At 42.2% G+C, this 142,801-nt stretch overlaps 2 protein-coding genes and 1 long non-coding RNA gene across 8 annotated transcripts; 1 reads left to right on the top strand and 2 right to left on the bottom strand.

Annotated features, from left to right (window-relative positions):
• Positions 1-13,344: 13,344 nt before the first annotated feature.
• LOC121544440 lies at positions 13,345-27,058 on the bottom strand. The gene is made up of 2 exons (XR_005996112.2): positions 26,824-27,058; positions 13,345-13,934 (listed from the first exon to the last, which is right to left on the bottom strand). It is a non-coding gene; the product is annotated as an uncharacterized LOC121544440 (long non-coding RNA).
• A 1,024-nt stretch (positions 27,059-28,082) lies between these two features.
• On the top strand, positions 28,083-96,786 carry LOC121545173 (G protein-coupled receptor 137Ba). 6 transcript variants are annotated; one of them, XR_005996206.2, is made up of 9 exons: positions 28,083-28,768; positions 57,705-57,754; positions 61,086-61,326; positions 66,210-66,359; positions 79,206-79,331; positions 80,248-80,449; positions 80,597-80,766; positions 87,790-87,845; positions 89,494-91,663. XR_005996206.2 is itself a non-coding variant. In XM_041855622.2 (7 exons), exons 1-7 carry the CDS (start codon positions 28,382-28,384, stop codon positions 93,998-94,000), a joined length of 1,308 nt encoding a protein of 435 aa, XP_041711556.1. In that variant the 5' UTR covers positions 28,083-28,381; the 3' UTR covers positions 94,001-96,786. The 6 variants fall into 6 exon arrangements, 5 of the variants coding, with proteins under 5 accessions (XP_041711556.1, XP_041711557.1, XP_041711558.1 ...); XM_041855622.2 differs by lacking the exons at positions 80,248-80,449; positions 80,597-80,766; positions 87,790-87,845 and adding an exon at positions 93,772-96,786 and having other exon boundaries at positions 91,571-91,695; XM_041855623.2 differs by lacking the exons at positions 80,248-80,449; positions 80,597-80,766; positions 87,790-87,845 and adding an exon at positions 93,775-96,786 and having other exon boundaries at positions 91,571-91,695.
• A 4,071-nt stretch (positions 96,787-100,857) lies between these two features.
• Positions 100,858-111,675, bottom strand: LOC121545174 (ERO1-like protein alpha). The gene is made up of 16 exons (XM_041855627.2): positions 111,223-111,675; positions 109,826-109,945; positions 109,652-109,735; positions 109,393-109,437; positions 109,182-109,252; positions 107,364-107,437; positions 106,961-107,081; positions 106,705-106,751; positions 106,548-106,556; positions 106,416-106,442; positions 105,890-105,982; positions 103,817-104,063; positions 102,737-102,806; positions 102,497-102,583; positions 102,156-102,292; positions 100,858-101,979 (listed from the first exon to the last, which is right to left on the bottom strand). The coding sequence occupies exons 1-16, from the start codon at positions 111,304-111,306 to the stop codon at positions 101,919-101,921; spliced, it is 1,377 nt and encodes a 458-aa protein (XP_041711561.1). The 5' UTR covers positions 111,307-111,675; the 3' UTR covers positions 100,858-101,918.
• Between the last annotated feature and the right edge of the window lie 31,126 nt (positions 111,676-142,801).

The raw sequence follows: 142,801 nt of genomic DNA on the forward strand, positions 1-142,801 counted from the left end.
CCCCCCCAAAAAAATGTTATTGGGGCTGCTTCCCATTGCACCTCTCCTGCCTGGGCATCTACCTTAGCCCATGGTCCTTTCCCCACAAATATCTCTTCCCATGACCACAAATTGCCCACCTGTGACATGGCTATTCGCTCCGCCTGGGCACGCTGCTTGGTCCTCATGTGGTGGGATCTTCTGTCACGTCCGTTCAATGACGGGTCAGACCAAGGCGTAGCGTGATATGCGTACATGTTTATTTAACTTATAAACACACAACAAAACAACAAAGGAACCGAAATGTGAAGTCCAAAGGTTGAACAAACAACAAACCTTACACGGAACAAGATCCCACAACTAAACAGTGCCAATCGGCTGCCTAATTATGATCCCCAATCAGAGACAACGAGCGACAGCTGCCTCTGATTGGGAACCACACCGGCCAACATAGATCTATACATACTAGATACCCCACATAGAATATACACAACAAAGAATATACACACCCTGACTCAACATATACGAGTCCCCTGAGTCAGGGCGTGACAAACCCATCAAGCGCTAAGACGAAACTGGCTCTCATGAGGACCGCCATGGGAATGGAAGACCCAGACTTACCACTGCTGCAGAGGATAAGTTCATTAGAGTTACCAGCCTCAGAAATTGCAGCCCAAATAAATGCTTCACAGAGTTCAAGTAAAAGACACATCTCAACATCAACTGTTCAGAGGAGACTGTGTGAATCAGGCCTTCATGGTCGAATTGCTGCAAAGAAACCACTACTAAAGGACACCAAAAAGAAGAAGAGACTTGCTTGGGCCAAGAAACACGAGAAATGGACATTAGACCGGTGGAGATTTGTGCTTTGGTCTGGAGTCCAAATTGGAGATTTTTGCTTCCAACCACTGTGTCTATGTGAGAGGCGTGTGGGTGAACGGATGATCTCTGCATGTATATTTCCCACCGTAAAGCATGGAGGAGAGGTGTGATGGTGTGTGGGTGCTTTGCTAGTGACACTGTCTGTGATTGATTTAGAATTCAAGGCACACTTAACCAGCATGGCTACCACAGCATTCTGCAGCGATATGCCATCCCATCTGGTTTGGGCTTAGTGGGGCTATAATTTGTTTTTCAACAGGGCAATGACCCAACACACCTACAGGTTGTGTAAGGGCTATTTGACCAAGAAGGAGAGTGATGGAGTGCTGCATCAGATGACCTTGCCTTCACAATTTACACTTCATAATAATAAGCCATTTCGCAGACGCTTTTATCCAAAGCGACTTACAGTCATTTGTGCATACATTTTTACGAATGGGTGGTCCCGGGGATCGTACCCACTACCCTGGCGTTACAAGCGCCATGCTCTACCAATTGAGCTGCAGAGGACTTCAACCAAATTGAGATGGTTTGGGATGACCGCAGAGTGAAGGAAAAGCAGCCAACAAGTGCTCAGCATATGTGGGAACTCCTTCAAGACTGTTGGAAAATCATTCCAGGTGAAGCTGGTTGAGAGAATGCCAAGAGTGTGCAACGCTTTCATCAAGGCAAACGGTGGCTATTTGAAGAATCTCAAATATAAAATATATTTTGATTTGTTTAAGACTTTTTTGGTTACTACATGATTCCATATGTGTTATTTCATAGTTTTGATGTCTTCGCTATTATTCTACAATGTAAAAAATAGTAACAATAAAGAAAAACCCTTGAATGAGTAGGTGTGTCCAAACTTTTGACTGGTAGTGTACATTATTTGAATGTCCATATATTATTATCTTAGTGTACAATGGGTATCATAAGTATTCACATTTTATTGTTTTACAAAGTGGGTTTGAAATACATTTACATTTTAGTCATTTAGCAGACGCTCTTATCCAGAGCGACTTACAGTTAGTGAATACATATTGTTTTATACTGGCCCCCCGTGGGAATCGAACCCACAACCCTGGCGTTGCAAACGCCATGCTCTATCAACTGAGCTACATCCCTACATTTAATTGTGATTTTTTTTTGTCATTGATCTACACAAAATACTCCATAATGTCAAAGTGAAAAGACAATTCTACAAATGTTTACAAATGAATACAAATTAAATACCAAAAATATAGTCATTCCATAAGTATTCACCCCCTTTGTTTAGACAAGCCTAAATGTGTCTTAAAGTTCCAATGCAGACGTTTTTATCTCAATATCAAATCATTTCTGGGTAACAATTAAGTACCTTACTGTGATTGTTTTCAATTAAAATGGCTAAAAATAAACTAAATAGCTTCTTATCAAAGATCAATTTCTCAATTACAAATTTTGCTAGGACTGTCTGGGAGTGGTCTGAGTGGGGAGGGGAAAACTGAAAACTAGCTGTTATTGGCAGAGGGGTTTGGAACTCTCTTTCTTATTGGTCTATTAACTAATTCACCGCCTGATGATGTCACCAGGCAGGCCAAAACTCCATCCCACCAAAACAGGCTGAAATTTCAGGCGGTCTTTTCAAACAGCTCTTACACTAAAAGGTCATTATCACAATTTTCACAATATTATTCCATCCTCATAGTGTGGAAATATATATAAACCACAGGAAAATCACATTTTTGACTGCAATTCTTAATATGTTTTGTAATTTTGTATATTGTATATGTTTTATGTATTTATGCAGGGATCATCTATAAAATAGACCATAGTATCAGTATGACTTCCCTGTCAAAATAAAGGTTAAATATACACTACCGTTCAAAAGTTTGGGGTCACTTAGAAATGTCCTTGTTTTCCATGAAAACATACATGAAATTAGTTTGAATAGAAAATATAGCAAAATGAATAGGAAATGTAGTCATTGACAAGGTTAGAAATAATTATTTTTAATTGAAATAATAATTGTGTCCTTCAAACTTTGCTTTCGTCAAAGAATCCTCCATTTGCAGCAATTACAGCCTTGCAGACCTTTGGCATTCTAGTTGTCAATTTGTTGAGGTAATCTGAAGAGATTTCACCCCATGCTTCCTGAAGCACCTCCCACAAGTTGGATTGGCTTGATGGGCACTTCTTACGTACCATAGGGTCAAGCTGCTCCCACAACAGCTCAATAGGGTTGAGATCCGGTGACTGTGCTGGCCACTCCATTATAGACAGAATACCAGCTGACTGCTTCTTCCCTAAATAGTTATTGCATAGTTTGGAGCTGTGCTTTTACCCTGTACAAATCTCCCACTTTACCACCACCAAAGCACCCCCAGACCATCACGTAGCCTCCACCATGCTTGACAGATGGCATCAAACACTCCTCCAGCATCTTTTCATTTGGTCTGCGTCTCACAAATGTTCTTCTTTGTGATCCGAACACCTCAAACTTCGATTAGTCTGTCCATAACACTTTTTTCCAATCTTCCTCTGTCCAGTGTCTGTGTTCTTTTGCCCATCTTAATCTTTTCTTTTTATTGGCCAGTCTGAGATATGGCTTTTTCTTTGCAACTCTGCCTAGAAGGTCAGCATCCCGGAGTCGCCTCTTCACTGATGACGTTGAAACTGGTGTTTTGCGGGTACTATTTAATGAAGCTGTCAGTTGAGGACCTGTGAGGCGTCTGTTTCTCAAACTAGACATTCTAATGTATTTGTCCTCTTGCTCAGTTGTGCACCGGGGCCTCCCACTCCTCTTTCTATTCTGGTTAGAGCCAGTTTGCGCTGTTCTGTGAAGGGAGTAGTACACAGCGTTGTACGAGATCTTCAGTTTCTTGGTAATTTCCCGCATGGAATAGCTTTCATTTCTCAGAACAAGAATAGACTGACGAGTTTCACAAAAAAGTTATTTGTTTCTAATCATTTTGAGCCTGTAATCGAACCCACAATTGCTGATGCTCCAGATACACAACTAGTCTCAAGAAGGCCAGTTTTATTGCTTTTTTAATCAGCACAACAGTTTTCAGCTGTGATAACATAATTGCAAAAGGGGTTTCTAATGATCAATTAGCCTTTTAAAATGATAAACTTGGATTAGCAAACACAACGTGCCAATGGAACACAGGACTGATGGTTGCTGATATTGGGCCTCTGTACGCCTATGTAGATATTCCATAAAAAATCAGCAGTTTCCAGCTACAATAGCCATTTACAACATTAACAATGTCTACACTGTATTTCTGATCAATTTGATGTTATTTTAATGGACAAAAAAATTGCTTTTCTTTCGAAAACAAGGACATTTCTCAGTGACCCCAAACTTTTAAACCGTAGTGTATATATATTTTAACAAATCACAGAAGTTACATGGACTCACTCTGTGTGAAATGATAGAGATTTACATGATTTTTGAATGACTACCCCTTCCTCTATTGAATTTCAAGCAAAGATTAAACTACAAAGCTTTTTGAAAGCCACATAAAGAAAGGCAGTGATTGGTACATGGGTAATAATAGCAAATCAGATATTGGATATCTCTTTAAGCATGGTCAAGTTAATAATTATGGTTTGGATGATGTATTAAACCACCCTGACACAACAACTAAACAGTCGTCCTTCTGAACTGAGCTGCAGGACAGGAAGGAAACTGCTCAGGGATGAGGCCATTGGTGATTTTAATACAATTACAGAGTTCAATGGCTGTGATGGGAGAAAACTGAGGATGGAGCAACAATATTGTAGTTACTCCACAATAATGACCTAAATGACAGAGTGAAAAGAAGAATACAAATATACAGAATAAAATGCATCAAACACTGCAAAGGAATACACTTTTTGGCCTAAATGCAAAGCCTTATGTTTGGGGCAAATCCAACACAACACATCACTGACTAACTGCCTCCTTATTTTCAAGAATGGTGGTGGCTGCATCATAGTATGGGTATGATTGACATCGGCAAAGACTGTTTTTTTACAGAATAAAAGGAAACGGGATGGAGCTAAGCACAGGCAAAATCCTAGTGGAAAACCTACTTCAGTCTGCATTCCACCAGACGTGGGAGACAAATTCACCTTTCAGCAGGACAATAACCTAAAACACAAAGCCAAATCTACACTGGAGTTGCTTACCAAGAAGACAGTGAATGTTCCTGAGTGGCCAAGTTACAGTTCTGACTTAAATCTGCTTGAAATTCTATGGCAAGACTCGAAAATTGCTGTGTACTGTGCTTTTTGACAAGATGTGGTATGCGCATACAGCTGCTGAGATGCAGGCAGTGGAGAGGGCAAGGCAAGGCTGACATGATTCAATTAATAATGTAACAATTAACTCATTAGGATTTGGGGCACCATGAGAGCGGTTGTTTAAAGAGTTACCATCTCCCGAATTAAACTCTAGAAGGTCTATACCTATCACATCAATAAACAGTCAATTTATTAATCATAACCTCATCATATCACCCTTCTGAAAGTCGTATCCTCCTTGCATCTGCAAAAAACCCAGCCTTACTTATGATTCAGTACTACACAAATTGGTTTAATTATTTATTTACTAGCTAACTAAATAATAACACAGGATAAACATACACACTTAATACATTAACAACAGGTCCCTAGCGGACTGACAACAACATGACTGCTTGTTACAAAAGAGGGAGGGAGAGAGAGAGAGAGAGAGAGAGAGAGAGAGAGAGAGAGAGAGAGAGAGAGAGAGAGAGAGAGAGAGAGAGAGAGAGAGAGAGAGAGAGAGAGAGAGAGAGAGAGAGAGAGAGAGAGAGAGAGAGAGAGAGAGAGAGAGAGAGAGAGAGAGAGAGAGAGAGAGAGAGAGAGAGGCACAACACTTTGATACATTTGGAAACAACTCTCACAGTTATCATATATTCTGCACATGAACTACCGCCCGCTTGGAGTAAGAAATCATGAATGTATTTACCTGAGATGCCGCTGTGTAGCGTTTGGAACCTGGCCGCCCTGGGAAGGGAGTTGGTCGCTCTTAAGGCTCTGATTGTCCAACAGTTACAACAAGTCTTCCACTGTTGTGGTCCTCTGTAGTTGTCCGAGGTCCGGTGACTTGTCATGTAGTCCTAAACAGAACTACAGAATGGATTTACCTTTCACTTGTTCTGAAAGATTGGTTATTTGAAGATAGGCTAGCCAGCCCTGTCAATGGTTCCCCAGTGGGGTGATGAGAGTAGCTTAGTAGGATGGTTTGGATAGAGTAGTATAATGGTCCCACTTAAATTTGCTTTTCTAGATACTTTGCCCAGAACAGCTAATCAGCCGTACCAGTGATTGCCCAGGAGGTGACTTATCACTTTGAACGTGAGCTGCAGCTCGTCATCCTTCTGGTCTCATATGTTCCAACCATTTTTTATGTGTAGCGGCTGCTTCACGTCTTTCTGGTCTAAAGGTTAATTTCTCTACCAAGTCTTTATGCATTCTGGTCAAAAGGGGCTGTTCCGTCAGGCTGACACGCTCTCTGTTAACAAAGACATTCCTTTCGTTAATACTGGAGGGGGGAGAGAGTCTCCTGCTCCTTAAATTTACGACAGGCTGTGAGGTGTCAAAACCCCACAGTTCCCTCCTTCCCCCTCTGCGGGTGGGAGGGGGTCTGGAGGAACCTCTCCCTGCAAACCTGATCTGCCCATTTGGATTCCTCCCAGGACAGTCATGACAATGGGTTCCTAGTTCCTATCTATTGAAATGCACTATGGCTTGGTCCTTGATCTTTACCCCCTATGCACTCATGGAGATCTGAAAGGATTTGTAGGGTATGAGCAATATAGTAGCAGCTCCAACTTGCCTTCTGATAGGCTTGGCACTAAACTTTCCCCATATTGTGTATACCTATAAAATCCTTTCAGAATTACTTGGAAGTGACTAGGAGGCAGGGACAAGGCCAATGAAAAGGACTAGTAATTCTGACCATTGAATTAATATACTCTATTTCGACAACACAAGTAAAGACATTCCAGTAAACTGACTATTCGTTCCTATCTGTGGCAGGGAAAGTCCTGATGTAAAAACCCCACTGGAATACAATGCTGCTTACAAACTACCATGAGAGTTGCTTTATCATTTAGCTTACATAGATAGCTAGAAAACAATCAATTTCTCCCAACAAAATATAATTTGTGATGGCCATATGACCAGTTTTAGTTATATGGGATAAAGAAGTCCTGTTTATTACCAGAGTAGTTTACAATGAAAATTGCCTCATTTTCAACTTAAGTATATTGATTGATGTTTTTTGTCCTTCAAGAAAAATGTTTTTCCACAGCTTAGAAGTTACATACAAAGTCACATAAAGTGAGGGAAAAAATTATTTGACCCCTGCTGATTTTGTACGTTTGCCCACTGACAAAGACATGATCAGTCTATAATTTTTATGGTAGGTTTATTTGAACAGTGAGAGACAGAATAACAACAACAAAATCCAGAAAAACACATGTCAAAAATGTTATAAATTGATTTGCATTTTAATGAGGGAAATAAGTATTTAGGGCGGCAGGTAGCTTAGTGGGTAAGAGCGTTGTGCCAGTAACCGAAAGGTCGCCGGTTCTAATCCCTGAGCCAACTAGGTGAAAAATCTGTTGATGTGCCCTTAAGCAAGGCACTTAACCCTAATTGCTCATGTAAGTCGCTCTGGATAAGAGCGTCTGCTAAATGACGTAAATGTAAATGTAAAGTATTTGACCCCTCTGCAAAACATGACTTAGTACTTGGTGGAAAAACCCTTGTTGGCAATCACAGAGGTCAGATGTTTCTTGCAGTTGGCCACCAGGTTGGCAACTCGAACCTTCAGCTCCCTCCACAGATTTTCTATGGGATTAAGATCTGGAGACTGGCTAGGCCAGGTCGCAGTTGTAAATGAGAACTTGTTCTCAACTGGCTTACCTGGTTAAATAAAGGTTAAATAATAAAAAAAATGTGCTTCTTCTTGAGCCACTCCTTTGTTGCCTTGGCCGTGTGTTTTGGGTCATTGTCATGCTGGAATACCAATCCACGACCCATTTCCAATGCCCTGGCTGAGGGAAGGAGGTTCTCACCCAAGATTTGACGGTACATGGCCCCGTCCATCGTCCCTTTGATGCGGTGAAGTTGTCCTGTCCCCTTAGCAGAAAAACACCCCCAAAGCATAATGTTTCCACCTCCATGTTTGACGGTGGGGATGGTGTTCTTGGGGTCATAGGCAGCATTCCTCCTCCTCCAAACACGGCGAGTTGAGTTGATGCAAAGAGCTCGATTTTGGTCTCATCTGACCACAACACTTTCACCCAGTTCTCCTCTGAATCATTCAGATGTTCATTGGCAAACTTCAGACGGGCCTGTATATGTGCTTTCTTGAGCAGGGGGACCTTGCGGGCGCTGCAGGATTTCAGTCCTAAACGGCATGGTGTGTTACCATTCGTTTTCTTGGTGACTACGGTCCCAGCTGCCTTGAGATCATTGACAAGATCCTCCCGTGTAGTTCTGGGCTGATTCCTCACCGTTCTCATGATCATTGCAACTCCACGAGGTGAGATCTTGCATGGAGCCCCAGGCCGAGGGAGATTGACAGTTATTTTGTGTTTCTTCCATTTGCGAATAATCGCACCAACTATTGTCACCTTCTCACCAAGTTGCTTGGCGATGGTCTTGTAGCCCATTCCAGCCTTGTGTAGGTCTACAATCTTGTCTTTGACATCCTTGGAGAGCTCTTTGGTCTTGGCCATGGTGGAGAGTTTGGAATCTGATTGATTGATTGCTTCTGTGGACAGGTGTCTTTATACAGGTAACAAGCTGAGATTAGGAGCACTCCCTTTAAGAGTGTGCTCCTAATCTCAGCTCATTACCTGTATAAAAGACACCTGGGAGACAGAAATCTTTCTGATTGAAAGGGGGTCAAATACTTATTTCCCTCATTAAAATGCAAATCAATTTATAACATTTTTGACATGCATTTCTCTGGATTTTTTTGTTGTTATTCTGTCTCTCACTGTTCAAATAAACCTACCATTAAAATTATAGACTGATCATTTCTTTGTCAGTGGGCAAACATACAAAATCAGCAGGGGATCAAATACTTTTTTCCCTCACTGTACACACAATAAAACACTAACCACATGCTGTGTTTGTTAGGGTTCAGAGGTCAAGCACCTGACTCTGAACAACCTAGAGAATGTTATCGACCTATTCAGAGATGAGAGCTCTCCCAATGAAGAGGAGGAGGAAGGGGAGGAAGAAGAAGATGATAACTGGGCCACTCTTGGTAAGAAGGGTTCTTGTCGTAGATATATATTTGTATTATTACATTTTCCTTGTTTCAGGTAAACATCATGGACAACTTGTACATGTGTACATATATTTGAATACCAACAAGATTACATAAAACATAACATAACTAATAGAAAACAAAACAGTGACAGTAAATAAAAATGAAAGAAAAGGAAGGGTTAGTGAAATTCACTTCCAGTTCTCTGCTCTCTTACAAGGTTTCATTACCCCTAAACGTTCTTCCTTTTCATTTCATGCCTTTATTAAATTAAATTAGAAAGGGTCTTGTAGAAACATGGGCCCTGTGGAGAAGTACAGATCAGGGTTGGGTTATAAAAAAATATCCAAAACTTTGAACATCCCACAGAACACCATTAAATCCATTATTAAAAAATGGAAAGAATATGGCACCACAACAAACCTGCCAAGAGAGGGCTGCCCACCAAAACTCATGGCCCAGGCAAGGAGGATATTAATCAGAGAGGCAACAAAGAGGCCAAAGATAACCCTGAAGGAGCTGCAAAGCTCCACAGCGGAGATTGGATTATCTGTCCATAGGACCACTTTAAGTCGTACACTCCACAGAGCTGGGCTTTACGGAAGAGTGGCCAGGAAAAAAAGCCATTGATTAAAGAAAATAATAAGCAATCACGTTTGGTGTTCGCCAAAAGGCATGTGGGAGACTCCCCAAACATATGGAAGAAGGTACTCTGGTCAGATGAGACTAATATTGAGATTTTTGGCCATCAAGGAAAATGCTATGTCTGGCGCAAACCCAACACCTCTCATCACCCCGAGAACACCATCCCCACAGTGAAGCATGGTGGTGGTAGCATCATGCTGTGGGGATGTTTTTCATCGGCAGGGACTGGGAAACTGGTCAGAATTGAAGGAATGATGGATGGTGCTAAATACAGGGAAACTCTTGAGGGAAACATGTTTCAGTCTTCCAGAGATTTGAGACTGGGACGGAGGTTCACCTTCCAGCAGGACAATGACCCTAAGCATACTGCTAAAGCAACATTTGAGTGGTTTAAGGGGAAACATTTACATTTCTTGGAACGGCCTAGTCAAAGCCCCGACTTCAATCCAATTGAGAATCTGTGGTATGACTTAAAGATTGCTGTACACCAGCGGAACCCATCCAATTTGAAGGAGCTGGAGCAGTTTTGCCTTGAAGAATGGGCAAAAATCCAAGTGGCTAGATGTGCCAAGCTTATAGAGACATACCCCAAGAGACTTTACATTTGACATTTAGCAGACGCTCTTACCCAGAGTGACTTACAGGAGCAATTAGGGTTAAGTGCCTTGCTCTGGGCACATCAACAGATTTTTCACCTAGTCGGCAACAGGGATTAGAACCAGCGACCTTTCAGTTACTGTTACAACGCTCTTAACCACTAAGCTACCTGCCGCCAGACTTGCAGCTGTAATTGCTGTAAAAGATGGTTCTACAAATAATTGACTTTGGGGGGGTGAATAGTTATGCACGCTCAAGTTTTCTGTTTTTTTTGTCTTATTTCTTGTTTGTTTCACAATATAAAATATTTGGCATCTTCAAAATGGTAGGCATGTTGTGTAAATTAAATGATACAAACCCTACAAAAATCCATTTTAATTCCAGGTTGTAAGGCAACAAAATAGGAAAAATGCCAAGGTGGGTGAATACTTTCGCAAGCCACTGTAAGGCAGAAGGAACATAGGTTGATGGAACATAGGGCCTAGGGAACATACGGCTGAGGGAACATAGGGTGGACCCCTCATCAACCATGGCATGGTTCATATGTGTCTTCATATTTTGCTGTGCACAAAAGTTGGGCAATGCACCACTGGAAATGCTTCAGAAATAGACAATTACAAACAAATCCAAGAACATGTTTCAGTTTAATACAATACACAAAAAAACAAGATATAGATGTATCAATAATGTTTGTTGATGCTGAAAAGCTTTTAACTTTCCAGCTGAAATAATACATTTAATACAAATACTGTATAAATGTCCTAAATCAAAAATATACACAAATAATACATTATCTGATGAAATTGCTTTAGAAAGGGGCACAAGACAGGGATGTCCCCTCTCCCCCCCTCCTGTTTGCGCTGGCAATTGAACTGCTTGCAGAAAAAATTAGACAGGGCCCAAACGTAACAGGTATCAGTATTGGTAAACATGAATATAAACTACGGAGAGCGTGATCACACAGTCGGCCGGAACAGCTGATGCTCTCATGCATGCTTCATAGAAGTAATTTAGCTCATCTGGTAGGCTCGTGTCACTGGGCAGCTCGCGGCTGTGCTTCCCTTTGTAGTCTGTAAATGTTTGCAAGCCCTGCCACATCTGACAAGCGTTGGAGGCATGGTAGTACGATTCACTCTTAGTCCTGTATTTACGCTTTGCCTGTTTGATGGTTCGTCGGAGGGCATAGTTGGATTTCTTATAAGCGTCCGGGTTAGAGTCCCACTCCCTTTAGCTCAGTGCGGATGTTGCCTGTAATCCATGGCTTCTGGTTGGGGTATGTACGTACAGTCACTGTGGGAACGACGTCATCGATGCACTTATTGATGAAGCCATTGACTGATGTGGTGTACTCCTCATTGCCATCAGAAAAATCCCGGAACATATTCCAGTCTGTGCTAGCAAAACAGTCCTGTAGCTTAGCATCTGTGTCATCTGACCAATTCCTTATTGACCGAGTCACTGGTGCTTCCTGCTTTAGTTTTTGCTTGTAAGCAGGAATCAGGAGGATAGCGTTATGGTCAGATTTGCCAAAAGGAGGGTGAGGGAGAGCTTTGTACGCGTCTCTATGTGTTGAGTAAATGTGTTCTAGAGATTTTTTTTCCTCTGGTTGCACATTTAACATGCTGGTAGAAATGAGGTAAAATGGATTTAAGTTTCCCTGCATTAAAGTTCCCGGCCACTAGGAGCGCCATCTCTGGATGAGCGTTTTCCTGTTTGTTTATGGCCTTGTACAGCTCATTGAGTGCGGTCTTAATGCCAGCATCGTTTGTGGTGGTAAATAGACAGCTACGAAAAATATAGATCAAAACTCTCTTGGTAAATAGTATGGTCTACAGCTTATCATGAGATACTCTACCTCAGGCGAGCAAAACCTCGAGACTTCCTTAATATTAGATTTTGTGCACCAGCTGTTGTTTACAAATATACACAGACCGCCACCCCTTGTCTTACCAGAGGCAGCTTTTCTATCTTGCCGATGCAGCATATATCCCGCCAGCTGTATGTTATCCATGTCGTCGTACAGCCACGACTTGGTGAAACATAAGATATTACAGTTTTTAATGTCCTGTTGGTAGGATATCCGTGATCGTAGTGTGTCTATTTTGTTATCCAATGATTGTATGTTGGCTAATAGGACTGATGGTAGAGGCAGATTACCCACTCACCGTTGGATCCTTACAAGGCACCCCAACCTACGTCCCCGATATCTCCGTCTCTTTCTCATGCGAATGACGAGAATTTGGGCCTTGTCGGATATCTGAAGAATATCCTTCGCGTCCGACTCGTTAAAGAAAACATCTTCGTCCAGTACGAGGTGAGTAATCGCTGTCCTGATATCCAGAAGCTCTTTTCGGTCATAGGAGACGGCGGCAGAAACATTATGTACAAAATAAGTTACAAATAACGTGAAAAAACCCACATAATAGCACAATTGGTTAGGAGCCTGTAAAACGGCAGCCATCTCCTCCGGCGCCATTCTTCCTCCCTGATATGAAGATTGTGTATGAATGTGTATGTTTGTGCATTAAATGAAACGTTTTATAGCTTTTTACTCCCACTGTTGTATTTCTGGACTGATTGGTTGATTGTGTCTTTGTCACGAGACGAGTTGGCAGAGTCTGTGTACAGATGCCGCGTTCCGTATGCTAGTCGGAACTAGGAAACTCAGAAATGTCAGACGTGCTAACTGGTTGAACGCGGCACGTGTATAACTACAACCAGTTAGCAAGTCTAGTTCCGACTAGCACTTGAACGCGGCAAGAGACAGGGGTCAGAGTCTGGACATGGAGGCCATCTCAGAACTCACCGCTGACACCTTCCACTGCGCAGTGGCAGAGAGTGACCTCGCAGTGGTGCTGTTTTACGTAAAATGTGAGCAACTTTCTTTTAAATTGTTCTACATGAGGTTTAAAGATGCAGTCTGTTCTGCTTTTTTTGTCTGTGGCACACACCTAAAAAAAGACACATCACAATTTGGATACTTAAAATATGATTCATTTGTATTGTTATAAAAAAAGACAACTTACAATCAAACTTACTATACCGACCAATCCTATTTTACTATTACTTTTACAAAATAAATCAGAGATTCACAGAAAGCCATCTCAGCAGCCAACTCCAAAAACCCTGAATAGACTTCCAGTTTCTTCATCAGAAAAGACTTGTAAAGCGGCATCCTCACAGAATTCCCTCCTCACTCTCCTGTAAAACGTAATCTTGAGCGTAATCTCCATGTTCTTGTGGAACAGACAGCGTTTCACCTGCTCAGGCACGTGCTGTTGTGGTAGCGGAACTTTCAGTGGGTACAGTCCATTCAGTTGTCACACTCCCAATACTTTCTCCACTCCTCGCTCTCTCGGATCTCTCTGATGAGGCTGCCCTGGGTCTCTCTCACTGTCACACTATAATAGTGAACCCTGCGCTCCACCTCCATATGCCAGTCAGCCAGGCAGAGTTGCTCCAGCTCAGGCAGGTGCTGAATTTGCCAGCTGATCATGGCTATGTTTCTGAGCTCGTACCTCCAGTACTGCTTGCACTCCCAGAAACTCTGGCTGACCGCCTGCACAGGCTGGGGAGAGGTGGAATGTAAAGAAAGTGATCATAAGTAAATGTGAAATCAGATTGATTTAAAAAAATTACCTGTGTAGCTGATGCCAGAAAATTCAATAGAATGTGTCTAAACTGTTTCATCCAAACATTCTAAATTGAAACATTCTACCAAATGTCCTTTGTTGATAGATTTTATTTGACAATTTAAATATACAATACAACCACAACTGTGGATACAATGCATTTAAAACGTATTTCGATTGTCTTTGATTATCATCATGTTCAAATGTATTTTATGATTTAGGCTACCATTGGTCACCCGAGTGGCGCAGTGGTCTAAGGCACTGCATCGCAGTGCTAGCTGTGCCACTAGAGATCCTGGTTCGAATCCAGGCTCTGCTGTAGCCGGCCGCAACCGGGAGACCAATGGGGCGGCGCACAATTGGCCCAGCGTCGTCCAGGGTAGGGGAGGGAATGGCCGGCAGGGAGGTAGCTCAGTTGGTAGAGCATGGCGTTTGCAACGCCAGGGTTGTGGGTTCGATTCCCATGGGGGGCCAGTATATAAAAAATATATATATAATAATAATGTATGCACTAACTGTAAGTCGCTCTGGATAAGCCGATACCAAGACGGCCCTCAAGGAACTTCACTGGATTTTATGCAAACTGGAAACCATGTATCCTGAGGCTGCATTTCTTGTAGCTGGGGATTTTAACAAAGCAAATTTGAGAAAAAGGCTACCTAAATTCTATCAGCATATTGACTGTAGCACTCGCCCTGAAAAAACACTGGACCATTGATACACTCACTTCCGCGATGCATACAAGGCCTCCCCCTCCCTCCTTTTGGCAAATCTGACCACGACTCCATTTGCTCCTCCCTTCCTATAGGCAGAAACTCATACAGGAAGAACCCGTGCTAAGGACTATGCAACGCTGGTCTGACCAATCGGAATCCACGCTTCAAGATTGTTTTGATCACGTGGACTGGGATATGTTCCGGGTAGCCTCTGAAAATAATATAGACATATACGCTGATTAGTTGAGTGGGTTTATAAGGAAGTGTATTGGAGATGTTGTACCCACTGTGAATATTAAAATCTACCCTAACCAGAAACCATGGATAGATGGCAGCATTCGCTGAATGCATGAACCACCGCATGCGGAGCATGGCAAGGTGACGGGAAATATGGCAGAATACAAACAGAGTGGTCGTTCCCGCCACAAGGCAATCAAACAGGCAAAACATCAGAATTCAACGGCTCAGACATGAGACGTATGTGGCAGGGTTTACAGACAATCACGGACTACAATAGGAAAACCAGCCACGTCGTGGACACCAACGTCTTGCTGCCAGACAAATTAACAAGTTCTTTGCCTGCTTTGAGGATAACACAGTGCCACCGAATTGGCCAGCTACCAAGGACTGTGGGCTCTCCTTCTCCGTAGCCGACATGAGTAAGACATTTAAACGTGTTATCCCTCGCAAGGCTGCCGGCCCAGACGGCAATCCTAGCCGCATCCTCAGAGCATGTGCAGACCAGCTGGCTGGTGTGTTTACGGACATATTCAATCACTCCATATCCAAGTCTGCTGTCCCCACATGCTTCAAGATGGCCACCATTGTTCCTGTACCCAAGAATGTAAAGGTAACTGAACTAAATGACTATCGCCCCGTAGCACTCACTTCTGTCATCATGAAGTGCTTTGTGAGACTAGTCAAGGATCATATCGCCTCCACCTTACCTGTCACTCTAGACCCACTTCAATTTGCTTACCGCCCCAATAGGTCCACAGACGATGCAATCGCCATCACACTGCCCTATGCCATCTGGACAAGAGGAATACCTATGTAAGAATGCTGTTCATTGACTATAGCTCAGCATTCAACACCAAAGTACCCTCCAAACTCATCGTTAAGCTTGAGACCCTGGGTCTTTTGGGTCCTGGACTTCCTGACGGGCCGCCCCCAGGTGGTGAAGGTAGGAAACAACATCTCCACTTCGCTGATCCTCAACACTGGGGCCCCACAAGGGTATGTGCTTATCCCCCTCCTGTACTCCCTGTTCACCCATGACTGCGTAGTCATGCACGCCTCCAACTCAATCATCAAGTTTGCAGACGGCACAACAGTAGTAGGCTTGATTACCAACAACGATGAGACAGCCTACAGGAAGGAGGTGAGGGCTCTCAGAGTGTGGTGTCAGGAAAATAACCTCTCACTCAACGTCAACAAAACAAAGGAGGTGATCGTGGACTTCAGGAAATAGCAGAGGTAGTACCCCCCTATCCACATCGATGGGACAGCAGTGGAGAAGGTAGAAAGTTGTAAGTTCCTCGGTGTACATATCACTGACAAACTGTGAAATGGTCCACACACACAGACAGTGTGGGGAAGAAGGCACAACAGTGTCTCTTCAACCTCAGGAGGCTGAAGAAATGTGGCCTGTCACCTAATACCCTCACAAACCTTTACAGATGCACAATTGAGAGCATCCTGTCGGGCTGTATCACCGCCTGGTACGGCTCTCCAGAGGGTGGTGCGGTCTGCACAACGCATCACCGGGGTCAAACTACCTGCCCTCCAGGACACCCAATGACACAGGAAGGCCAAAAAGATCATCAAGGACAACTACCACCCGAGCCACTGCCTCTTCACCCCTTTATCATCCAGAAGGCGAGGTCAGTACAGGTGCATCAAAGCTGGGACCGAGAGACTGAAAAACAGCTTCTATCTCAAGGCCATCAGACTGTTAAACAGCCATCACTAGCACAGAGAGACTGCTGCCTACATACAGACTAGAAAATCACTGGCCACTTTAATAAATGGAACACTACTCACTTTAATAATGCCACTTTAATAATGTTTACATATCTTGCATTACCCATCTCATATGTATATATTGAATTCTATACTATCTATTGCATCTTAGCCTATGCCGCTCTGACAATGACATTGCTCATCCATATATTTATATATTCTTATTCCATTCCTTTACTTAGATTTGTGGGTATTAGGTATTTGTTGTGGAACTGTTAGATATTACTTGCTAGATATTGCTGCACTGTCCGAACTAGAAGCACAAGCATTTCGCTACACTCGCAATTACATCTGCTAACCATGTGTCTGTGACCAATACATTTGATTTGATTTTATCAGGTAGGTGACACTGCAACACACGGCATCATTCTGATATAACACTGCAACAAGATAGTTATTCTAAGGGAAGGCACTGCAAACAATATGGTGAGAGGCATTACAATCTCACTCTGGTGCTGCACACAATATGGGACCCCCCCCCTTGGCACTGCTCTGCCAACCCCTCTAAAGGACTACTGCTATGGGACAAAATAAGGAGGGGAAAGACAGACAAGACAACATATAGAGAGGGTGGGGATAGGTTCTCGATTTCTAGGGCCCGACAAGAACCATATATCCAAAAAATTAAATACACTGAACAAAAATATAAACACAACATGTTAAGTGTTGGTTCCATGTTTCATGAGCTGAAATAAAAGTTCCATACACACAAAAATATTATTTCTCTAAAATGTTTGTATTTGTTTACATCCCTGTTAGTGAGCATTTCTCTTTTGCCAAGATAATGAGAAGTATGTCTGTCTGTAATAAAGCCCTTTTGTGGGGAAAAACTCATTCTGATTGGCTGGGCCTGGCTCCCCAGTGGGTGGGCCTATGCCCTCCCAGGCCAACCCATGGCTGCGCCCCTGCCCAGTCATGTGAAATACATAGATTAGGGCCTAATAAATTAATTTAAATTGACTTATTTCCTTCTATGAATTGTAACTCATTAAAATGTTTGAAAGTGTTGCATGTTGCGTTTATATTTTTGTTCAATATTCAGACCCCTTCACTTTTCCCACATTTTGTTAGGTTACAGCCTTATTCTAAAATAGATTAAATAGTTTTTCACGCCTCATCAATCTACACACAATTCCCCATAATGACAAAGCAAAAAACAGGTTTGCAGAAATGTTTGCCAATTTTAGAATAAAAATATCACATTTACATAAGTGTTCAGACCCTTTACTTAGTACTTTGTTGAAGTACCTTTGGCAGCGATTACAACCTTGAGGCTTCTAGGGTATGACGCTACAAGCTTGGCACACCTGTATTTGGGGATTTTCTCCCATTCTTCTCTGCAGATCCTCTGAAGCCTGTCAGGTTGGATGGTGAGCGTCGCTGCACAACTATTTTCAGGTCTCTCCAGAGATGTTCAATCGGGTTCAAGTCTGGGCTCTGGCTGGGCCACTCAAGGACATTCAGAGACTTGTCCCGAAGCCACCCCTGCGTTGTCTTGGCTGTGTGCTTAGGGTCGTTGTCCTGTTTTTTCCCTAGTATATATACTGTATACACGACATGACCAGAAGTATGTGGACACCTGCTCGTCATTCCAAAAGCATGGGCATTAATATGGATTTGGTTCCCCCTCTGTTGCCACAAAGTTGGAAGCACAGAAGCGTCTAGAATGTCATTGTATGCTGTATTGTTAAGAGTTCCCTTCACTGGAACTAAGGGGCCTAGCCCGAACCAGCCCCAGATCCTTATTCCTCCTCCACCAAACTTTACAGTTGGCATTATGCATTCGGGCAGGTAGCGTTCTCCTGGCATCCGCCAAACCCAGAAATGTTTTGGTACCCTTCCACAGATCTGTCCCTCGACACAATCATGTCTTGGAGCTCTACGTACAATTCCTTCGACCTCATAGCTTGGTTTTTGCTCTGACATGCACTGTCAACTGTGGGATCTTATATAGACAGGTGTGTGCCTTTCCAAATCATGTCCAATCAATTGAATTTACCACAAGTGGACTCCAATCAAGTTGTGGAAACAGCTCAAGGATGACCAATGGAAACAGGATGCACCTGAGCTCAATTTCGAGTCTCATAGCAAAGGGTCTGAATACTTATGTAAATAAGGTATTTCTGTTTTTTGCTAAATGTTCTAAAAACCTGTTTTTGCTTTGTCATTATGGGTTATTGTGTGTAGGTTGATGAGGGGAAAAAATAATTTAATCAATTTTAGAATAAGGCTGTAAGGTAACAAAATGTGGAAAAAGTCAAGGGGTCTGAATACTTTCCGAATGCACTGTAATTTTTGCGAACGTCATTATACCAAAGAAGAAGAAGAAGAAGAAGAATCTGTTCGCGTGCATCCTATGGATGACGTACAGTATTTTTTTTTTGTGGGCCATTCTAAATTAACAATAACTATTAGTAAGCTATATGTAAAGAACAGATTACATTGAGAATAGTCTGATGGGTGAGAATTATTATAAATTATTATTATTATTATAAAGTGTTTGTCAAATTGTGGATGAGTGTGTGCAGCCTGTGCAAGAAACAGAGCAGAGCCTTTCATGCAACTTTTTTCAAATTAGAGTCGCATCATGCAGCCTTAGAATGTATTAGAAATCAAAACACATAGCCTAAGGTTTGTATCACAACCAAAGGTCCGCATAAGTGGTTTGTAGGCTATGCGTGGAAGCCCAGAGATGCTAAACGTGTTTATGTTAATTAACAGTCTATTACCGTGGAAACCAGCAGTTATTTGCATGACCGCCACAGCCCTAATGCCACCATGACCAAAGACCTTGAGTGTTAATCAATCTGTTTTACAATCCTTTTACATATGCGTTATTGAGCCTGTCTTAACATTAAGTTTAGTTGCCTGGTTTGGCTCCCTCATATGGGCAAATAAGAATAACTTAGAGACAGTGGTGCAGGTCAGTAGGGAGAAAGAAAAATGCTCTCTGAGATATTTACAAAGACCGCACATGTAAGAGGGGGTAAAGAAAATATTCATACCCATTGACTTATTCCACATTTTGTTGTTACAGCCTGATTTCAAAATGGATTCAATATATTTTTTTCTCACCCATCTACACACAATACCCCATAATGACAAAGTGTAAACATGTTTTTAGACATTTTTGCAAATGTATTAAAAATGAAATAGAGTCAATACTTTGTAGAAGCACCTTTGGCAGCGATTAGAGCTGTGAGTCTTTCCGGGTAAGTCTCTAAGAGCATTCCACACCTGGATTGTGCAACATTTGCATATTATTATTTTCAAAATTATTCAAGCTCTGTCAAATTTGTTGTGGATCATTGCTATTCAACCATTTTCATGTCTTGCCATATATTTTCAAGTAGATTTAAGTAAAAAGTGTAACTCGGCCACTCAGGAACATCCATTGTCTTCTTGGTAAGCAACTCCAGTGTAGATTTGTCTTTGTGTTTTAGGTTATTGTCCTGCTGAAAGGTGAATTCTTCTCCCAGTGTCTGATGGAAAGCAGACTGAAGTAGGTTTTCCTCTAGGATTTTGCCTGTGCTTAGCTCCATTCCGTAAATTTTTTTATACCGAAAAACTCCCCAGTCCTTAACGATTACAAGCATTCACATAACATGATGCAGCCACCACTATTCTTGAAAATATGGAGAGTGGTACTCAGTAATGTGTTGTATTGGATTTGCCCCAAACATAACACTTTGTGTTCAGGACAAAAAGTAAATTGCTTTGCCACATTTTTGCTGTATTATTTAGTGCCTTGTTGCAAACAGCATGCATGTTTTGGAATATATTTATTATGTACAGGCTTCCTTCTTTTCACTCTGTCAATAAGGTTAGTAATGTGGAGTGACTACAATGTTGTTGATCCATCCTCAGTTTTCTCCTTTCACAGCCATTAAACTGAAACTGTTTTAAAGTCACCATTGGCCTCATGGTTAAATCCCAGTGACTTCCTTCCTCTCCTCTCCGGTTAGGAAGAATGCCTGTGTCTTTGTAGTGACTGGGTGTATTAATACACCATCCAAAGTGTAATTCATAACTCACAATGCTCAAAGGGATATTCAATGTCTGCCCTTCTTTAAGAGATATTGGAAAACCCAGGGGCGCAACTCTCACTGGGGACGGGTGGGACATATCCCCCCTACATTCTGAAATAGCATTTTTGTCCCCCCCAGTTTTATCATTGGAATCTGATACAAAACGTGGCAATGGTGTTCTTTAGGACCAGGCGGATGCCTCCGAGTGGTCAGGTAGGCTGTTTGGAGTGTTTATCCGACTGGATTTAGGACCGCACGGACACCACAGAGTGGGCTGACAGGGTGTGCGAAGGCAAAGTTTCTGGAAGGCTGGCTGGACAAGCACGGGAGAGTTGAACATAGTGTGTACTTGTTGCGCTCTTTCACCAAGTTGTAAAAGGAAGCAGAACAGAAACTGGCTACTCTTTAGTTGACTGATGTAGCTGGCAAGGTAACTGCTGTTTAACTTAACAGAAAAAAAACTTATTCGCAGTGCTGAGCTAGTATTGTAACTGACATGTAACGTTATCTAATGTTTAATTCCCCCTCGACTGAGGTGAATGAATAAGCTACACTAGTGAGTAGCTACCACAGCCAGGTCAGCTCTAGCCTCTAGTTATCTGTCAGCGATATGAGGTGGCTATTATTACTATCTAACAGCAGTTGTTTGTATGGAAATGTTTTGTAGCCTTTTTTTGTCATGTTTCAGAAGTAAATTAACTTGGCAAGCTTTCGCCAGTTGATGTACCGTTAGAGAGAGCTGGCAAAAAGTTAGCTTAAATTAGCTATTATTTTTGCCTCAATCAAACTAGACCTGAATCAAACGATGAAACCATCGGCCAAAAGATTGAAGATTGATATTCTGTCGTTTTTTCAGTGAAATGTGAGTTGTATTAGTCAGTATGTCAATGTAACCTTATTGATCTTTCAGTTTCCTGAGCTAATTCCCTACTTTTCACACTGACACAGTAATAAACAGCTCTAACATTACAGGCTTCACTGTCATGGTGCACAGTGGAGGTCTGTGCGGGACCGATTTCTTCATCCCGCTCCCACCCACTGGTTTTCTGTCTGACTCCCACCCATTACCGCAAGAACTGGTCCCAAACCCAACCGCAGTCCCGCAATGTTATTTTAGGTGAATGTGATGCCGCTCCCTTGCCAGCCATGGTCCCAGCAATTTTGCGCTCTATAGGCATTATCAAATGCGCAAAAATAACTTAAGAAATAGGTTAAATTACCAGAGATTCTCACATGGCCCTTACATTATATTACTGGGCTATATCAGCCAATATGCTAGATGTAGTTTGAAGAAAGCAGAGTTGGAGAGACTTGCACTTTCTCTTGAGCTATTTTTATAGCCTACCTTTTAAGGAGTGAGAAGATTTTTAGACTGAGAAATATGGGTGATCAATATTTAGGCCTATTACTAGGCAATGTAGTAAACTATAGCCTAATCATAGGCTATTTAGGAAGTACATTTCCTTGGAAAGATAACTGCCCGTGCTTCTCCGCCCATGTAAACTGTACATAGGCTATAGCCTACTCTATTTATTTGAGACCACATGCGCACCTGATCTCGCAGGTATGGCTACTGAACTGGAAGCAGCAAGAATGATGACAGCGACACTTGCTACGTTTTGCATAGTCCTATAGGATATAGCCTACCTTTTAGGAGGACGATTTGCAAGCAGAGACAAATAAATGGGTATTGAAAATGAAAAGGCGCAACGCTTGCTCACCATAGTAGCCTAACCTACAGTGGCTTGCGAAAGTATTCACCCTCCTTGGCATTTGTCCTATTTTGTTGCCTTACAACCTGGAATTAAAATTGATTTTTTGGGGGTTTGTATCAATTGATTTACACAACATGCCTACCACTTAACATGCAAAATATTTTTTGGGGTGAAACAAACATTAAATAAGCTTGACACATCTAGCTACAGTTTTTTTGCCCATTCTTCAAGGCAAAACTGCTCCAGCTCCTTCAAGTTGGATGGGTTCCGCTGGTGTACAGCAGTCTTTAAGTCCTACCACAGATTCTCAATTGGATTGAGGTCTGGGCTTTGACTAGGCCATTCCAAGAAATGTAAATGTTTCCCCTTAAACCACTTGAGTGTTGGTTTAGCAGTATGCTTAGGGTCATTGTCCTGCTGGAAGGTGAACCTCCGTCCCAGTCTCAAATCTCTGGAAGACAGGTTTCCCTCAAGGATTTCCCTGTATTTAGCGCCATACATCATTCCTTCAATTCTGACCAGTTTCCCAGTCCCTGCCGATGAAAAACATCCCCACAGCATGATGCTACCACCACCATGCTTCACTGTGGGGATGGTATTCTCGGGGTGATGAGAAGTTTTGGGTTTGCGCCAGACATAGCGTTTTACTTAATGGCCAAAAAGCTAAATTTTAGTCTCATCTGACCAGAGTACCTTCTTCCATATGTTTGGGGAGTCTCCCACATGCCTTTTGGCGAACACCAAACGTGTTTGCTAATTTTTTTCTTTAAGCAATGGCTTTTTTCTGGCCACTCTTCCGTAAAGCCCAGCTCTGTGGAGTGTACGGCTTAAAGTGGTCCTATGGACAGATAATCCAATCTCCGCTGTGGAGCTTTGCAGCTCCTTCAGGGTTATCTTTGGCCTCTTTGTTGCCTCTCTGATTAATATCCTCCTTGCCTGTGCCATGAGTTTTGGTGGGCAGGCCTCTCTTGGCAGGTTTGTTGTGGTGCCATATTCTTTACATTTTTTAATAATGGATTTAATGGTGTTCTGTGGGATGTTCAAAGTTTTGGATATTTTTTTATAACCCAACCCTGATCTGTACTTCTCCACAGCATTGTCCCTGACCTGTTTGGAGAGCTCCTTGCTCTTCATGGTGCCGCTTGCTTGGTGGTACCCCTTGCTTAGTGGTGTTGCAGACTGGGGCCTTTCAGAACAGGTGTATATATACTGAGATCAAATGACACTTAGATTGCACACAGGTGGACTTTATTTAACTAATTATGTTACTTCTGAAGGTAATTGGTTGCACCAGATCTTATTTAGTTGCACCACTTTTCCATTATTTATTTTTTCGAATTTTTTGAAACAAGTTATTTTTTTAATTTCACTTCACCAATTTGGACTATTTTGTGTATGTCCATTACATGAAATCCAAATAAAAATCCATATAAATTACAGTTTGTAATGCAACAAAATAGGAAAAACGCCAAGTGGGATGAATACTTTTGCAAGGCACTGTATGTTCCCTGAGCCCTATGTTCCCTCAGTACCCACCGAACCAGTTTCAATCAAAATTGGCACAAATGCTTACTGTCCAAATCATTTGTATTGTAATCAAATTTGGTCTTGTTTGGGACGAAGATCATTATAATAATGCCCAGTGTGCTTTGCAAATGTTCATTTTCACATAACATTGTTCATTTAGCAGACGCTTTTATCACACCATAGTGCCATCACACTTCTGATACCAATGCAGTAAATAGGGGTGCAGGGTTGGGGAGTAACGGATTAAACGTAATCCGCTACATGTAACAGATTACAAAAATACGAACTATAATCCATTGTTACCAGCAAAAATATTGTAATCGGATTACAGATACTTTTGAAAAACTAGATAATGAATTATAGGATTACTTTTAATTTCAGAAAGGAGGTTTTCTCAACCACATTCAAATCATCATTGAAAAAAGGCCATGTTTAAGTTTGTTCTGCCTGAGCGAGTCTGACCACTAGTCAGAGACCAGTATGATGACACACAAAATGGGTTTGATGGATCGCGGGAAAAGAGCAGGAATAGGCTTTTGTAGGCTACAGTCCAAGCTATGTCTTCCAAAGATGCAACTGCTGTCGGCATCCAAAGATTATACATTCAACTTGAATAAACATTTGGAGGTAAGAATGACAGCAGTGGTGTAGCCGATAATTCTTTAACCTATTATGGATATCTACATAGCGCAATGATGTGATTCACACTGCTGCTCTCTCATTTGGCTTTAAGGTTTGTGGATGTTATGGATGGCTGTTCACAAATGTATAGGCCTATGTCTATTTTAACCCAATAATGGTTTAATTGAATAAGTTTAAGTTGCCTATCAATCATTGTTTTTGCCACCAGTGGACAAGACAGTGAAAAATGCACTCTTGCAACAGCTGCATAAGTGCGGATCCCAGGAATAAAAGTTTGAGGGAGTTCCTCCCTTCTAAACTCCTCTGTGGTTTTGTGCTCCACATACTGTCAAAAACGAGTTTAATTTAAGAAGACCACAAGTGTGGCTTTTGTTGCTCAATCTAATTCGTGCTGATTTAAACAATTTGTTCATAGGCCAAATGGACACATTCTCAAACTTGTATAGACTTAAACAGCTGCAAATTACCGATATATCGAAAGTGTCATCAACAAAAATGTAAACAATAGTAGGCCTATAGCAAATTCAGTATATGGCATTTATTTTTTCACATCAAAATAACACTTTTCGGTAGTGCTCAAAGCCATTCCATGAGAGCAGCATTTATTTTTCAACTCAACACAATCAGCTCAATCAGTCCTCCATGACAACACAATCATAAACAATATAGTAGGCTAATAAGTCCTTAGTTTTGGGGTTATGCTCAGGTAAAACAATTTGGCTAATCTATACTTCCAGGTAGCGGCAGGTAGCCTAGCAGTTAGAGCGTTGGGCCAGTAACCAAAAGGTCGCTAGTTTGAATACCCAAGGATAACAATGTGTCCTTGAGCAAGGCACTTAATATCTCCAGGGTTGCCATTGATAATGGCAGACCATGGTCGTGATCCCACTCTCCAAGGGTGTCTCAATTAATACACACTTGTACATAGTAAGACAAATATAAGCACCCACCTAATTATTTTATTTATTAATATATTTTCAAGTCCTATTCTTGAAGATCAAGGGATTTTAAATTAATTGGAATGGCTGGAAATCTGACATACTTTGGTTTTTAATGTAAAGATATAGCCTAATAGTATTATTATCTGTATTAAAGGAAAAGGTATGGGTATGAAGAAGCCTATAACCCATAAAGTAAAATGCAACATCCATTTATGGCCAGCTATGTAAACTCTATTTATCCTGTCTTCTTTTAATACCTCTTAAGGGTTAAATCATCTAAAAGTAACTGAAAGTAATCAGATTACGTTACTGAGTTTGGGTAATCCAAAAGTTACGTTACTGATTACAGGTAACTGTAATGGATTATATTTAGAAAGTAACCTACCCAACCCTGTTAGGCGGCCACAAAATTGTGAGCTGCTATAAAAAATGGTATTGACAAGTATTTTGAAATTGTGTAACTTATTACAAACTACATTGCATTGTAGTTCAGGCCAGTGAAATACAAATTACAAAATACTCTAAAGTATTTGAAATACTTATTTCAAAAACATGTTACAGAAATAACCCCCATAGGGCTAAGGGAACATAGGGCTGAGGGAACATAGGGCCCAGGCAACATAGGGCTGAGGGAACATAGGGCTGAGGAAACATAGGGCTGAGGAAACATAGGGCTGAGGAAACATAGGGCTGAGGAAACGTAAGGCCCAGGGAACATAAGGCCCAGGGAACTGAGGGAACATCGGCTGCATTCCAAACACGTAAAAGATACACCCTCTCCCCTCAGCCCTCAAATTAAGTGGACACTTCTGATAACGTATGATGAATTGACACTTGCAGAGCAAGGGGCGAGGAAAGAATTAATTAATTTTAAATGGACAGCCCTTGCCTGGAAATGTGTCACTCGTTCATCCCAAGGTTGTGTTTTCAGTCATCATGGAACCACCGGTAGCTGTTGTGTGTACTTTATATGTGCTACAGTCAGTTATGATTGCATTTCATATCTTGGCTAGAAGACAACGCATCCGCATACATCGAATACTAGCCATCTGACAATATCAGGTCAATCGAAAATTACAATGTATAAGTGTGATGTCAGGGAAAGTTGTATGCGCTAGCTAACGTTTCCGAGAGCGAACCAAACGAAAACAACATTACTTTTACGATACGTGTTTGTGCCATCATGTGCATTAGCAGCACAATTTCTAAATGATTTACATTCATTTTTACTTACACTTGTATGTTGACGTCTCCATATTGATGTTGGTTTTAAGTTTTGGCAGACCTTTCTTAGCGGATGTACAATAATCGCGAATTGAATTATGGGGTGTTTCAGGCCCCGGAGTGAACAGAATTGTACACTCGATCACAAACGAGGGCTGAGGGGTTTACGTTGCCAACTTCCCTTGCTTGGCTAATTGTTTTGACCGACGGCAAAGATGGCCGCGGGGATTCCCCCAAGGGCATAAGGCGAGGGTAAGTGGAGGAGGGTGTGTCTTTTAAGTGTTTGAAACACAGCCATGGTCCCGGGGATGAAGGCTCGAGCATGTAGCTCAAACAACTGACACAATCTAGTAGAGATAACTTGAATACTTTAGAAGAATTCAAAGTAATTTGTTATTGTTAACATTGCTAGTTAGTTAGCTAGCCAGGCAAGGGGCATTTAAATTCAATGCCGTGATATTGGCACTCTAGTAAATTGCTGATTTTTTTTTATATAACTAGCTTTTCAACAACTTACACAACCTGGTAACGAGCTGTATTTTTTTACTTGCTTTTGGTGAAATTATGTAGATAAACTACCCACATGAGAGAGATGCATTATAATTTTTTTGCTGTTTATCTTCCTGTGTCCCAATTAACTATCCGATCAGAGTGATGGATTTTTTAAAAGCTGTTTACAGCCAATCGAAAAATAAGAGGGCTGTACCTTTAGAACTGACATCATTGCATACCAATTAAAAATAAAGATTCTGGAGGTTGGGCACCACGCTGACCAATGATGAAGTAGTGGGTGGAGGGAGACTTCTAGAAGGGAACGTCGGCAGAAATTGGACACCATTGTGGTTCTGCATCGAGGCATTTCAACTGCAGAATGTGATCAAAACGGAGCCAAGATGGCGTTGGAAGAGAGCCAGTGCATAGTTGCATCTTATTGGTCAGGAGGCCGCCCCTAAACTGCCGCGTCACTCCGTCGTCACTAGTTACCACAGCCACCAAGTCATAAACCCCGCCCATTTGTACAATTTATCTTCCTAAAATGTTATTTTAAACCTAACCCTAACCTTAAACCTAACCTTAACCACACTAAACACTATGCCTAACCCTAACCTCAAATCAAGACCAAAAAGCTCATTTTTGTTTTCATGAATATTTACTATATAGCCAATTGTGACTTTGTGGCTGTGGTAACTAGTGACAACCGCTTCACTCAGCTGCGCGCTCCCTGCATCACGCCCCCTTTTTTCCCAGAGTTTTATTTTTTGTGCACAGAGGAGCTGTTTTGCAGAGATGGGGGCGATCCTCTGGAGTGTTTTCTTGTTTGTCTGTTTTATACCTAGCTGTAAAGTCATCCATGTTGGAAAGTCACCCATGCTGGCACTAACCAACGGTTTTATGTAGGTAGATATAGTTAGGGTAGTTGTTTTTATGCGCTCGAGCTATTGTTTTTAAGTGGACGTTTATCTAAATGTATTTTTTTTAAACATCAAAAGTTGGACCCTTTTATTCTTTTAGAATAAAACATTAGATATGCTTATTTAAGTCGTCGATGTTAGATTTATCCGTTCGCTATGTTGTTGACAGAAAACCAGGTCAGCCTTAGTGTTTTCACGTCTGTAACGGACTCAAGTGATGAACCGATTCGAGTTGCGGTTCTTCCGTCTGTGGAGCTTGGACTCACCATTGTGTATACCATCCTATATTCGCTGCTTTTTGTGTTTGTTTACTTGCAACTTTGGCTCATTTTGCACTATGGACACAAGCGCTTCAGCTACCAGAGCGTCTTTCATTTTCTCTGTTTGCTGTGGTCAGCGCTAAGGACGACATTATTTTCATTCTACTTTAAGAACGTTGTCCAAGCGAACCAGTTGCAGCCTTTGCCTTACTGGCTTTTGTACTGTTTTCCAGTATGCCTCCAATTTTTCACTCTGTGTCTGCTCAATCTTTATTTTGCACAGGTAAGTGCATGTTCTATATTGATACAAGTGGTTTCAGATGTTGCAAAGTCATGATTTTCCATGTTGCCTGCCACACAATGACACGTCGGTCAAAATTCATCTTTATTATAGGCCTATCACCTAAACATGATTATACTTTTTTTTTGTACATGTAGTTTCATGGTTATTTATGAGTGAAGATTGTCTGTAGTAGACAGTATGCATATAATGGCAATTCATCCCTTAGCCTTGGATGGTGCAGACATGTCTTGTTGTGCCTTAAAAACACTTACAAGACCTAACATTATATTGATTCAGTGATCTACAATGCTCAGATTAATAGCTTTGACAAACAACTCCTTCTATTGTCCTGCCAATGTCACTTTATCATGAATCCCGTCCTGGCTGTTTTCTTATATTTCTGCAAAAGTGAACAACAACATCTTGCAGCCTACTCAGTCAGTCAGTGCTGTTGTTCACAACAGCAAATGCCCAGTATCTGATCATCTCTTGAGACAGTCATATCATATGTTTCTGGGACAAGAACAGAAGCTCACAGCTGGGGGTGACATTCACTAGTACCCCCAAGACCCACTGTGCTCTCAGCCCCTCTCAGCCTCTCACAACCTGATCAGTCCTCCTGGGACTCCATTCGGTCCATTAATGCCTCACACTTCTTCACCTTCTCTGGGACTCTTGCCAGAATCAGAAACACATTTTATATAGTGGGGCAGCTAGGAGGCAGATTTGGAAGGAATTGTGCCTTTTGTGATTAACACACCAGATTGCACACATAGTATGGCCCCCTGTCATAATTGACAGAGATTTCACAACATCATGTGAGTCTTAAGTGAAAAGTGTGTGTTAGTCTGGTAGATGTTTGCTTTATTCAAATGAGGTCATCAGATTTCTAATCTAGACCAAGTAGGCTAGCCCAGGAGTTTTCCCTCGGGGGCCCCCCTTCGCGCGCGCACATGCACGCCACGTCTATTTCTATGGGCACAAGAACTGTTCACACCCCTCTTGTTGGCGGAGATAATTTTGCAGGTTTAAAGCTTATTTCCAGAAATGCTACACATTTTGTCATGGGGTGCAAAGAAAATGTAGCAGTTTTAAAGCTAATTTTCTTGTGATTCTATACATTTTGCGATGTCTAATGTGTATTAATGTGATATTTGAGTGACTAAAGAAATTACAACAATATCTATGGGCTAAAAAACCTAAATGAAAAAAGTTAGCTGATTTTGTTGTTGTTGCATACTACATACTTAAACTACATACTATTTACTCATCATCGCATACTATTTAGAAGGTACTGTTTAGTAAAATGTATGCCACGGAGTGCTGCATCAGATGACCTGGCATCCACAATCACCCGACCTCAGAGTGAAGGAAAAGCAGCCAACAAATGCTCAGCATATGTGGGAACTCCTTCAAGACTGTTGGAAAAGCATTCCTCATGAAGCTGGTTGAGAGAATACCAAGAATGTGCAAAGCTGTCATCAAGGCAAAGGGTGGCTTCTTTGAAGAATCTCAAATATAAAATATATTTTGATTTGTTTAATACTTTTTTGGTTACTACATGATTCCATATGTGTTATTTCATAGTTTTGAAGTCTTCACTATTATTCTACTATAGAAAATAGTCAAAATAAAGAACCCCTGGAATGAGTAGGTGTGTCCAAACCTTTGACTGGTACTGTATATAAATGAAATAAAATTGCCTAGTACACACGAAAACTTTTCAAATGTTCAAATCAAAAGGCTATTGCACAGAAAAACGTGGACAGAACCGCTGGACAGCAACATAATTAACTAAAGCACTGATCATTGGGAACGAAATCAGAATGACTGCTAAGGCTTGATCCATAAGTTAAATAATTATGTAGCTAGCCTACACAACTAAAACAATCCATATGTTCAAATTAAAAGGCCTGATTAACATGACATCAATAACCCAGCCACATCCCGAGTCCCCGGTGTCGACACATTCAGAAATCAAAAGGTGGTTTAGTATTTAGTTTAAAAGCTCTGACGAAGGCCAAGAGAACAATAAACACTTTTCAGTGAGAACAGAAATCCACTTTGGGTAAAAAATTTAGATTTTTTTTTCTTCTGTTCTCAAAGATGTACTTGGGATCATTTTAAGGAGAACAAAAACGACTTAGCCTACATTAGAACACCATCGCAGAAGCTTCGAGCATCTTCCCAATTAAGTAGCTTAGTTTTGTTGTTGGCTACTTGAAGAGAACTAGGGCCTATCACTCACAGCTCACCTCTTCCAATGCATTGTGGAAAAGTGTGCATCGAATTCTACTAGATGAAGAGCCGAAATAAGTATAACATCCTGGCATTAAAACCGTACTAAATTTTCTAAATGTCGCATACTATTAAACATTCTATTTACCCATACTGAGAATGCTTTATGCGTGATTGCGTTGTTTCCCGCTATTCATAGATTTCGGTAGCGCATCCCCATATCTAATTGACCAGCTGTTGTCAAAGCTGAAATTAGTATGACAGCCGGGCGTTTAAAGTACACTCGATTTTCGACATGTCGCAGACTAATAAACTAAATTTTTTCTCATACTCAAACGGCCTACTATTTAGGACGCATGTATGGGTATTCCGGCATGGACATGGTCTTGCACTCTCAAAACTAACCTATAATAAAAGTGACTGGTAGCCAGTGTAGAGAAGCTAAAATCATGTAATGTGCACTGAGTGTACAAAACATTAAGAACACAATCCTAATATTGAGTTGCACCCCCCCTTTTGCCCTCAGAACAGCCTCAATAAATTTGGGGCATGGACTCTACAGGGTGTCGAAAGCGTTCCACAGGGATACTGGCCCATGTTGACCCCAATGCTTCCCACAGTTGTCAAGTTGGCTGGATGTCCATTGGGTGGTGGATCATTCTTGATACGCACGGGAAACTGTTGAGTGTGAAAAAGCCAGTAGCGTTGCAGTTCTTGACATAAACCGGTGCGCCTGGCACCTACTACCATAGCCTGTTCAAAGGCACTTCAATCTTTTGTCTTGTCTATTCACCCTCTGAATGACACACATACACAATACATGTCTCAAGGCTTAACAATTCTTCTTTAACCTGTCTCTTCCCCTTCATCTACACTGATTGAAGTGGATTTAACAAGTGACATCAATAAGGGATCATAGCTTTCACCTGGATTCCCCTGGTCAGTCTATGTCATGGAAAGAGTAGGTGTTCTAATGTTTTGTATACTCAGTGTATAGTCTATAGTTATGTATAGGCAAATCCCATTCAAAAGAGTAGATTGCAGAATCAAAAGCCAACCCTCCAATCATGAAAATCTCCTCACAATCACTAGACTATTCCCCTGGTTCCCACAGCCCAAACCTAGCTTGTTTGTCTAAAGTGACTCTCTCACATCTGAAAATACTTTGATGATCGGTTCCCGTCAGATTTTCTTCTCAATGTAGGCCACAGCAGTCCCTCTCACACTCCCTCTCGCTTGTCTTTGTTCCACTGTGCACTGACTCACTGCGCACAGCAACAACAGCACCCCTCAAACCTTTAGGACAATCCCTACTGTGTCCCAGAGCAGTACTGGCAGCCTCTGTGTGGCATAGGCCTATGTTCATTGCAGCTGTCCTGTCCAGGCTGACTTTGTGTTTATTTGACAGTGTTTCGCTTGGAGAGGAGCAAAGAGAGGGGTGTTCGAGTGTTTTTTTTCTCGCTGAGTCTCAGCAAGCCAAGCTGTTGTTGCTCAAGCGAGAGGCTGCGAGTGCACTGATACTGCCAGGGCTGTGCATTTAAACGCGGTAGCCAATCAGAAGGACCTGCAGGATCATTACATCACCCCCTTTCTCAGTCCTGTACTAGGCCTATTCCAGGCACAGCAAATGGGGTTTGCAGTATAGGAGCGAAGAAGTAAAGCGTTCTCACATAAATATAAATCATCTTAAGTTTCTCAAATGTATTGGCAAAATACAGACCCTTTCTTGTAAAGATGGATAAGGATGTTCATAGTGGATTGGGTGGTTGTTGTGTGAGGGAAGCGTTAGATCTCACCTGGAAGCATTACGTTGCCATTGGCAATGACCTCAAAGAGGGATGCGCCAATTATTCATAATCTGTTCAATGGATGTTCATCATGAGTTGGTAGCTGCTGTTGCAATTTGCAAATCACACATGCCCCAATTAGTTGATGATTTGTGTTTGTTTGTCCATATGACAACAGTTCTTCTAGTTGAAATATTTGTAAAATGATAATTGTGGTAATCCAGCCCAGTTGGTGATTTGGCTCATTTCTGTTCTTTTTCTAACATCACATTCCATCAAGGGCAAGCTAGGGCTGGAGTTCCTTCCAAAAGGTGTTTGTGTGTTGTTGTCTGTGTGTGTGTGTGTTGCTTCCATACTTGTGCATGTACGTGCGCAGCCCCCACACTTCCACAGAAAGGTCAGGTGTCAAGGCCTACTTGTCCTCTTTTTCAACAAAACAGCCATGCATAAGGTGTCATGTGTGTTTATGTTCCCCTTGTAAATTCTCTACCTCCTCCCCTCCTACCTAATCCCAGGAGATAGGGGCTAAGTGATGACCAATATATTTTTCAGATTACACTTTCAGCAGCTCTCATGGCTGCGTGGCAGAAATGCATTATGGCTCGCTGTGCCTTGACTACCAACTGTTTACATTAAACAGCCATTCCCCGATGCATGAGATCTGTGCAAGTTGTCGTCAGGCCTGACAATTTTTGTATTTTAATTAAAAATTTTAGCAGATGCATGCATTACTGGAGCCCTACTGGCTGCTGTGTGCTATTACAGTTCAGCTGACATGTGGCGTTTGCAACGGTGAAAAGAAGCACAGAGAAAGGGAGAGAAAGCAAAATTGAAAAAGAGAGAGAGCAATGTTAAAAAAGGGCAGACAGAGAAAGAAAGAGGAGGGAGAGAGCGAGCTAAATGGTACCTTCTTGACTACAGACTCTTTGTTATCAAAAGGCATGTCATTCTCAGCCCAAACTGAGAAATATTGATTCAGATGCTAAAAAGCCGCCTTACAACTCTCATGGGATACACTCTTTTTCAGACACCTGAAAATAAACAAGTGTCAACAAGTTAGCTGGTGTCTCCTTGCAAAGATAATGAGTTCCGACTGTGGATATCCAAGATCTTAGATTTTGGGATTTCAGGAAAGGCAGAGGTTTAATCTTTTGACTCCATCTGCTCAGGCAGATTCGGCATGCAAGCCCTGATGATATTGATGATCTGAGCACAGAAGATTCAATAAGAACTTCAAGATTCAACGAGTGTTGTCATGAAGATTTTTTTCACCACCGTTGTTTACTCTGATTGGAGTGGTGTTCAAAGTGGTATTGTGAAGTAATGTGTAACCATCTAGGCCAGAGTTGGCACCATGGCACAGTATTGGCAGCCAGAGCCCTCTGAATTCTACAGATGTGGCTGTGGGATACGCTCTGGGGTTGGACTGGTCTAGGATCTATGATCAGCTTCCCCTCCCCTAATCCTAACCTTAACCATAACTGGGGAAAATACAAAACTGACTCAAGATCAGTGTCTTGGGGCAACTTCACCCTACATACACAGTGGAAGTGGGTAACCAGGCCAGTCCAACAGAGCGCTGATTCACCGATATTGTTTGTTTCGTTCGGAATACAAGGATTCAGGAATGCAAACTTGGTGTTGGAGTCATGTGCGGCCAGGCAGTCATGGGTGAACAGGGAATACAGTAGGGGACTAAACACACACCCCTGAGGGGGCCCCCGTGTTAAGGGTCAGCGTGGCGGATGTGTTGATGCCTACCCTCACCACCTGGGGTGGCCCGTCAGGAAGTCCAGGATCCAGTTCCATATGGAGGTGTTCAGTCCCAGGGTCCTTAGCTTAGTGATGAGCTTGGAGGGTACTATGGTGTTGAACGCTGAGCTGTAGTCAATGAATAGAATTCTCACATAGGTCTTCCTCTTTTCCAGGTGGGAAAGGGCGGTGTGGATCTGTTGGGGCAGTGTGCGAATTGGAGTGGGTCCAGCGTGTCTGGGATGATGGTGTTGATGTGGGCCATGACTAGCCTTTCAAAGTATTTCATGGCTACAGATGTAAAAGCTACGGGGCGATAGTGATTTAGACAGGTTACCTTGGTGTTCTTGGGCACAGGGACTGTGGTGGTCTGCTTGAAACATGTAGGTATTACAGACTGGGTCAGGGAGAGGTTGAAAATGTAAGTGAAGACACTTTCCAGTTGATCAGCGCATGCTCTGAGTACGTATCGTGGTAATCTGTCTGGCCATGCGGCCTTGTGAATGTTAAACTGTTTTACTGTCTTACTCACATCGGCTACGGAGATCGTGATCACACAGTCGTCCGGACAAGCTGGTGCTCTCATGCATGGTTCAGTGTTGCTTGCCTCAGAGCGAACATAGAAGGCATTTAACTAGTCTGGTAGGCTCGCGTCACAGGGCAGCTCACGGCTGGGTTTCCCTTTGTAATCCGTGATAGTTTGCAAGTCCTGCCATCATCCGACGAGTGTCAGAGCCGGTGTAGTAGGATTCGATCTTAATCTTGTGTTGATGCTTTGCCTGTTTGATGGTTTGTTGGAGGGCATAGCGGTATTTCTAATAAGCGTCTGGATTAGTGCCCCCTACTTGAAAGCGGCAGGATTAGCCTTTAGCTCAATGCCTGTAATTAATGGCTTCTGATTAGGGTATGTACAGTGGGGAGAACAAGTATCTGATACACTGCCAATTTTGCAGGTTTTCCTACTTACAAAGCATGTAGAGGTCTGTAATTTTTATCATAGGTACACTTCAACTGTGAGAGACGGAATCTAAAACAAAAATCCAGAAAATCACATTGTATGATTTTTAAGTAATTAATTTGCATTTTATTGCATGACATAAGTATTTGATACATCAGAAAAGCAGAACTTAATATTTGGTACAGAAACCTTTGTTTGCAATTACAGAGATCATACGTTTCCTGTAGGTCTTGACCAGGTTTGCACACACTGCAGCAGGGATTTTTGCCCACTCCTCCATACAGACCTTCTCCAGATCCTTCAGGTTTCGGGGCTGTCGCTGGGCAATACGGACTTTCAGCTCCCTCCAAAGATTTTCTATTGGGTTCAGGTCTGGAGACTGTCTAGGCCACTCCAGGACCTTGAGATGCTTCTTACGGAGCCACTCCTTAGTTGCCCTGGCTGTGTGTTTCGGGTTGTTGTCATGCTGGAAGACCCAGCCACGACCCATCTTCAATGCTCTTACTGAGGGAAGGAGGTTGTTGGCCAAGATCTTGCGATACATGGCCCCATCCACCCTCCCCTCAATACGGTGCAGTTGTCCTGTCCCCTTTGCAGAAAAGCATCCCCAAAGAATGATGTTTCCACCTCCATGCTTCACGGTTGGAATGGTGTTCTTGGGGTTGTACTCATCCTTCTTCTTCCCCCAAACACGGCGAGTGGAGTTTAGACCAAAAAGCTATATTTTTGTCTCATCAGACCACATGACCTTCTCCCATTCCTCCTCTGGATCATCCAGATGGTCATTGGCAAACTTCAGACGGACCTGGACATGCGCTGGCTTGAGCAGGGGGACCTTGCGTGCGCTGCAGGATTTTAATCCATGACGGCGTATTGTGTTACTAATGGTTTTCTTTGAGACTGTTGTCCCAGCTCTCTTCAGGTCATTGACCAGGTCCTGCCGTGTAGTTCTGGGCTGATCCCTCACCTTCCTCATGATCATTGATGCCCCACGAGGTGAGATCTTGCATGGAGCCCCAGACTGAGGGTGATTGACCGTCATCTTGAACTTCTTCCATTTTCTAATAATTGTGCCAACAGTTGTTGCCTTCTCACCAAGCTGTTTGCCTATTGTCCTGTAGCCCATCCCAGCCTTGTGCAGGTCTACAATTTTATCACTGATGTCCTTACACAGCTCTCTGGTCTTGGCCATTGTGGAGAGGTTGGAGTCTGTTTGATTGAGTGTGTGTGGACAGGTGTCTTTTATACAGGTAACGAGTTCAAACAGGTGCAGTTAATACAGGTAATGAGTGGAGAACAGGAGGGCTTCTTAAAAAAAAACTAACAGGTCTGTGAGAGCCGGAATTCTTACTGGTTGGTAGGTGATCAAATACTTATGTCATGCAATAAAATGCAAATTAATTACTTAAAAATCATACAATGTGATTTTCTGGATTTTTGTTTTAGATTCCGTCTCTCACAGTTGAAGTGTACCTATGATAAAAATTACAGACCTCTACATGCTTTGTAAGTAGGAAAACCTGCAAAATCGGCAGTGTATCAAATACTTGTTCTCCCCACTGTATGTACGGTCACCGTGCGGACGGCGTCGTTGATGCACTTATTAATAAAGCTGGTGACTGATGTGTTAAACTGCTCAATGCCATCGGGTGATTCCCGTAACTTATTGCAGATCTGTGCTAGCGAAACAGTCCTGTAGCTTAGCATCCGCTTTATCGGATCCCTTCCGTAGAAACGAGTTACTGGTACTTCCTGTTTGAGTTTTTGCTTGTAAGCAGGAATCAGGAGGATAGAGTTATGGTCAGATTTGCCAAATGGAGGGCAAGGGAGAGCTTTGTATGCATTTCTGTGTGTGGAGTAAAGGCGATCTAGAGTTTTTTTTGCCTCTAGTTGCACAGGTGACATGCTGGTAGAAATGAGGTAAGACTGATTTCAGTTTGGCTTTTGACCAATTATTTGTATTTCTCATGTTTTAGTTGTTGTTAAGAAGAGGTTTGGTCCAAATTGGACGTTGGGTACTATATTTGTTGAACATTATGAATCCTGTAAATTGAAGTGGCCAATTTGGGTGCAATCAGTTGGCTTAATTTCTCAGAGTTCAAATAGTCTTTTAACATAAGCATTCCTGGAACATTATTTTGTTATCTGTTCGTATCTACATAAACCATTTCAGAACAATCTGAGATGGTGGGTGTCATGGCTTGCTGAAATGGAATGACCCTAGGGACAAAACGTTATTAAACAGTCAAATGAGGAGGTACATGAACGTCTTCAATAAGAACACCTCTTATTTTTTCTTTTTTGCAAAGCGTTTGGCAACAGTGTGTCCTACTGAACATGACACAGATGCATTGATCCAACATCTCCCAGATTTGATACCTCCGTATACATGGATCTTTACCTGTGATTGACTGAAGGATTACATTTCATTAAGAGATGCTTTTCCAGTTCTAAGTGGGTTGTTTATCCTCATAGAGAGGGAGAGGTAAACAGGAAATGATGCGTTTAGCCCTTGTAAACCTGCCAGTGAACCACAGAGCCTGCAAGGGATAAAGAGGGTAATTTAGCTTCGTTGTTTTGAGTCAAGTCATCACACAGACAGAATGACAGACGCACACACATTACCAGGAGTGTGTCTGTGGGCTATCTCACGGTCATCCCATATAACAGTTACAGTTGAAGTTGGAAGTTTACATACACCTTAGCCAAATACATTTAAACTCAGTTTTTCATAATTCCTGACATTTAATCCTAGTAAGAATTCCCTGTTTTAGGTCAGTTAGGATTAACACTTTATTTTAAGAATATGAAATGTCAGAATAATAATAGAGAGAATGATTTATTTAAGCTTTTATTTATTTCATCACATTCCCAGTGGGTCAGAAGATTACATACACTTAATTAGTATTTGGTAGCATTGCCTTTTAAATTGTTTGACGTGGGTCAAAAGTTTTGGGTAGCCTTCCACAAGCTTCCCACAATAAGTTGGGTGAATTTTGGCCCATTCCTCCTGACAGAGCTGGTGTAACTGAGTCAGGTTTGTAGGCCTCCTGGCTCACACACGCTTTTTCAGTTCTGCCCACAAATTTTCTATAGGATTGAGGTCAGGGCTTTGTGATGGCCACTCCAATACCTTGACTTTGTTGTCCTTAAGCCATTTTGCCACAACTTTGGAAGGATGCTTGGGGTCATTGTCCATTTGGAAGACCCATTTGCGACCAAGCTTTAACTTCCTGACTGATGTCTTGAGATGTTGCTTCAATATATCCACATCATTTTCCTTCCTCATGATGCCATCTATTTTGTGAAGTGCACCATTCCCTCCTGCAGTAAAGCACCCCCACAGCATGATGCTGCCACCCCCGTGCTTCACAGTTGGGATGGTGTTCTTCGGCTTGCGAGCTTTCCCCTTTTTCCTCCAAACATAACGATGGTCATTATGGCCAAACAGTTATTTTTTTGTTTTGTCAGACCAGAGGACATTTCTCCAAAAAGTATGATCTTTGTCCCCATGTGCAGTTGCAAACCGTAGTCAGGCTTTTTAATGGCGGTTTTGGAGTAATGGCTTCTTCCTTGCTGAGCGGCCTTTCAGGTTATGTCGATATAGGACTTGTTTTACTGTGGATATAGACACTTTTGTACCTGTTTCCTCCAGCATCTTCACAAGGTCCTTTGCTGTTGTTCTGGGATTGATTTACACTTTTCGCACAAAAGTACATTAATCTCTAGGAGACAGAACGGGTCTCCTTCCTGAGCGCTATGACGGCTGCGTGGTCCCATGGTGTTTATACTTGCGTACTATTGTTTGTACAGATGAACGTGGTACCATTGCTCCCAATGGTGAACCAGACTTGTGGATGTCTACAATTGTTTTTCTGAGGTCTTGGCTTGATTTTTCCATGATGTCAAGCAAAGAGTCACAGAGTTTGAAGGTAAACATTTACATCCACAGGTACACCTCCAATTGACTCAAATTATGTCAATTAGCCTATCAGAAGCTTCTAAAGCCATTACATCATTTTCTGGAATTTTCCAAGATGTTTAAAGGCACAGTGAACTTAGTGTATGTACACTGCTGACCCACTGGAATTGTGATACAGTGAATTATAAGTGACATAATCTGTCTGTAAACAATTGTTGGAAAAATTACTTGTGTCATGCACAAAGTAGATGTCCTAACAGACTTGCCAAAACTATAGTTTGTTAACAAGATATTTGTGGAGTGGTTGAAAAACAAGTTTTAATGACTCCAACCTAAGTGTATGTAAACTTCCGACTTCAACCATATATTACGTTATGCCAAGGCTCCCTGCCTAGTGACACCAAAGAAAATAGGGCCTTTTTTTGCAGAGTCGTAGCTAACTGTTTTGTATGACTACTTATCATTGTCAGAAGTTGATTTTATCGCAGAAGATATATAGATGCTATCTGGGTTTCACAATAGTAAAAGTGTCTCTTATCTGTGGTAGTTGGAAGTGATTGAGAGACAGAAAGGGTGACAAAGGAGTGGGAGAGGGAGAGATGTTCGTACCATGGAGGGGACATGAGGTCAAGGTAACCCTGAGGTACTGCACAGGGGACCTCTTGACATTGGTTTTTTAGTAATTGGCAACTGTGGAGGTGAGAACACACACACACACACACCTTTTGGAGGGGAGGGTCAAGTTAACCCTGAGGTACTGCAGAGGTGACCCCACACACACGTGACAGTACTGTGAAGCAAATAAATAAATCTGTGCTATGTGGCCAAAGAGAGAAGTAGAGGAAGGATAAACTAAGGGAAATTTCACCGCTGCTCTTTCACTGTATATGTCCATTTAATGTTATTAACATGTCAGAAAAATCTAGAATTTCCTCATTACACGCAAATATGAGCGTTTCTGCATCTCACCGGTAGAAACGGGTCATATACATTTCCTGGTTGTGAGCAAACCACAATATCCAGAATTCATAGTGATTTCAGGATGTAGTTTCTAAACCAAGAGGCGCAACATCGCGAGACTTCCGGGAACGCTTGCGAAACAGACCAAGCAGGCCGGGGTTTGGGGTTTGAGAAGTCAATGAGAAAAGTGAAAAATTCTTCCTAAGTTGTTAATTTTCTCAATCTAAAGGCACAACCTAGATTCGAGCCAATGTCTTAAGTAGTTGAACGTGTTATTACTCCAAACTTGTGAAAGTTACAAACTGACATGTTTTAATTTTCATTTCGCAGTTCGGCGCAAGATGACCGTTAGACCAGATGACTTGTTTCTGCACATGAACTTAGCTAGCCAACGTCACCTGACATCGCCTACAAGTGTGATCTGGGATTTTTATTGGAGAAGCAGTTTCTGCCTATCTTCATACTGTACTGTCTTTGGTAGTACCGCCCTGGTGGAGGTGGATCCAGTTGAGAATGGGTGTCAACGGGTAGCTCGCTACTGTCCTAGCCAACACGCCTCCCAACTATAACTAACGTTACTCACTGGACCAGCCACTCGTTCACAGAACATCGAATTGCAAATAACTATTTTCTTTTTTCGACAACAACTGTAAAGTTAAGTCATGGTGTGGTGCTCAGTACCTGGATGTGCAAACTACAAGCTAACATAGGCTGCTGGGGTAACATTTCATTGGTTATTCTTTCAGAGATATTCCTCGGAGCCGACAGTGGCTGGAGGCAATAAAGAATACTGCCTATGATGTGAAACTCCTGTGGATAAATATCCAAATGTCTGTGTTTATAGCCAGCACTTTCAGCCAGAGGATCTCTCAAGTAGGGCTGACCCCATTTAGCCGACTGAGAGTTTTTTTGTCGAGCAGTGGCAAATATATACACACCCGTCTTTTTGAGTGGACTAATCCATTGCGGAGGCTGCGGGGATGGCTCACCAGTAGTACATTTACCGTTAATTACCATAATCTCTCATCTACAATGTTTGTTTGGTTACGGAAATGTCTGTTAATGCATTCAATATATTATTACAGTCCTACCATTGTCATTGTAGGAGTGGACTCGTTGTTTGCAGAGCGCACAACCTAGGCTACACCTGTGAGAGAAAAAAGTGTTGGTTAATTTCATTCCATTTACGAGATGTCAATTTATTCATTGTCTTTTGTTTGGAGCGCTCCTGACAATCTCGAGTAAGGACACACTTGATTACGCAAAGAAGTAGGCCTAGGCTACCTGGGGATCTGATAGTATTTCTGATTGTCTTAACTCACCATCACTGTGGAGCTTGTCAAAGTAATGTTTTCTTCACCTCAAAAAGCAAGTAAACAAAGTCTGTTTTTACATCAATTAAGAATGACAATAGTTCCTCAACGTTGCCTATTTGAAAAATCTTTCCATCTCTCTCCTCTTCAATAACCACACAGCATCAAAGGGGGAAAGAATGTCATACTCTGATCTTTATTTTTATCAGGATATTTTCAAACTGCGGGCTGCAATGTATTTATTTGTTGGCTTTATGTAGGCTATTTTTACATTTTGGCAATGGCAATTTAAGTTACTTTTAGATTTGTATAATTTTCATTTAGATATAATTTTGATTTACCACATGACATTGAATTTGGGATATGACGACTTTATTAAAAATTAAATTAAACTGTTCCACGAAAATGTGCATATGAAAATCATCAGTAAATAAATCATCAGCACGCAGATCAGTAGAAATGGTATGATAACTTGGCACCAGCTTGCAGACCACTGGTGTAGCCTATTACCGGCAACTTCAGGAGTGTAAAGGCAGAATCTGCGAAGGCCTGCAGCAGATTTTCTTCTGGTTAGGCTATATTAATCTCTGGTTCCCTCTTGTGTCTTAATTTTTAATTGCAGCTCTTAAAGCATCAGACAAGCTCAGTAGCCTACATATAGTTGATTTTATTTAAACATAGGGTGTTTCTATATATGGAAAAATACACGTTTAAAAATGTAGACCAATCGATTGGTTGAAAGAACAGACGACTCTTGGTCGACCAAGATTTTTGTTAGTCGGGGACAGCCCTAGTCTCAACTGATGGTGTCGCCAGGTCGTCAGATGTTGAAAAGTGAGGCTATTCCATCGATTTTCCCTTTCACTTCAAAGAGGAAGGCATCCGATCAGCCAACATGAGTGCAGCAGAAAAGAAGTTGAGATGAGGTAATGTAACTAGCTACCTAGCTAGCGAACTACATTTATTTATCTAAACCAAAGTCTAGCTAGCTAGCTTTCATAATACGCTGGCTAGACATTCCAAAGCAAATCAATGTAATTAGCCAGCTGCTATCTGGTGATATGATTTGTAACTTTGCAATCTAACGTTAGCTGCGTTAGGTTACGTTAGCTACAGCCTACCGGACCGTATCTAACCAGTAGCTAGCTAGTTGGTCAGCAGATGCTAACATGACTGTGTTCTATTTACAGAGTCCGATCCCATCAACATCTGCAGCGGCATCAACATCAAGCATAGCACCAGGAACTAGTGTAAGTCACTTTTGCAAAATCTTTCCATGATGAGTAAATAAATATACTGGAGCTAGGCATAAACATGGTCTGTGTCATGTTGTCATAGTTGGTGTGTTTACAAGTAGGCTACAACCTCTACAGTAGTTTTCTCTGTATTATGAAGGCTTAGTTGATTGTTTATGCAAAGCTTGAAGTCTAAATCAGAGAAAAGCAGAGGTATTACTAAGGAGGGGATGGTGTGGGTGACTGACAGGTGAATGTTGGGGGTGGGTATCGTGTGTGAAGGTTTGTATGCATTATCTATTGAAATGAGAGGGATGGGTGGATATACTGTAGTACCTTGTTTGAGTGTGTATTGATGGGGACAATGTTTGCTGATCATTGACCACTGTGTGTTCTACAGACTAATCCTGCTGCTGATGATGACGATGACCTTGACACCAGCTTTAGTAGTACAGATCCTGTAGACCCATTGGATGAAAGCTTTCAGCTGGAAACAAACTCAAGGTCAACATCCATCTGACTCGGAAGAGGAAAATACTGCATGGGGCTGGCAAGAGCCAAAGTGTGTAGTCTGAGTCCAAGCTCATGGAGCTCATGAAGTTCTGCCAGATATGTGGACAGCCAATCGTCTCACATTTCATAGGATGAAAATGAAGTGGGTCTGTAATGGTGGACACACAGGGACATTCGGGAAATGTCCGAGGTTTATCTTCTCACAGCTGCGTCTGTGCTGTTTTCAGGAGGCACTTACACCGAGCTGCAGGACTGGGCTCAGACCGTGAACCTGAAGATGTTTTGCAGCTCCACCTTCTATGACATTCAGAATACTTATCTGTTTCCAGTCATAAATGCAGAGGTTGGGGAACGAAGGATCGCTATTTTGGCAAGACTGTTCCGGGATCAGGAGGAAAATGGTGTTGGAGCACAGCTGTCTGGGGATGCAAGCAGCGACAGTCCGGGCTACAGGTTTCTATTTTTGTATTGCTATTTAGCGTGCAGGTGCCTTCTTATGTGTGTTTAGTATTAGTTTTTTGTTGTTTTTTCATTGATACAGATCTTATCTTTTGTAGTTTTTATGGTGATGCTAAGTGATAAAACAATTTCCCAATTTGGGATCAATAAAGTACTACTCTATACTCTCTCTCTCTATAGTGCCAAATACACCATCTATGACCAATGACACCAACAAGATTGTGCAGAGCGAACTGATACAGCTACGGTACATTGTTTACAGTATGTTGTTGTATTATCACACCTGGTGACTGGCTGTAATTCTGTTTTACTTTTGCCTGTTACAGGTCATGGAGGCACCCAGCTCTGTTGCGATGGAGGTAATTGGCTTCAAACGGGCCCCGACAGAGCTGTTGGACATGGGTCTCCACGTAAATGTGGTCACAACCGACTGTTTCCCATCTATTCGCAAGATGATGAGGCTCTTCTCTGACATCCTCCATTAGCTTGATGTGTGGCATACAGTGAAAGGTTAGTACTGTAGAACCCAACCTAACAATACTATTTATTTGGTATCAGAAATTGCACACACTGCTTTCTGTCATAGTATCAAGAAGTGATGATCAATGTGTTGTTTACAAACGTTTGAATAGTCAGTCACATATATTTTTTAAACAGGACTCTAAAAGAAACTTCTGCTGAAGGCCAAGAAGCGAGGGAATGAGGCCTTTTGTCCCTGGATATGCTCCCTCACGAAACCACATGTTTTGGTGTGCAGCAAGGTGTAATGGAGACCCTGGGTGGTCTCGGGATTTGAACCCATTACCCTGGTGTTACAAGCGCCATGCTCTGCCAACTGAGCTACAGCACATAGGACCACATGTCATGTCTTTCCAGGTTACTTGTAGTATAAACAAATCTTCTACAAGAGGTCTAGGCAATGGGTGGTGAAGAAAGTGTACGAGCCCAGAACCCACCACTTCAGGGAAAGGCTTGTCCACCTGGCTGTGGAGCGCAGAAAGGACCAGACGGTTGTCTGGCAGCCAGAGTCACAGTTCCCCTAACCCAACATCCCTGCCAACATCGCCACAGCCTGCTAAACCAGCTGCCATTGCCCGACACAAGACGAGGTTAACCAGCTGAAGAACATACTGGAACCTGCCTGTAACATTCAGCCAACAGAACATCCATATTCAGTTGAATGATGTAGTATAATATAATATTATAGAATGTCTAGTATGCTCACAACTGCATTGTGGTATAGATATTGCTATCTCTTGTACATATGTATATATTGGTGTGTGATAAAATGTTTTATATAATATATTTTACAAGTGTACTGACAAGTGACCATTCCAGCTGCATCAGAAACCAATAAAGTGTTAAATTCAACTTCTGGATGAATTCATTGTGATATTCATGAAATGTATTTGGAAGTAACTCACTACAATCCTGCTGCTGTTAAAGCAAATGATGCAGTTAGTGTATCCTTTTATCTGTCATTTGTTGGCAAGTAAACATGTTTCAATAAAACAGATTAGTCCGTCAGTATAGCAAATAAGTAGTAAAGGCTTGTATTCAAGACTAAGTTTATTTGCTCTGGAGACCGAGGTGAGTTTACACAGCAGAATGCAGGAACAGTTATGGTAATGTGTATGACGCTACAAGCGTGGCACACCTGTATTTGGGGAGTCTCCCATTCTTTGCAGATCCTCTCAAGCTCTGTCAGGTTGGATGGGAAGCGTCGCTGCACAACTATTATCAGGTCTCTCCAGAGATGTTAGATTGGGTTCAAGTCCGGGCTCTGGCTGGGCCACTCAAGGACGTTCAACACTCCTGTGTTGTCTTGGCTGTGTGCTTAGTGTCGTTGTCCTGTTGGAAGGTGAACCTTCACCCCAGTCTGAGGTCCTGAGCGCTCTGGAGCAGGATTTAATCAAGGATCTCTCTGTACTTTTGCTCTGGTCATCTTTCCCTTGATTCTGACCTGTCTCCCAGGCCCTGCCACTGAAAAACATCCCCACAGCATGATGCTGCCACCACCATGCTTCACCGTAGGGCTGGTGCCAGGTTTCCTCCAGACTTGACGCTTGGTATTCAGGCCAAAGAGTTCAATCTTGGTTTCATCAGAACAGAGAATCTTGTTTCTCATGGTCTGAGAGTCCTTTAGGTGCCTTTTGGCAAACTCCAAGCGGGCTGTCATGTGCCTTTTACTGAAGAGTGGCTTCCGTCTGGCCACGCTACCATAAAGGCCTGATTGGTGGAGTGCTGCAGAGATGGTTGTCCTTCTGGAAGGTTCTCCCATCTCCACAGAGGAACTCTGGAGCTCTGTCAGAGTGACCATCAGGTTCTTGGTCACCTCCCTGACCAAGGCCCTTCTCCCCCGATTGCTCAGTTTGGCCGGCGGCCAGCTCTAGGAAGAGTCTTTGTGGTTCCAATCTTCTTCCATTTAAGACTGATGGAGGACACTGTGTTCTTGCGGACCTTCAATGCTGCAGACATTTTTTGGTACCCTTCCCCAGATCTGTGCCTCGACACAATCCTGTTTCGGAGCTCTACGGACAATTCCTTTGACTTCATGGCTTGGTTTTTGCTCTGACACGCATTGTCAGCTGTGGGACCTTATATAGAGACAGGTGTGTGCCTTTCCAAATCATGTCCAATCAATTTACAACAGGTGGACTCCAATCAAGTTGTAGAAACATCTCAAGGGTGATCAATGGAAACAGGATGCGCCTGACCTCAATTTCAAATCTGAATACTTTTTTCCGTTTTGTATTGTTATTATCTTTGCAGTAATTTATAAACACCTGTTTTTGCTTTGTCATTATGGGGTATTGTGTGTAGATTGATGAGGAAAAAAAGTAATTTAATATATTTTAGAATAAGGCTGTAACGTAACAAAATGTGGAAAAGTCAAGGGGTCTGAATACTTTACGAATACACTGTATACAGTGCCTTCCGAAAGTAATCAAATCATAATGTTCTCATCTCTGTACCCCACACATACAATGATCTTTAAGGCCCCTCAGTTGAGTAGTGAATTTTAAACACAGGTTCAACCACAAAGACCAGGGAGGTTTTCCAATGCCTCGCAAAGAAGGGCACCTATTGGTAGATGGGTAAAAAAGCAGACATTGAATATCCCTTTGAACATGATGAAGTTATTAAAATATGTTTTCACTTTGTCATTATGGGGTCTTGTGTGTAGATGGGTGAGAAAAAACATATTTAATCAATTTTGAATTCAGGCTGTAACACAGTGGAGTACAAGGGAGGAGGGAAAAGCCGCAGACACTCAGCCCTCCGTGGGAGTTTGACACCTGTGCTGTAACACAACAAAATTTGGAATAAGCCAAGGGGTATGAATACTTTCTGAAGGCACTGTATACAGTACAAGAAAAATATACTACTAACGCCTATAATAAATACTACAGTTATACAAAGCAAATTTGCATATGGTGTGTTTGGGGGTTGCAGTGAGGTGTTCTGAGTCACTTTGATACAAGGGGTGATTTGTTATGGGACCTTTCATTGCTCAAATGGCTCCAACAACACAAGCAGGAAATGAGATTTGGTGTCCTCTGCCTAGCTTCTCCCCACGTAGAACAAACTCCCAAGAATAATCTGTAGGCCACCAAGCGGTATTGTCTGTGAGGGATTGAAAGCAATGCAATTAGACTTTCATGGGCAATCGTTGTGTACTGCCTGTATTCCTACTGTAGCAGAACGATGCAGAATATGAAACCACTACCATTTAAAATTATAGACTGATAATTTCTTTGTCAGTGGGCAAACATACAAAATCAGCAGGGATCAAATACTTTTTTCCCTCACTGTAAATCAGGCAGACGGGCATCGAGGCATTCAGTTACTGTTCGATTGAACATTAGAATGGGCAATACGATTGACCTATGCGACATTGAGTGTGGTATGATCGTCGGTGCCAGGCACGCTGTAACCAGTATCGCAGAAATGGCCGCTGTTGTTGTTGTAATTTTACCCCCTTTTTCTCCCCAATTTCGTGATATCCAATTGCGATCCAATTACAATCTTGTCTCATCGCTGCAACTCAACAACGGGCTCAGGAGAGGCGAAGGTCGAGTCATGCGTTCTCCGAAACATGACCCGCCAAACCGCGCTTCTTAACACCCGCTCGCTTAACCCGGAAGCCAGCTGCACCAATGTGTCGGAGGAAACACCTTTCAATTGACGACCGAAGTCAGCCTGCATGCGCCCGGCCCGCCACAAGGAGTTGCTAGAGCACGATGAGCCAAGTAAAGCCCCCCGGCCAAACCCCACTCTAACCCGGATGACGCTGGGCCAATTGTGCGCTGCCCTATGGGACTCCCGGTCACAGCCTGTTGTGACACAGCCTGGGATTGAACCCGAGGCTGTAGTGACGCCGCAACACTGCGATGCAGTGCCTTAGACCGCTGCGCCACTCGGGAGGCCTGACCTCCTGGGCTTTTCACGCATGACAGTGTCTAGGGTTTACTGAGAATGGTGCGACAAACAAAATAAATCCAGTCAGCGGCAGACCTGTGGCCGAAAAAACAGCTCGTTGATGAGAGAGGTCGAAGGAAAAAGGCAAGAATCGTGCAAGCAGATTGGCGGTGGTGTACTGGTGTGGGGAATGTTTTCCTGGCACAGGTTAGGCCCCTTAATACCAATTGAGAAACAAACGTTTCTGACACCTTGTAGAATTCCCTGAATAATTCAGGCTTTTCTGGAGGCAAAGGGGGTCCGGACCGGTACTAGATAGGTGTACCTAATAAACTGTCCGGTGACTGTATGTCTCTATGTAAAAGATTCCTCTTTCCAGCTTTTCTTGGAAAAAGGAATCATCAGAAGCAGCCATTGTAATTATTGAGCAATCTTGGGTAATCAGTGCACGGTAACATATCTCCCGTCAACCTGTAGAAGCTAGTGCAGCCCTCGTTTTGAAAAGCCCACCTTTGAGGGTGGGAACACAATTGGACAAGGAAGTAGGGCACCCGTCAGGCTGTAGTCTTTACAAAGCCATGGAAAATGAGTCAACTTAGATATCCTGCAATGTCCTGGCAGATTGAATGGCTCAATTGAACAAAGACAACCATATCTAATCGCTGCTAGCGTCATCGTGCAATCAGCGAAACACAAAGGCCACAATACTTGCAACCACACATGACTCCATTCATTTATACATCAGACAGCAGGCTCATGTCTGAAACACCTTTTTTTATAGGGAGTTTGGAAAAAACACTCCAAATAGTGTCTAGCAGTGAACTTTCCCTTTAAGAATAACTTAAGAGGAAGAGAAAAAGATATGAGGAGAGAGGTGCATCCAAAACTTTGGTATGCTTGTGGTGAGTCTTCTTAAATGCTTTGCTTGACACCTAAAACGTCTGTATCGACATTGCCTAAGCTGAATTATATTCACTGCTGACATTCAGATCTAGTAAACAACACACACACACGCCCTCCCCCCCACCTCTCTCTCTCTCTCTCTCTCACACTCTCACTCACTCACACACACACACACACACACACACACACACACACACACACACACAGTGTTGTGTGTCTCACTGACCTGCTTCTGGGAGTCATGTGTTTACATTTTGTGCGCACAAACACACTCCTGTCTGTCACTCCCCAAATGCACACACACACTCTCCCCGTTGCGCTCTCTCTCTCTCACACACACACACACACACAGGCTGCAGCTTGTTTATTTTCTCTTCTCAAATGTAGGTTACAGGTTAATGCTTTTGGCCACACTCTTTATTCTCTCGGCACTAGCACAAAAGCGGTGTGTGTGTGTGTGTGTGAGACAGTGTGTGTGTCTCCATTTTCATGGGTCAAAGTTCAGAATCAAGATGTAAGAGAAATCTGTCCTTCTGTTTCCATAGGGTTGTTTAGGCTACAGGATAGTGGGGGTAGGTTGAGTAGTCAGCTTTTAGTTCTCAGTCTGTCCTGTACAGGGGATAGATAGCTGGAGGCAGGGGCAGCATGGCACACAGAGTGGGGAGAACAAGTATTTGATACACTGCCGATTTTGCATGTTTTCCTACTTACAAAGCATGTAGAGGTCTGTAATTTTTATCATATGTACACTTCAACTGTGAGAGACTTAATCTAAAACAAAAATCCACAAAATCACATTGTATGATTTTTAAGTAATTAATTTACATTTTATTGCATGACATAAGTATTTGATCACCTACCAACCAGTACGAATTCCGGCTCTCACAGACCTGTTCGTTTTTCTTTAAGAAGCCCTCCTGTTCTCCACTCATTACCTGTATTAACTGCACCTGTTTGAACTCGTTACCTCTATAAAAGACACCTGTCCACACACTCAATCAAACAGACTCCAACCTCTCCACAATGGCCAAGACCAGAGAGCTGTGTAAGGACATCAGGGATAAAATTGTAGACCTGCACAAGGCTTTGATGGCCTACAGGACAATAGGCAATCAGCTTGGTGAGAAGGCAACAACTGTTGGTGCAATTATTAGAAAATGGAAGAAGTTCAAGATGATGGTCAATCACCCTCGGTCTGGGGCTCCATGCAAGATCTCACCTCGTGGGGCATCAATGATCATGAGGAAGGTGAGGGATCAGCCCAGAACTACACGGCAGGACCTGGTCAATGACCTGAAGAGAGCTGGGACCACAGTCTCAAAGAAAACCATTAGTAACACACTACGCCGTCATGAATTAAAATCCTGCAGCACACGCAAGGTCCCCCTGCTCAAGCTAGCGCATGTCCAGGCCCGTCTGAAGTTTGCCAATGACCATCTGGCTGATCCAGAGGAGGAATGGGAGAAGGTCATGTGGTCTGATGAGACAAAAATAGAGCTTTTTGGTCTAAACTCCACTCGCCGTGTTTGGAGGAAGAAGAAGGATGAGTACAACCCTAAGAACACCATCCCAACCTTGAAGCATGGAGGTGGAAACATCATTATTTGGGGATGCTTTTCTGCAAAGGGGACAGGACGACTGCACCGTATTGAGGGGAGGATGGATGGGGCCATGTATCACGAGATCTTGGCCAACAACCTCCTTCCCTCAGTAAGAGCATTGAAGATGGGTCGTGGCTGGGTCTTCCAGCATGACCACGACCAGAAACACACAGCCAGGGCAACTAAGGAGTGGCTCCGTAAGAAGCATCTCAAGGTCCTGGAGTGGCCTAGACAGTCTCCAGACCTGAACCCAAAAGAAAATCTTTGGAGGGAGCTGAAAGTCCGTATTGCCCAGCAACAGCCCCAAACCTGAAGGATCTGGAGAAGGTCTATATGGAGGAGTGGGCCAAAATCCCTGCTGCAGTGTGTGCAAACCTGGTCAAGACCTACAGGAAACGTATGATCTCTGTAATTGCAAACAAAGGTTTCTGTACCAAATATTAAGTTCTGCTTTTCTGATGTATCAAATACTTATGTCATGCAATAAAATGCAAATGAATTACTTAAAAATCATAAAATCTGATTTTATGGATTTTTGTTTTAGATTCCGTCTCTCACAGTTGAAGTGTACCTATGATAAAAATGACAGACCTCTACATGCTTTGTATGTAGGAAAACCTGCAAAATTGGCAGTGTATCAAATACTTGTTCTCCCCACTGTGTATATACACACACACACACACACACACACACACAGAAACGCACAAACTGGTACACATCTTCAGTTTGTTTTTCAATTTATTATTACAGACACACACCCACCCACCCTCTGGCCATCTCCAGGGACATTAGAAACAACAGCACAGTTTCACTGTTTATATTGGTCTGTTTTCCTCCACATTAATACTTCATTTCCCAGGAGAGGGGCTGTGTGTTTCACTGCTGTCGGATTGGATCCAGTCAGAGTGATATCAAGAGCTAGACCTAGATAACTGGGCTCTCTACTGAACTGTTGTTGTTCGGGTACTGCTTTGTTGCAGCCATAGAATTAGGAATTAGAATACTTTAATAGGATCTCTATGGTTGCAGCATGACACGCGCGCACACACACACGCACATGCACGCATGCACACACACACACACACACACACACACACAGTATCTTCCACTATCTCTTTTTAGACTGTCAGTCCCCATAATCTAGCTTCCATAAACATATCAACCTTGATCCAGTGAAGTGGGCAGTCCACTGGTCCTCTAGCGCTAGATTCCTGAATCCTGACATCTCTCTAACATATCTCTCCCTGCTCTCAGTTTTCTCTCTTTTTTTTCCATTTTTCTCACTGTTTATCTGAGTTAGCCCAATTGAGATACAAATATATTTTGTCATGGGATTGCTAGTCCTGACCACTATGCCCACCCAGTCCTTTTATGACCCCATTTCAATTATACACTGCTCAAAAAAAATTAAGGGAACACTTAAACAACACAATGTAACTCCAAGTCAATCACACTTCTGTGAAATCAAACTGTCCACTTAGGAAGCAACACTGATTGACAATAAATTCCACATGCTGTTGTGCAAATGGAATAGACAACAGGTGGAAATTATAGGCAATTAGCAAGACACCCCACTGGTTTTGCAGGTGGTGACCACAGACCACTTCTCAGTTCCTATGCTTCCTGGCTGATGTTTTGGTCACTTTTGAATGCTGGCGGTGCTTTCACTCTAGTGGTAGCATGAGACGGAGTCTACAACCCACACAAGTGGCTCAGGTATTGCAGCTCATCCAGGATGGCACATCAATGCGAGCTGTGGCAAGAAGGTTTGCTGTGTCTGTTAGCGTAGTGTCCAGAGCATGGAGGCGCTACCAGGAGACAGGCCAGTACATCAGGAGACGTGGAGGAGGCCGTAGGAGGGCAACAACCCAGCAGCAGGACCGCTACCTCCGCCTGTGTGCAAGGAGGAGCACCGCCAGAGCCCTGCAAAGTGACCTCCAGCTGGCCACAAATGTGCATGTGTCTGCTCAAACGGTCAGAAACAGACTCCATGAGGGTGGTATGAGGGCCCGACGTCCACAGGTGGGGGTTGTGCTTACAGCCCAACACCGTGCAGGACGTTTGGCATTTGCCAGTGAACACCATGATTGGCAAATTCGCCACTGGCGCCCTGTGCTCTTCACAGATGAAAGCAGGTTCACACTGAGCACATGTGACAGACATGACAGAGTCTGGAGACGCCGTGGAGAACGTTCTGCTGCCTGCAACATCCTCCAGCATGACCGGTTTGGCGGTGGGTCAGTCATGGTGTGGGGTGGCATTTCTTTGGGGGGCCGCACAGCCCTCCATTTGCTCGCCAGAGGTAGCCTGACTGCCATTAGGTACCGAGATGAGATCCTCAGACCCCTTGTGAGACCATATGCTGGTGCGGTTGGCCCTGGGTTCCTCCTAATGCAAGACAATGCTAGACCTCATGTGGCTGGAGTGTGTCAGCAGTTCCTGCAAGAGGAAGGCATTGATGCTATGGACCGCCCGTTCCCCAGACCTGAATCCAATTGAGCACATCTGGGACATCATGTCTCGCTCCATCCACCAACGCCACGTTGCACCACAGACTGTCCAGGAGTTGGCGGATGCTTTAGTCCAGGTCTGGGAGGAGATCCCTCAGGAGACCATCCGCCACCTCATCAGGAGCATGCCCAGGCGTTGTAGGGAGGTCATACAGGCACGTGGATGCCACACACACTACTGAGCCTCATTTTGACTTGTTTTAAGGACATTACATCAAAGTTGGGTCAGCCTGTAGTGTGGTTTTCCACTTTAATTTTGAGGGTGACTCCAAATCCAGACCTCCATGGGTTGATACATTTGATTTCCATTGATAATTTTTTTGATTTTGTTGTCAGCACATTCAACTATGTAATGAAAAAAGTATTTATTAAGATTATTTCATTCATTCAGATCTAGAATGTGTTATTTTAGTGTTCCCTTTATTTTTTTGAGCAGTGTACTTCTCACTACCATCCTAGTAGCTTAGTGGTGCTCTCTAATGGATCTATTCACAGCATGTTTCAGTTCTGATTGTAAAAAAGCCTACCACCTATGCTAGAAATCAGGTTACTGCTGAACTTATTGACACCTCAATGAATGTAGTGTTAGACAGACAATGTCTACTGTAACAATAACAACAAACCAATACCCAGTTGTGTAGATGAGTAGGCCGAGCCCAGGAGTCTTAGAATTTAGTATCAGTCTGGCTCCCACCCTGAAATACAAACTCATTAATGCTCTGTTTCGCAATTGTTTCACTCTCAAAATTGAATGATTAACAATATTCAGTGAGGATTCCAGGCTAGTTGGCATCCAGCCTAATAGAAAAAAGGGACAAGCAAGAATGATTAATCCTCCTTTCCCAGCTCTGTGTCCTGGCCTGCCTCCCCTACTTTAGCCCTCTCTCTGTCTGGCACAGTCCAGCCTTAGTCTGCAATGAGATTAGCAACCAGGCTTTCTGCATGGTTGGCTGACTGGCTGGCTGGAGAGGCTGGGAAACCCAGACATTTTCTGACATTCATTCCACTACACGGGTGTTAATCCTTCCCCCAACCCCCTCAACACACTGACACTAACTGACATACACACTGACACACACATGAAGATGAACATTCAGATGCACCCATAGACACACACATAAACTGGTACATGTTCTCTGAACTTTTCAACGCATTATTACATTGCACACACACCAACAGACAGACACACACACACACACTGCGTGCTCATTAACTCTGAACCTGGTCGTTTCCAAAGTATGTCTTTCAGACCACATTTACACTCACACACACACAAACACACAAACTATGCCCTCTCCAGTAAATACTAGTCAGCAGCATCAGGTGTTGTTTAGAGTTCAGTGCCAGGTAAATCCATTTGAATTCAATCACTTTTCGACAGCACCCCTTTTGATTTGAACGAAACCTTCCATACATATTTGTAGAAGTTATTTTTGGACATGAATGCCAAAACATTAAAGAGATAAGTGCTCAAAGTTGAATCCGTTTGCGTACCCCACCATACCATGAGACATCCATGTCTTCATCACAAGAAAAGATAAACAGTTTAGTTTGATCTAATTTAAAAGCTTAGAAACAGGGTTTTGAAACTACTTAATAATTCCTTGAAAAAACTGTTTTTTTTATATGAAAATTGTACTTTTTTAAACGTTCTAACGATTTCATGATCTAAATAAGCGTAAATTGCCTTTTTTTTATTTTTATGTATTCACATATGTTGTAGATTAGAGCCTATTTTACATCATCTGAGGTTTTTGTGTTGTGTCCGCCATCAGTTGAGACACAGCATGCTGTTGAATACACTGTGGGTGCCATGTTTTGGCTGATAAATGTACTAAAATGGGAATACAATTGAAATGTTAACTTTCAAATGGTACAACAAAGATGGTTGGAGGTACAGACATCTGAGCGTGTTGACTTGAATGGTCATATCTGTTGTTTTAAATTATAGTCAATCCTCCATAGGAAACCTATTGAAATCATATACTGTACATATACAGTGAGGGGAAAAAAGTATTTGATCCCCTGCTGATTTTGTAGACGCCCCTATATGTGTTATAATATAAATGTGTGTCCAACCCACATTTTTTATTGCACTTTCAAGAGTCAATTTGTAGATTTTAATTTGAATCATGGTCCCTTGTATGGGGATGACTATCAAGAGAAACACAAATGAAAACACAATGACGAGAGCTGAGTGCTTGTGAAGCTGTCAACAAGTAGTGCGGGGAATAGTAATCAGATGCAAATGGAGAGTTAAAAAGGGAGAGCCTGCATGTGCCTTTTGTTTGTTTTACACTTCCAGTGTGGTGGGTACAGCAGCTCACACAAAGCAGGTGGTGTGTGTTTGTGTGAATATTGAAACCCTGAAGGAGTGTGTGTGTGTGTGTGTGTGTGGCCTGCTATGATTCTAGATTAGAGATGGCTGTTGATTCACTCAAGGGACCAGCACAATGTGTCAAACATCTATTAAGGCGTGTCACTCAGCTGTCCACAGCCTCAATGACAAATAAAATAAAATAACATGTTATTGGTTTAGCAGCGAAATGCTTGTGCAAGGACAACCCACATGGTGCATGTTATCAATACTAACCATCTCAGACACATATACTCCCTCTCTTTCGCTCACACATTATCTCTCTCTCTCTGTGTCTCTCTCTCTTGCACGCCACACACACACACACACACACACACACACACACACACACACACACACACACACACACACACACAGATAGAGCTCCGCAAGGGGGACCAGTGTTGGGAACTCCATTGTACAGGAACTTCACAACTAATCAGTCAAATATCAATGGTCCCCCAGACAGAGCTCTGCCAGGGGGACCAGTGTTACTGATGACAACAGTGTGAGATGGCCTGCTTTGAAGACCATTGATATGGGAGGTGCATCTCTGAGCGAACGTTTTCTGGATCTCTTTCATCATGATGGCTGCTTTTTTTGTGGCTTTTTTGGTGATATGTTGTTGGTCTCTTAGTATTCTGACATTGTAAATGGTATGCAATGAAATACGATATACACTATAGGATTTTAAAACTCTGTTAGAGATTCAGGGCAACATTTTCTTAGTGCAAAAGAATTGTGCGAAGTGCAAAAATTAGAAAGAAGGATAGGGACACAGCGGTTCAGAGGTGGAGGGGAGGGAAGAGGAGTAGAGTCTGTATCCCCTGCTGATCCCCCACTCTTCATTAAGCTTCCAGCCAGCCCCACAGATTTAGGCCAGATTTTAGGCCTATCTGGGCACAACCTCGGTTATAGACGCTGACTGGTAATTTCTCAACAAGCCTCTGTGGCAGACCGCCAAGGCATTGTCAGCAGAGACCTTAACCCCATCGGTGCCTGCGTCCCCCGACATCCAGACACAGTTGGTCCGCAGATGTTGGGGTCTCCTTTGTCCACAGAATTGTACCCTTTTCACACAATTGTGCCATCCCAAACTGAGTTGGTTCGGATATTTTCTTTTCACATTGTCAGCAACCATGGTGGATGCGTAATCAGGCCAGCTCAGTACAGCTTGGTTGGACTTGGCTCTGTTCGGCTCAGTAGTGTGAAAAGTCCTTTGAAGACCTGATACAGATTGCATGTATTTAACGCTTAACATTTTACCCCCTTTCGTCCACAACCAATGTGTGTAGCCCACCCAGGGGACAATGACTGCCCCCTCTCATTGAAGCCACAAAGTTCAAGGATGGCCGCGGTATTACAGGCATTGTTTGCAGAAAACAGGATCCCTCATTATAGTGAATGTGAAAATGGCAATTTTCGTGGTCAATCTTCATGGAAATAAATAAAAATTACGAAGACAATCATGGTACCAATAATTACTTATATTACACCAGATGTATGCCCTTGAACCAATTATTTTAAAATTGCACACAGAAGAAGTTATAGGGATAATTTAGTTGCTAATGGCAGCCTGCAGTACCCAGTCGGCCTTCAACTTGAGATACTCAATGAGAGGGGGCAGCACTGAGCTAACCTGCAACGTCACTTCCTGGAGTAGCTCAAACAGCGCATGTTATGTCTACATAAATCTCCCACATGAGACACCATCTTAAGCGACTTCCTGGCCTTCAAATGCACTATTGAGTTTTCAAATAGGAACGAATGGTGTCACATTATCGATGGCTTTGTCCATTCATGTATACAGCCATTGAGCCCACCAGCCCGGCACCCATCTTTGTGATTCACATTGGCGGCCATTTTGAGTCAGACTGCTGCCACCACATATCGGCCAGTCGCACATGCTTTTCTGTTCTCCTCAGTAATATCAATGTGTGAATATTTAATTTTGAGTAAACTGTTAATAACAATGTGTCCCTCCCCCCTCCCACTCTGTCTCCCCAGATAATGTTTAAAGCCAAAGCCAAATATTCTCCGGAGCTTAACAAATACAAGTAAGTGGAATTCTGCTGAGTCAGTATCTGTGTTAGTCTAAATGGGTTTTTGATGAGTGGGGTGGGGCGAGGGACAAAGTAGGAGAGAGGATGTTGGGCAGGGGGGCATCAAATGTCCAATAACCCAACTCAAAGCTGGTGTATTAGAATGGATGTTGTTTTTTGGTGAAAAAGAAATGAGAGTTGAAATGCAATGGCTGTTTGAAGCAACACACAACAGTTAAGTCTTATGTGGGACCTTGTCAAACCCCCTCGGAACCTCCCAAAATGTACTGGTCATCTGTTACTAAAAGTGAAAAAAGGTAGATGCATTGCAGTTGCTACCATTTCTGCCAATTGCAAATCACTCTATGGGACTAACATAACATGACAACAACATTCTGATACATTCTTACTAGAATGGGATCTTTCAAACCTTTGGTGCCAACATGGCTCTCATTCAGATACTCCAAGCCCTAGATACAAAACCAAGTTGGCCAAGCTCTGTGTGTACAGTATCTATGACTCTGGCTTCCACTGTACGACTGAAGGGTATTACTGTAGATACAGTGGAACAGAGTGCCCTATAACCTTGATGAAATCGAATAATGCCCCCTGAGCTTCGTCTCAGCTGTCTCCACCCTGGGCTTTTAGATGTGGACGGGGAAGGTGGGGTCAAAATGTCTGGACTAATAAGCACTTTGATCAGCCGATTTAATGTCTGATGCGGAGTGAAAAGCTGCGAGCTCAAATCCACAAATCCACCACACAAAACTCCTCCCCAATTTCCATCCCAGTACTCTACAATCCCCCGCTTCACTCACACACACCACACTAATACACACACACACACAAATACACATGCACGCACACACACACAGTCACTCATATACACACACACACACACACACACACACACACACACACACACACACACACACTCCTGCAAGGGGGGAGGGTGTAAAGGAAGAGGGGAGAACAGGAAGGGGAGAAGGAGAGAGGGGGAACTGGGAAGATTGAGTGAGCCAATGCAGTAGGATGGGATTGGGTTTGGGGTGTTTCAAGTTTATGGTCAATTTTATTGTTGTGTAGTATTATTGTAACGTTGTATGTACAGGGCTCTAATTAAAAAACATGAATTGATAGCACTGGTGCTCCCAAAATCGTTTGAAATACAGCCTGCATTAATTCTAGCTACTTCTAAAGCACATGCTGTGCCCTAGAAACTCATATGTGTAACCCTGTAAATACATTAGCTTATTATAAAAAGCTAAAATGTTGATACAAATAAATACCTGTCATTGAAATTAGTCATTTATGGAATATTAGGTTTCTACATTATGTAAAAGCACTATTTTCATATTGAGATGCATTGCATTGAAAATCGTACACTGTCTATAAGAGAGTCATGTTTGTGATGAGACCTCTCTCCCGAAGAAGCTATCCCTTTTCCTTTTTTTTCCTCTGTGCCTCCAAATGTTTGGCTATACTGATGAAGTTACCAGGTTGTTAGCTAGCTAGCTAATGAGGTACCAAACATGACTAAACAAGGTGAAAATATACAGTGGGGAGAACAAGTATTTGATACACCGCCGATTTTGCAGGTTTTCCTACTTACAAAGCATGTAGAGGTCTGTAATTTTTATCATAGGTACACTTCAACTGTGAGAGACAGAATCTAAAACAAAAATCCAGAAAATCACATTGTATGATTTTTAAGTAATTAATTTGCATTTTATTGCATGACATAAGTATTTGATCACCTACCAACCAGTAAGAATTCCGGCTCTCACAGACCTGTTAGTTTTTCTTTAAGAAGCCCTCCTGTTCTCCACTCATTAACTGTATTAACTGCACCTGTTTGAACTCGTTACCTGTATAAAAGACACCTGTCCACACACTCAATCAAACAGACTCCAACCTCTCCACAATGGCCAAGACCAGAGAGCTGTGTAAGGACATCAGGGGTAAAATTGTAGACCTGCACAAGGCTGGGATGGGCTACAGGACAATAGGCAAGCAGCTTGGTGAGAAGGCAACAACTGTTGGCGCAATTATTAGAAAATGGAAGAAGTTCAAGATGACGGTCAATCACCCTTGGTCTGGGGCTCCATGCAAGATCTCACCTCATGGGGCATCAATGATCATGAGGAAGATGAGGGATCAGCCCAGAACTACACAGCAGGACCTGGTCAATGACCTGAAGAGAGCTGGGACCACAGTCTCAAAGAAAACCATTAGTAACACACTACGCCGTCATGGATTAAAATCCTGCAGCGCACGCAAGGTCCCCCTGCTCAAGCCAGCGCATGTCCAGGCCCATCTGAAGTTTGCCAATGACCATCTGGATGATCCAGAGGAGGAATGGGAGAAGGTCATGTGGTGTGATGAGACAAAAATAGAGCTTTTTGGTCTAAACTCCACTCGCCGTGTTTGGAGGAAGAAGAAGGATGAGTACAACCCCAAGAACACCATCCCAACCGTGAAGCATGGAGGTGGAAACATCATTCTTTGGGGATGCTTTTCTGCAAAGGGGACAGGACAACTGCACCGTATTGAGGGGAGGATGGATGGGGCCATGTATCGCGAGATCTTGGCCAACAACCTCCTTCCCTCAGTAAGAGCATTGAAGATGGGTCGTGGCTGGGTCTTCCCACCCGAAACACACAGCCAGGGCAACTAAGGAGTGGCTCCGTAAGAAGTATCTCAAGGTCCTGGAGTGGCCTAGCCAGTCTCCAGACCTGAACCCAATAGAAAATATTTGGAGGGAGCTGAAAGTCCGTATTGCCCAGCGACAGCCCCGAAACCTGAAGGATCTGAAGAAGGTCTGTATGGAGGAGTGGGCCAAAATCCCTGCTGCAGTGTGTGCAAACCTGGTCAAGACCTACAGGAAACGTATGATCTTTGTAATTGCAAACAAAGGTTTCTGTACCAAATATTATGATCTGCTTTTCTGATGCATCAAATACTTATGTCATGCAATAAAATGCAAATTAATTACTCAAAAATTATACAATGTGATTTTCTGGATTTTTGTTTTAGATTCCGTCTCTCACAGTTGAATTGTACCTATGATAAAAATTACAGACCTCTACATGCTTTGTAAGTAGGAAAGCCTGCAAAATCGGCAGTGTATCAAATACTTGTTCTCCCCACTGTATATATATTGCCCCGGTAATATGGGTCAGATATCTTGAACTGTTTGGGTGACACTAATGAATCTGCGCTCAGGAAACAATGCTACAGGGAAGTCTTATCATTATAACAAGTACATATTTTGTCGTACTTTAGAGCCCTGTGTGTGTAGTAAACTAGTTGTGTACCACCTAAAATTGGGTGTTTTTTTCCACAGGGTGCTCATTCGTCTGGCGTTCATCTTTGCCAGCCTTTTCTTCCTTGTGGTGAACCTAACATGCGCCATGCTGGTGCAGGGTGGCATTGGAGGCGACGTGGGCAAGGCAGAGGTGCGGCAGGTGGTGCTGGCCCGGGTGCTGGTCAATGACACTCTCTTTGTACTCTGTGCCATCTTGCTGGCCGTGTGCATCTTCAAGATCGCCAAGATGTCCTCTGCCAATGTCTACCTCGAGTCCAAGGTACTGGACCGTCCTCAATCAGTCATTTAATCAATCAATCAACAAACTAACTAATACATAATTTAATCAATCAACCAATTAGCCACTTAACCAACTAACAAATCAGTCACAAACCCCTTGACTTATTCCACATTTTGTTGTTACAGCCTGAGTTCAAAATGTATTAAATATATATACTTAATACAATACCCCATTATGACAAAGTGAAAACATGTTTTTAGAAATTGTAGCAAATGTATTGAAAATGAAATACAGAAATATCTCATTTACATAAGTATTCCTAAGTCGATACTTTGTAGATGCACCTTTTGGCGGCAATTACAGCTGGGAGTCCTTTTGGGCAAGTCTCCAAGAGCTTTGCAAACCTCGATTGTACAATATTTGCCCATTATTGTTAAAAACATTATTCAAGCTCTGACAAGTTGATTTTGATCATTGCTAGAAATCCTCTAGGATTTTGCCTGTGCTTATAGCTGTATTCCATTAATTTGTAAAAATATAAAATCCCTAGTCTTTGCTGATGACAAGCATACCCATAACATGATGCAGCCACCACCATGCTTGACGATATGAAGAGTGGTACTCAGTGATGTGTTGTGTTGCATTTGCCCCAAACATAATGCTTTGTATTCAGGACAAAAGGTTAATTTCTTTGCCATTTTTTTTTGCAGTATTACTTAAGTGCCTTGTTGCAAAAAGGATGCATGATTTTGAATATTTTTATTCTGTGCAGTCTTCCTTATTTTCATTCTGTCATTTAGGTTAGTATTGTGGAGCAACTACAATGTTGTTGATCCATCCTCAGTTTTCTCATATCACAACCATTAAACTCTGTAACTGGTTTAAAATCACCATTGGCCTCATGGTGAAATCCCTGAGCAGTTTCATTCCTCTCTGGCAACTGAGTTATGAAGGACACTTGTATTTTTGTAGTGACTGGGTGCATCCAAAGCCGAATTAATAACTTTGCCATGCTCAAAGAGATATTCAGCGTCTGCGTTTATTATTATTATTTTTTTTACATATCTTCCAATCGTGCCCTTCTTTGCGAGGCATTGAAAAACCTCCCTGGTCTTTGTGCTTGAATCTGCGCTTGACATTTTTCAGATTAAGTGTTTGAGCTAGTAATGTATCAATATTTACCGTTTATATATGAGCTATGACGTAGCCAACGAATATATAGCACAACTTTGGATCTCAAAATCAAATGGTTTTCACTGTTTGGAAGTTTTTACGGAATGATCTTCTCTTCTCCTCTCGCTTCGGCCATGCAGTGTGCCTCGCAAAAGTGATTGCTGTCCTCGATTTGAAATTATCAACTTTACCCTGTATATCTAAAAATGGCCATATACAGTGCATTCGGAAAGTATTCAGACTGCTTGACTTTTTCCATATTTTGTTACATTACAGCCTTATTCTAAAATTGATTAAATAAAACCATTTCCTCATCAATCTACACACAATACCCCATAATGACAAACCGAAAACAGGTTTTTAGAAATGTTTGAAAAATTATTAAAAACAAAAAACAGATACCTTATTTACATAAGTATTCAGACCCTTTGCTATGAGACTTGAAATTGAGTTCAGATGCATCCTGTTTCCATTGATCATCCTTGAGATGTTTCTACAACTTCATTGGAGTCCAGCTGTGGTTAATTCAATTGATTGGACATGATTTGGAAAGACACACACCTGTCTATATAAGGTCCTACAGTTGACAGAGCATGTCAGATCAAAAACCAAGCCATGAGGTCGAAGGAATTGTCCGTAGAGCTCCGAGACAGGATTGTGTCGAGGCACAGATCTGGGGAAGGGTACCAAAACATTTCTGCAGCATTGTAGGTCTCCATGAACACAGTGGCCTCCATCAATCTTAGATGGAAGAAGTTTGGGACCACCAAGACTCTTCCTAGAGCTGGCCACCCGGCTAAACTGAGCAATCGGGGGAGAAGGGCCTTGGTCAGGGAGGTGACCAAGAACCTGATGGTCACTCTGACAGAGCTTCAGAGTTCCTCTGTGGAGATGAGATAACCTTCCAGAAGGACAACAATCTTTGCAGCACTCCACCAATCAGGCGTTTTATGGTAGAGTGGCCAGACGGAAGCCACTCCTCAGTAAAAGGCACATGACCGCCCACTTGGAGTTTGCCAAAAGGCACCTAAAGGACTCTCAGACCATGAGAAACAAGATTCTCTGGTCTGATGAAACCAAGATTGAACTCTTTGGCCTGAATACCAAGGTCCACGTTTGGAGGAAACCTGGCACTACGGTGAAGCATGGTGGTGGCAGCATCATGCTGTGGGGATGTTTTTCAGTGGCAGGAACTGGGAGACTAGTAAGGATCGAGAGAATGCTGAACAGAGCAAAGTACAGAGATCCTTGATGAAATCCTGGTCTAGAGTGCTCAGGACCTCAGACTGGGGCAAAGGTTTACATTTTAACAGGACAACGACCCTAAGCACACAGCCAAGACAACGCAGGAGTGGCTTCGTGACAAGTCTCTGAATGTCCTTGACTGGCCCAGCCAGAGCCCAGACTTGAATCCGATTGAACATCTCTGGAGAGACCTGAAAATAGCTGTGCAGCGACGCTCCCCATCCAACCTGACAGAGCTTGAGAGGATCTGTAGAGAAGAATGGGGAAAGATACTTATGTAAATGTGATATTTCCGTTTTTTATTTGTAATACATTTGCAAACTTTTCTAAAACCCTTTTTTTGCTTGGGTATTGTGTGTAGATTGATGAGGGGGGGGGGAACAATTTAATCAATTTTAGAATAACGCTGTAACGTAACAAAATGTGGAAAAAGTCAAGGGGTCTGAATACTTTCCGAATGCACTGATTGTTTAAAGCAAAACTACCAAAACTATTGCTGATTGTGAACCTGAACAATCAAAATAAAAGCTATTGTAAACACTGTTCAGCAGGTATAGCCAGATGAGCGTTGTCTATGGTAGCTTACTTTTCCGGTAAAACACAATTTTCAGCAGAGCATAGATAACAATATCCTAGCAAATTACAAAGGTTGTTACTCAACTAATGAAGCCTAATATCACTCAAGCCATTTTAGCATTTGAATGCTGAAGGTGCCGTGGAGATCAGGAACAGGCCGCATATCTCGCGTTGGTCAGCGCGAAGCTGGGCACGGTGTGCAGTTTGACTAGGCTACTGATATGCCTGGGGTTGTTTGGTATGCAAAATGATTGTAGATCAATGACTGTCAATACAGTTAAATGCAGTTCAACACTGAAGGAGAGGATGCATCAGTTGTCACAAAAGATGAGAGGTATTTTCAGAAGGTAGAATTCATGTAATATGAGCAAAAACATTTGAACTGCCGATTCGTAATGTTTGAATCGATTTTCTGACCAATGGGGTCAGCTGACCGATGCACTTGTATCTTAAACATTTGAATCGGGGACCAATGCGTATCGGTGAATCGTTACATCCCTAGTGCTAGGAAGATCCACTTATGATCAAGCTTCAGCCTGCTCGCAGAGGCAACCAGGTTTTTGACCTAAATGTCCTGGTAAAGTAAATGATGCCGTTGACCTTAGAAAACCTCCTGAGGCCCTTTTTATCAAGCTACTAAGAGAGGCCCATCCTACAATATGTTTAAGAGTGGGCTCTTTTCCTTTTTGCAGATTAAAACCTTACATTTTCGGTGGACTGACAATGGATCCCTGTTTAAAGTATCCTCCTTTTTAAATGAAGTCATACAGAGTTGGCTACAATTTCAATTTCTTCCTCCAGAAAAGGCTGATCTAGTATTACAGCAAATAATATGTACAGATTTTTTTTTCCAAGAAGGGTATAATATTTTATATATTACAAAATGATAACCAACTCATCACGGCTCTGCCACAAAATTGGAAGAGACAATTACTTCAGGCCAGGCACCACACCCTCATAGGGTAATTTTTTCCCCTTAATCATATCACTATCAACTTTTACCAGTTGAATGTAGACACAAATATAATACTGAAATTAGGTGATCTCATTAAATATGCACATATTTGCATATTGCACAAATCCATTTCTCTGGACACTGGATGAAGTCAGCCTAAATATTTTGGTTTAATTTCTGTTAAGACAGTCCAGGACCTGACACCACACATCACTGAGTACCTCTCTTCATATTTCAAAGCATGGTGGTGGCTGCATCATGTTATGGGTATGCTTGTCATCGGCAAGGACTAGGGAGTTTTTTTAGGATAAAAAGAAACGGAATAAAGCTAAGCACATGCAAAATCCTAGAGGAAAACCTAGTTCAGACTGCTTTCCAACAGACACTGGTAGACAAATTCACCTTTCAGCAGGACAATATCCTAAAACACAAGGCCGAATATACACTGGAGTTGCTTACCAAGACGACATTGAATGTTCCTGAGTGGCCAAGTTACAGTTTTGATTAAATTGGCTTGAAAATCTATGGCAAGACAATACTTTTTTTAAGAACAATGTGCAAATATTGTACAATCCAGGTGTGCAAAGCTCTTAGACACCCAGAAAGACTCACAGTTGTAATCGCTGTCAAAGGTGATTCTAACATGTATTGACTCAGGGATGTAAATACTTATGTAAATTAAATATTTCTGTTTTTAATTTTCAATAAACTTGCAAACATTTCTAAAAACATGTTTTCACTTTGTCATTATGGGGTATTGTGTGTAGATTGGTAAAACATTTTAATGTAATCAATTTTGAATTCAGCCTGTAACACAACAACATTTTGAATAAGTCAAGGGGTATGAATACTTTCTGAAGGAACTGTACATACATACCTATGCGCTAGAGGTGTAACATACAGTACATGAACAATACTCACTCTACTTCTCTCTCTTTCTCCCCATCTCCTTCCTTCCTGCCTCGCCCTGTAGGGTACGTCAGTGTGCCAGGCTACAGCCATAGGTGCTGCAGTCATCCTCCTGTACACGTCCAGGGCCTGCTATAACCTGGTGGTGGTGGCTCTCTCTCCAGAGGACCGGCCCAGCCCCTTCAACTACAGCTGGTACAACGTCTCTGACCAGGTAGGATAACCACACACCCACGCACCCTCACAAGCATGCACGCAGACACACACGTAAAATGGTGATAATGATGATCATGAAGATAGTTCAAGTTAAGTCACTGTGACAGGACTAGGGGCATGTGTGAGTCAGGCCTGTTAAACCTTCAGTGAACCCTGCTGTCCTAGATATCCAAAGCTCACAGTGCTGTGCTGTGCTGCCTGCCAAACACACGCATACAGACACACAGACACACATACAACTGCTGTCTGACATATTTAATCATCTATTATAGGGCTGATTAGTCTGCAAACACTCTGTGTGTCTGTGTGTGTGTGTGTGTGTGTGTGTGTGTGTGTGTGTGTGTGTGTGTGTGTCTGTGTGTGTGTGTGATTAGCCTATGTCTGTAACTAATCGGCAGTCACATTCATTCTGCAGTAGTTGCATGGTTGATTTTTCACACACATCTCCATGATTGTTTTGGTTTTTGCTGTTTCTTAACTGTGCACACGTGTATTCCCAATTTAAGAGTCCATGTGTGTGCAATGTGCATATGTGTACTCATTTGTGTGTGTTCATGCTTATATAATGTGTCTGGCTTTACATGGCTCTGTGTGTGTGTGTTTTGTGTCTGGTAACACTGTAAGCACTTGGTGAAGCTGGTGAAGCTGGTTGAGAGAATGCCAAGAGTGTGCACAGCAGTCATCAAGGCAAAGGGTGGCTATTTGAAGAATCTCAAATATAAAATATATTTTGATTTGTTTAACATTTGATTGGTTACTACATGATTCCATATGTGTTATTTCGTAGTTTTGATGTCTTCACTATTATTCTACAATGTAGAAAATAGTAAAAATAAAGAAAAACCCTTGAATGAGTAGGTGTGTCCAAACTTTTGACTGGTACTGTAAGTATTCACACCCCTGAGTCTGTACATGTTAGAATCAGCTTTAGCAGCGATTACAGCTGTGAGTCTTTCTGGGTAATTCTCTAAGAACTTTGAACACCTGGATTGTACTATATTTGCACATTATTCTTTTAAACATTCTTCAAGCTCTGTCAAGTTGGTTGTGGATCATGACTAGACAGCTATTTTCAAGTCTTGCAATAGATTTTCAAGGCAATTTAAGTCAAAACTGTAATAACTAAGCAACAGCAACATTCAATGTCATCTTGGTAAGCAACTCCAGTGTTTATTTGGCCTGTCCTGCTGAAAGGTGAATTTGCCTCCCAGTATCTGTTTGAAAGCGGACTGAACCAGGATTTTGCCTGTTGTGCTTAGCTCTATTCTGTTTATTTTTATCCCAAAAAACTCCCTAGTCCTTGCCGATGACAAGCATACCCATAACATGATGCAGCCGCCACCATGCTTGAACATATGAAGAGTGGTACTCAGTGACGTGTTGTGTTGGATTTGCCCCAAACATAATGCTTTGTATTCAGAACAAGAATTTCATTTATTTGCCAAGTTTTACTTTAGTGCCTTATTGCAAACAGGATGCATGTTTTGGAATATGTTTATTCTGTACAGGCTTCCTTCTTTTCAATCTGTCATTTAGGTTAGTATTGTGGAGTAACTACAATGTTGTTGATCCATCCTCAGTTTTCTCCTATCACAGCCATTAAACTCGTAACTATTTTAATGTCACCATTGGCCTCATGATGAAATTCCCAAGTGGTTTCCTTCGTCTCCGGCAACTGAGTTAGGAAGGACGCCTGTATCTTTGTAGTGACTTGGTGTATTGATACACTAACCAAAGTTTAATGAATAACTTCACCATGCTCAAAGGGATATTCAATGTCTGCTTTTATTTACCAATCTTCCAATAGGTGCCCTTCTTTGCGAGGCATTGGAAAACCTCCCTGGTCTTTTTTTTCTTTTTTCTTTTTTAGGGGGTAGATCAGCTTTAATATAAAAAAACAAAACATGTTTAGTCATTTAGCAGACGCTCTTATCCAGAGCGACTTACAATTAGTGAGTGCATACATTTTTCATACTGGCCCCCCGTGGGAATATTGCAGATAGATTGTAACTTCCATCAATGTAGTTGTCTGCATCACTTCCAATCCCCCATGTGTTTTTTTCCCCTCGCAAATATATATACACATACATACATACAAATATATATACACATACATACATACATACATACATACATACATATCCTTTAAAAAATATATATTTCCCTTTATTACTTTCCAACCCCACCACCCCTTCCCTAATTGGAGTAAACTAGTGAACAACAATGCTTAGGCCTCTACTTCCAGCTTATACATACTATATATATTTTATGGACACAGTCAATTTTACAAGAATTCTATTATTTATTTATTTTTACTCCTGAACCTCCACTACCCTCAACCTCTCCGATCATTTTCATGATGTCCATCCGGTTTGCTTCTATATGCCATATCTTTCTAACTGTGCTCTTTCACAAAAGCTCTCAACCTATAACCTATATACTTATTATGGACACAGTATGCTTTACATTAGTTATCTTGTTGTTGTTAGTTGTTATTAGTCCCATCCTTCAACTCCATTCAACACCTCCCATCTATCTCTCAACACCATCCATATTGGATTTCTATTTGCCATATATTTTTCAACTGTACTGTGATGTTTTACAAAAGTTCTGAACCCTTCTATTCTCATTGTTTCTACAGATTGTAAATGAAAAATAAACATTTTTGCTAAAAGTATTATTATATTATTGATCGATTGACTATGACTTTTCAGATCACCCAGTAGTGCTATCTGCAGGGTTAGCTCCAGATAAATACTGCAATCTTTAAGCCATTCCTGGACCTGTGTCCAAAAACAAGCTACAAATGGAAAGTACCAAAACAAATGATCTAATGACTCTGTCTCTTCGCAGCAAAATCTGCAGAGCTGGGAAGATTGTATCCCCCATATAAATGACATTCTATTGGTAGCAGAATTTTGTATAATAATTTAAAATGAAAAATTGTAAGTTTTGAATCCGGCTTCGTTTTGCGCATCAGTTCATAAACACTTTGCCATGGAATCGGTACGTCAAAAATCTCTTCCCAACTATTTTGCAATGTCACGCCCTGGCCTTGAGAAGCTGATTGTCTTTAGTTGGTTTGGTCAGGGCGTGAGGATCTATGTTAGAATTTCTATGTTTAGGATCTAGATGTGTTGTTTCTATGTTTGGCCGGGTGTGATTCCCAATCAGAGACAGCTGTCGCTCGTTGTCTCTGATTGGGGATCATACTTAAGTAGCCTGTTTGCCTACCTTAGTTGTGGGATCTTGTTCCGTGTTAGGCTTGTATGTGTTTAGCCTGAGGACTTCATGTTACATTGTTTCTTGTTTTGTTTATGTTTATTGAGTTAAATAAACATGTACGCTTTTCACGCTGCACCTTGGTCTGACCCGTTTCTCAACGATCGTGACATGCAATCTATATGGGACGGCTGTCAATTCTTTGGTCCTGAAATGAAACTGTTATACTTTTTTATTTATCCCAATTATGTTCTTTAATGCAGGGCCGACAGACAAGTTCCTTACTTTTTCCCCCTTCCACTTTCCTCTTCCATTTTTGCGGTAATGCTGCAATTATTTGGTTGTAATTTTGGGTAGAGCAGACATTTCGATATGTTTTTGTTAGCTGCAAGATTATACCTTTTTTTTAAAATTTCTATGAATTAGTATATTTGAGTTCAACCACTATTTGTTGCATAATTTTTTTCAGTCGTTTCAAGAGGATTAAATTGAAATTGCAACCAATTTTCTATGGATTGCTTTAGAAATAGTGATATTTGAGAGATGATTTCCTTTTCAAATAACTGAAAGTGAGAGGTTGTAATCTGAATGTTTTCCGAGTATATCCACATCACCATCAGACCATTGTATTGGTAAACTACATGGTAATGTAAAAATTGTAGTTTTTAGTGATCCAATACGTATAGTACATTTATCATAATTTGGTTGTAATCCAGAGAGGTTAGAAAATGTATCTAGATCCTCTATGAGGCTGTGGAGGGATTCAAGTTGTGGATTTAAAAGGAAACATGAATCATCAGCGTACAATGACACCTTTGTTTTTAAACCCTGGATTTCTAATCCCTTGATATTATTGTTGGATCTGATTTTAATAGCTAACATTTCGATGGCCATAATAAATAGATATGCCGATAGTGGACAACCTTGTTTCACTCCTCTTGACAGTTTAAAACTTTCGGAGAAATAGCCATTATTTACTATTTTACACCTAGGGTTACTATACATGATTTTAACCCATTTTATAAGAGATTCTCCAAAATTGAAATGCTCCAGGTATTTATATATTAACCCCAGTCGTACTTTATCAAATGCCTTTTCAAAGTCTGCTATGACTAGCAGGCCTGGTTTCCCAGATTTTTCCCAAAGTTTCCAGTACTTGCCTTATATTATCTCCATTGTATCGTCCATGTAAAAAACCTGTCTGATTAGAATGAATAACGTCCAACAATACCTTTTTAATTCTATTCACTATACATTTTGCATCACAACACTGAAGTGTAAGGGGCCTCCAATTTTTTTTATGGACTGGATCTTTATATTTTCCACTTGTATCCTGTTTCAGTAATAATGAAATCAGACCTTCTTCTTGAGTGTCTGTTAATCTACCATTTACATAGGAGTGGTTAAAACATGCTAATAACAGTCCTCTGAGTATAACAAAAAAGGTTTGGTATACCTCGACTGGTATGCTATCCAACCCTGGAGTCTTTAATTGCATCCAGAAGTTCCTCCTCTATAATTTCACCTTCACATGAGTCTTTCTGTATGGCTGTTAATTTTACATTATCAATAGAAAAAATATATCTACAATTAGCTTCAGTTAGAGGAGATTGATTAAAGTTCTTCGCTTCCTCCTTCAAAATATAATTTGGTGAATCCGTCATTTGTAACCAGTTTCGGTAAATTATTTTTGGTAGCATTTCTATGTTGAAGATTAAAAAAGAATTTAATGCATTTTTCCCCATATTCCATCCAGTTTGCTTTATTTTTTATAATATATTACACTTGATCTTTGTTCAATAAGTTTCTCAATTTCTTTTAGTTTTTCCTCTAATTTATTCTGAGTCTCTATCTTACTGTTTTTATTGCTATCTATCTGTTCTGTTAGACCTTCTATTTCCTTTGTTTGTATGGACTCTTTTGACCTAAATTGCTTTTTGTTTTCGAGATGAGTACTGAATTGCATGGCCTCTAAAGGCACATTTTAAAAGTGTCCCATACAATAAGGGGATTTGCTGTACCTATGTTATGTCGGAAAAAATCAGTTATAATTTCCTCTGTCCTAGATAAAAAACAAGTTATCATCCAATAGGCTTTGATAAAATTTCCAATATCCTCGCCCACGTGGAAATTCTGTAAGAGTAATGTACAGTCGTGGTCAAAAGTTTTGAGAATGACACAAGTATTGGTCTTCACAAAGTTTGCTGCTTCAGTGTTTTTAGATGTTTTTGTCAGATGTTACTATGGTATACTGAAGTATAATTACAAGCATTCCATAAGGCTTTTATTGACAATTACATTAAGTTTATGCAAAGAGTCAATATTTGCAGTGTTGACCCTTCTTTTTCAAGACCTCTGCAATCTGCCCTGGCATGCTGTCAATTAACTTCTGGGCCACATCCTGACTGATGGCAGCCCATTCTTGCATAATCAATGCTTGGAATTTGTCAGAATTTGTGGGTTTTTGTTTGTCCACCCGCCTCTTGAGGATTGACCACAAGTTCTCCATCATGCTGGAAAAGGCATTGTTCATCACCAAACTGTTCTTGGATGGTTGGGAGAAGTTGCTCTCGGAGGATGTGTTGGTACCATTCTTTATTCATGGCTGTGTTCTTAGGCAAAATTGTGATTGAGCCCACTCCCTTGGCTGAGAAGCAACCCCACACATGAATGGTCTCAGGATGCTTTACTGTTGGCATGACACAGGACTGATGGTAGCGCTCACCTTGTCTTCTCCGGACAAGCTTTTTTCCGGATGCCCCAAACAATCGGAAAGGGGATTCATCAGAGAAAATGACTTTACCCCAGTCCTCAGCAGTCTAATCCCTGTACGTTTTGCAGAATATCAGTCTGTCCCTGATGTTTTTCCTGGAGAGAAGTGGCTTCCTCGCTGCCCTTCTTGATACCAGGCCATCCTCCAAAAGTATTCGCCTCACTGTGCGTGCAGATGAACTCACACCTGCCTGCTGCCATTCCTGAGAAAGCTCTGCACTGGTGGTGCCCCGATCCCGCCGCTGAATGAACTTTAGGAGACGGTCATGGTGCTTGCTGGACTTTCTTGGGCGCCCTGAAGCCTTCTTCACAACAATTGAACCTCTCTCCTTGAAGTTCTTGATGATCCGATAAATGGTTGATTCAGGTGCAATCTTACTAGCAGCAATATCCTTGCCTGTGAAGCCCTTTTTGTGCAAAGCAATGATGACGGCACGTGTTTCCTTGCAGTTAACCATGGTTAACAGAGGAAGAACAATGATTTCAAGCACCTCCCTCCTTTTAAAGCTTCCAGTCTGTTATTCTAACTCAATCAACATGACAGAGTGATCTCCAGCCTTGTCCTCGTCAACACTCTCACCTGTGTTAACGAGAGAATCACTGACATGATGTCAGCTGGTCCTTTTGTGGCAGGGCTGAAATGCAGTGGAAATGTTTTTTGGGGGATAAATTCATTTTCATGGCAAAGAGGGACTTTGCAATTAATTGCAATTCATCTGATCACTCTTCATAACATTCTGGAGTATATGCAAATTGCCATCATAAAAACTGAGGCAGCAGACTTTGTGAAAATTAATATTTGTGTCATTCGTAAAACTTTTGACCACGACTGACGATATGTCAATTATATGATGGTCCAACCGCATTCTGTCCCCTATCAACACTTTTTAAACTTTTGGTGCCAATGAGAATGACATAAGAAAGAAGTCAAGATGACTAGCTTGATTGAGTCTCCGCCATTTATATCTCACTAGATCAGGATATTTAAGCCTCCATATATCTACTAGTTCTAATGTATCCATGACATTCACAATTTCCTCAAGAACATGAGGATGATAGTTTTAGTGTGATTTCCTTTACGGTCCATTGAGCTATTTTAAAACAGTATTATAATCTCCCACCATAATAATAGAGTCTTGTATTGCTTGCAGGGTGGATAATTTATTATATATATTGTAAAAGAAGTGTGGATCATCATTATTTGGTCCGTAAATGTCACGCCCTGAATCGGGACGCTTATATGTTGAGTCAGGGTGTGTATATTCGTTGTTGTGCTTTTTCTATGTGTGGGATCTAGTATGTATAGTTCTATGTTGGCCGGTGTGGTTCCCAATCAGAGGCAGCTGTCGCTCGTTGTCTCTGATTGGGGACCATACTTAGGCAGCCTATTGGCACCAAGCCAGTGATGCGCGTCGCCGGCCCGGCCCGGCCCATTCCTGCTCCTCGCACCAAGCCAGTGGTGCGCGTCGCCAGTCCGGCCCGGCCCGTTCCTGCCCCTCGCACCAAGCCAGTGGTGCATGTTCCTAGTCCGGTCCGGCCCGGCCCGTGCCTGCTCCTCGCACCAGACCAGTGGTGCGTTTGTCCAGTCCGGCACGGCCCGTGCCCGTTCCACCGGTGCCTGGTCCGGCACCGGTCAGCTGCTCCACTCCGGAGCCAGAGCAGTCCGCTCCACCGGTGCCTGATCCAGCTCCGGTCAGCTGCGCCACTCCGGAACCAGAGCAGTCCGCTCCACCGGGGTCCAGTCCAGCTCCGGTCAGCGGCTCTACTCCGGAGCCAGAGCAGTCCGCTCCACCGGTGCCTGATCCAGCTCCGGTCAACGGCTCCAGTCCAGACCATGACGTCAGCTCCTCTCCAGGTTCGGGGTCTCCCACACCAGGGTCCAGACAGGGCCTGGCGTATCGTGGGAGGAAGGAGAGGGGAAGCAGGGCGCCGAGGTCCAGACAAGACCAGGGGCGCAACAGGGAGGCGGAGAGTGAGAGGTCGTCACGCCCCGAGCCGGATCCGCCTCCGAGGCGGAATGCCCACCCGGCCCCTACCCTGTTATGTTTATGTTGTGCGGTCGGAGTCCGCACCTTTGGGGGGGTACTGTCACGCCCTGACTCAGGGGACGCTTATATGTTGAGTCAGGGTGTGTATATTCCTTGTTGTGCTTTTTCTATGTGTGGGATCTAGTATGTATAGTTCTATGTTAGCCGGTGTGGTTCCCAATCAGAGGCAGCTGTCGCTCGTTGTGTCTGATTGGGGACCATACTTAGGCAGCCTATTGGCACTGTCTAGTTGTGGGATCTTGTTCCGGGAGTAGGCTTGTTTTGTGTGTAGCCTTAGGACTTCACGTTTCGTTGGTTTGTTGTTTTGTCGTGTGTTTATCATTTAAATAAACATGTACGCATTTCACGCTGCGCCTTGGTCTGACCCGCCCTTCAACGAACGTGACAGTAAAGGTTAATGAGCCATATCTGTTTATGGTCCAATAAAATACTGTTAATTAATATCATCACCCCTTTTGAGTTTCTTTGCCCATGGGAAAAGTATATTTGCCCCCCCCCCCATTCCTTTTTCCACGCAACTTCATCTAGAATTGTTGAATGAGTTTCCTGTAAACAATAGATATTATATTTATTCTCTCTGAGCCATGTAAATATTGTTCTTCTTTTGTTATTATCTGCTAAACCATTACAATTATAACTGGCTATACTTATTTCACCACATACCATAATGAGCTACAAGTTTCAAATCTATTTATCATTATATATGTTTGTAAATTTACCAATAAAAAATACCATAGTGATTGAGTGTCCATATAGCTGTACCATGATATTTGCATTGCTACTAAGTAACCCTCCAATTGTTCTCCACTATTCCCCCTGCTAAAGCCCCTCCCCATCCCAAGTTGGGCCGTCATCCCAGTGATCGGCATACCACCCCTGTCCCCCCGGATTCCTAGGCCCCCCGAGAGGCCAGGACCCATCCATCGAAAACAGCACACAAAACAGCACACAAAACAGAAGCAGGTCAACCGCCAAAAGCATCTCCAATGCTCTCACCTCAATATACACTGCTAAAAAAAATAAGGGGAACACTTAAACAACACAATGTAACTCCAAGTCAATCACACTTCTGTGAAATCAAACTGTCCACTTAGGAAGCAACACTGATTGACAATACATTTCACATGCTGTTGTGCAAATGGAATAGACAACAGGTGGAAATTATAGGCAATTAGCAAGACACCCCCAATAAAGGACTGGTTTTGCAGGTGGTGACCACAGACCACTTCTCAGTTCCTATGCTTCCTGGCTGATGTTTTGGTCACTTTTGAATGCTGGCGGTGCTTTCACTCTAGTGGTAGCATGAGACGGAGTCTACAACCCACACAAGTGGCTCAGGTAGTGCAGCTCATCCATGATGGCACATCAATGCGAGCTGTGGCAAGAAGGTTTGCTGTGTCTGTCAGCGTAGTGTCCAGAGCATGGAGGCGCTACCAGGAGACAGGCCAGTACATCAGGAGACGTGGAGGAGGCCGTAGGAGGGCAACAACCCAGCAGCAGGACTGCTACCTCCGCCTTTGTGCAAGGAGGAGCAGGAGGAGCACTGCCAGAGCCCTGCAAAATGACCTCCAGCAGGCCACAAATGTGCATGTGTCTGCTCAAACGGTCAGAAACAGACTCCATGAGGGTGGTATGAGGGTCCGACATCCACAGGTGGGGGTTGTGCTTACAGCCCAACACCGTGCAGGACGTTTGGCATTTGCCAGAGAACACCAAGATTGGAAAATTCGCCACTGGCGCCCTGTGCTCTTCACAGATGAAAGCAGGTTCACACTGAGCATATGTGACAGACGTGACAGAGTCTGGAGACGCAGTGGAGAACGTTCTGCTGCCTGCAACATCCTCCAGCATGACCGGTTTGGCGGTGGGTCAGTCATGGTTTGGGGTGGCATTTCTTTGGGGGGCCGCACAGCCCTCCATGTGCTCGCCAGAGGTAGCCTGACTGCCATTAGGTACCGAGATGAGATCCTCAGACCCCTTGTGAGACCATATGCTGGTGCGGTTGGCCCTGGGTTCCTCCTAATGCAAGACAATGCTAGACCTCATGTGGCTGGAGGTGTCAGCAGTTCCTGCAAGAGGAAGGCATTGATGCTATGGACTGGCCCGCCCGTTCCCAGACCTGAATCCAATTGAGCACATCTGGGACATCATGTCTCGCTCCATCCACCAACGCCACGTTGCACCACAGACTGTCCAGGAGTTGGCGGATGCTTTAGTCCAGGTCTGGGAGGAGATCCCTCAGGAGACCATCCGCCACCCCATCAGGAGCATGCCCAGGCGTTGCAGGGACGTCATACAGGCACGTGGAGGCCACACACACTACTGAGCCTCATTTTGACTTGTTTTAAGGACATTACATCAAAGTTGGATCAGCCTGTAGTGTGGTTTTCCACTTTAATTTTGAGGGTGACTCCAAATCCAGACCTCCATGGGTTGATAAATTTGATTTCCATTGATAATTTTTGTGTGATTTTGTTGTCAGCACATTCAACTATGTAAAGAAAAAAGTATTTAATTAGATTATTTCATTCATTCAGATCTAGGATGTGTTATTTTAGTGTTCCCTTTATTTTTTTGAGCAGTGTATATATATAGCTATTTAAAAATATATATCTATTCAAATATCTTGCATATCTTAATTTCCATCATTATCAATTAATATGCGTAATAATGTTGGCAGTTCATGCGTAGGATTGTTACCTATAACATCCCGGAGTCGCCTTGACGCCTGGTGTTTTGCTAGTACTATTTAATGAAGCTGCCAGTTGAGGACCTGTGAGGCGCCTGTTTCTCAAACTAGACACTAATGTATTTGTCCTCTTGCTCAGTTGTGCACCGGGGCCTTCCACTCCTCTTTCTATTCTGGTTATAGCCAGTTTTATTACTTCTTTAATCAGCACAACAGTTTTCAACTGTGCTAACATAATTGCAAAAGGGTTTTCTAATGATCAATTAGCCTTTTAAAATAATAAACTTGGATTAGCAAACACATCGTGCCATTGGAACACAGGACTGATGGTTGCTGATAATGGGCCTCTGTACGCCTATGTAGATATTCCATTAAAAATCTGTCGTTTCCAGCTACAATAGCCATTTACAACATTAACAATGTCTACACTGTATTTCTCATCAATTTGATGTTATTTTAATGGACAAAAAAATTGCTTTTCTTTCAAAAACAAGGACATTTCTAAGTGACCCCAAACTTTTGAACGGTAGTGTATGAAGTGCTAATATTTAGTCTATCTTACTGATATTGAATATTATGTTTTTATCTTGAGGTGATTCGCACCGTTGTGTATTCAATACGCCATCTTGTCTACCGGAAGTTAGCGAGGTAACTTTGGTCAACTATGAGTTCAACTCGGGATCTCCCTTGTCTTTGTGGTTGAATCTGTGTTTGAAATTCACTGCTCGACTGAGGGAACGTACAGATAATTGTGTGGGGTACAGAAATTAGGTATTCATTCAAAAATCATGTTAAACACTATTATTGCACACAGAGTGAGTCCATGCAACTTATTATGTGACTCGTTAAGCACATTTTTACTCCTGAACGTATTTAGGTTTGCCATAACAAAGGGGTTGAATACTTATCGACTCAAGACATTTCAGCTTTTCATTTTTTATTAATTAGTAAACATTTCTTAAAACATAATTCCACTTTGACATTATGCAGTATTGTGTGTAGGCAGTGACACAATCTCAATTTAATCCATTGTAAATTCAGGCTGTAACACAACAGAATGTGGAAAAAGTCAAGGGCTGTGAAGACTTTCTGAAGGCACTGTATGTACAGTATGTGTATATGGGTCCCTCTGTGTGAATCTGTACATATATCCCATATTTACGACCGTTCTCCCTTGTCTCCCTTCTAAATTGACACTTGGCTTGATTTCACTCAGTCCATCAGGCTTTGATGACAGAGCCATTCTATCCAGATCTGTTTGCTGAGTGGCTGAGAGCTCTGTGGCTGCTGCAGCAACAATCCATAGGGGATTTGGGAGGATATGGGCTCTTTGTTTGTCTATAGGGGGAGCACAGCCAAGGGCTGCCTGGTGCTAGTGACCTAGATCTGGGCTCAACCCCTGTACTGGAGGTTTCCATATTTCCCATAGGTCATCTGGGGCCACTGTGTGTTTGGTTGACTGTCTGTCTTGGTTTATTGCTTTAAATGTGTCTGTCTGACACATTTAAGCACACACACACTCACACACACTCATGTGTCTTTTGTTTCTGTTTCATTTACATTTTAGTCATTTAGCAGACGCTCTTATCCAGAGCGACTTACAGGAGCTATTAGGGTTAAGTGCCTTGCTCAAGGGCACATCGACAGATTTTTCACCTAGTTGGCTCGGGGATTAGAACCAGCAACCTTTCGGTTACTGGCACAACGCTCTTAACCACTAAGCTACCTGCCTCTGTCTACTATCTAATCTATCCATCTTGGTTTGATTGAATTTATCAGGCTGTAGTATACACCATTGTGTCAGTGTGTGTATTTGTGATTATCTGAGGGATAATCTTAAGGTATATTTTGTTCTCAGTCGACATACTTGTCTACATGTCTTTATCCTTGCTCTAAGCTGTATACATGCTCATCACTCTCATCACTGTGTCTGTGTAAATATCCTGTCATCACGGTAATCCCTCTGTATACATGCTGTCAATCTCTGTCAGTGTCGCTGTCTTGTTGTCCCCCAACATCTGCCTCTTTCTGTGTTTAATCTTTCTGGTTGGTGTGTGTGTGTTTGTCTGTTTCATTTATCTAATTGCTGGATATGTGTGTGTTGTCATTCCAGGCAGACATAGAGAAGATCAGTGGAGAGGGCTACATTATCTTTGGGATCATCCTCTTTTTCTGGGAGCTGCTGCCCACCAGTCTGGTTGTGGTCTTCTTCAGGGTACAGAGGCCCAATCAGAACCTAGTAAGACAAAAGCCTTATTTCACTTTTACATCATAATGTCAACAACGCGTTGCACTCTAGGATCGATAGGGGGGTAAATTCCATCAAATTCAAAAGGTAAACAGAGCAATTCAATAGGTAGCTGACATGTCTGCGCTAAGACTTTGAGAAAAAGACATGAAGGGGGATCCCTTCCAACACCAGTTAGAGAAGATCATGATGACAAGTGTCTCATACGTTGGCTACAATGTAGAGGGATTTCATAGTTAAAGCGAGTCTAATAAATGTTTAGTAACAAGGTTAGCTGGTTGATTATACTGGTAGCGTAGCTAGCTAGCTAACGTTATCTAACGGAGTTCACCGTTGCCAGCTTGCTAGCTAACTTTACCAATGAACGGTTGTCTTCTCACTCTACCTACCATTTGTCCAACACAATTCTGTCTTATACCCAGGTCCAATGTTATAGACTTAAACACAAGCCATAGCAAATAGCCTAGCTAAGTATTCTGTATCTGGTATTTTAGAGTAGGGGATCTTCAGAATAGTGGCCTGCCCCTCTGTATTGTTGATCCAGATAAGGAGATAAGCTACCCCTATGCCAAGGACAGTATACCCCCTCCAAAGGCAGGGAATTGGGGGGGGTAATACATTGAACATCCCAGACTAATTCTCCTAAAGCTCAATAGTGGACTTCCTCACAAAGAGAATGATAGGAATCAAGGAGGAGGAAGTTAAGTCTGGGGAGGAGAGTGATGTAAATGTTGTGTTTTTACCTGTGGCGGAGAAGCCTCTCAGGAGGGGTACAATGTATTTAGGTCAACCCATGTGATTGAGGTGGAACTCAACAATGTGCAGGATGCTACTCATGGCAGGGCCAAAGTCCTTGCCTCATTTAAAGAAAAAAACTACCAAACTGGACTGGTCATCCATAACACAGGATCAGTGGCAAGGGCCCACTGTACCAGTGTGGCTGGGGCAGGTGAGAAGTGCAATCATGTGGCTGGACTTCTGTTTGGCCTTCTGGAAACAATCAGCACCGACATCAACACTGCACCCCCAAGCTGCACTTCCCAGGAGCAGAGATGGCACCAGCCCTCCAGAAAGGCGAAGAAAAATACTAGCAATACTAGTAAGAATAGGTAAGTCTCCTGACCTGCGTCAGTGATTTTCCTATACAGTAAATATAGTAATATTGATTGGGCCGGCCCACATCCTAGCAAACTACAAATAGGCTAATCATACAAAAATATTGTAAGAATGTCCTCTTTTAATTTCCATTATTTTAGGCGCGCGACATGTGCATGAACATGTGTATGGCCTGACAGTGGTCAGGAAAAGGGCATCGGAGGGGTACAGCCAGTACAAAGCCTGTAAATGACCAAGGCCTAACATGACCAAAACAACAGAGGCCTTGTGGATCCTAAAGACAAAACACCATGACACCGGACTACTCTATGTAAGACTACTATCTCATCTTGTCCCATCAAATTGCTTCCTGGTGAAGTTTAAGACGTTGTAATTTATTTAAAGGGATTGTCGTGGAAATTCCTACACACAGGGACACTCGAAGTCAATCTTAAATGAATCATTGTTTATTATCATCATGCTGGAGAGGTTCTAACCAACTCAATGCACCATATGTACACATGTCGATCAGGAGCTCTCACGGGGCAGTCCCGTTAGTTCTCTTATATACTTACACAGAAAGTCATATTTGCATGATTTCGCTTATTCATTATTCATAATTAATTTATAAGTAATGTTTGCTATCATTCATGTGACCAATACTGGTTCATGCATGTGGCAGACCAATACCTCATTAGGCTTCTTCTCTCCAAGCTGAGACCTTGAAACTGAGATATCGTTTTCAAAACAAGGGTCTGGGCGTACTGCCAAATTGCAGATGCTACAGTGAGGATTTCTCCCAGGCGTTCAATCTGTCGCTTGCATGAACACAGCAATTGGTTATTAGAAAAGCACAAACAGAACACAGAAATTGGTTAATAGAAAAGCACAAACATAAAAATGTCCATCACATTCCATCCTCTTATCACTTGTTTGAAAATAATCATTACATTTTAATGTAAGCATTTAGATTTTAGCTTCTATATCAAAATATTCTATACTCCTATTAAAGTAAGGGAAATCAACACAGAAAAAAACCAGACACTTCATCATTTCAAACCCTTCATACTGGGTTATACAATCTAATTAGTATGGTAATACTATCATCATAATAAAGGTTATACTTCTATTAACAGGAGTGAATTTATCACACACATACACAGCATGTTAAATAACACAATTTAGACAAACACACACGCTGCAGCCCATTTGGCAATTTGGGATCCCCAACTTCCAAACAGGGATTCCAACCAAGTTGCAGGCGTCCACTCTTGGTTGTGGGGAATTATTCTTAACAACGGTGGCAATGTATTCGGTGAGATCAGTCATATTAGAAGAGTGATCTGGGACAAAAGTACAACATACATCGCCAATGATTGCACAAGTGCCTCCTTGACCTGCCAAAAGATAGTCAAGAGCCTCCCGATTTGCAGAGCCAATTTACGCAATTCTTTTAGCATTTGCAATTTTCTCTACGTCTCTAGAGATCTCCTGAATTTGGTCTATTGACTTTCACAGGGAAGAGAGAGAGAACACGTTATAAAAGTTTCATACCAACCTTGATAAGAATGAGATTGGAGCAAGGTTAGCCCAAGCTACAATCTAGTGGCTCTCCTCACATTTTAGGGGCATAGCTCTGTCTCTAGAAGCCTCACCTTTCCAAATCATAATAACCCAAATTTAGAATGACAGTCCTTAGTGCTTCACGTCGGTTCTATCACTTTAATTTAAGACCCTCAACTTAGCACACACCGATACTGGCAGGATGTACATTTACATTGACATACAGTATATTCATCTTATATTTCTAGCATGGGCGGCAGGTAGCTTAGTGAGTAAGAGCGTTGTGCCAGTAACCGAAAGGTCGCTGGTTCTAATCCCCGAGCCGACTAGGTGAAAGGGCATCTGTCGATGTGCCCTTAAGCAAGGCACTTAACCCTAATTGCTCATGTAAGTCGCTCTGGATAAGAGCGTCTGCTAAATGACTGAAATGTAAATGAAATGTAGCGTTAACTTTTCTCATCACTTGTGGTAATAACAGATTGGTATCTCAATGCATTCTTAGTCTAAATTACTATACATTTCGCATTGTGCAGACCTCCACAATCAACCTGATATCCCAAATAAACCATTTTGGATGAGCCAAATCAATTACGGGCAAGGTTGACCACACCCCTCCTTCCCGGCACTCATCCTTCTGGCGTTTCTTCATGTTCTTCTTCAGATACTGTTTCAGTTCGTCCTCCCAATGGCACATGTTTAAAGGGGATGGCCCTTGATAATGTCTCTCACCTCAGCCGCCACTGTCCTTTACAGTCCATTATGTCTTGTCCATTTTCCTACCAGTACACCAGCAAGTTTTGACAGGATCTCTCTCCATGCTCACTCCACGTGGACTCATGTCACACTCCTGAGAGAAAAGGCATGAGAGAAAAGGCAGGTGATAGCTTTGACTGGATGCTGTGTACAGGTTGCTGGCTCGGACTCAGGTCTCACGGTAGAAGTGTTGAAGGACCATACTGAACGCCATTGTCGCCATTGCTTCAGCTGGTTAGGGGGGGTGGAGGTTCACACTGTTCTTGGTCAAATTATCCCTTCCATGCATCTAGATACCATCTGTGGTCACCTTCGCCATTACCTCGAGAGAGGACAGACCAGAACAACAGTTTAGTTTAGGGCATTTCTGATTCAGGAAATCCAGACAAATTATTTACTGTATGAGAAATTATTACTACTACCTGATTCAGGAAATCCAGACAAATTATTTACTGTATGACAAATTATTACTACTACCAATATTCTTAATACAGATTTCTAAAACAAATGTCAAAGAGAATAACAACACAGAGTTGAAACCATTTTTATTCCCAAAATTGGCTTATACTCCCCTATCATCTTGGCGATCTCACCGCAGATTTACAGGGTCAGGGAGTTAGAGGGCTAATCCTTAGGGAGAAATCCCGACCATCCAGCAGACCCAATCTGGTGAGATTTGTTATTGAAGCAAGACAAAAACAAAGAAAAGAAAACAACAACAGCAATACACATAAACTCAGCAAAAACGTCCCTTTTTCAGGACCCTGTCTTTCAAAGATAATTCGTAAAAATCCAAATAACTTCACAGATCTTCATTATAAAGGGTTTAAACACTGTTTCCCATGCTTGTTCAATGAACCATAAACAATGAATGAACATGCACCTGTGGAACGGTCGTTAAGACACTAACAGCTTACAGACGGTAGGCAATTAAGGTCACACTTATGAAAACTAAGGACACTAAAGAGGCCTTTCTACTGACGCTGAAAAACACCAAGAGAATTTACATGTGTGCGACCAAAACTCTGACAATAGAAACTTCAGACAACTTCATTTGTGTAAAGCATCCTTTCTAACACGTGAAAAACCCACTAAAACCTCCCAAAATTAAAAGACCCCACACAATAATTCAAACAGAGTATTAACCACTAACAAATATTCATTAACAGGTGGGTTGTGTGTGGGTGCTGGCGTGTGTGTGGTAAAAATTGTAGGGTAAACACAAACAAAATGGCTAGGCCTTACTTAATTTGGGAGCTCCCTTAACAGCTGGAAGACTTTCAAAGGGAGAGATACAGAATCGTTGATAAACATGAAAGAGAACTTGGTAGCGGACATTCAATCAGTCATATACAGAATTATACTTCAGATATCAGATGATACAGTGTCCCGTCAAGCTGAATAGGCACCTTCTAAAGTAAACAATCCCAGAGCCCCTCTCTTGTAATAATTGGCAGTTTGACCTGTTGCATTGAAATACAATTCTGTACAAACTGTCCTTGGGACATAAACTAGTCAGAATATGGAACCTGTAGTGTAACAGATCTGCTAGGACCTTCAAAAAGTTGGTGCTGGCTTATCAGCTCAATATTCTGTACTTAAAACATTTACTTGGATCTACTTCATTCTGGACACAGTTCCACGTAATGGAAATAGATTATTGTTTTAGATGACATTACTTACTTAAATCACTGGACACAGTTCCACGTAATGGAAACAGATTATTGGTTTAGATGATGTTACCTTCTTTCTTAAATCACTGGTCCTACCCAAACTATAGAATTGAGAAGTAAATTGTGAAAAACGTGTCTTATTCAATTATTCATACCTCTGTCCCAAATTTTCCCACTGTCTCTCTTACAGCTTGTTTGAGTTCAGTGTGTACTGGTGGCTATCTATTGTTCCACATGAAGCTTATCTCTAACCCAAACAACAGATGACTTAAACACGAGAGCAGTGGACCAGGCCTTGAAGAGTGAGCGACCTCTAATTTAATATCAGTCCCAATGCTCAATCCCTCTGTTCGTCATGTGACCTTATATTGAAACATTTGCTTCTTCAAATTACTAAGATATTGCATTATTAGAATGCTGTGACCTTATATTGAAACATTTACTTCTTCAAATTACTAAGACATCACATTATTAGAATGCTATCTGAAAGCCAATTACCATTGACTTTGTTACTTTCACTAGTCTCCATATTTGTTTCCTTCAACTAGGACTCCCTTCTTCCCAATAGGAAGACCTCAATCACTACTGCTAATAAACCTGGATCACTCTCAAACAATGTTCTGCTTTTTCCCCTATTGCAAGGTTTAAAACAAAACAACACAAACATAATAACTTTCTCCATATTGGAAGGCATTGTTTTCATTTTAGTCTACCCTAACAATGTTACTCTATATATTTATTTCACATTTCTGTTGGATATTCACTTTCTGCTTCCACTTATTAAATGTATATTATTTTAAGATTAACATGTAATGCTTTGGAGGGATCAATATGTATTAACTGGGTTGGCACTCTCTATCAGTCCCCTGTAGATGGAGCACTCGGTCCATAATAAGTCTGGCACCTGAGACAGCATAGACGGGGAAATAGATGCAGTTTCCATTTTGCCTACTCACAAATTGGTTTAGAACGTCATCATTTGGGATATCAACTAAAACGCCATTGGGAGTACAATAAATTGTAGCCTTAAGTTTAGTTAACAGAAAATCATGCTCAACATTCATTGGTTCTATTTATAGTTTTATTGGTTAGGGTAAATCAAGTCCTGTACAATGCCATAACCTTATCTTTATCAAATGATAAACAGGACCACCCTGAACATTTCTCAGAATACTTTTTACACCACTTACATATGTCTACGTGTGGGTGTGCAAGTTGAATGTGTATATATATATATATATATATATATATATATAAAAATTTTTTTTATTATTTTTTTTTTTCTATTGTACTTCATCAGATCTCTAGTAACCCATTATACTCAATATTATGTTACTTTATCTCTAGTAACCCAGTATACATTTGTGTTAAATCACAAATTCCCCCTCTACACCAGTGTTCTATTCATACAGGGGTTTGAATATTCACTCTAGTGTTCTATTTAACAGCATATTCGGGAATAGTACTTTCTCCTTTCATATCTCCAAATACATAATGTTATACCATCAAACTCCACTGATGAGTCATGTTATCCTCATGTAATCTAAAGTCATGAGCCATGTTATCTTCTAATGAGACATGTTATCACGTTATCCTCGTCACTAATCGAGACATGTTATCCTCTGAGACAACTCTAATGAGATTTCTGAGACATGTTATCCTCTACCTGTAGATCCAACGGGCGGTGTTGGACAGAGCCCTAGATAACGTTACAGATCGAAAAACTTAGCTCACACAGAACTGGTTGGGGTATTCAGTCACCTCTTTCACACGTGAGCTAGTACCCTGACAGCTCTTATTCACTAAGTAATTTATAGCTACATTTCAATCTCTTATTATCCAATTTTCAATCAGCTTATTATCCATATTTCAATCTTGTTATCCAAATTTCAATCAGCTTAATTTCCAACTTTCAATCCAAATTTCTATCTTAATAGTACTAATTTCAATCCATTTATTATCCAAATTTCAATCAGCTTAATATGTAATATCTCACAATCACACAACCTTCACATCCACATTCACTTAGTACTATTCCCAAACACACTCGGTAATCTCCCTTATTATTCATGTGCATCTTCAACAATTCTCTTGTCGTTACTTGCTATGTACCATATGTATCTTCAATGGTTATTTTGCCGCTACTTCCTCTACATATAAATAACAGCCCGTATTCAAAAACACCTTGTGTTATTTATAGTGGCTGCAGACCACGTAGACATTTCTTATGTCTACAGACAGCTGTCAGCGGGGCTTTCCATGGTACCGTTACGCCCTCGCTCTAGTCTTCTCATAAGACTGGTGAATAGCCTTCTCTCTATAAGACTATAGGTACCTTTTTATGCTTTACTCGCCTTGATTTTATTTTGTATCATATTTTTATTTTTATACAGATTCATTTAAATGGACTTACTGAAATCAGTTGCCGTGCCTCAATTGTCCGCGGATGATGTGTCTCCTCCTGGGCAGCTCACTAAAGGGTCTGGTCTGGGAGGGTCTCGTCATCTTTTGGTCAGACGGGAATTTCCCTCACATTTCATAAAAGCGCCACCGGTTTTCCTTACAGACCCCCACTGGAAAGCTCCGCAGGCATAATCAATCATCTTGTTCTTTTCATGATGCCAAATTGTTGTGGAAATTCTTACACACAGGGACACTCAAAGTCAATCTTAAATGAATCATTGTTTATTATCAACATGCGGGAGAGGTTACAACCAACTCAATGCACCATATGTACACATGTCGATCAGGAGCTCTCACGGGGCAGTCCCGTTAGTTCTCTTATATACTTACACGGAAAGTGATATTTGCATGATTTACCTTATTCATTATTCATAATTCATTTATCATTAACGTTTGCTATCATTCATGTGACCGACCAATACTGGTTCATGCATGTGGCAGACCAATACCTCACAAGGCTTCTTCTCTCCAAGCTGAGACCTTGAAACTGAGATATCGTTCTCAAAACAAGGGTCTGGGCGTACTGACAAATTGCAGATACTACAGTGAGGATTTCTCCCAGGCGTTCAATCAGTCACTTGCATGAACACAGAAATTGGTTATGTAAAAGCACAAACAGAACACAGAAATTGGTTAATAGAAAAGCACAAACATACACATTTCCATCACAGGATACTTGGGGATGTTGGCAATGAGGCCCTTTATCTACTTCCCCAGAGTCAGATGAATTTGTGGATACCATTTGTATGTCTCTGTGTCCAGTATGAAGGAAGTTAGAGGTAGTTTTGCGAGCCAAAGCTCATCTGACTCTGGGGAAATAGATACATGACCTCATTGCCAAAATTCCGAAGTATCCCTTTTAACTAAAGTGATGAAATATTAACATGTGTTTCTTCTATCAGATCCTGAACTCAAGCACTGACCCTGCCAGCAAAGGAGAGATTAAGACTAGTTACAGGTTAGTGAACTCCATTTAGTTTGACATCCAACACAGGGATAATTGACCCATTTAACACTGTTCTTGGAGATGCATAATGGCTACGGTGCATAAAGGTGTGGCTTGCTTGATTAAACATTATTCACCTCCACACCTTTACCACAATGGAATGCAGACCAGTGACTATTCAATAAGACAAGACTTAGCAGGCACATTGCACTGTGGTTCAGGTGTGGAGTTGCCACACACAATAATAATAATAATAATAATAATAATAATAATGGATTGGATTTATATAGTGCCTTTCTTCCAACTGAGGTACATAAAGCGCTTTACATAGTTACTGGGAAACTCACCTCATACACTACCAATGTGTGCCACCCACCTGGGCAATGCACGGCAACCATTTTGTGCCAGAATGCTCACCACACATCAGCTATCAGGTGGAGAGATGAGGAGTGATATTTGCCAATTAGGAATGTGGGGGATGATTAGGGACATGTTGGGAATTTAGCTAGGACACAGTAGAGCTGTGTAGTAACTCCCGAGTGGCGCAGTGGTCTAAGGCTGTGCCACTAGAGATCCTGGTTCGAGTCCAGGCTCTGTCGCAGCCGGCCGCGACCGGGAGACCCATGGGTGGTGCACAATTGGTCCAGCGTCGTCCAAGGTAGGGGAGGGTTTGGCCGGCAGGGATGTGGGTTAGTTTCCCACGGGGGGCCAGTATGAAGAAAAAACATGTATGCATTCACTAACTGTAAGTCGCTCTGGATAAGAGCGTCTGCTAAATGACTAAAATGTCAATGTAAATGTAGTAGATCATGCAAGCCACACCTTTATGTACCATGGACATTTGGTGTCCTTAAAAAAATGGTGTTCACTGTATTCGTAGGTGACAAGGGAGCAAAGGGATAAGATTCGAAACGACACCATTGGCCAGGCAAGAAACAGGCTTTGGTTCCAGAACAAGAAAGGAAGGATATCAACAAGCTTAGCCAAAATATGTGCAGGAAAGGAGAAGAGTGCAGGGTTAATCAGGAGCATCATTTACATCAGGACATCCCGGTTAGAGAGTGTGCCAGCAATCAAATATGGAGTGGACAGTGTCAAGCTGTTCTTTTACCCCCATTAACAGCTTGGTTACCACCAACAGTTATTTCAGTTCGTAATGTCATCTAGACACTCTGCGGCAGTCAAGGAGGTCATGATGCTGTTCAGCAGCTGGTGTAGGTCGTCGCTGACCCGTAGCTTTGTGGAGGGGTAGTAGCGTACATCAGCCTAAAAAAGAGATTAAGGGCCTTGATTCAACTAATTAGACTCCTTATGTAAGTTTGATCCTTTTCATTTTGCATTGTATAGTCAGAAAACAATGATTAACGGTTCTTACGTCCTTCACATTCTCCATGGCGCTTGTGGTACCTTCTCCCACTGTGTGCAGTGATCCTGGATGAGCCTGAAAGTTACAGAAGGTGTTCCTCTTCTGCTCCTCTCAGAAACAATAACACCAATTCTCACCAGTTTCTCTCTCACATACACACACACCAGTTCTGAGTGAGAACAGAAGCTATTTCAAATACTTTACACTGCAATTAGGAAAATACAACCTGCAACATACCTGTAGTACAGTACAATTAATGTTTAACTGATCTTACATCATTTACTGTCTCCACAGCGCTTGAGGTGCCTTCTCCCACTGTCTGCACGGAACCAGGAGGAGCCTGAAAGAGATTGAGGAGATATTATTCTTGCTTCTCTCAGAATCAATAACACTAGGTCACTAATATAATAAACACAGATGCATGTGCATGTGCACACAAATGATCTACACCACAAGGTGTTATTATAGAGGTAAGTTATTAGGCCTACGAGGCTTGGGCCTAATCCTATTTCCCTTTTAACGACTTTGGTAATAACGAATGCATGTGAAACAGACAAGAATCTCGTCCTTGCCCCAAACTGGAATCAAACCTGAGACCTGCACATCAACACCCCAAACTCATGAAAGTCACATTGTCCAGCCTGCTTTTTGAGGTGTGATAGGTAGCATGACTTCATGAATGCGTAGCAAAACATTTTAGTGGCCTCCTCTTGACAGCGGAGATACATTTCTTAAGATTTAGAGTTCATTTTGTGCAGTTCTACTTATTTTGCCTTGGGGCTGAGAGGAAAATGAGCTGTTTTACAGCTAATTTCCTGCAATTCTGCAAATTTGGCCATAGGCTGGAGAGAAATGTTTGCAGTTTTTAATGATATCTGACTAACAAAGTCAATGGGGGCCACCCGGATAGTAATTCAAGCATGATAACAAGTTTAGATAGCTGGCCGCTAAACTAACTTAGCAATCTAAAACAGGTTAGCTGACATGGGCTAATTGACTGACTATCAATGACTGATATAACAAGAGAAACTGCTAATGCACTATCCTAACTCGCAACAGTAAGTTGAGACCTAGACTGATCCGAGGGCCTTCAAAATGGGGGCTGCACATCCCTGCCTCAGACAGTTTTCTGTATGGCACTATTATGACAGCCTCTCTTCACTCATGAACTACTCTAAAGCCAGGTAAGTCACTAAAGGTAAGTCACCATAACGTGTGGACTAGAATAGCCTGTTATTTTCAGAGTACCTAGCTAGTTACCTAATCATTCTCTTGCAGTTCTTGGTCATTACTCAACATTTGTGAAAAATAAAGAAAATGTGGTTTGGAAGCTGTGTATTGTAAGCCAGCTCAATCATTGATAAAGCCAGGCACAATCCACGTTCAGGTACTGGGCTGGATAAAGCAAAAACACCCGCTTCATGATGCGTGTTTTAATAATATTGTTGGCTGCAAAAGGAGCATCTTAAGCAACCTGGTTAGGTACAAATATATATGTTAGCTAGCTAACTAACAGCAGCAAGCAGTTAAACTAACTTACCTCAGATCGCCCTCTTTGTCTGGGCGCAGCTGCATCCTTTTACAGTCGATGGGTCAAGTTGGGGTTCAGTCAGGGAAATTTGTGCATTGGGGTAGGTCAGGTTGTGTGTTTCTATTATGTCAGGCTAATCTTTGGACCAGGGAAATATTGTTGGCGTATTCTGGTCGTATGACCTGGCACCCTGCTCAAAATACAGGCTACATAACTTTACTACTTTTTAGTCTGTCGTTCCGAATTAGTGTTCCAAATTGCTTGCTGTTTTGGAGTAGTCGGTGAAATGTAACGTTGTGTCGTTTGGAGTCTGACCGGCAGTACGGTAAACAGCAGTCTACTTTGGGCATGCTGTTGTGTTGGCTCCGGACCACGAGTTTCACCTCAGTGTAAGAATTTACACCCCTATCGATCCCAGAGTGCAACGTGGTGTTTACGTTGTGACGTAAAAGTGAAGTACGGCCATTGACTTTGTGTAAACCAGCCAATCAAGGAGCTCACATGAATCATATATGTGTTTGAATGCACATTAGTCAAATGTTTGCCTGCCTCAGTTCAGGGTAGTTTAAAACAGCATGGGGTTCTAAGGGGCCTTTATTTTATCTCATCTAGTTTGAAAACATTAATTTACCAGACAGGTGAAAGTTACAACTACACTAACTTCGAAACACAAATGAGTAGGAAACGATTTGGTCCCATACACATGTACCGAAAACGATGTACTTACAAGGATAATTCAAGTGTTATTACTATGGTGTAAGCACATATAAAGTCTATATAAAGGCATGTTTTTCTTGTCAGAAAGTACTTATTAAACTGAAAGTGTGTCCTTTTCCCCAGGCACCAGGAGGAATGATCAACAGCAACAGCTTCAGTTCCAGGGCCTATTTCTTTGACAACCCCCGGAGATACGACAGCGATGACGACCTGTCCAGGAGCATCAACTGCAGAGCAGATCGACCGAGGTGGGTAACAGGCTACTTCATCACCTATAACATCCTATATTGTCAATTCAGTCACCTATAACATCATATACTTAACAAAAATATAAGGGCAACATGTTTAAAGATTTTGTTGAGTTTCAGTTCATATAAGGAAATCAATCAATTTAAATAAATTCATTAGGCCCTAATCTATAGATTTCACATTACTGGGCAGGGGCCTCAGGCCTAGCCAATCAGAATGAATTTTTCCCCACAAAAGGGCTTCATGACAGACAGAAATATGCCTCAGTTTCATCAGCTGTCAGGGTGGCTGGTCTCAGACGATCCCGCAGGTGAAGAAGCCGGATGTGGAGGTCCTGGGCTGGTGTGGTCTGCGGTTGTGAGGCCAATTTGACGTACTGACAAGTTCTCTAAAATGACGTTGGAGGCGGGTTATGGCACAGAAATTAACATTACATCTCTGGTGGACATTCCTGCAGTCAGCATGCCAATTGCATAAGCCCTCAAACCTTCATCATCAAAACAAATCTGTGGCATTGTGTTGTGTGACAAAACTGCACATTTTAGAGTGGCCTTTTATTACCCCCAGCACAAGGTGCATCTCTGTAATGATCATGCTGTTTAATCAGCTTCTTGATATGCCACACCTGTCAGGTGGATGGATTATCTTGACAAAGGATAAAATGCTCATTAACAGGGATGTAAACAAATCTTTGCACAAAATCTGAGAGAAATAAGGTTTTTGTGCGTATGGAAAATTTAGGGGAATTTTTATTCCAGCTCATGAAACATGGGACCAACACTTTACAAATCAAATGAAATTGTATTGGTCACATACGCATATTTAGCAGATGTTATTGCGGGTGTAGCGAAATGCTTGTGTTCCTAGCGCCAACAGTGCAGTAGTATTGAAAAATACAAACAAATCTAAAAGTAAAATAATATAATTATGAAATATATAAATATTAGGACGAGCAATGTCGGAGTGGCATTGACTAGAATACACTATATACATATGAAATGAGTTTTAACAGTATTTAAACATTATTAAAGTGACCAGTGTTCCATTATTAAAGTGACCAGTGATTCCATGTCTATGTACATAGGACAGCAGCCTTTAAGGTGCAGGGTTGAGTAACCGGGTAGTAGCCGGCTAGTGACAGTGACTAAGTTCAGGGCAGGGTACTGGGTGGAGGCCGGCTAGTGATGGCTATTTAACAGTCTGATGGCCTTGAGAAGAAGCAGTTTTTCAGTCTTTCAGTTCCAGCTTTGATGCACCTGTACTGACCTCGCCTTCTGGATGATAGCGGGGTGAACAGGCCGTGTCTCGGTGGTTGATGTCCTTGATGATCTTTTTGGCCTTCCTGTGACATCGGGTGCTGTAGGTGTCCTGGAGGGCAGGCATCTGTAAAAGTTTTTGAAGGTCTTAGGGGCCAAGCCAAATTTCTTCATCCTCCTGAGGTTGAAGAGGCGCTATTGCACCTTCTTCACCACACTATCTGTGTGGGTAGACCATTTCAGATTGTCAGTGATGTGTACGCCGAGGAACTTGAAGCTTTTCACCTTCTCCACTGCGGTCCCGTTGATGTGGATGGGGGGCGTGGTCCCTCTGCTGTCTCCTGAAGTCCACGATCAGCTCCTTCGTTTTGTTGTCGTTGAGGGAGAGGTTATGTTCCTGGCACAACTCCGCCAGGGCCCTCACCACCTCCCTGTAGGCTGTCTCGTCATTGTTGGTAATCAGGCCTACTACTGTTGTGTCGTCTGCAAACTTGATGTTGCGTTTATATTTTTGTTCAGTATATATCCCCTGTACACAGTCATCTATATTGCATCCTATATTGTCCGTATACATTCACCTAAAACCATTCTATATCGCCTGTACAGTAACCTGTAACATCCTATATCCCCAAACAGTCACCTAACATCCTTTATCCCTCAGTCTCCCCTAACATCATATATCCCACACACAGACATAACACCCTACATTCCAGCCACAGTCAGCTATAACAACCTACAGTATATCCCCCGTACAGAAACCTGTCACATCCTAAATCTCCCATACAATGCTGAGTTAACTTTGTCTCTTCCATCCCACAGTAGTGTCCTGTCCTCTACGCCCCAGTTGGGCCCCAGCTGGTACGGCTCCACCCAGAGGAACGGCAGCCTGACGGGGGTCCCCCAACTCCCCAACGGCCCCCAGACCTCCACTGCCCCCCTCCTCTTAGCCTACGGAAACATCCAGACCAACCAGCACCATAACTATTACTCCACCCCCCAGAACTACTATTTCACCCCCCAAAATCACTACTGCACTCCTCAGAACTAACCACTCCCACCGGCCCCAGTAGATACCCCTGAAAACAATCCTTCACTCAGGAAAGGGCCGGTCCTGACCTTCAGCTACATGGCTACGACCCTTGGTTACCCTGGCGACCCTGTGACTGACACTGTGTGACTTCCTCATTCCAGCTATCGACCTGTCCCCTCCCCCACCAGCTCTACTTACCTGCTCAGCTTGTTGTAGCCATGGCGACGAAGTTGGTGTTTCTGGGGTCAGACGGGCCCAGACGAGGGGAGGTCATTTGAGGTCAGCGGTGGTTAGGGAGTGGTCAGTTAAGTGATATTTATTTTATTAAAAAAGCTTTCCAATGTTTCTAATTCCATAGTCCTGGAACATTCTACTATTCCTGAAAACTGGGGAGAGTCTGTAGAGGAAAATAAGTAAATGTCTGTATGGAAAGGATTGTGGATTGTGCATCTCAGCTTTTCCACACACACATACTGTATTTTGTCGGACATCAGACCGAATATTAAGTCCTCTATCACTCTCAGGGACCAGACAAGTGCGTGGACCAGCACTTATGTTTTTGTCCCCTTATCCCTTGCCTATTTTGGTTCGGTCCACTGGACAGTTCTCCCCGCCTCACCGTTGCACATAGACTCCCCTCCATGAGTCTGGAGGTGACATTTGCACTTAAAAAATCCCCTCACTTCACATTCTGAGGACAAGATCCTGGAGACTCGGCTCCTAATACAATCTGACTATCATGATGTTCCTGTGTGTTCCCTAGACCCTGACTCACTTCCCTGTAGAAGATTAGTTGATACCTGTGCAATGAGCCATCCATGACGATGCCCTTCCAAACCAACACCAATCGAGGCTATAATCATGGGCAATGCCCTCGGTATTCAAACCTAACGTGCACTGGGACACCGTGGGAAGTGTTAACACTGTGCGTTTCAATCTTTCACCGCTGTCAAAGACTGTGAAAGAGGAAGGCCACTTTTTCCAAAGCGCGCACAGATTGAGAGCCGGGCCTAAAAACGAGTCTCGAGCCTCCAGCTTGCCTAGCGGGACAATCCCAGGATGGTACACCTGCTCCTGGGGGCCTCCGTTTTGGCGAGAGGCCCTTGATGGAGCATAGACTTTGGGGGAACATAATGTTTCTGAATGAATGTTCTGCTCTGGACCCAGTAAAGTGAACGTACGGACCAAATGTGGATCGGCGGAGTGATCGGATCAACATGTTTTATAGATCTGTTTGTGCCGTCTTGCCAACTCTTATTGTCACCAGACAGCACAAACAGAACTGGGGCCAGGCTAATCGGCATCAGAGAGGGATAGACAGGCTTAAATACACCCTCCCTCTCTATCTTGACTATAATATATCCCTCAGTCTCCCCTAACATAATAATAATAGTATACAGTAGCTGTATCCATGTGCTTGTTTACGCCATCAAGCTCACCATCATTAGTCCCTAATGTGTTTGTGCTGTCTTGCCAACTCCTCTGGTCATATTCAAGCCATTGGCCATAAGAGTTAGTAGGACAGCGCAGACAGATCTATGACCAGGCTACACTATCATACAGGGACACCTAGAAATGTGCCATTACATGTTACTGTAAATGTTTTTCCTTCTGGAAAACGTCTAGCACAAAATGCTGTATATATGTCCTTCTACTTATTTCCATTTAAACTGAATTCCATGTTTGTTTTTTGTTATACCCCATGGCTACTAATTTAGAATTGTTTTATGTCGATTTAGTGGTACTGCCCAGGTGTACAGGGCAAGTGTTTGTGTGTTCGTCTCTGTGTGAGTATGTGTTTGCTAAACTTGCTTATATGCACATCAATGGTTTAGGTAGGAGGTAAGAAATCTCTTGGTTGTCTTTCCTTTGTTTTTCGCTGTTGAACAGGGTTTTGTGTTGTTTGCAAGAACCTGTTCAGAGAGGGCAAGGGGAATTGCTCTCTAAAAATGTGATTTTTATATTTCGTTTTCTTACCTTCCATGAATATCAGCTGACAAACACAATCAGTGGGCAAATGCAATCATATTTGAAGTACATTCTATTTTATTTTCCCACCCATCTGTGTTTGGGGCTAATGGCACCTTTGACCTTTGGTGTTCATTCAGGAAGTGTTCAGTGGGACTGGAAGTGAGAAAGTGTAACCTCAGGTTGAACTTTCTCTCACCCTCCCAGGGCCACAAGCCAATTCCAGCTAGCCTGTTTTTTTTTTGTTTTTTTTATATAATAATTTTAGAGGTGGATTCCGCAGGGTCATGGATTTGGGTGTAGTAACAAACAGATGGTTTAAATAATCTTTCCCTTTACCTGCTTTGGAGTCTCAAACTAAGTTGTTATTTTGTTGTTGCTGTTAGCTTATGTGTAGCATACGTGTGTGATGGTTGCAGCAAATCTGTTAGTAAGCAGAAGTGAGCAGGCAGCTATAATCAATGGGAAAATACTGACAGAGGTTCTCTGAAAACCTTTATATTTTGACCGTCATATCCAAGAACATCAAGCATTCTATCCAGCATGAACACAAATTACCCTTTAACAGCAACGATTGGGGAGATACTGCATTCAAATGTAGGAGTTGAAAGTATTGTATTTTTATTGATCTTATTTTGTTTCTGTGAAATCTATTGCCATCTCAGCTCTTGTCTCGCAAAGAGCATGTTTAGCCTTTTATAATAATTAGTCTCTTATTCTTTGTTGGTGGCCAATGAATATAACACGTTTACCCATCTTTCATAGATAACTAAAGATGTATATGCAAGCACTACCATGTTAAAATAAAGTTTTACTGCACTGTTTAAAAAACAAAACTATGCGTGTGCGTGTATGTTCTGAAGGTCAACCTTGGTTAATCCACCCCCAATCGAACAGTAAAAGGATTTGATAGAGGTGAAGGGGTCATAGTACTTGACCCTTGCCCTTTCGGCTATTGGTCAGTATTTTGAGGATGTGAGTGAAATGGCATGAGAGGCAATGAGAGCTGTCTTCACATGAATCTAAGATATGTTTTTGACATCTAAAAAGCCCTGCAGCAGCAAATATCATGATTTTCTCCACAAATACCTTTTATTTTTACCAGCCCGTATTAGTTGGCCAAACTGCTTTTAGACTGGAAAGGCTCTTGGCAATTTCTTCAATAAATGACTTTGCCCATTGGTCTTGGGTTAAATATGGCTATTGAGAAACAAGCCATAACCAAAAACAGTATAAAAACAGATCTCCCCTACAGAACGAGGCTGCATTCAAGAGCACAACACGTAGAAAAAGAGCAAAGCAGGGTCGTGTTAATCAGGACATGTAATGGCTGTTTTAAATTGTTTTGCAACGGAAAACGAAAATTAGCATTTCTTATTGGATGTCCAGGTAGTTTCATCCCGTTTCAGTGTGTATTCTTCTGTGTCTAATGAACATGACCCAGTTCTCAAGGCTCAAGAATCCTCTGGTTGTCACTGCGACTGATAAATCAACCATAAATATAAATCAACCACTTTCTCTGATGGTGCCAACCATAACCGGTGCGGTAGGAGTTAACGGTTTGCATTCCTTAGTACTGACCAACGTTAACCGCTCACATAGTTCTCTAGCCTGTGGACGACTGGACGTCGAAATCGGGTTTTGGGTCTTGGCTGAACCCTCCTCGACTATTATTGAATTATCTGGGTTTTAAATCAGATCGGGCTCGAGCTCCCGTGTGTTTTGACAGAGAAGACGGCCTTTCAATCGACTGTTGTATTCCCATTCCTCTCTGATCCAGAAACACAATTAACATCCTTCACGAGGATTCCTAAGCATGTGGTCAATACAGTCAGTGTGAAGGGTTATCAAAGACAGCATTTGCGTCACTTGAATCAGATTAGCAGTGGAATGCATTATAAAAAAACAAATGTGTTTGTGTACTGGTGAAAAACAAATGTGAGCTCCAAAAGTATTGGGACAGTGACACATTTTATGATTTGGCTTTGTACTCCAGCACTTAGGCATTGTATCATCATCAAATCCACTGGAGGTTAAAGTGCAGACTGTCAGCTTTATTTTTAGGGTATTTTCATCCATATCGGGTGAACCGTTTTGAAATTACAGCACTTTTGTACATAGTCCCCCCTTTTGAAGGGACCAAAAGTATTGGGACAAATTAACTTACAGTACCAGTCAAAGGTTTGGACACACCTACTCATTCCAGGGTTTTCTTTATTTTTTAAAAACTATTTTCTACATTGTAGAATAATAGTGAAGACATAAACTATAAAATAACACATATGGAATCATGTAGTAACCAAAAAAGTGTTACCTTCGGGCTCTGATCAGTCCCTACACCCAAACGAGGGCATTGCGTTCATCCACCTCTGGCCTGCTGGCTCCCCTTCCTCTGCGGAAGCATAGTTCCCGCTCAGCCCAGTCAAAACTGTTCGCTGCTCTGGCACCCCAATGGTGGAACAAGCTCCCTCACGACGCCAGGACAGCGGAGTCACTCACCACCTTCCGGAGACATTTGAAACCCCACCTCTTTAAGGAATACCTGGGATAGGATAAAGTAATCCTTCTACCCCCCCCCCAAAAAAAATTGTAAAGTGGTTATCCCACTGGCTATAGGGTGAATGCACCAATTTGTGAGTCGCTCTGGATAAGAGCGTCTGCTAAATGACGTAAATGTGCCCTTGAGCAAGGCACTTAACCCTAATTGCTCCTGTAAGTCGCTCTGGATAAGAGCGTCTGCTAAATGACTAAAATGTAAATGTAAATGTTAAACAAATCAAAATAGATTTTAGATTCTTCAAAGTAGCAACCCTTTGCCTTGATGACAGCTTTGCACACTCTTGGCATTCTCTTAACCAGCTTCATGAGGTAGTCACCTGGAATGCATTTCAATTAACATGTGTAACTTAAAAGTTAATTTGTGGAATTTAATTCCTTCTTTATGCGTTTGAGCCAATTAGTTGTGTTGTGACAAGGTAGGGTTGGTATAAAGAAGATAGCCCTATTTGGTAAAAGACCAAGTCCATATTATGGCAAGAACAGCTCAAATAAGCAAAGACAAACGACACTCCATCATTACTTTAAGACATGAAGGTCAGTCAATACGGAACATTTCAAGAACTTTGAATGTTTCTTCAAGTGCAGTCGCAAAAACCATCAAACGCTATGATGAAACTGGCTCTCATGAGGACCGCCACAGGAAAGGAAGACCCATAGTTACCTCTGCTGCAGAGGATAAGTTCATTAGAGTTACCAGCCTCAGAACTTGCAGCCCAAATAACTGCTTCACAGAGTTCAGGTAACAGACAGATCTCAACATCAACTGTTCAGAGGAGACTGCGTGAATCAGGCCTTCATGGTCGAATTGCTGCAAAGAAACCACTACTAAAGGACACAGATAGGAAGAGACTGGCTTGGGCCAAGAAACAAGAGCAATGTACATTAGACCGGTGGAAATCTGTCCTTTGGTCTGATTAGTCCAAATTTCAAAATGTTGGTTCCAACCACCGTGTCTTTGTGAGACGCAGAGTAGGTGAACGGCTGATCTCCGATTGTGTGGTTCCCACCGTGAAGCATGGAAGAGGTGTGATGGTGTGGGGATGCTTTGCTGGTGACACTGTGATTTATTTAGAATTCAAGGCACACTTAACCAGCATGGCTACCACAGTATTCTGCAGCGATACGCCATCCCATCTGGTTTGCACTTAGTGGGACTATCATTTGTTTTTCAACAGGACAATGACCCAACACACCTCCAGGCTGTGTAAGGGCTATTTGACTAAGAAGGAGAGTGATGGAGTCCTGCATCAGATGACCTGACCTCCACAATCCCCCGACCTCAACCCAATTGAGATAGTTTGGGATAAGTTGGACTGCAGAGTGAAGGAAAAGCAGCCAACAAGTGCTCAGCATATGTGGGAACTCCTTCAATACTGTTGGAAAAGCATTCTAGGTGAAGCTGGTTGAGAGAATGCCAAGAGTGTGCAAAGCTGTCATCAAGGCAAATGGTGGCTACTTTGAAGAATCTAAAATATATTTTATTTTGTTTACTACATGATTCCATATGTGTTATTTCATAGTTTTGATGTCTTCACTATTATTCTACAATGTAGAACATACTAAAAATAAAGAAAAACCCTTGTGTCCCCTAACATGGGGGGACTATGTACAAAAAGTGCTGTAATTTTGAAACTGTTCACTCGATATGGATGAAAATATCCTCAAATGAGCTGAAAGTCTGCACTTTAACCTCATAATCATTGTAGCATTTCAAATCCAAAGTGCTGGAGTACAGAGCCAAAACGACAACAAATGTGTCACTGTCCCAATACTTTTGGAGCTCACTATATAATTATTGACGTGCTGGAGGACTGGAAACGGCATTGATAAATGTGTATAATTTCAAAGGCTACCCATGGTGCTGACCTTGATAGGGAACAGATAGTCGAACATCGCACATTCATCTTCTTGCTGTGGATTTATTTGACCAACATTTCGGCTAAAGAGCCTTGGTTAATCCAGTGTCACCCTGATGAAGGCTCTTATCTGAAAAAGTGATTCAATAAATCCACAGCAAGTGGATAACCACTCAGTGGCCTTGTGGTTAGAGTGTCCTCCCTGAGATTGGAAGGTTGGGAGTTCAATCACTGAGCAAGCCATAACCAAAGACTCTAGAAATAGGACCTGATGGCTCTCTACTTGGCACTCAGCATAAGTCCCTGTGATAGACTAGCGTCCTGTCCAGCGGGTCTACTTGTTCATCAAACTGCTACAGAAACAGGAGATCGGGGCCTTTCTGACAAAGCTACTTACTCTTACAGCAAGAAGAGATGTGTGCAACTTTCTTTTTCATTTGTATATTATCTTTTCCCTCACCAAAAGTGTGTGCGCTCTTTATGTAGACGGTGTAGGACATGCCAATGTTTATTTTTTTCAAAGAAAACATGACATTATTCAGTTGCCTTACAGCCAATCGGCTATTGAGAAACAAGTGGATAAGCACTTAGAAAGGCCCTGAGGAGTGTCAAACTTCTATCAATGATTGGTCAATGCGTTTTACATATGTATGTTTGATGTGGGCAACATAGTCAACCACTCGCCAATAAACCCATTGTGGAAGCAAAATGGTGCAAAGTATATATATATTTTTTACCCTGATACAGTATCTATGGGTGCTTTCACACTCAATTGGTTTGGAGCGGTTTTTCCGATTTAATTCGTACCGTGGTGAGGTTCGCTGCAGGTGAGAACGCAGTCCAGACCAAACACAGGAAAATAACCAGAGTCACGCAGTATTCATGGTTTGACTGCGACCATTTGATGAAATGCACGCATCATCACAACTTGTTATCTCTGAAACATTCTCTGAGTTGCAGCGCATTTATGAGTGCATCCGATGCAGATTAGGGTAGATGGGGCTATACTGGGGATATAGGCTCCTGAATATTGCCTATTCACATAGCAGTTAGAGCAGCTATTGCTGCATGTTTTTGGAAGACCAAAGTGGAAATAATATGAAGATTGGGACACACAAGTGATGCTTCATGATAATCATAGATTGATTTAACGTGAGCATCTTTGTCCAATAAACCAATGACTTGCATGGACAGGTGGTTTTGTTTAGGAATTTTAGTTCATTTGACATTTGGCAATGAAACCAACAGGACCAAATTAAAAAAATACAATGGAACAAATACTCGAACTCTGATTCGAACTGTAGCTCAAAACTAGGTGTGAAAACACCCTAATTGCCAAGTAGCTCAAAGGGGATTGGCTACTGTCCATGTTCCTTTGTTTGTTTAGTTAGATCCCTTGTAAGTCACTTGTCAGGACTTTCACTTGTGTCTTTCAGCAGCCCCAAACACCGCAGCTACATGCTGATGCGGTTGTTGTATTTTGAATAATTTCAAATCAGCCTGGTCATTCTTTTGTGGGTATGTGGCTCTCTGTAGGGATGTGTGGGTTCAGGCTACCGGACCTTAGACAGCAGTGATCGGAAGTTCTCCAACTCTCTGATGCTTGTTGAAATCCTGAAAAACAAAATGTAAACCTTTTATTTTACACAGGGAAGTTGCTGTATGAAATGGGTTTGAGTAGAGTTAAGAGTGGTTGAAAGTTAAAATGAGTGAGGGCCATATATATTATGTTGATTTGAACTGGCATGTCTTTTCTAGTATATCTAATTCTATGCCAGGGACTATTGTACCTTCCAAAGGCATTGAGGAGGGACACTATCTCTTGGCGACTGAGCTGGAAAGTGAGCCGGGCACTGCTGGATTTGGGCAGAGCCTCGATCTGTCGCTCGGAAAACAAGATCTTCAGGGCTGTGCCTAACCCCTGAGTCTGCATGGAGTGAGAGAGCATACTTATAGCATTCATAACAACCCAAGTCACCTCAATCCCTCTACATTGGTCAAGGTCTCTACAATACAGTATAATAACAACATTACCTCACTAACTAAAATAGATCTTTGTATCACCACAATAAAGGTCTGAGCAGTCAAATATCACACACACACAGTTAAGAGGACTCTCCTGTTCACTCGCCTGTAGTTTGCCCCAGAGCCTGCACTTAAAGCATCCCACACAGTCCATGATCCTGGAGATGTTGCGGAAGGTCAGCCTGAAATCCTCCTGACGTCAACGAAAAGAAAAAGAGAGAGAGAAATAACAACAGAAAGAGAAGCACAGATAGTGGTTTAGTAGTTCAACAGACATGACTACATAACGTCCAGAGAGTTCAATGTGTTCTAAGAGTACTATACTGTAGGCCTATAGCATACTGACCTTGAGATTGGCAGATTCCTCCTTATTCCCAGCAAACAGAGACGTCTCGTCAAAGTGCAAAGGGAAAGACCTGAAGGGGTGTTAAGAGTGTTTCACTGCGATGATACAACACAAGCACATACCTTTTAGAGTACATCACCTTTTATGTAATATGATTTTGCTTACACATGATTTATGAAGCATATATGGAGTGCTTATGAAGACTGCATGAATAATACTGTATAGGACAGAGATTATCAACTAGATTCAGCCGCGGGCCAATTTGTTTCTTGAGCAGATGGTCAGGGGGCCGGAACATAATTACAAATAATTTGTAGATTGCAAATTGACCGCAAGAAGCCCAAACCGATATGTTTGACTAAAACAATCATTTCAAACCTTGCTTACCTTTGTTTATGATCACTTGTATGCGTGGGAACACTTGGGAACATATTTCTTAAAATGACAATCACTTGAAACTGATTTCCTGGTGTTTTTATGTCTTTTATGTCCAACATATTTCTTTTAAAAAAGTAGATTTTTTATCCGAAAACTAGGGGTGCCAAATAAAACCACCTGCTGAAAAAATTTGGTCCGCAGTCCACCAGTTGGGGAACCCTGCTATAGTATAATGTTGTTTGTTTAACATGGTGTATCAATATACTGTTAATTCATCTGGAAACCAAAGACATATTTATACATTCTGTATAGTGGTTGTACTCCTGAGTGGCGCAGTGGTCTAAGGCACTGCATCGCAGTGCTAACTGTGCCACTAGAGATCCTGGTTCGAATCCAGGCTCTGTCGCAGCCGGCCGCGACCGGGAGACTCATGGGCGGCGCACAATTGGCCCAGCGTCGTCCAGGGTAGGGGAGGGAATGGCCGGCAGGGATGTAGCTCAGTTGATAGAGCATGGCGTTTGCAACGCCAGGGTTGTGGGTTCGATTCCCACGGGGGGCCAGTATATAAAAAAAAATGTATTCACTAACTGTAAGTCGCTCTGGATAAGAGCGTCTGCTAAATGACTAAAATGTAAAAATGTAATGTAAATGGTTGTACATAATTGGATTGACCCAGTAATTCTTTGCCTGCTGTACACTCACTTGGCCACCTGGAGGAGCTCTAGGAGCAGGCGTTTGTGTCGTCTGTCCTGGGTGGGTTGGCCAGTGTACAGCTGGAAGGAGGGGCGCTGGAGAAGAGGCAGGACTTTGGCCAGGGCACGCAGCTCGATCAGGTAGAGGAAGTAGATGTTGCGCAGCCTCTTTGGGCCCTCACCGTTGGTCAGCTGGGCATCAAAACGTTGCTGGAACTCGGAGACATTGTGACCCCACTTCTTCTGGAACCAGTTGTCTGAGGAGGAGGAGGGAGGTGAGACTTTGGCCCTGTACAGAAACAACCACTATCCAATACCCCCTAGACACTTGTAGAGCTGAGATGATTTGATTTAAGCAGTATAGCTCCACCTTGCCCTCTGATAGGCTTGCTTACATCTTGTCCAATCCTCTCAGATCTATCTGTCTAGGGGGGAGGGGTTTGGGGCTAGCAGTTGTTTCTTTACAGGTTCTTTGATACACCCCTCATCAATGGACATATTGCAATATATATTCCCATGGAATATTTCCATTGCAGACATAAAGAGGTGAAAAGTAAATATGTGCATAACAGTTCATCTGGGCAACATGCAGAAACGTGGATTAAAGATTCAATAGGAACTGGATTAGGTATTTAACCAAAAGGCAAAACAAGTATCCATAAATTTACCCCTAAAATCCACATAGCGGTTCGGATTGAATAAAGTTATAGGGAGAAGAAAACTACTGCATTGAAGAATGACTAAAAAAACAAATCCAAATATACACTATATATATATATATATATATATATATATATATATACACACACACATACATACAAAAGTATGTGGACACCCCTTCAAATTAGTGGATTCTGCTATTTCAGCCACACCTGTTGTACAGGTGTATAAAATCGAGCACACAGCCATGCAATCTCCATAGACAAACATTGGCAGTAGAATGGCCTTACTGAAGAGCTCAGTGACTTTCAACGTGGCACCGCCATAGGAAGCCACCTTTCCAACAAGTCAGTTCATCAAATTTCTGCCTTGCTAGAGCTGCCCCGATTAACTGTAAGTGCTGTTATTGTGAAGTGGAAACGTCTAGGAGCAACAATGGCTCAGCCGCGAAGTGGTAGGCCATACAAGCTCACAGAATGGGACCGCCGAGTGTTGAAGCACGTAGTAAAAATCGTCTGTCCTCGGTTGCAACACTCCAAACTGCCTCTGGAAGCAATGTCAGCACAACAACTGTTCGTCGGGAGCTTCATGAAATGGGTTTCCATGGCCGAGCAGCCGCACACAAGCCTAAGATCACCATGCGCAATGCCAAGCGTCGGCTGGAGTGGTGTAAAGCTCGGACTCTGGAACAGTGGAAACGCGTTCTCTGGAGTGATTAATCACGCTTCACCATCTGGCAGTCCAACGGACAAATCTGGGTTTGGCAGATGCCAGGAGAACGCTACCTGTCCCAATGCATAGTGCCTACTGTAAAGTTTGGTGGAGGAGGAATAATGATCTGGGGCTGTTTTTCCATGGTTCGGGCTAGGCCCCTTAGTTTCAGTGACGGGAAATCTTAACGCTACAGCATACAATGACATTCTAGACGATTCTGCATTTCCAACTTTGTGGCAACAGTTTGCGGAAGGCCCTTTCCTGTTTCAGCATGACAATGCCCCCGTGCACAAAGCAAGGTCCATACAGAAATGGTTTGTCGAGATCGGTGTGGAAGAACTTGACTGGCCTGCACAGATCCATGACCTCAACTCCATCGAACACCTTTGGGATGAATTGGAACACTGACTGCGAGCCAGGCCTAATCGCCCAACATCAGTGCCCGACCTCACTAATGCTAGTTGCTGAATGGAAACAAGTCCCCGCAGCAATGTTTCAACATCTAGTGGAAAGCCTTCCCAGAAGAGTGGAGGCTGTTATAGCAGCAAAGGGGGGGACCAACTCCATATTAATGCCCATGATTTTGTAGTGAGATGTTCGACGAGCAGGTGTCCACATACTTTTGATCATGTAGTGTACCAACCAGCTTCCTCTCTCTGGATGTGTGTGTGTGTGTGTGTGTTTGCGTGTGTGTGTGTGAGTGACTCACCATCCAGGAGGTACCGGGCACTCAGGTGTATGTTGATGCTGGAGTGGAGCCCAGAGACCAGCCTAAAGAAAGCCCTCTTCTCCACACACTGGCCTGGGAGGATAGACAACTGAGGCTCATTGGTCAGTCAACCTAGCAGCCCTTTTCACACTATGAGGTTGACTTCAACCGCACTGTGCTGGCTCTGATATTTTCTTTTCATATTGTCCTTTTCCAGCACGGTAGATGCGTAACCAAGATAGCTCGGCACGGCACAATAGTGTGAAAGGTGTAAATGTGTCAGAACATTGTCCTTCATGATATTCATAGGCCAAAGAGTGGACGTCATTAATTTACATTTAAGTCATTTAGCAGACGCTCTCATCCACAGCAATTAGGGTTAAGTGCCTTGCTCAAGGGCATATCGGCTGATTTTTCACCTTGTCGGCTCTGGGATTCAAACCTCTATCCGCTAGGCTACCTGCCGCTCTCCTGATAATGGTTTAGAATGAGTTTTGGTCAATGTTACAAGTGTTTAAATGCTTACCTTCCAGCCAACTGTAAAATGTCTTCCCTGCAAAGACATGAGATTATTGATTTTATGGGATACTCATTGAGCTCAATGAACAAACATTCCATGGTCCAAAATAACTATAATTGTAAACAACATGATACTTACCATCAGTTCCTGTGAGTGGAAAGAAACAAAGATAAATGAACATCTTTGGTTGCAACACAAAATATATACTGTATATTCTTGACACTTATTCTTTAAAGCTATTTATTGCATTTGGAGATCATGGAATTACTACAGTGGGTAAATCACGTGGACTTACCACTGTAAGATACCATAGGATTTAGAGGTCGCTTCACAGTGTATGGTCTGAGGAAAAATCATATTGTAGCCTACTGTAAACATCCAAAATCTAAATTGCAATGCCGTTTCATTGTTTAAGAGGCAACTGATTCACATCCAAGAGAAGCATTTATGAACATTTATAAGCATTACAACTCATAAGCATGTATGACATGTATAAAGCATTTAAAATGACTTATTCATGAAAGTTATTATAAAGTGTAACCAAGTCTTACTTGAAGCAGTTCTCCTCATAGATGCTGTTCCAGATTTGCCAGGCTTCCGGCCCCTTGTATCCAGTGAAGCGCTCTGGATTTAGCAGTAGATCCACATACTGGGAATCAGGAGACTCCTCATCTTAGAATAAACAGCATATGAATTAACCTTCATTAAGAGGATGAGTCTGTTGCATCTATTCTACCATACTGTAGCCTACAGCACAAGAGGATGCTAAGAGGATGGAAGATTTATGTAAAATGTCTTCCCTTTAACATCCCTCTTGAATGAAAGGCTGTTGCCGCAGGCACAAATAAATGTTAAAAGTCTAGCAGTCCTTCACAGATAGTTGGACAAGTTTAACGTTCAAAATATTTAAATTCTACAAAATCCTTCACTGAGAAGAGAACATGTTTAACTTACCGTCAATCACACAGAATCGCTCTGCTTCGTCATCATGCTTGTTCCATTCCACAAGGGCCTGCCTGGTCTCCTCACTGCACAGAGAAACAACCACAGGGATGTCAAGCTATTGATACAACACAAGGGGTGAAGTAGTATCTGGCCCGGTCCTGGCCGCTCTGCCGCCCTAGGAGAGACAAAAAATAATAGCTGCCTTCCGCAAAACTAGAATAGTCCCAATAAGCCAAATACGTATTTTCCAGATGTTGAAGTTAGGTTCATTTTAGGTTTTGAATGAAAGGTGAAAATACGTATTTTACGGATGTTGAAAAATAAGTATTTTCCGGATGTTGAAGTTAGGTTCATTTTCGGTTCTGAATTAAAGTTGAAAAGACGTAATTTATAGACATCTGAACCAAACATAGACATCCATGATTGGTTCAGATTTGGTCCAGACCAGAACAAAAAATCTATGTCCAAAAGACGTCTGTCTGTGCTTACTGGGGTGTAGCCTACAGTGTTGGCCCGCAATAGAATTTTATGAATGCCCATCCATGTGGTAGGCCCACCGTTTCTAAAACAGGCAGTTGCATTGGCTTTATTAGTCCTGATTACTGTGACTAATCAATATGGCTATTTAATCTCTGAATATCAGCTACCCAACTTAATCAGGAGTTATCCTGAGCATATTTGCAATGAGAATCAATGTGTTTACACAGCGGGAAATGCAGAAGTATATTCTTTTTCGCTATGATAAGCTTGTCAAGAATGTACAGATACGAACTTTAAACTACTGGTCATGACAATTTAACCCACAGGCTGAAACTCCTGGACAGCAGTTGCGAGTTGCCTGATTGTCCATTCCGTACTGTCCATTTTACTTTGACCTGGTTTTAGGATATGTTGATTGTTAACATGTCAGCACACCTTTTTCTTCCCAATTTCGTAATATCTAATTGCGATCCAATTACGAGCTTGTCTCATCGCTGCAACGTCTCCATGGGCTCGGGAGAGGCTCGAGTCATGCGTCTTCCGAAACATGACCCGCCAAACCGCGCTTCTTAACACCCGCCCGCTTAACCCGGAAGCCAGCTGCACCAATGTGTCGGAGGAAACACCGTTCAACTGACGACCGAAGTCAGCCTGCAGGCGCCCAGCCCGCCACAAGGAGTCGCTAGAGCGCGATGAGCCAAGTAAAGCCCCCCCGGCCAAACCCTACCCTAACCTGCACGACGCTGGGCCAATTGTTGCGCCGCCCTATGGGACTCCCGGTCACGGCCAGTTGTGACACAGCCTGGGATCGAACCCGGGTCTGTATTGACGCCTCAAGCACTGCAATGCCTTAGACCGCTGCACCACTCGGGAGGCCCAGCGCATTTTTTATTTGATTGGGCGCCATTTAGGTTAGGCTATTTGATCGGCGAAACCTGCATGATGTAAAAAGTGTCTGTCTCATTACATTGGCATACATTTTATCTCCAGCCTGTAGGCTACAGAAAAGGCCATATCCTCTTTCTACCATATCCTATATCTGCTACATGATTTATGTTTGATTAAAAAAAATTGCCGAAACGTTGGTAGAGCACCGCAGCGATGAGTCTCTCCAACAGCACCCTGGAGCGGCACGCTGGGAATGGACAAGCAAAATATTTTGCGCCCCTGCTTATCTGTTTATCACAGAGCGGCATCAGCGCTCACCTAAAAAGCCCATATGCCACTGGTTGAGAGAAATTGTCTTTGTTTTTGGGAAGAATTATGTGAGGTTTTATTATTTAAAATGTCGCCCTCGTCAATCTGCCGCCACGCTACATCAGACTCTGCAAAGAATTCGTGACTTACCTGAGGGAGCTGTCCACTGCTCCAAGCTTCTCAGCCTTCTCACACTCCTGGTTGTTCGCTTCAGCTGAGTACTGCGCGCATACACAGACAAACACTTAGTTCAACTGTTTTAGCACATTTAAATTGCCTAAGTGCACTATAGTAGCTATGTGATATGACCCTTTTAATCATTTCAAATAATTCCCCTTCATTAAGTTCCTAATCATATTACCTTACTGTGGTGGCCATTTGTTTTGAGTCCCTCTGGAACCTCATTCTGTGGAGCAGGAGTACAATCTTAAAAAAGGTCCACTATGCAGCTTTATGGGCGACCCGACCAAATGCACATAGAAATGTGAGTTATAGATCAGTCATTCTCATTGAAAGCAAGTCTAATAAGCGGTAGATCCGTTCTATTGCTATGCACTCAACTTATATGAATCCGTATTTGATCAGTGACAGAGGTAGGCCAATGTTAGAAAGATACTCACTGGTGTACATGGTATCACAGCACAGTTCTTATGACCACAGAGGCCCTTGTCTGTCCAGAATGGACATGGCTTATTCAGGTTCACCTAAACAAAGGCGTAGATATCATAGAGATTTTATCATGACATTCTGTAGTTGGGACACATGAAATGGCAGGTGTGAGAAGTCTGACTTACCTTATAAAACCTGAAATAGTCGGACTCAAGTAGCTTCTGAAGTTTGGGGAAGAGTTGCTCATTGTTGAAAGCATCAATTGTCTCCACATCACAAGCACAGTCATCCAAGCTACCGGTCACCTGTGGTTAAAATAAAGAATGTGTACTTCATTACCTGTAGGCCTACTTCAACTGTAGGGCCTATAATTCATAGACTACTGCCAGTCCATGATGTAAACATGATAGTTGTAAACCAGGTATTAACAACTTTAATGGGGGTGGGAGCCCCCCAAAAAAATGTGGAACTCATGATGGGCCGCAGTGGCTCACTGGTCTGCATACCCACACATGCTGTCAGAGCCGTTTCTAGCCTTTTGGGGGCCCTAAGTGAAATTTTGTTAAGGAGGAGGCCCCCACCTTGCGAGAAAAATATTTTAGAGGCCCCCCTCTTGACAGTTGATACATTTTTTTTGGGCCATGAGGCAAGTTTGCTACAATTCTACACATTTTGCCATGGGGCAGAGAGAAGATTTAGCAATTTTCTAATTAATTTCATGCAATTCTATTCATTTTGTTATGGGGCGCAGATCAAATGTTTCTGTTTTAAAGCTAATTTCCTGCAATTTTACACATTTTGCCAAAGGGTGGAGAGAAATGTTATGTTATATATATATATATATATATATATATATATATATATATATATATGAGTGAGAGTGACTAACAAAATCAATGGGAGCCCTCCTGGTCAGTAATTCGACCATGATTACTACAAGTTTAGATAGCTGGCTAGACTAATTTACCAATCTAAAACATGTTTTGCTGACATGGGCTAATTGAGTGACTGTCAGTGACTGACCTTACGAGAAAAACGGCTGATGCACAACCAAAATTGCACCTTGTGTTTTCTACTATTTTAAAGGACGATTCCACCCAAAAACGATATTCTGGTATTTGTTTCATTAGTCCATTGTTGACATAGTCCCGAAATGTTTAGCTTATCAGCAATAAAGTTGTGTAACTTTCAAAATACAGAAATCATCCCCTTATGATGCAAAATATTTTGGGGGGTGGAGTTTTCCTTTAACTGTTGATTGATCAGTTGCCCATCCCTGTTGTAAACATATTTTTTAATTATACATTGTTTACAGCGACTCTAAGAACAACAAAACATAATGGGAGTCATACAACATATTTTAGGTTATTATATAGTAAGACAGTAGTTGTACCAGCTCATTTATAAGTTATATTCCTCAAGAATCAATGGGTAGGCTATTAATTGAAAATCAGAAAATATCCCATAATGTGTCATAAAAGTGAAGTTTCGGAGGCATTCGTCATAGCACAACAAAAATCGAACAAATAGAAATGTCTAGCAGACAGCAGCAAAATATTGGAAGCCGAAGAACATTGATTACCTGGCAGAAACACCCGTGCTCAGCAGAGCTCGACACCTGGAGGTAATACATTGAAAGAACACCCAGAAAAACATACAACGTCATTCCGTTGCAAATATAGTTGTAATCCTCAACACTTTTAAAACGTTTTAAAAGAGATTGAAGCCTAACGTTGCTGTTGCAGTTAATTTTGAGGAAAATGATCCGGCCACACCGAGATAAGGGTATGATTCATCCCATGCTCATGAGCATAGATTATTTTATATAATGACAAGACGCTCATGTCTCCGCCCTAACAATGGGAGTCATTGTCCCAAAGGCAGGAAGACAGGCTACAAGCTTAGGTCCAAAAATAAACCCATAGAAACACACTGGGCTTATTTTTGGACAGATTTTGGCTATAGTGAAATCTCTCGCTTCGCCTCTTCCTCTCTGTTATGAGCAATTGACAGGCGTTTAGAAGACGCTTTTCTTATTGGTTATCCGTTGACGTTGTAATATTCACTGCATGCAATGGAAAAGGCTCACCTGTACATATCTCCAACAACCTCAGGATATCTGACATTGTTTAAACTATTGTGGACCAAATGGTCACGTAATTCACGTAGTCGAGTGAGGCAACCGGAAGCCTGCTTGCCTCACTCGACTACGTGATTTACGTGACCATTTGTATGAGGCGTTATATGTGACGTTTGTCAATTGTAACGGAAGAATCAAACTGCTCATTTAGCGAGAACCAGAAGCGCCGATTGCTAGATCTAGGGGAGCAGAGTGGACGATTGTAACTGGAAATATCAGTGCAAACCAGTGTTGCCAATTTAGCGACTTTGTCGCTATATTTAGCGTGTATTCAGACCCCTCTAGCGACACATTTTCAAAAAATCGACTAGTGACAAATCTAGCGACTTTTTCTGGTATTATTGGCGACTTTTGGAGACTGACGTGAAAGCACGTATCGTTTTTACTCTTCTCAACGAGCAGCGGGTGCTGCCGTCACCCCCGTCCCAAAGCACTCACAGGCGGCCCAGTCCTCACGCAGCAGTCCCTCCCAGCTGCAGTCAGAGCAGGAGACGTTCACCCCTCCACGTCCAGACTGCAAATGAATCGCGCATGCGGGAAGCCGCCGCTGGCTGATCCCGCCCTGGCTTACATTCAGGGTGGGATGTAAATGTAAAACATGAATCGGCAGAAGAAAGTTCATTTGTAGTTCTAAACATATTTAGTTTTTTTTTTATTCCTCTCTCCTAAAGCATCCATCACAAGTACATGCACATGGCCAATTATGCAAATTATGTGATGACGTCATTTAGCGACTTTTAGGACAGCCAATAGCTACTTTCCTTACTGAGGAGTTGGCAACACTGCTGTGGAGAAGTGGAGGCACAATGTGTAGCTACAGCGCACTGCGCAGACTGCTATGGAAGGTTGAGTGGATGCGCATGTGGTCGAATGGCTAGCTAGTGTAGTCGGGGGACAGAATGGAAAAGAAGGTAAGAGGTCGGATGTTGTGATAGCATGATAACTTAGCCTCACATGGAATCTGCTTATCACAATACTGTAATTTATGCATGGCGACTTATGACATTCTTATGAGGTATAGCTAAGCTAAGTTATCAGTTGTGTTTCTGTCTTTGTGTTATATTTTTATAGTGGAAGATACCTGTGATGATTCCAGAACATAAATTACAGTGTCTTTCCCAGCCCAGTCTAATGACCACCTTCCTCTGGAATCAGCCAGCCTAAACAGACGGGTATACACATCACTGGGACATTGTTATTATATTATCATTAACGGACATGACCACCTTACAGAATGGTGGTTGTACCTGCATTGACTGATCACATTTGATCTTATTCTGTGCAAACCTTGATTTCCATCTTTCCAGTGAAATTGAGACTAATTGTATTGTCTGTGTTGTGTCGCACCAAATTAGTATGCTGTGATCCGATGTGAGGACGACACCATAAGAACAGATGAGTTCAAGGAGGATGGAAAGCTTAGGGGCGACAGGTAGCTTAGTGGTTAAGAGCGTTGTGCCAGTAACCGAAAGGTCGCTGGTTCTAATCCCTGAGCTGACTAGGTGAAAAAATCTGTCGATGTGCCCTTGAGCAAGGCACTTAACCCTAAATGACTAACATGTAAATGTAAAGCTAGAGTTCAACATGAGGGCCATTTTCTACAGGAGATACCCAGACACACACATCTCTATTGAGGTTAGAAAGACACACGCACACAGTTTACTGGGTTGACAGGTTACAGCACTAATGATTCAAGTCACAATATCACAATACTGTAATTGATGCATGGCGACACGTCATGACACAGTCTTATAATGAGATATAGCTAAGTGATCAGTTGTCAAATCAAATTGTATTTGTCACTTGCACTGAATACAACAGGTGTAGACCTTACAGTGAAATGCGTACTTACAAGCTCTTAACCAACAATGCAGTTTTAAGAAAATAAGAGTTATGAAAATATTAGCTAAATAAACTGAAGTTAAAAAAAGTAACACAATAACTATAACGAGGCTATATACAGGAGGTACCGGTACCGAGTCAATGTGCGGGGGTACAGGTTAGTCGAGGTAATTGAGGTAATATGTACATGTAGGTAGGGGTAAAGTGACTATGCATAGATGCTAAATGATGTAAATGTAAAATGTAAATGTAATAAACAGCGAGTAGCAGTAGTGAAAAAAAAAAAAAAGGGGGGGGGGTCAATGTAAATAGTCCAGGTAGCCATTTGTTAATTGTTCAGCAGTCTTATGGCTTGGGGGTAGAAGCTGTTAGAGCCTTTTGGACCTAGACTTGGTGCTCCGGTACCGCTTGCCGTGCGTTAGCAGAGAGAACAGTCTATGACTTGAGTTGCTGGAGTTTTCGAAAAAATGTTGGGCCTTCCTCTGACACCGTCTAGTATAGAGGTCCTGGATGGCAGGAAGCTAGGCCCCAGTGATGTACTGGGCCGTACGCACTACCCTCTGTACCAGGTGGTGTTGCAACTGGTCAGGATGCTCTCGATGATGCAGCTGTATAACATTTTGAGGATCTGGGGACGTATGCCAAATCTTTTCTGTCTCCTGAGGGGGAATAGGCATTGTCATGCCCTCTTCACGACTGTCTTGGTGTGTTTGGACCATGATAGTTTGTTGGTGATGTGGACACCAAGAAACTTGAAGCTCTCGACCCGCTCCATTACAGCCCTGTCGATGTGAATGGGGGCGAGTTTGTCCCTCCTTTTCCTGTAGTCCACAATCGGCTCCTTTGTCTTGCTCACGTTGAGGGAGCAAGACCACCATTTGCCTCATGCAGCGTGAAACATCTCCTTCGCATAGAGTTGATCAGGCTGTTGCTTGTGAAATGTTGTCCCACTCCTCTTCAATGGCTGTGCGAAGTTGCTGGATATTGGCGGGAACTGGAAAACGCTGTCGCAGATGTCGATCCAGAGCATCCCAAACATGCTCAATGGGTGACATGTCTGGTGAGTATGCAGGCCATAGAAGAACTGGGACATTTTCAGCTTCCAGGAATTGTGCACAGATCCTTGCGACATGGGGCCATGCATTATCATGCTGAAACACAAGGTGATGGCGGCAGATGAATGGCACGACAATGGGCCTCAGGATCTCATAACGGTATCTCTGTGCATTCAAATTGCCATTGATAAAATGCATTTGTGTTCATTGCCTGTAGCTTATGCCTGCCCATACCATAACCCCACCGGCACCATGGGGCACTCTGTTCACAATGTTGACATGAGCAAACCGCTCACCCACATGATGTCATACACGTGGTCTGCGGTTGTGTGACCGGATGGACGTACTGCCAAATTCTCTAAAACGTTGTTGGGGGGCGGCTTATGGTAGAGAAATTACCAATACATTCTCTGGCAACAGCTCTGGTGGACATTCCTACAGTCAGCATGTCAATTGCACACTCCCTCAAAACTTGAGACATTTGTGGCATTGTGTTGTGTGACAAAACTGCAGAATTTAGTGGCCTTTTAGTGTCCCCAGCACAAGGTGCGCCTGTGTAATGATCATGCTGTTTAATCAGCTTCTTGATATGCCTCACCTGTCAGGTGGATGGATTATTAACAGGGATGTAAACAAATTAGTGCACACAATTTGAGAGAAATAAGCTTTTTGTGTGTATGGAAAATTATTTATATATGTGTGTTTGTGAACACACAACATTATGAACACCTGCTCTTTCTATGTCATCGACTGACCAGGTGAAAGCTATGATCCCTTATTGATGTCACTTGTTAAATCCACTTCAATCAGTGTCGATGAAGGGGAGGAGACAGGTTAAAGAAGGATTTTTAAGCCTTGAGACATGGATTGTGTATGTGTGCGATTCAGAGGGTGAATGGGCAAGACAAAATATTTTAGTTCCTTTGAACGGGGTATGGTAGTAGGTGCCAGGTGCACCGGTTTGTGTCAAGAATTGCAACGCTGCCAGGTTTTTAAAGCTCTACAGTTTCCTGTGTGTATCAAGAATGGTCCACCACCTAAAGGACATCCAGCCAACTTAACACAACTTTGGGAAGCATTGAAGTCAACATGGGCTTTCGACACCTTGCAGAGTCCATGCCCCAACGAATTGAGGCTTTTCTGAGTGCAGGGGGCGGCAACTCAATATTAGGAAGGTGTTTTGTACACTCAGTGTACATGATATAGTGCCTTCGGAAAGTATTCAGACCCGTTGACTTTTTCCATATTTTGTTACGTTACAGCCTTATTCTAAAATATATTTTAAAAAATTAAATCCTCAGCAATCTACGCACAATAAACCATAATGACAAAGTGAAAACAGGTTTTTAGAAATTTTTGCTAAATTATTACAAATAAAAAACAGATACCTTATTTACGTAACTATTCAGACCCTTTGCTATGAGACTCGAAATTGAGCTCAGGTGCATCCTGTTTCCATTGATCATCCTTGAGCTGTCTCTACACTTGATTGGAGTCCACCTGTGTAAATTCAATTGATTGGACATGATTTGGAAAGGCACACACCTGTCTATATAAGGTCCCACAGTTGACAGTGTATGTCAGAGCAAAAACCAAGCAATGAGGTCAAAGTTATTGTCTGTAGAGCTCGGAGACAGGATTGTGTTGAGGCACAGATCTGGGGAAGGGTACCAAAAAATGTCTGCTGCATTGAAGGTCCCCAAGAACACAGTGGCCTCTATCATAGAACCATATACAGTGGGGGAAAAAAGTATTTAGTCAGCCACCAATTGTGCAAGTTCTCCCACTTAAAAAGATGAGAGAGGCCTGTAATTTTCATCATAGGTACACGTCAACTATGACAGACAAATTGAGCATTTTTTTTCCAGAAAATCACATTGTAGGATTTTTAATGAATTTATTTGCAAATTATGGTGGAAAATAAGTATTTGGTCACCTACAAACAAGCAAGATTTCTGGCTCTCACAGACCTGTAACTTCCTCTTTAAGAGGCTCCTCTGTCCTCCTGTATTAATGGCACCTGTTTGAACTTGTTATCAGTAGAAAAGACACCTGTCCACAACCTCAAACAGTCACACTCCAAACTCCACTATGGCCAAGACCAAAGAGCTGTCAAATGACACCAGAAACAAAATTGTAGACCTGCACCAGGCTGGGAAGACTGAATCTGCAATAGGTAAGCAGCTTGGTTTGAAGAAATCAACTGTGGGAGCAATTATTAGGAAATGGAAGACATACAAGACCACTGATAATCTCCCTCGATCTGGGGCTCCACGCAAGATCTCACCCCGTGGGGTCAAAATGATCACAAGAACGGTGAACAAAAATCCCAGAACCACACGGGGGAACCTAGTGAATGACCTGCAGAGAGCTGGGACCAAAGTAACAAAGCCTACCATCAGTAACACACTACGCCGCCAGGGACTCAAATCCTGCAGTGCCAGACGTGTCCCCCTGCTTAAGCCAGTACATGTCCAGGCCCGTCTGAAGTTTGCTAGAGTGCATTTGGATGATCCAGAAGAGGATTGGGAGAATGTCATATGGTCAGATGAAACCAAAATAGAACTTTTTGGTAAAAACTCAACTCAGTCGTGTTTGGAGGACAAAGAATGCTGAGTTGCATCCAAAGAACACCATACCTACTGTGAAGCATGGGGGTGGAAACATCATGCTTTGGGGCTGTTTTTCTGCAAAGGGACCAGGACGACTGATCCGTGTAAAGGAAAGAATGAATGGAGACATGTATCGTGAGATTTTGAGTGAAAACCTCCTTTCATCAGCAAGGGCATTGAAGATGAAACGTGGCTGGGTCTTTCAGCATGACAATGATCCCAAACACACCGCCCGGGCAACGAAGGAGTGGCTTTGTAAGAAGCATTTCAAGGTCCTGGAGTGGCCTAGCCAGTCTCCAGATCTCAACCCCATAGAAAATCTTTGGAGGGAGTTGAAAGTCTGTGTTGCCCAGTGACAGCCCCAAAACATCACTGCTCTAGAGGAGATCTGCATGGAGGAATGGGCCAAAATACCAGCAACAGTGTGTGAAAACCTTGTGAAGACTTACAGAAAACGTTTGACCTGTGTCATTGCCAACAAAGGGTATATAACAAAGTATTGAAAAACTTTTGTTATTGACCAAATACTTATTTTCCACCATAATTTGCAAATAAATTCATAAAAAATCCTACAGTGTGATTTTCTAGATTTTTTTTCCACATTTTCTCTGTCATAGTTGACGTGTACCTATGATGAAAATTACAGGCCTCTCTCATCTTTTTAAGTGGGAGAACTTGCACAATTTGTGGGTGACTAAATACTTTTTTTCCCACTGTACATGGGCTTCTATGAAGAACCCTACATAGAGGGTTCTAAGTAGAACCCTTTGCAGAGGGTTCTACCTAGCACCAAAAAGGGTTCCCCACACTTTTTTTCCTAAAAGTGTGCCAGTCAATATTCACCTGCCTGTCCTGTTACCCTGGCTTATTGTATTATGCTCAGCTGGGCTGTGAGAGTTTGTCCTGTGAGGTCAGCCCTGTCTGCAGCCTCAGCAGCATGTCACCATAGGGACAGCTTCTATTGACTACCTGGTGCACAGGTGACATGTCTACAGTTTCCTCACAACGGTCCACCACACTGTCCTACAGAGAGAGCGAGAGAGATGGGAAAGTATAGAGTGCCTTCGGAAAGTATTCAGACACCTTGACTTATTCCACATTTTGTTACGTTACAGCCTTATCTAAAATGGATTAAATTGTATTTTTTCCTCAATCTACACACAACACCCCGTAATCTCAAAGCAAAAACAGGTTTTTAGGAATAAAAAAATTAACTGAAATATTACATTTACATAAGTATTCAGACCATTTACTCAGTACTTTGTTGAAGCACCTTTGGCAGCGATTACAGCCTCAAGTCTTCTTGGGTATGACGCTACAAGCTTGGCACACCTGTATTTGGGGAGTTTCTCCCATTCATCTCTGCAGATCCTCTCAAGCTCTGTCAGGTTGGATGGGGAGCGTTGCTGCACAACTATTTTCAGGTCTCTCCAGAGATGTTCGATCGGGTTCAAGTCCGGGCTCTGGCTGGCCCACTCAAGGACATTCAGAGACTTGTCCCGAAGCCACTCCTGCGTTGTCTTGGCTGTGTGCTTAGGGTCGTTATCCTGTTGGAAGGTGAACCTTCGCCCCAGTCTGAGGTCCTGAGCGCTCTGGAGCAGGTTTTCATCAAGGATCTCTCTGTACTTTGCTCTGTTCATATTTCCCCTCGATCCTGACTAGTCTCCCAGTCCCTGCCGCTGAAAAACATGCCCACAGCATGATGCTGCCACCACCATGCTTCACCGTAGGGATGGTGCCAGGTTTCCTCCAGACGTGACGCTTGGCATTCAGGCCAAAGAGTTCAATCTTGGTTTCATCAGACCAGAGAATCTTGTTTCTCATGGTCTGAGTCCTTTAGGTGCCTTTTGGCAAACTCCAAGCGAACTGTCATGTGCCTTTTACTGAGGAGTGGCTTCCGTCTGACCACTCTACCATAAAGGCCTGATTGGTGGAGTGCTGCAGAGATGGTTGTCCTTCTGGAAGTTTCTCCCATCTCCACAGAGGAACTCTGGAGCTCTGTCAGAGTGACCATCGGGTTCTTGGTCACCTCCCTGACCAAGGCCCTTCTTCCCCGATTGCTCAGTTTGGTCGGGTGGCCAGCTCTAGGAAGAGTATTGGTGGTTACAAACTTCTTTCATTTAAGGATGATGGAGGCCACTGTGTTCTTGGGGACCTTCAATGCTGCAGAATTTGTTTCATACCCTTCCCCAGATCTGTGCTTCGACACAATCCTGTCTCCGAGTTCTACGGACAATTCCTTCGACCTCATGGCTTGGTTTTTGCTCTGACATGCACTGTCAACTGTGGGACCTTATATAGACAGTTGTGTTCTTTTCCAAATCATGTCCAATCAATTGAATTTACTACAGGTGGACTCCAAGTTGTAGAAACATCTCAAGGATGATCAATGGAAACAGGATGCACCTGAGCTAAATTTCGAGTCTCATAAAAGGGTCTGAATACTTATGTAAATAAGGTATTTCTGTTTTTTTATTTTTAATACATTTGCAAGAATTTCTAAACCTGTTTTCGCTTTGACATTATGGGGTATTGTTTGTAGATTGAGAAAAAATAATAATTGAATCAATTTTAGAATAAGGCTGTAACGTATTAAAATTTGGAAAAAGGGAAGGGGTCTGAATACTTTCCGAATGCACACTGTGTGTGTGTGTGTTTGTTTCCCTTCTTTATCCCATACAACCTGCATGCCAGAATGTTTCATTCATGACTCATGGCCTTGGAAATGTAAAGACTAAAATAATGTTCGGCTTTTAAATTCTTCCCGTTCTGACTCTTCATGTAAAAGGCTATAGGCCTAGTGGAATGGATGAACAGCCTCTGTAGCTCAGCTGGTAGAGCACGGCGCTTGTAACGCCAAGGTAGTGGGTTCGATCCCCGGGACCACCCATACACAAAAAAAAAATAATATGTATGCACGCATGACTAAGTCGCTTTGGATAAAAGCGTCTGCTAAATGGCATATTATTATTATTATATTATAAATGCCAATTATTGTTATTAAATGCCTTATTCTTATCATATTATGTCATGCCAAATCCATTTTCATTACAATATCCCTGAGATGAATGTTGTATAATGTTATGGTTATGACAGCGATGTAACTTGCACTTTGTTTTCAGGTTTGAATGACAGTGTATTCCCCTAACCTTATTCTTTCAATAAAGTTATGTTACTTGTTTATCTTTCCTTATCATTCGTAAGACTAATTACCATTCGTAATTTGTTTTGGTGCAGATGTGTTAAATATACCACCCATATAAGAAAGTGTCTGTTCATGGAACAATACCATCAGCCACTTAAACAGCTGTAAATTGTTCACAGTAAAAGGTATTTGAATTTTATTTTTATAAATTTTTTATTCGAGCTTGTAAAGAACATGTACCATACATACACAACATATCTTTGCTGTCGTTACAAAAGAGCGTAATTACATTCACATGTTAAGGGAACATTTTGGCTGTATAGAGCAAATATTTCAAGAGTCTGAATAAGAATACAATATGGATAAAGCCACAGAAAAACAACAGAAACAAACAAAAACCCCAGAAATTACAGAATAAGACCAGTACGATATGTCAGGAACTCTGACCAGACACCTTCATTCCTATGCTGTCTATGTTGCAAGAGGATTGGAGTGGATCCACAGGAACAATACCTAGAAGGAGATGATATGGGTCTGGTTGAATAATAATACCTGTGATGTACTGTATAACATGGAGAATTTCACACCAAAAATACTGGATTTTCGGACATTGCCAAAATATGTGATAAAGTACCTATTTGTCCACACTGCCTCCAATACGTAGCGGATATTCCTTTTTTCATTTTATTAAGTTTATCAGGGCTCATAAAAAAACTATGTAGTACTTTGAATTGAAACACCCTTGTTCAGTTACAACTCCCTTTGTAGTGGCTTTACATAGTGTTTTCCATATACTCCCCCAACTCTCCTCTGACATCTGCACCTGTAATTCAACCTGCCATGAGTTCCTAAGATTATCTAAAGATAATATTTGCATGTTAAGGATATTGTGATAAAAATTTGCAACGGTTCCAATGTTTTCCCCTTGATAAAGTAATTAAATCATCTCGTCAATAGGCGTAAGCGGCTCAGTCATTTTTTGTAACAATATTTTTTAAATAATGAATTGCCTTACTTGAAGGTACCTATATAATTAATTCCTCCTGGATTTCTTGAAATTATTTAAAAATTGAGCCTTTGAATAGTTAGTTGAGAGACTACAAACCCCTCTCTCTTTCCATTCCCTAAATACTTGGAACATAGTAGCAGGAAGAAGGCTGGGTTGTGGAATATAGGCGAGTGTCTAGAAATGTCATTGCTCAGTTTATATTGGCTGTTGAACCTCACTCCATGTCTTCAATGTAAGAGTAATAATTGGGTTTTGTTTAATCCTGTCAATAGAAATAGGGTCTGCTATAACGAGAATACAATGTAAAGGCATATCACAATATTGACTCAATTTCAAGCCATGACAAATCCTTCGGTTGTTGAATCCATGATGCTATGTGATTAAGTTGCGCCACCCAGTAATATGATTTAAGGTTAGGGAGGCCAAGCCCACCCAATTCTTTGAACAGCTGTAGTTTTTATAACTAATACGAGCCTTCTTATTTTGCCATAAAAATTTGCCTATTGCTGCATTAAGCGAGTAAAGGTTTTAGCAGGAATTTTAACTGGAAGCATTGAAAACAGATACCAAGACTGTTTTAAGACATTCATATTCACTGAAGCAACCCATCCAGCTAGAGATATATGGATGGGCATCCAACGGTCTAGATCTTCAGTGATTTTACTAATCACGGGGGTAGTTCAACGCATATAGTTTCCCATAGTCTGACGTCCACTTAAATGCGTAGTTGTCTTTGATACTTGAGTGTACATCCCCAAATGTCATCATTGCAATAGTTTTACCAACTTCATATATGCACTGCACCATATTCACCTATTCATCTGAATATATTCAGCCTCTGTTATGTACAGGATGACATCGTCTGCATACAGAGATATATTGTGTTCATTTGGTCCCACCTGCAGACCATGAATGTTTATGGCACTTCGAATAGCTTCCATCAGAGGTTCTATACTAAGGGCAAATAACAGTGGCGAGAGACAATCTCCTTGACGATTTCCTCATTGTAGCAAAAAAAGGAATGAGACTTATTCCCATTCATTCTAACAGATGATTTTGGACTTGAATATATCAACTCTATCCATTTCAAAAAGTGTTCCCCAAAACCAAACTTCTTTAACGTTGCTAAAAGACACCGTCGACGCGGTCAAATGCCTTTTCAGCATCGAGAGATAGAATGACTGTTTGTTTGAGTTGGGTCTTAGAGTAATTGATAATATTCAGAAGTCATCTTATATTCAACGTTGAGTGATGTCCTTTAATGAACCCGGTTTGATCTGGTAAGATTAATTTTGTTACTACCTCCTCAAATATTTTTTGTTAAAATCTTAGTAAGGATTTTAGAGTCACAATTTAGTAAATGTACTGGTCTATGGGAACCACAGTCTAGTGGGTCCTTACCTGGCTTCTTTAACTGGTTGCTTCACTGTACGTACAGTGGGGGAAAAAAGTATTTAGTCAGCCACCAATTGTGCAAGTTCTCCCACTTAAAAAGATGAGAGAGGCCTGTAATTTTCATCATAGGTACACGTCAACTATGACAGACAAAATGAGAAAAGAAAATCCAGAAAATCACATTGTAGGATTTTTTATGAATTTATTTGCAAATTATGGTGGCAAATATGTATTTGGTCAATAACAAAAGTTTCTCAATACTTTGTTATATACCCTTTGTTGGCAATGACACAGGTCAAACGTTTTCTGTAAGTCTTCACAAGGTTTTCACACACTGTTGCTGGTATTTTGGCCCATTCCTCCATGCAGATCTCCTCTAGAGCAGTGATGTTTTGGGGCTGTCGCTGGGCAACACGGACTTTCAACTCCCTCCAAAGATTTTCTATGGGGTTGAGATCTGGAGACTGGCTAGGCCACTCCAGGACCTTGAAATGCTTCTTACGAAGCCGCTCCTTCGTTGCCCGGGCGGTGTGTTTGGGATCATTGTCATGCTGAAAGACCCAGCCACGTTTCATCTTCAATGCCCTTGCTGATGGAAGGAGGTTTTCACTCAAAATCTCACGATACATGGCCCCATTCATTCTTTCCTTTACACGGATCAGTCGTCCTGGTCCCTTTGCAGAAAAACAGCCCCAAAGCATGATGTTTCCACCCCCATGCTTCACAGTAGGTATGGTGTTCTTTGGATGCAACTCAGCATTCTTTGTCCTCCAAACACAACGAGTTGAGTTTTTACCAAAAAGTTCTATTTTGGTTTCATCTGACCATATGACATTCTCCCAATCCTCTTCTGGATCATCCAAATGCACTCTAGCAAACTTCAGACGGGCCTGGACATGTACTGGCTTAAGCAGGGGGACACGTCTCGCACTGCAGGATTTGAGTCCCTGGGGGCGTAGTATGTTACTGATGGTAGGCTTTGTTACTTTGGTCCCAGCTCTCTGCAGGTCATTCACTAGGTCCCCCCGTGTGGTACTGGGATTTTGGCTCACCGTTCTTGTGATAATTTATGACCCCACAGGGTGAGATCTTGCGTGGAGCCCCAGATCGAGGGAGATTATCAGTGGTCTTGTATGTCTTCCATTTCCTAATAATTGCTCCCACAGTTGATTTCTTCAAACCAAGCTGCTTACCTATTGCAGATTCAGTCTTCCCAGCCTGGTGCAGGTCTACAATTTTGTTTCTGGTGTCCTTTGACAGCTCTTTGGTCTTGGCCATAGTGGAGTTTGGAGTGTGACTGTTTGAGGTTGTGGACAGGTGTCTTTTATACTGATAACAAGTTCAAACAGGTGCCATTAATACAGGTAACGAGTGGAGGACAGAGGAGCCTCTTAAAGAAGAAGTTACAGGTCTGTGAGAGCCAGAAATCTTGCTTGTTTGTAGGTGACCAAATACTTATTTTCCACCATAATTTCCACTACAATGTGATTTTCTGGATTTTTTTTCCCTCAATTTGTTTGTCATTGTTGACGTGTACCTATGATGAAAATTACAGGCCTCTCTCATCTTTTTAAGTGGGAGAACTTGCACAATTGGTGGCTGACTAAATACTTTTCCCCCCCACTGTATCTGGGTATTTATTGCGCTCTATAACCTCATGAAGAACCCCTCTGATCAGCGGTATTAGTTATATACTGAATGTTTTATAGAACTCACAGGGGAACCCGTCGGGACCCAGACAGTTCCCTTTTTGCATGCTTCTGATGGCTGATTCTATCTCAGAGGCAGTAATGGGGGCGTCTATCATTTCCTTATTTTCATGCGATAGCTCTGGCAGCTTCAAATGTGTGAAAGTCCTCCGGAGAGGAAACATCTTTAGGTTTCTTATATAGGGTCTCGTAGTACTCAGCAAATGTCTTATTTATTTATTTGGGACAATAAGTAACTTTGCCCTGCACAGTTCTGATATTGGGAATACTTAGTTCAGCTGCATCCTTTCTAAGTTGCAGTGCAAGAAGTTTCCCTGGTTTGTCTCCCTGACTATAGTATTTATTTCGGGCAAATCGTATAGAACCCTAAGCTTTATAAGGAAGAAGCGTATTAAGCTGCCCTTTCACTGAGTCAACTGAATTAGTGTCCCCATCCCCTTGTTTCTTATGTCTTTCTTCTAATTGGGAGATAGAGAGAGAAATCTTCTCTTGTTTTTGCATACATACTTTTTTGAGCAGAGATCTATAGGCTATGATTTGACCCCTAAGATAAGCCTTAGCACTCTCCCATAAAAGGGTTGGGCTGATACCTTCTGTTGAGTTAAATTCCAAAAACATTGTAAGTTCAGCTTGAATAACCTTTTGAAAACAAGTTTATCCAAGAAGAGAAGCGTTTAGCCTCCACCAGGTTGTCGATCTTTTAACTTTAATTTTAGGGATACCGGACTATGATCTGAGATGGTGATGTTATTAATAATACCGTTTTCTACCTGATGAATGTAGTCTCTGAGTGATGAGAAAAAAAGAGTGCCATGAGGACTTGAAAAGAAAGTATAATCTTTTGTTGTTGGGTTTAACTTTCTCCAAATATCAATCACAGTGAAATTGAACTGCTCTAGACATTTTTAATATGGGACCACCTGGTCGTGACTTGTCCAAATGTGGAGATAATGTGCAATTAAAGTCACCTCCAACTACACAATGTGTATTTGAATGCTTAGCAATCTCTAAGAAACATCTATTAATTCATTGTGGGGAATCATCATTTGGTGCATACAAATGAGCAAAAGTACAATTTATGCCAAATAATAGGCACTGAATAATAACCCTTTTTCTCCCCAATTTCGATGTTGTCTCCGCTGCAACTCCCCAACGAAACATGACCCGCCAAACCGCGATTCTTAACACCCGCCCGCACCAATGTGTCGGAGGAAACACTGTTCACCTGACGACCGAGGTAAGCTTAGTCGCCCGGCCCGCCACAAGGAGTCGCTAGAGCGCAATGAGGCAAGTAAAGCCCCCCGGCCAAACCCTCCCCTAACCCAGACGACGCTGGGCCAATTGTGCGCCGCCCTATGGGACTCCCGATCAAGGCCGGTTGTGATACAGCCCGGGATCGAACCCGGGTCTGTAGTGACGCCTCTAGCACTGCGATGCAGTGCCTTAGACCGCTGCGCCGCTCGGGAGGCCTTAGTTACCTTATCTTTCAATGTAAAAGACTGACCTACCCATTCCCGTTTAACCTTTTTGTGCTCCTCGTCTGATAAGTGGGTCGCCTGGAGGAGGGCAATGTCACATCCATTTGTTTAAGCTGTGTCAATATTTTCCCCCATTTAATCACATGGTTTAAGCCCTTCACGTTATAAATCAAAATGTTAAGTGATTTCCTTGTCAGTATAAAGTGTCAATATAAAACACTACAGACCATGATTTGAATTGACCTTTTCCTTATACCAATAACTGCAGACAGAATGCTCCTTTGTTTTTCATTTCAATACAGAACACACACAGAAACAACAAGAACATCAACACAAAAATAAGTGTCTCCACTAGAACGAAGGGAGCCCGAACAGTGAAATTAAAAGTATAACACATAAGACTGCCACATTCCTGGGTGGCAGATCTTGGTGGGGTGGTGTTCTTTAAGCAAGGGGGGTTCCTCACAAGACCCAATAGTGGGGCAATTGTGGAAACTAAGTGATATTTTGGCCTATATTATAGTATATCTGACCTAATATTTATCACTAGACAATTTCACTTCAGCGACCTATCATTTAAAGAGTAGCCTGGATGCAAAAATAAATCAATAAGAAACAAAAAAGGGGAAGAGCCCATAAACAAACCTGCATGGATGAGACATTCCCTGCACTCTGTTATAAACTATGAAATATAGCCCCATAGCCTATTAAATGTTTTCCCAACTCAAATAATATTAGGCTATAAGAAAACAGAACGCTTTTTATTTATTTATACAAGCATATGCGGGCAGTCGTAGTAACTGTCTCTCGTTCCAAAGCAGGCTGTCCAAAACAGTAAGGGTTAAATGCTGGAATTATATGTAATCCAAAAGCTTTGTCTAAATCAATAAAGGCTCAGCAAATTTTAGGCTAATATTTTCAGTAACCTACACTTGGGTAGCCTATATGTAATTGTCATAAAACAAAGTTTAAAATAAATTATCTTTACTCTATAGCCTACTAAAAGAGAAAGTGGGAATAAGGAAAGCAGGCTATTCTGTTTTTTCCATATTAAATAATTACCTTATCATCCCGACAAACTGTAGGTCAACGATTTATGAATTAGTCCAGCAATAAGGTCCCAATTATGATCATAAATCCAGGTAGTTTCAAGTCCTTAAGAAGAAGGGGTCGCTTCAGTAGTCAATGTGGACTGGACAATGTTCCGTGGTAGATTTAGGCTACTGTTACTTCTTGGGCCTTGAGTCCTTCTCTCTCACTCCTTCTAGGACCAACAATTTGCCACATAGTCTGCATATTTTTTCGGACCCTGTCCTCGGGTCTGGAAGGTGTTGTAATCCCAACGGAGCGCATGAAGGACTCGGCATCAGGTACAGAATCAAAGATGTGGCTCTTGCTCTCATGGGCGACGCGCAGCTTCGCAGGGAACATCAGAGCATGTGATGTTTTTGGCTGCCAATTCTCTCTTGATCCCGTCGTAATCTTTTCTCTTCCGCAACAGCTCTGCAGAATAGTCATTGAAGATAGATACGCGCTTGTCCTTGTAGAATAGTTCTCAACAGCTGCATTATCTCCTGTTTCGTTGAGAAGTTGAGAAGGAGCACGATGATAGCGCTGGGCCTCTGTGTGTCCTTCGCTCCAGGCCTACTCTGGGCTGCAGGTGCCGTTCTGTGGGCCCTCTCCATGACCAAAGCATTGATTTCCAAGACCTCCCTCAGCATCTTGTCCACAAATGTAGACATTTTCTGCCCCCTATCTGAAAAAAGCAGCGATTTTTGTATAAAATTCACATTTTCACAGGTGTTTTTTCTTGACTGATTACAATTTGATTGATTGGGTGCTATTGTATGTCATGTCATTCGAAAGCGCGCTTTCTCAGCTTTCAAAAGATGTATCATGTTTTCATATATAGTTTGACACCAGCAAATTATACTCCGTAATGCACGTAGAGGTCATGATCCAGCAACAAATGTAACATTCTGCTCAGGCAGAAAAGGGATGGAGACTACATTCTACAGAGTGCAAGAACCATTGGTAGGAACTGTACTCATTTGGTCACACGCCAATCAAATGCAATTGACTAATCATATGTGTACAGTAATTTACCTGGCCAATCAGATCTCAACACCAATTTACCTCTTCAACTACATATCCAGGAAGAACCATTGGAGCAAGAAGCATAGCCTTCATTTCTACCATTGAACATGCCTACAGTTGTGACCTTCACAAAATAATGGCAACACCGATTAACAGGTAGGGTCTTCTTTTTTAAAGAAATGTAGTTGTGGAAATACAAGAACAACCAAATGTTGATAAAGGACTGGTCAATTTGACCCTTTGCTAAGCCCCACTCTCCTTGGTTAGTATTGCAACCTCGGACAACATTTTACAGGTGTGGTGATACTGATGATTTGTCGCCACAGATGGTTTGTTTACATAGCAGGTTAGGATAACTAAGGTGGCAGATTAGGATAATTAACGTCAGGTTAGGTGAATTAGCGTGACAAGTTAGAATTAATGATCAATCAATTGAATTTATAAAGCAGATGTAGAAGCATGGTGGCTAGGAAAAACTCCCTTGAAAGGCAGGAACCTAGGAAGAAACGAGGCTCTAAGGGGTGTCCAGTCCTCTTCTGGCTGTGCCGGATGGAGATTATAAGAGTACATGGCCATTAAGGCCAGATCGTTCTTCAAGATGTTCAAATGTTCATAGATGACCAGCAGGGTAAAATAATAATCACAGTGGTTGTAGAGGGTGCAACAGGTCAACACCTCAGGAGTAAATGTCAGTTGGCTTTTCATAGCCGAGCATTGAGGTCGAGACAGCAGGTTAGGTGAATTAATGTAGCAGGTTAGGAGAAAGAGGTTAAGGTTAGGAAAAAGGTTAGGGTTAGCTGCAATACTACAGTGGTCAACAACTGTTGTCTCCAACGCGACCACTAGGGGTGCGTTCGTAAATTAACGTAAATTCAGAGTGTTGTCAGATTGTCCGTTAGTAAATTCAGAGCGTTTCAATCTTGGAGCGCACACTGAATGGTCTGGCCAAGGGTGCGTTCGTAAATTCACTCTGGCTATCTACTCCGATTTCTAAGCATTCTAGTCTGAGTGTGACAGAACGCATAATAACTGATTAATTTACGAACAGGCAACACCTGTTGAATATGACCGGTGTTCTTAAACGTCGGTTGATGCTTATTTATAAAACCTTCTTAGACCTCACTCCCCCCTATCTGAGATTCCTACTGCAGCTCTCATCCTCCACATACAACACCTGTTCTGCCAGTCACATTCTGTTAAAGGTCCCCAAAGCACACACATCCCTGGGTCGCTCCTCTTTTCAGTTCGCTGCAGCTAGCGACTGGAACGAGCTGCAAAAAAACACTCAAACTGGACAGTTTTATCTCCATCTCTTCATTCAAAGACTCAATCATGGACACTCCTACTGACAGTTGTGGCTGCTTCGTGTGATGTATTGTTGTCTCTACCTTCTTTGTGCTGTAGTCTGTGCTCAATAATGTTTGTACCATGTTTTGTGCTGCTACCATGTTGTGCTGCTGCTATGTTGTGTTGCTTCCATGCTGTGTTGTCATGTGTTGCTGCCATGCTATGTTGTTGTCTTAGGTCTCTCTTTATGTAGTGTTGTGGTGTCTCTCTTGTCATGATGTGTGTTTTGTCCTATATTTTTATTTTTAGTCCCCGCAGGAGTCCTTTTGCCTTTTGGTAGGCCGTCATTGTAAATAAGAATTTGTTCTTAACTGACTTGCCTAGTTAAATTAAGGTTAATTAAATAAATAAATAACAATTAAATTGTTTCCAGCAGCACAGTTACATTCACCAACGCTCTAGATAACATGAAAACAGCCTAACCACCTCTGCTAGGGTGAGTAAAATGGTCAGAGTGAGGTGTTCTCTCATTTGTGTCTGGATGTACTGACACCTGTCATATTCAACGGGTGTTGCGCGTTCATAAATGCATCAGTTATTCTGCACTCTGGCACACTCAAACGACATTGCCAGAGCGCAGAGTAGATAGCCAAAATGAATTTACGAACGCACCCTAGATGGAGCTGTAGTCCTCCATCTAGCTACAATTGTAGAAATTTAAACAGACTATCTCTAGTTGTGGTGGCGACAAATCATCAATATCATAAAACCGGCGAAATCCCCTCATAATGATCTCAAACAGTGTTTTTTATACACAATGAAATTAAACACAGTCCACCCCTTGCTAAACAGGACACTCTCAGGTATGTTGTGGTAAAATTGTAGTGTGGCTAGACACTGAATGGCTCTGAATTCACACTCAGCATCAGTGGTGGAAAAAGTACCCAATTGTCATACTTGAGTAAAAGTAAAGTAATAGAAAATGACTCAAGTAAAAGAGAAAGTCACCCAGTAAAATCCTGCTTGAGTAAAAGTCTAAAAGTATTTCGTTTTAAATATACTTAAGTATCAAAAGTAAATGTAATTGCTAAAATATACTTAACTATCAAAAGTAAATGTAATTGCTAAAATATACTTAAGTATCAAAAGTAAAAGTATACATTATTTCAAATTCCTTATATTAAGCAAACCAGACGGCACCATTTTCTTGTTTTTTGAATTTACGGATAGCCAGGGGCACGCTCCAACACTCAGACAAACGAAGCATGTGTTTAGTGAGTCCGTCAGATCAGAGGCAGCAGGGTTGACCAGGAATGTTGTCTTGAAGTGTGTGAATTGGACCATTATCATGTCCTGCTAAGCATTGAAAATGTAACGAGTACTTTTGGGTGTCAGGGAAAATGTATTTTTTCAAAAATATAAATAGTGAAGTGAAGTACAGATACCCAAAAAAACGACTTAAATAGTACTTTCAAGTATTTTACACCACTGTTCAGCATGCAGTCAAAGCTATAGCTACTTTTGGAGCAAACTAGTGCTCTCAAATCATATCCTGATGTCGACAGCAGATGGGTGTTGTATTAACATGGATAACTTAGCTAGCTAACATACATTTAGAGAAAACATGTTAGAGATAGCTGGTGCATAGCCAAACTTTAAACATTTTCTGGTTATGTTTTTTTTGTTTTGAAAAATGTGTAAAACCTAAACAAAATGCGTCCCTGTCCGATAAAAACAGCCAGAATACATTTTTGTATTAAGAAATGTGTTGTTTCTAAATGGCTGCTGGGTAATTTGATATGCGTCAAAATCTGTTAGTTCGTAGGCATCGGATTGAGCAAATGCTGCGCAGGTTCACTGAGTTGCAAACGAAATTGATCGATCTAGCTCATTGATTTGTAGATCGGACACAGTTGCAATCTAGGCTCTATCAAGTGTTGCAAATGAGGTATGTAGTACCTGCAGAAGGCCACAGGGTGGAGCAACAGAGCTATAAACCCATACTGTTTATTTGCCTTAAAAACCCTGAACCTAACCCTATGTATAACCTATTTTAGCCTTAGCCCTAGGTATAACCTATTTTAGCCCTGACCCTAGGTATAACCTATTTTAGCCTTAACCCTAACCCCTCACCCTAATTCTAGGGTAGGGTAGCCTAGAACACTTTTAGAAACTATTTTAGTAATAATATTATGTTAGTAAATACCATTATAGTTATTATAGCATGTTACATGTTTGTTTTGCTATTAGTTATTTTATTATATTTATTATTGACAGGCAGAACACTTGATAAACAAGCCACATTTTATGTTTTCTTTTTCAAATGTGGTTTGAACTGGGTGTGACCTAGTAACCAGCAATTGGCGTGGGATAGGTGGGGCAGGTTTGAGACTGATCTCAGGAATTAATAAGACAAATACACTTTATTTCTCTGCTCCCTCGCCAATGTTGTTATGTTAATTAATAACTTTTAATTGCTAAACATTTCCAATAGATAGCAGCATAAGACCACAAAGCATCAGTTATAGGCTACAAGCAGCAATACTATTGACATAAAATAGCAAACATCCAAAGACTATATGTCCCATGATTTTCTAAAATGGTTGCTCATTACTTTACAGAGCTATATTTACAGTGCATTCTAAAAGTATTCAGACCCCTTGTCTTTTGCCACATTTAGTTACATTACAGCCTTATTCTAAAATGGATTAAATTGTTTTTCCCCCCTCATCAATCTACACACAATGCCCCATAATGATGAAGCAAAAACAGGTTTTAAATTTGCCAATTTATTCAAAATAGAAACGGATATCACATTTACATAAGTATTCAGTACTTTGATGAAGCACCTTTGGCAGCGATTACAGCCTCAAGTCTTCTTGGATATGACACTACAAGCTTGGCACACCTGTATTTGGGGAGTTTCTCCCATTCTTCTCTGCAGATCCTCTCAAGGTCTGTCAGGTTGGATGGGGAACGACGCTGCACAGCTATTTTCAGGTCTCTCTAGAGATGTTAGATCAGGTTCAAGTCCGGGCTCTGGCTGGGCCACTCAAGGACATTCAAAGACTTGTCCCGAAGCCACTCCTGTGTTGTCTTGGCTGTGTGCTTAGGGTCATTGTCCTGTTGGAAGGTGAACCTTCGCCCCAGTCTGAGGTCCTGAGTGCTCTGGAGCAGGTTTTCATCAAGGATCTCTCTGTACTTTGCTCCGTTCATCTTTGCCTCGATCCTGACTAGTCCCCACAGCATGATGCTGCCACCACCATGCTTCACCATAGGGATGGTGCCAGGTTTCCTCCAGATGTGATGCTTGACATTCAGGCCAAAGAGTTCAATCTTGGTTTCATCAGACCAGAGAATCTTGTTTCTCATGATCTGAGAGTCCATTAGGTGCTTTTTGGCAAACTCCAAGCGGGCTGTCATGTGCCTTTTGCTGAGGAGTGGCTTCCGTCTGGCCACTTTACCATAAAGGCCTGATTGGTGGAGTGCTGCAGAGATGGTTGTCCTTCTGGAAGGTTCTCCCATCTCAACAGAGGAACTCTGGAGCTCTGTCAGAGTGACCATCGGGTTCTTGGTCACCTCCCTGAAACAGGATGCACCTGAGCTCAATTTAGAGTCTCTTAGCAAATGGTCTGAATACTTGTGTAAATAAGGTAGTTCTGTTTTTTATTTTTAATACATTTGCAAACATTTCTAAAAACCTGTTTTCGCTTTATCATTATGGGGTATTGTGCGTAGATTGATGAGGATTTGTAAAAGGCTGTAACGTAACAAAATGTGGAGAAAGTCAAGGGGTCTGAATACTTTCGGAATGCACTATATATATATATATATATACTGCTCAAAAAAATAAAGGGAACACTTAAACAACACAATGTAACTCCAAGTCAATCACACTTCTGTGAAATCAAACTGTCCACTTAGGAAGCAACACTGATTGACAATACATTTCACATGCTGTTGTGCAAATGGAATAGACAACAGGTGGAAATTATAGGCAATTAGCAAGACACCCCCAATAAAGGACTGGTTTTGCAGGTAGTGACCACAGACCACTTCTCAGTTCCTATGCTTCCTGGCTGATGTTCTGGTCACTTTTGAATGCTGGCGGTGCTGTCACTCTAGTGGTAGCATGAGACGGAGTCTACAACCCACACAAGTGGCTCAGGTAGTGCAGCTCATCCAGGATGGCACATCAATGCGAGCTGTGGCAAGAAGGTTTGCTGTGTCTGTCAGCGTAGTGTCCAGAGCATGGAGGCGCTACCAGGAGACAGGCCAGTACATCAGGAGACGTGGAGGAGGCCGTAGGAGGGCAACAACCCAGCAGCAGGACTGCTACCTCCGCCTTTGTGCAAGGAGGAGCAGGAGGAGCACTGCCAGAGCCCTGCAAAATTACCTCCAGCAGGCCACAAATGTGCATGTGTCTGCTCAAACAGTCAGAAACAGACTCCATGAGGGTGGTATGAGGGCCCGACATCCACAGGTGGGGGTTGTGCTTACAACCCAACACCATGCAGGACGTTTGGCATTTGCCAGAGAACACCAAGATTTGGCAAATTCGCCACTGGCGCCCTGTCCTCTTCACAGATGAAAGCAGGTTCACACTGAGCACGTGACAGACGTGACAGAGTCTGGAGACGCTGTGGAGAACTTTCTGCTGCCTGCAACATCCTCCAGCATGACCGGTTTGGCAGTGGGTCAGTCATGGTGTGGGGTGGCATTTCTTTGGGGGGCTGCACAGCCCTCCATGTGCTCGCCATAGGTAGCCTGACTGCCATTAGGTACCGAGATGAGATCCTCAGACCCCTTGTGAGACCATATGCTGGTGCGGTTGGCCCTGGGTTCCTCCTAATGCAAGACAATGCTAGACCTCATGTGGCTGGAGTGTGTCAGCAGTGCCTGCAAGAGGAAGGCATTGATGCTATGGACTGGCCCGCCCGTTCCCCAGACCTGAATCCAATTGAGCACATCTGGGACATCATGTCTCGCTCCATCCACCAACGCCACGTTGCACCACAGACTGTCCAGGAGTTGGCGGATGCTTTAATCCAGGTCTGGGAGGAGATCCCTCAGGAGACCATCCGCCACCTCATCAGGAGCATGCCCAGGCGCTGTAGGGAGGTCATACAGGCACGTGGAGGCCACACACACTACTGAGCCTCATTTTGACTTGTTTTAAGGACATTACATCACAGTTGGATCAGCCTGTAGTGTGGTTTTCCACTTTAATTTTGAGGGTGACTCCAAATCCAGACCTCCATGGGTTGATACATTTGATTTCCATTGATAATTTTTGTGTGATTTTGTTGTCAGCACATTCAACTATGTAAAGAAAAAAGTATTTAATAAGATTATTTCATTAATTCAGATCTAGGATGTGTTATTTTAGTGTTCCTTTTATTTTTTTGAGCAGTGTGTGTGTGTGTGTGTATATATATATATATATATATATATATATATATATATATATATATATATATATATATATATATACACAGTGGGGAGAACAAGTATTTGATACACTGCCTATTTTTCAGGTTTTCCTACTTACAAAGCATGTAGAGGTCTGTAATTTTTATCATAGGTACACTTCAACTGTGAGAGACAAAAATCGCATTGTATGATTTTTAAGTAATTAATTTGCATTTTATTACATGTCATAAGTATTTGATACATCAGAAAAGCAGAACTTAATATTTGGTACAGAAACCTTTGTTTGCAATTACAGAGATCATACGTTTCCTGTAGGTCTTGACCAGGTTTACACACACTGCAGCAGCAGTGGCGGCTGGTGAAAAATATTCTCGGTGGGGCTGTGCCATACTTTTTTTTTCCTGTAACCATCGCGATATATTTTAACACAAACTGCAGGACAGCAGTGCTCAGTGAAACATTCAGTAATTATTTAATGCCAATATTAAAAAGTTGAGGCATTCTTACACAAAAACATATTACACAAACCCAAGCCTTTCATTTGCATTTAAAGTGAACTTTTCACCATTGGTAGTAAACAGGCAACGCAACAGGCATGCTGTCAGAACAGAGTGGAAAGTGGACAATAACATGAAATTATTATAAAGTTTATAGGAAATCTTACACTGTATGAAAGGATGTATAATATAGAAATGGATATCAAGTGGATGAACTCAAACCTTTGACTGGAAGAATAGCATACAGTATTTTATGATCATACTAAATGTGACTAATTGTTAATGTGCTCCAGAACTGCAACAATTAATTGATACAAAACAACATATATACAGTAATATTAGCAAAGACACTATTAAGACTTTCTAGAGTACCATATATAACTGGATTTTTTATGCTAAGGTCAACTATATACAAAGAAACATGCGGCCAGAGCTGCTCTGTGTGTGTGTGTCTGTCATCTTATTTGTACAGGAATTTTGCCCGTCTGTCCTTCTGAGTGGCAAACCTCTCAATGACCCTTTGATTAAAGTCAGGAATGTCCCTGACAAGTTTCTTCTCCATGGAGAGCATGGCCAGAGCGTTCAGGCGATCCTGTGTCATGCTGTTTCTCAGGAAGGTCTTGATCCTTTTCAGTGTAGAGAAGCACCTTTCTGACTCAGCAGTTGTCATGGGTGTGGTGATGAGGATCTTGAGGAGGCTGGCAGTCTCTGTGAAAGTGCTCTGAAGGTTGTTCTCCATGAAGAACTGGTACAGGGGCACTGCACCACTACAAGCCTTGAACTCACTGTTCTCATAGATGAGGGACAGTTTGGTTTTGAGCTTGGCCTTGTTCAACATGGGGTACGCCTCCACGGTTGTTTCAAGCGCTGTATCGGGGAACTTCACACTGTGTTGTGGGAACAACTCTCCGTGCAATAGTGTTGCGCTGATGAGGTGCTGGGTGAAGGAGAACCTCTCTTTGGCATGACTCAGGATGGTATCACATACCTGTAAAAGATACATCATCAGCTTTAATTTGCAATTAAGCTATTTTGATGCAAGTGATCCTGACTGACACATGCCTATGTCCAACTCAAGTATATGATTACCAAGGTGCTGATTGTTCAGGGTTTTGGCTACATACTACCAGGCCTGAAAAAAGTTCTAGGTGGGAAACACTGACAATTACATCACAACTTACCTCTATAGCCAACCTCTGTTGTTCTCCTGGTCCCAGCATCCTCCGTCGCTTGATGGGCTGTTGCTGCTCGTCAGATGCGCTGTCCCCACACAAAGAGGGAATTGAGGCCCTGGGTCCAAAAAATAAAGTTTAATTTGATAACTTGCAATCAGACTTCTTAACTCACTGTAATTCCCCCTCAACACACAACCAGTGACTTATATATATATATATAGACAGACAGACAGACAGACAGACAGTGTGTATATACACACAAACTATGTCTAGTAACTGCTTTTAACCTGTGATGTACATAATTAACTGATGTTATTACGTTTTAAAGCCTTTTTCTATTACATTTGTGAGAGGGATGCAACATAATTTTGTTCTGCTGTTCACTTAGCAATAAAGTTAATATTCAATAACAACTAGGCCTCTTCTAGAAATTGACCTGGTGGACACCTGAATAATTATTACAAACTGTGTAGTACTTTCCTGCATTATTATCAACGTCTGATTGTGTCTTCTCTTTCCTTTTAAAATACTAAAACAAATATAATTGTGGCGGCTCTATGATAATCACTCACACAAGCACCAACTGGCAGTGGGTGGAAACGTCAGTCGTCTCGTCAGCTTGAATGGCGATAAAATCAGCACTCTTTACTTCCTCCAGGATGTAATCCTTAAGCATTGACAGCATACAGTCCAACAGCTCGTTCTGTATCGTCTTTGACGTGCCCTTAAAAACGGTAGCTGTCTTCAGGTGCTCCTCCAGCACACTGTCGAGGGAGGCAACAAAATCCACTAAGCCCCGGAAAATGCCGGGGTTGTCTGAGGAGTCAGTCTCCTCGTGCCCACGCAAGGCCAACTCAAAAGCCCCACAGAACTTCACACAATCGATAATTTTGGATAGAATGTGCCTGTTTTTATCCACCTCCTCATTGTGTTTCCTCACCGCAATCCTGTGGCCGTCATCCAGCTGCGTAGCAATGTTCACCCCTTCCTAATACAGCTAGCTTTACAGAGTTGTCCATGTGTGCCCTGGTGTTCTCATGTTTCTTTACCTTCTCTGACAGGTGCTTCATATCCCTCACTCCGGTACCTGTCCATGCTGAATCTGACCCCGTCGTTTTAAAAAGCAAGCACGGAAAGCAAAATAAAGCATTAGCATCAGTGCACCCAGCTAGCCAAGCCTTCCTGGTGTACCAGCTACGGGAGAAGCCGCGCATATACTGCTTCCCTTTCTCGCTAGCCTGCTGTCTGATTGAGAGGTCAGGTTGATCTGGGCCCAGCTCTTTCACCCGAACTTTCTCTGACAAAGTTCTCCTCTCAAACGGATCTTGGAGGAGAGATTTCACCGAGTTAGGGTTGGGTCTTGGAGGAGTAACGTTTGCGTTCGCCATTGTTGTCTAGTAAAAATGGCGTCACTGGACCCCGGTCCTTATTTTATCAGGGGCGAGCTTGGGGCGGTAAAATAATCGCCCTCCTTGGATTCGATTTAAGATCGCTTATTGACTACATTTTATGTCATACATTCATATCTTAAATTAGCAATTGGCTTAACTGCTACGTAGACCCGCCTCCTCGGGGCACTTTCTGTATCGCCCAGAGCTGACGAGGCGTTTGACAGGCAGAGGAAAGGTTGCGAATATGATTTTCTATCATATCTTACACATATTACTGTGTGCATTCCATATTTCAAACACACAAATATTGACATACTGATGTTTTTATTATTATTATTATTATTATTTTTTATTTTTTTATTTTTTAAAATAATTTTATTTAAGGGGGCGGCGCCCTAGCGCCCTCTATCGGCCAGCCGCCACTGTGCAGCAGGGATTTTGGCCCACTCCTCCATACTGACCTTCACCAGATCCTTCAGGTTTCGGGGCTGTCGCTGGGCAATACGGACTTTCAGCTCCCTCCAAAGATTTTCTATTGGGTTCAGGTCTGGAGACTGCCTAGGCCACTCCAGGACCTTGAGATGCTTCTTACAGAGCCACTCCTTAGTTGCCCTGGCTGTGTGTTTCGGGTCGTTGTCATGCTGGAAGACCCAGCCACGACCCATCTTCAATGCTCTTACTGAGGGAAGGAGGTTGTTGGCCAAGATCTCATGATACATGACCCCATCCATCCTCCCCTCAATACGGTGCAGTCGTCCTGTCCCCTTTGCAGAAAAGCATCCCCAAAGAATGATGTTTCCACCTCCATGCTTCACGGTTGAGATGGTGTTCTTGGGGTTGTACTCATCCTTCTTCTTCCTCCAAACACGGCGAGTGGAGTTTAGACCAAAAAGCTCTATTTTTGGCTCATCAGACCACATGATTGGGTGTTGCATAACTTTGTTTATGAAATAAATATGTCATTGTTGTGTTATTTGTTCACTTATGTTCACTTTATCTAATATTAGGTTTTGGTTGAAGATCTGATAACATTCAGTATCACAAATATGCAAAAGTAGAGAAAATTAGAAAGGGGGCAAATACTTTTTCATAGCACTGTATATGATGCAGAGACATTGTTTTAGCTTGTGTTTGTAAACTTGTGTGTGACCTGACAGAAGCTAAAGATGGGTTCCCCTGGAAGTCTGATAGGAATATGTCCTGTCCAGCTGGTCTGGAATCAGCTCAGGTATCTGCCACTGTAAAGATATAACACAGAGACAGAAACATAACTGATAACTTAGCTTAGCTATACCTCATAAGAATTTCATGTGTCGCCATGCATAAATTACAGTATTGTGATAATCAGATTCCATTTGAGGCTAAATTATTCACCAGATTAATTATTTATCTCCCTCTCATCCTCCTCTCTCTCTCTCTCTCTCCACACACACACACACACACACACACACACACACACACACACACACACACACACACTATGGCTTCAACGTTACAAGCTTATGAACCATAATTTAATGGCTTAACATTAGCCCTTTTGTTTGCTATATAGCAAGCTACCTAGTTCAGCTAGAAAAGCAAAGTGGTCTGGTCAGCATCTAAAACGGCTAGCTAGCTAGCCAAGCTAACTAATCTCCATGATTTCAATAGATTTGAGTTTAGATTGGCTAGCTAGCTAACGTTAGTGAGAGCTAGCTACAATGGAGCTGAATTTAATGTAATCTAGCTAGCTAGTTTAGTTAGCTGCTGTTAGCATATACAGTGGCTTGCGAAAGTATTCACCCCCCCTTGGCATTTTTCCTATTTTGTTGCCTTACAACCTGGAATTAAAATTGATTTTTGCGGGGTTTGTGTCATTTGATTTACACAACATGCCTACCACTTTGAAGATGCAAAATATTTTTTATTGTGTTTACAAACAAGAAATAAGACAAAAAAACAGAACTTGAGCGTGCATAACTATTCACCCCCCCAAAGTCAATACTTTGTAGAGCCACCTTTTGCAGTAATTACAGCTGCAAGTCTCTTGGGGTGTGTCTCTATAAGCTTGGCACATCTAGCCACTGGGATTTTTGCCCATTCTTCAAGGCAAAACTGCTCCAGCTCCTTCAAGTTGGATGGGTTCCGCTGGTGTACAGCAATCTTTAAGTCATACCACAGATTCTCAATTGGATTAAGGTCTGGGCTTTGACTAGGCCATTCCAAGACATTTAAATGTTTCCCCTTAAACCAATCCAGTGTTGCTTTAGCAGTATGCTTAGCATCATTGTCCTGATGGAAGGTGAACCTTTGTCCCAGTCTCAAATCTCTGGATGTCTGAAACAGGTTTCCCTCAAGAATTTCCCTGTATTTAGCGCCATCCATCATTCCTTCAATTCTGACCAGTTTCCCAGTCCCTGCCGATTAAAAACATCCCCACAGCATGATGCTGCCACCACCATGCTTCACTGTGGGGATGGTGTTCTTGGGGTGATGAGAGGTGTTGGGTTTGCGCCAGACATAGCGTTTTCCTAAGCTCAATTTTAGTCTACGACAGTGTGTTCCAGTTCCCGCCAATATCCAGAAACTTCGCACAGCCTTTAAAGAGGAGTGGGACAACAGTCCACAGGCCACAATCAATAGCTTGATCAACTCTATGCGAAAGAGATGTTTCACGCTGCATGAGGCAAATGGTGGTCACACCAGATACTGTCAAGTTATCTTATCCATGCCCCTACTTTTTTTGTTTTGCTATCTGTGACTAATAGATGTATACAGTATATGTATTCCCAGTCGTGGTCACTCTGACAGAGCTCCAGAGTTCCTCTGTGGAGATAGGAGAACCTTCCAGAAGGACAACAATCTCTGCAGCACTCCACCAATCAGGCCTTTATGGTAGAGTGGCCAGACCGAAGCCACTCCTCAGTAAAAGGCACATGACAGCCCGCTTGGAGTTTGCCAAAAGGCAGCTAAAGGACTCTCAGACCATGAGAAACAAGATTCTCTGGTCTGTGGAAACCAAGATTGAACTCTTTGGCCTGAATGCCAAGCGTCACATCTGGAGGAAACCTGGCACCATCCCTATGGTGAAGCATGGTGGTGGCAGCATCATGCTGTTGGGATGTTATTCAGCGGCAGGGACTGGGAGACTAGTCAGGATCGAGGAAAAGATTAACGAAGCAAAGTACAGAGAGATTCTTGATGAAAACCTGCTCCAGAACGCTCAGGACCTCAGACTGGGGCGAAGGTTCACCTTCCAACAGGACAACGACCCTAAGCACACAGCCAAGACATCGCAGGAGTGGCTTTGGGGCAAGTCTCTGGATGTCCTTGGGTGGCCCAGCCAGAGCCCGGACTTGAACCCGATCGAACATCTCTGGAGAGACCTGAAAATAGCTGTGCAGCGACGCTCCCCTTCCAACCTGACAGAGCATAGAAGAATAGGAGAAACTCCCCAAATACAGGTGTGCCAAGCTTGTATCGTCATACCCCAGAAGACTCGAGGCTGTAATCGCTGTCAAAGATGCTTCAACAAAGTACTGAGTAAAGGGAGTAAATGTGATATTTGGTTATTTTTAATAAATTTGCAAAACATTTCTAAAAACCTCTTTTTGCTTTGTCATTATGGGGTATTGTGTGTAGATTGATGAGGGAAAAAACAATTTAATCCATTTTAGAATAAGGCTGTAACGTAACAAAATTTGGAAAAAGTAAAGGGGTCTGAATACTTTCTGAATGTACTGTATTAAGGCCTAATAGTACATAACAATAATACATCACTAATAGTTACCTTCCAGGTAATATGACCCGCAGCTCATCAGCTGTCAGTGGCTTCCTCCTCTTTAATCAATCAAGTACACATTTTAGTAGTATGCGCTATAGCTGCACAGTTTGCACTGAAAGTTTGCACTGAAATGTCCACTCACAATCGTCCACTCTCCTCCCCTAGTTGTCGCCGCTTCCGCTCCTCCCCTAGCAGACGGTACTTCCAGTTCTCCTTACATGAGCGGTTTGATTTGTCCAATAATCACTGTATTGTTACAATTGACAATACGGCACGTATAACGTCTCACACATTTGTTCCACAAGAGTTTAAACAATGTCAAATATCCTGAGGTTGTTGAAGATATGTACAGGTGAGCCTTTTCCATTGCATGCTTTGAATATTACAACTTCAACGGGTAACCAATGCGAAACGCGTCTACTATACAGACTAAACTTCTGTTTCAATTGCCAGGTGAAGAGCACTGAGAAACACACATCACGCCACTTCGATACAGCTAATGGAAGTGACTTTTTCATAGCAGATTAGGAGAACTGATGTAGCAGGTTAGGAGACTGAGCTTAACGTCAGGAAAATGGTTAGAAAAAAATGCTCTCCTAACCTACTACGAAAATCAAAAAGACCTACACCCTTAAAGAGAAAAAAAAAGTGCCAATAGTACCGTTTGTCCCTCTTGAGTTGCCGTAGCCAGTACACACTTCCTCAAAATAGTCAGATTAATCTAAGATAACTCAATAAATCAATAATTATGACGTTTTTGCCAAGGAGGTCTTAGTCACGCACATTTTGGTCACAAAAAAAAAGGGAAAAGGAAAATCTTAAATTGCAGCACCATCTAACCTTGCACTTATACACTATCCCCCAAAAACCACCACACAATGCCACTACTTTGGCCCTAAACGACCCTACACTAGGCCGCCGGTCTGGGAGGATGGAACCCCTTCTCTCAAAACGTATTGTAGATTTTCGGCACTAATCTCTCTGCTGCAACTACCACATATACAGTATCTTCTGTGATTTCCGCTCCGCAGTGCAGTTGATCACCATGGCTATAAACGCAAGAAATCCAACCTTACTAAAATTCATCCTCTCTAGATCTCTCTCAGGCCTTCTCACTGGGGGACTTCCAGTCG

This window comes from Coregonus clupeaformis, chromosome 29 (genome assembly GCF_020615455.1).
Source record: "Coregonus clupeaformis isolate EN_2021a chromosome 29, ASM2061545v1, whole genome shotgun sequence".
In the NCBI taxonomy this organism is placed as follows: Eukaryota; Metazoa; Chordata; class Actinopteri; order Salmoniformes; family Salmonidae; genus Coregonus; species Coregonus clupeaformis.

Coding starts and splice junctions, on each gene's coding strand:
- LOC121545173 (XM_041855622.2), top strand. CDS start 28,382: ATGTTGTTGACAGAAAACCAGGTCAGCCTTAGTGTTTTCACGTCTGTA. Junction 28,769..57,704: donor TCAATCTTTATTTTGCACAG/GTAAGTGCATGT, acceptor CTGTCTCCCCAG/ATAATGTTTAAAGCCAAAGC. Junction 79,332..91,570: donor AGAGGCCCAATCAGAACCTA/GTAAGACAAAAG, acceptor CCTTTTCCCCAG/GCACCAGGAGGAATGATCAA.
- LOC121545174 (XM_041855627.2), bottom strand. CDS start 111,306: ATGACGTTGTATGTTTTTCTGGGTGTTCTTTCAATGTATTACCTCCAG. Junction 109,438..109,651: donor CTGTGATACCATGTACACCA/GTGAGTATCTTT, acceptor CCTGCTCCACAG/AATGAGGTTCCAGAGGGACT. Junction 106,752..106,960: donor TATGAGGAGAACTGCTTCAA/GTAAGACTTGGT, acceptor ATTTTTCCTCAG/ACCATACACTGTGAAGCGAC.